The sequence below is a fragment of the Hyperolius riggenbachi genome, chromosome 1, assembly GCF_040937935.1.
Source record: "Hyperolius riggenbachi isolate aHypRig1 chromosome 1, aHypRig1.pri, whole genome shotgun sequence".
NCBI classification, from domain to species: Eukaryota; Metazoa; Chordata; class Amphibia; order Anura; family Hyperoliidae; genus Hyperolius; species Hyperolius riggenbachi.
In genome coordinates this window covers 59,119,077-59,263,255 of record NC_090646.1, presented here as the reverse complement: position 1 = coordinate 59,263,255, position 144,179 = coordinate 59,119,077, and the positions used below count along the sequence as shown (strand labels likewise).

The following is a 144,179-nucleotide window of genomic DNA, read 5'->3' as shown; positions in this document are numbered from 1 at the left end:
ATACGCTTGTGGAGGATTTCCGCTGTGTCAGCGCGCATCTTGTGCGCTGACCACGGACATAGAAACCCGCAATCGTTACACCAACACACTAGAGCTTGTATTTTACAGACAAAATGTTTTGAATCAGGGCAATGCTTAGCTACTAAGATGAGGAATTACACACACTGGCCCATATGCAACTGACTTTTCTCCTAGGTGATATTTTCAAAACTTGTCAATTACGTGTTTTTTAAACCACCAGCAAGGAAGAAAATCACTAATAATGGTTTTGGTACCTTTTTACCCATTTTTTTGGTACGTCTTCAATTAAAAAGTGCTGAAAAGTTGTTTTAAAGAAGGAATGAAAAATAAGAAAACTCAGGAGAAAAAGTTAACTTCATATGGGCTTCAGTGTTTCCCTCCTGCCTTTTCCCAATCCCCTTGCTCACGACAACTGTGAGACACAGGCTGTGGGGTGGAATTATTTGTCTGTGATCTGTCCACTCAGGAGCAGCTTGCTAGCAAGTAAGGATTACAATATGCCAGCCAACTAGCCAAGTACATCTGTAGATAATTTTTCTTCTATAATAGCACCATCATTTGGACAATCTGCTCTGCTCATCGCTGAACTAGTTATCCTTAATTTATCACCTGAGTTAGGCCATACAAACATCGATTTTGATCACCCAAATGGGCCCCACCAGTCAGCCATCATGCCACTTTGTGCCCCCCACCCCCCAAAAAAATTTGAAGCTGGAGCCACCACTGTGCATTTTATACTACTGCATCTTAAATTAATTATGCGAGACCATTTAAAGAAGAGTATGTTATAATTTTCTGCAAAATAAAGCAGTAAAGAATCTGCCATAGCAAATCACAGATCCTCAGCAACCCCCCCCCCCCCCTCTAGCTCAATTCTGCTGTGGCTGGGAGTGGCATCCACTGACAATACAATTATTTCTCCCTCTGCATGTCCATGTGACTGAAGGGGGCAGGGCCGGGCCGAGGCATAGGCTGGAGAGGCTCCAGCCTCAGGGCGCAGTGTAGGAGGGGGCGCACAATTCATTCAGCTGTCATTCCTAATCATGTATGAAGCAGAAAGAAATAAGAAAAGGGGATACATAGCAGTGACTGCAAGCCAGATAACTAGATATTAAGGTGTTGGGGAGGTTGTGGGCCCTGTGGCACCTATTAGTGTAATAGCAGTCAGTGTGTGACGGCTGGTGTAGGAAGGATGGAGGGGCGCACTTTGGTGTCTCAGCCTTGGGTGCTGGAGGACCTTGTCCCTGCTCTGGAAGGGGGAGTGGTTCAGACTGACTGGGTGGGTTCAGGAAGCTGTAAGCCGTGACAGGTATTTGGTAGGCACTCACACAGAGCAGATCTCATTCAGGGTAACAGTAAAAAAGGGCGCAGGAGGCTAGTGGACAAATCGGGCGCCGCCATTCTCTCCCATAATAAATATCGTTTAATGGGCGCCCGATAGGAAAAAAGGGCGCCGGAGAAAAATAACGTTTTAAAAGCGGCGCCCGGAGACTTAATGTTTTATTACTGCTTCTCATGATTACACATTATTTAATGATTTATACATTTTTTAATATTATTTTTAAACGAAAAACAGTACAATATTTTTTTCAAACATTATTTTTAAACGAAAAACAGTACAATTTTTTTTTTACATTATTTTTAAACGAAAAAACCGCACAATATGTTTTTGAAACGTTATTAATGCTTATCACAGGGGGGGTCTTAGGTTTAGGCACCAACAGGGGGGTCTTAGGTTTAGGCACCAACAGGGGGGTCTTAGGTTTAGGCACTAACAGGGGGGTCTAGGGGTTAGGGGTAGGTACAGGGAGGGTTACTTAGGCACCAACAAGGGGGGGTCTTAGGTTTAGGCATAAACAGGGGGGTCTAGGGGTTAGGGGTAGGTACAGGGAGGGTTACTTAGTAATTCTTAGGTTTAGGCACCAACAGGGGGGTCTTAGGTTTAGGCACCAACAGGGGGTCTTAGGTTTAGGCACCAACAGGGGGGTCTTAGGTTTAGGCACCAACAGGGGGGTCTTAGGTTTAGGCACTAACAGGGGGGTCTAGGGGTTAGGGGTAGGTACAGGGAGGGTTACTTAGGCACCAACAAGGGGGGGTCTTAGGTTTAGGCATAAACAGGGGGGTCTAGGGGTTAGGGGTAGGTACAGGGAGGGTTACTTAGTAATTTTTTTTTTAAAACGTTATTATACGTTTCACTATTTAAATGAAAGATTAACGTTTTTACAATTGCCGATTTAATGCACATTATTTAATGATTTATAACTTTATAAAACATTAATTTTAAACGAAATACAGTACAATACATTTTTAAACGTTATCCATGCTTATCGTTTAAAACCCCGCGCCCTTTTTTTCCCAGCGCCCCTTTTTAACGTACGCCTCATTCAGTACCCTGATTGGACGGGGCAGAATCCCAGCTCACTGTGGTGGAAGTGTTCAGCTCCATGGGTTTCAGTAGTACAGTAGCAGGAAACACACTTTTTCTTTTTTTTTAATGAAAATTGGAAGTCTTTCAAAATCCACCAATAAGCTGCAAAATTCATGAAAGGCTTTTAAACCCTCCTACACTACACAGAGCTTTATTTTTGAAAACTGGTAGAGGAGTCAAACTTTAAGGCTACTTTCACATTTTGCACATTGCATGGGGCTCTTGAAAGCAGGATCGCAGCGCAATGGAGCTGAAAAGCATGCAATGTATACAGTGAAGCATAGAGTACATATTCCCAGGGCCAGTTCTAGACTTTTTGCTGTCTGAGGCAAACTTGTGAGGATGAGCCCCTCCCCCCGGATTTGGAATGATCGCACGGCACCCGGCAATTTACTCTGCTTCATTTAATGTTCTCACACGACATGCTGCAGCTCAACACAATAGCACACTGGCTGGCTGTGACAAACAAACTGCTCACCCTCAACTGCTCCATTCCTCCTCAATCAGGACAGCAGGGTCAACTCCTCCCTTCTGCTCTGCTAGTCAAATGAAACACTGCTGCTCTCCTGCCTCCCCCCTCTTCGCTCACTGTCAGACTCCTCACACAGCACAACAAACTGCATTTCACAATGATGACCTCTTCACCTCGCTCACTCTCCACTTGCTTCTCCTCCTACTCTGACTGCGTGCTGTTAGTGTAAACACAGTACAAACATGCGGCCCCTGTAATTTCTGCGCCTGATGCAAATGTTTCACCTTGCTTCATGAGAGAACCGGCTCTGCATATTCCTCAACCAGACCTGTCTCCTTATTGTTTCTCGGAACTTCTGTGTGTTTAGTGTAATGGAGTCCATACGTCTAGCGTTTTTGGTGGCCGATCAAGAGACAGATCTCTCTCTTCTCAGAACAGATCGCAGAGAGATCGGTGGCCACCATAAACTGCAGGCCTTTTTCTAATCTATTTCAGCATGACATCCTCCGGTAATTGGCCTAGTGACATCACCTGACCTTGCCACCCCCTGCAGTCCCCCCCCCCCCCTCCAGTGTAAAATCTGCCCCTTTAGTTTCCGTGCATGAATACACTACCTGTCAGTGTCCACCACGTTCTCCATGCTCTTCCTCACACAGATGCGCCCCATGTTATTCCCACAACAACGTGGGGTGCGTGTGTGTAAGGAAGAGGATGGAGATATTGGTGGACACCGATAGGTAAAGTATTCATGCGTGGGCACCAGAGAGGCAGATTTTACACTGGTGGTACAGCGCTCAAAATTGGTCACATGCTGATTGGGCATGCTCTTGGTGGTACTGATTTTAATTTGATTCAATTATAATCATCGAGTCGGGTGGTTGAGTCACCTGATGTATTGCCAATGTCTGACTTAATTATTGTGTCATTTATGTTGTTTACCAGCTCTGTATTGCGCATGCTTGTTTTCCTTACTTTGTACGATGCCTGGCAACTAGATCATGGCGCTATGTAAATCAGTAATAATACAATTGCTGTAAAGTACTATTGCCAATATTCAACATTACAATAAAGAGGGCAATATTTTTAAAAGCCAATTTCTTTTAAAGTGGACCTGAACCTTTGCGCAGGACAGAAGGAAAACACTGAGAAATGCACCCTGTATGTATTTAGAGAGTTTAGCCAGGGTCGATTCTAGACATTTTGCTGCCAAAATTGGCAAAATTGTAAGGAGGCTCCCAGGGGTGCTCATCACAACCTCGGAATCACGGGTAGCCCATGATTCCGAGTTAATTTGAGTGATCATGGGCTCGGAAACAGAATCCATGATCAACCGTGATCATGGATTCTGATTCCGAATGCATACGTCATTTCATCCACATTCGACCAAGAATCGCGGCTTACAGCCGTAATCACGAGTCGGACTTTAACGGTTAATAGCAAAGCCCCCTTACATGATAGAAACACAAATTTGCAGGGTATATTAAATAGAACAGTGGTAACAAGAGGAAAACATTTTTCAAAAAGACCTTATCATTTTTAAAGTTTCAATAGGAAAAAAAAGTATACCTTTAAATGTGGTAAATGATAGGTAATGTAGCAAACCTAATGGACCCCCTGGTAACCCCTCTGAAGTCGCAACGCTTTGGCCAGGGATTGCTATACAGCCGCAATATGGATGTATTAAGATCCCTGGCAACTTTACCTATTTTTGGATTTTTTTTTAATACTCAGAGTGTGGGAAATAAAAAAAAATTATGTGGGGTCCTCCCCGAGCCTCTTTAACCCCTTGTCCCCCAGGCAGGCTGGGGTAGTCAGAATGTGGAGCCCCGGCCATGTGGGGCTTCGCATCCTGACCTATACCAGCTCGCATGGTCCATGGTATGGGGGGCTCCGGGGGAGAGGGGTGGCCAAGCCTACCCCTCTCCCCCAGAGCCCTTGTCCGATCCATGGACAAGGGGCTCTTCCACACCTCCTGTGCCCCAGGAGGAGGTGGGGGTCGATGACGCCCCGGGAGGGGGGTCATAGTGGCATCTGGGAGTCCCCTTTAAGAAGGGGAACCCCAAATACCAGTCCCCTTCCAGGATAAATGAGTATACCCTTTACCCATTTCCACAAGCGATTAAATGAAATAAAAACACAATGAAAAAGGTCCTTTAATATTCTTAGTTAACAAGAAATACTTACCTGTACCTTTAAAAAAAAGTTCCCACGCCAATATCCTCGGAAATGTCCCATGCCAATATCCTCTAATCTTGCGATCTTCAATTATTAATTAAATTACTAATTAAATTAATTACAAAACATTATGTTGTTTACCAGCTCTGTATTGTGCACACTTTTTGTATGTAAATCAGTAATAATAAAAAATAATAATAAATCGCAGTATTCAAATCAACATTACAATGAAGGGTGATTTAAAAAAAAAAAAAAACATTTTCTTTTAACTAAGTTCAAAATGTGCCCTTTCAATACACGACTGGATATCGGAAGTGGAATGCAAAGATCTCATAGTAATGGATTAAGAGTAGGTCCACACTTGTCCGTGCACAGATCAGATCCGTTTGAAATGGATCCGGTTTGGTAATTTCCCCCCCCCCCTCTGTTTTTTATCCTTTTGTAATGTATTTGGAGCATACTTTTGCCCTGGGGGAAGCAGCCAGGATGGGGGTGACAGCGGTCGGCGGGGGTGGTCATCCCCCCTCATCTGGCTCCCCTCCAGCTATTTGCGCAAATTGTTATAATATAGTGTCGGCAGCAAGCGGGGATGCTTGCCTCCTCTCTTTGCGCTCCACCGCTCTCCACTAGACTTCCTGCATTGCTGCCCTCTATACTTCAGAGGCTGGCATTGCAGGAAGTGACGTGGCGAGAGGAGGAAGTAGTGAGAAGGTAACCTTCCCCGCTAGCTGCCGACATTATATTTTAACAAATTTTGCACAAATAGCTAATGGGGGATGGGGGACCCAGGTGAGGGGGGGCGACCCCCTCCCTGCCAGCCAATGTCACCCCCGTCCTGGCTGCTACCCCCTCCAGCATGGCGGCCCCCTCCCCACTCACAGGCTGTGACACAGAAACGGATCAGTTTCTGTGTCCAAAGCTGCCTGTGTATAGGCGGATCCATATTGTCATTGATTTTCACTGGCCTTCTGTGTATCCGGGGTCCGTGAAAATCTTGCAAATCCGGACCATACATTCAGGTTTTGAAAACGGGTCCCCGGAACGCAGCCGGATCCGTTTTTTTATGAGTGAAGACGGCTGCTATTTTTAACATTGCTATCCGTGGCTCTGTTTTTGATCCGGGCCAAATAACAAAGGATACGTTTTTTAATACAAGTGTGAAGCTACTCTTAGTCTGAGAGCGTGATGGTCTCCTCCTGGTTTTACTTGCAGTATAATTTACTCACACAGGAAGAGAGAACTTGACTTTATTTGTTTTAATTTATCAAGCTATTAAAGTTTAATAATTAAACAGATTAAGTGATTTAATAATTGTTTTGATTAACAGCTGTGGTTAATCAGAACCAGTGACAGTGCTGGGAACACAATGCGTTGCTATAGTACTGGCAGACTCAGATCTATAGTAAAAGACCGATCACCACGCCAAAAAACGTGTGTACACTTCTCACCGCGGTGACTAATCCTGCGCCGGGACTGTAAACTGTGATAACAACAACGGTTATTAATCTCCATCAGATAACCGCAGAATCTCGCCGGTGACAGAAATATTTCTACTGGCAACAAATAGGGAGGGTGAGTTGAAAGGGAAATTGTACTGATTTCACTCTGATGGTGCACAACAACGTTTTCAAAGGGGAGAAAATGAAACGATGCATAAAATATAAATAAAAACAGCTCCTTCTTATTTAACCACTTCAGCCTACAGCCCATTTTACCTTAAAGAGTACCTGTAACAAAAAAAAAACCCTCTGGGGGATACTTAGCTCAGGAGGGAGAAGCCTCAGGGTCCCAAATAGGCTTCCCCAACCTCTGAAGTTTGGAGGAATCCAGCGCTCGCTCCCCCGAAAAATCCCCCAACAAGCTTGACAAGCGGTGATATATTTACCTCTCCGTGATCCTGCGCTGCGCACTAGCAGCTCTTCATTCGGGCTAGGCGGAAGTAACCAAACCGGACCGTTTCTGACCTACTGCGCAGGCGCAAAGGATTCAGCCTGCACAGTAGAGCTGAAACGATTGGGTTCAGCTATTTTCACCTTACCCAAACGAAGAGCCACAGTGCGCCAAGATCGCGGTAAGTAAATATTTACCTTCCCACACTTCGGGAAGTCCCAGCGCTTGAACGGAGGGATAAAGAAGAATGGGGGAAGTTTCCCAGAGGCTTCCCCTTTAACGGCAAAAGCCATTTTTACCAGTAACCCCCCCCCCCCCCCCCGTCTTTCTCTTGGCCTTAACTTTATTAGAACTTTTAACACAAGAATGATCTGTTTCTTGTTTTTTTTCACCACAAATAGGGCTTAGTGAGGGCGTTTTCACTTGTTTTCAGTAATTATTTTTTTTTATGCATTTTATAGGCACTATTTCTCCTATTATATCCCCTATAGTTTTAAAATAAGCAATGCTACTATAAAAAAAAAAAACACACACATTTTATTTGCCTAGTTGTCCTGGCTATCACATCATTTAAATTACGTTTGTAGTACAATGTATGGCGGCAATATAATATATGGAAGTAAAGGTGTATTTTTCTGTGTTGGGTTTTTCTTTGTGTCTGGTCAATTGCAAGCCCTTATTTACTGAAATAACATTAATATACCCTCGTGACATACATATAAAAAGAGTCCCTAAGGCAACTATTCATGTTTTTTTTTTTTAAACTACTTTTTTTTATGATGTGATTGTTTGGTAACTGGGGTGTGGGCTTTGGAAGGCATTAATTGTATTATTTTTTTAATAAAAAATTTGTGATGTGTGTAATTTAACTTTTCACCGCTAGATGGTGTGAAAACACTCCCCTGGTTTTCCAGGAAGTGTTTAATTTTTTTATTTTTACTTTACACTTCTTCTGTCGTTATGAATAGACATGGCCCCTGATCGGGGTCATGTCCATTCACGCCAGACACTGCAATTGGTTCGGGGGAACCCTCGGTTCCCTTCCCTAATTGCCGCTATGGAAAAGCCATTGAGTAATAGCGGGGGTCGTGTGGACATGCGGGTGCACCCACAGCTAAAACACTGCCAAAGCTCAGGATCAAAATGGGATACTTACCTGAGTGTTATAGCTGAAGACTTCAGAGGTGTCTAGATAGACTGAAGTGGTTAACCACTTCCGGACCGCGGCATTTGAAATATACATCCTGTTTGTGGCTGCTTATACCTACTAGTGCGTAGATATCAATTACCGTGCCGCTCTCGCCACTACCGATGATCTCTCTCTCTCTCCCTGCAGGCTTCTCGCTCTGCTGTCGCTATGACTTCAGAGCTCTGTGAGCTGGTCAGGACCCGATTTCATTGGCTCCTGACCCTGTGATCACTGTTAGCCAACCGCATTGGCTCACATTGATAACAGGGTCAAGAGCCAATGAAATCGCCTCCTGACGGGCTCACAGAACTCTGCCGTCATAGCAACAGCAGAGCGAGGGGCATGCGGCGATGGGTGAGCGGCGTGACTGGCAAGATCGGCAGGTCCATGCGGCGATTTGTCGGTAAGCCTCGTTTTCTGGCACTAGCAGTCTCTGGTCTTTAAAGGGGCCCGAGACTGCTGATACACAAGTGGTTAAATAACCTTATTTTCAATTACCACCCTACACACTATCTCCGCTTTACTAACAATATTCGTACAATTCATTGTTAGTCCAGCACGCCCATTCCATCGCTGCATGCCAGATGGCATTAAAAGGGAAGATTTTAAAGGGAAGACTTTTGATTTCTTTTATTATATTTTATTTCGTACTAAAAATACACTTTAAAATGTTTACTTTTTTTTTAATTAGGAAAACATGAAATATAAATTTATGTTTCCTGGAGCGCCACCTACTGGTTTGAAACTTGCAGACCAAGGAACTGTGATTCATCAGCATGGGTCTCCTTCTTCCACTATCCTATGGTCAAGTTGTGACGTGTATCTGCATGGCACCAGAAAATATGATAGGACAGGTCAACTGGATGGGAAGAGGATTCTGGGAAGGTGGAGAAGCGGCGACCGGAGGTGCAGTTTGGAAGGTGAACCTGCAAACCCGCATTTGATTCTGGAATGGCAGGCTTGCAAATCCACAACCCCTGAAAGCTTGATATGGGGGTGGCCGTTCACCCACTGAACTGCACCACCTGACATTTGCCTCATCTGATTTTGTTGTGTTCAGTAGTCATGGAGGTTGGTTAACTGAAACTAGGTTGATTTACACGATTCACCAACTCTCTGCATAAACCGCATTTTCACTCCGTGTCCCTAACGAAGCAGAACAGGAACCAATGATCCACTCTACAATGAACATTGAGATTTGGTACTCTACACAGATTCCCTGAGATTTGGCACTCTACAAAGATTCCATGAGATTTGACACTTCACAATGATTTCCTGAGATTTGACACTCTACAAAGATTCCCTGAGATTTGGCACTCCACAATGATTCCCTGAAATTTGGTGTTCTATAATGATTACCTTAGATTTGGCACTCACCAAAGATTCCCTAAGATTTGTCACTTTACAGAGATTTGCTGAGTTCTGGTGCTGTAGAGAGATTTTCTAAGATTGTATACTTTATTGAGAGTTGCTCAGATATGAAACTCTACAAAGATTTCATCAGATTTGGTACTTTACAGAGCTCTCGAGATACTCTACTGATACTCACCGAGATTTGTACTCTTTAACCCTTTGTTATTCTACACAGATTCACTTGGGCTTGGTATTCTACAGTCAGGTCTGGATTTACATCACAGGAGCCTACAGGTACTCTAGACTTCTTCCTCCATGAACCTACAAACACAGCCGAACTGCCATCAAAGGTAGCTACAGGTGTTCCTTAGTATTGGGTAGCCAGAGCTATCCTCAGTATTGGGTAGCTAGAGGTGCCCCCAACTATTAGGTAGCTAGAGGTGCCCCTGACAGGTCAGTGGAATGCCGAGACCCAGGTGAGTAACCTCTTATTTACACTCTGTTGCGTGTCCTCCACCCTGTACGCAGATGTTGACAGCTACAGATGGCCCGAATGGTTCACCGGTGAGCGGGAACCAGCGTACTTCCACGGTCCGCGATCACGGAGAACCGCAAACTTTTTCAGAAGTTTGGTCCGCGCCTATACTGCATCATTAGGGTCAACTTTGACCCTCTACATCGCAGTCAGCAGGCACATTGTAGCCAATCAGGCAACACTCCCTCCTGGAGCCCCACACCCCTTATAAAAGGCAGGCAGCATCAGGCATTTCACTCACTCGTGTGCCTGCAGTAATAAGAGAAGGGAGAGCTGCTGCAGAGAGAGCTATAGGGAAAGTTCAGTTAGGCTCTTGTAGGCTTGTTAGCTTGCTCCTTGCTGATTCTTATTGCTAAAATCACCCCTTAACTGCTCTTTTGAGAGTTAATCTTGTGATCTATTTTTTTTTTGTGTGGCCCACTTACATTATATACAGCCTTGTCAGTCAGTCGCAGCTGGCCTCTGGCCCCTTGGTGGTAATTCCTACTGTGCCACTGCCAGGCCCAGCACATTCAGTGACTACCTGTGTGTGTGACAGGCAGCTGCACATTTGTAATCCCAATCACTGCACCTTTTCACTGTTCAGTGCACCCAGGGCCATTTCTTGCCCCGTTCAGCCGGTTCTGCTGAACGGGGCGCTGATGAGAGACAGATTAGGGGGGGCGCCAGGCAGAAGGAGAAGGGTGACGTCACGTCACTGCTAGGAGCCGCCGCCGGTGACGCGCGGACGCGGTGCAGCAAGAGGCAGGAGGAGCTGTGCGCACCAGCGCGATCACCGCCGGCTTCAGTTCCTCCTACTTCCTAGCTAGCCTAGATCCTTCTGGGCGGCAGGTGCTCCTGCGTGTTGACGTCACGTGACAGGAGCGGCCGCGGCTGGGATCTGCTGGCTGTGATTTCTCCTCTCTGGATTGTCCCCGCAGCTGGATGCCATGATGGAGGCGGTGGATAAGGAGTGTGGGGCGCTGGGGGGGGGCTCTTCTAGGCCATCATCATCAATGATATGAAGGTAAGAGGGGAGGAGGGGGGCGCCTCCTGCTGATTAATACATCCATCCTGCAGGATCTGCCAGGCTGCTGCTGTGTGGGGCACTGATGGGATGTGTGCAGGGATGGATGCCAGTGCCACTGATGAGCTGCAGGGATGGATGCCACTGATGGGCTGCTGCTGTGAGGGGCACTGATGGGATGTGTGCAGGGATGGATGCCACTGATGGGCTGCAGGGATGGATGGCACTGTGGTGGGCTACATGGATGGTGCAGGGATGGATGGCACTGATGGGCTGCTGCTGTGTGGGGCACTGATAGGGCTGCAGGGATGGATGGCACTGTGGTGGGCTACATGGATGGTGCAGGGATGGATGGCACTGTGGTGGGCTACATGGATGGTGCAGGGATGGATGGCATGGCACTGATGGGCTGCTGTTGTGTGGGGCACTGATAGGGCTGCAGGGATGGATGCCACTGATGGGCTGCTGCTGTGAGGGGCACTGATGGGCTGCAGGGATGGATGGCACTGATGGGCTGCTGTGAGGGGCACTGATGGGCTTCTGGGATGGATGGCACTGATGGGCTGCTGCTGTGTGGGGCACTGATGGGCTGCAGGGATGGATGGCACTGTGGTGGGCTACATGGATGGTGCAGGGATGGACTATATGCATACTCGCATATTTCCCCGCAGCTGGATGCCATGATGGAGGCGGTGGATAAGGAGTGCAGGGGAGAACATACAAACTCCTTGCAGATGTTGACCAGGCTGGGATTCGAACCGGGGACCCAGCGCTTGCAAGGCGAGAGCGCTAACCACTATGCCATCGTGCTGTCCCATGTACTGGGAGGGGGGTTGTGGGGTCAGGCCAGTGGGATTGCAACATGTAGGGGGGGGGGGGGGGGGTCTCTGGCTGAGGTGGCCTGAGGTGGTATTGTAATATTTGTAACTTACAATACCACCCGAGACCCCCTCAGCCACAGACCCTTGCTCAGTGCATGTTACAATGGCACTCGTAGCCTAGTTCCAATTTGTGATTTTACATAGTTGTCTGGGAGTTTAAAAAAAAAACAGATCTACTTACCTGGGGATTACTCCAGCCCTGGCAGCATATGTGTTCCTTGTTGCAGCTCCACTCCCAACCGGGGTCCCCTCCGTAGCAGCAGGTCAGCGTTTTTTGCGCCTATGCGGGCCTGCAACCTCGCTGCTTGTGGTTTTACTAGCGTTCAACACGGCCAGTATTTAGAACGCGGCCAACTACAGGAGTGCGATCAGTGTGGCCGTGCACTTGGGAGGCACAGAAGCTGCCAACCTCTTTAGTGGCTACTATCTCGGGATACCGTCTGGGAGCGGAACTGCAGTTGAAATACGCATAGGCTGTCAGGAGGTGGAGGAGGCCCCCCCAGGTAATTTTTTTTTGTTTTTTTAACGCACAATGTTTCTGATTTTGGGGAAAGGGGGGGGGGAGGGGCATATTTTTTGACTCTCGAACTGGGTGAAATTTAGCCTAGAAACTGCCCTGAGTGCACCTACCTACCTACCTACGTGAGCGCATGCATTGTTAATACCACCAGTCATTGCACCTGTTCACGGTACCTGTGTGTGTGTGTGACAGCTGCACATTTGTAATACCAATCACTGCAGTGCATACCTGTAACCTGTTTAGTGCACCTACGTGAGCGCAAGCAGTGTAATATACCACCAGTCACTGCACCTGTTCACGGTACCTGTGTGTGACAGCTGCACATTTGTAATGCCAATCACTGCAGTGCATACCTGTAACCAGTTCAGTGCACCTACGTGAGCGCAAGCAGTGTCATATACCACCAGTCACTGCACCTGTTCACAGTACCTGTGTGTGACAGCTGCACATTTGTAATACCAATCACTGCAGTGCACACCTGTAACCTGTTCAGTGCACCTACGTGAGCGCAAGCAGTGTAATATACCACCAGTCACTGCACCTGTTCACGGTACCTGGGTGTGACAGCTGCACATTTGTAATACCAATCACTGCAGTGCATAGCTGTAACCTGTTCAGTACACCTACGTGAGCGCAAGCAGTGTAATATTCCACCAGTCACTGCACCTGTTCACGGTACCTGTGTGTGACAGCTGCACATTTATAATACCCATGACTGCAGTGCATACCTGCAACCTGTTCAGTGCACCTACATGAGTGCAAGCAGTGTAATATACCACCAGTCACTGCACCTGTTCATGGTACCTGTGTGTGACAGCTGCACATTTGTAATACCAATCCCTGCATACCTGTTCACTGAACCTGTGTGACCGCACGCTGTTTAGTATACCAGTCAGTGCATACCTGTTAACTGCACCTGTGTGACAGCTGCACATTGTATTGTAATACCAGTCACTGCTACCTTTCACTGTACCTGTGTGACTGCACATTGTATTAGTCAAGTCAGTGCATACCTTTCACTTCATCCCCCCCGATATGGACAAGACAACAGGCAAAAGGCAGACCCAGAGGCAGGCCAACCAGCAGGTCTGTTCGAGGTCGTGCTGACTGTGTGTGACAGGTGCACATTGTAATACCCATCACTGCATATACCTACCTACCTGTTGTTCACAGTGCACCCACCAACCTACGTGAGTTGAGCGCACGCAGTGTCACTGTGCTTGTCCGCTCCCTGTCTGTGTGACAGGTGCACATTATAATACCCAGTACTGTATATACCTACCTACCTGTTGTTCACAGTGCACCCACCTACCTACGTGAGCGCACGCAATGTCACTGTGCCTGTCCGCTACCTGTCTGTGTGTGGCAGGTGCACATTGTAATACCCATTACTGCATATACCTACCTACCTGTTGTTCACAGTGCACCCACCTACCTATGTGAGTTGAGCGCACGCAGTGTCACTGTGCCTGTCCGCTACCTGTGTGTGACAGGTGCACATTGTAATACCCATCACTGCATATACCTACCTGTTGTGTTCAGTGCACCCACCTACCTACGTGAGTGTGCGCAGTGTGATATACCACTCCGTGCATACCTGTTAACTGCTGCACCTGTGTGACTGCACATTGTATTAGCCAAGTCAGTGCATACCTTTCCCTTCATCCCCCCCGATATGGACACAACGGACAAAACAGGCAGAGGTAGAGGCAGACCCAGAGGAAGGCCACCCGGCATGTCTGTGCGAGGTCGTGTTGATGTGATTTCGTGTGGCCCTCGACCAAAGTACAGTGCTCAGAAGAAGGTACGTCCCATCTACTCCCAAGATTGTCAGGACGTGGTTGACTATTTAACACAGAATACCTCATCTTCCGCAGCCACCAGTGCTACTCCAAGTACCACATCTGCTACATTTGACACTTCGCAGGAGTTATTTGGTGGGGAAATCACTGATTCACAGCCATTATTGTTACAACAAGATGAAGGCGCTAAGCAAGTTACACCACCTCATATGTCTGAGTTAGGCGACACTATGGACGTAACGTGTGAGGAGGAGGATGATGAAGTATCTGCTGTTGGTGCAGTTTTGGGGGTGTTTGATACAAGCGAAGCTGGGGAGGATGATTATGATGATGATGATGATACGGATGCCACGTGGGTTCCCAATAGAGGAGATGAACAGGGGGACAGTTCAGAGGGGGAGTCAGAGAGGAGTATGAGGAGACGAGTTACTGAAAGAAGCAGGGGGAGCTCGTCGTCAGAAACAGCTGGTGGCAGTGTCCGATGCCATGTAACGCCACTAGGGATGATCTGAAAGAAGAAATTCCGTTCTGCCGGAAATCGCGGATTCCGCCAGTGCTAAATTCCGTCGCTATGACATTTCCGACGGAGTTTTGCGAAATTCTGCAAAATTCCGGTTCCGGCGGAAAAATTAAAGTAATCGCAAATGAAACCTTCTTTATGCTAAATGGTAGCCCTTAGCACCTGTTGGCTATTCCCCTAGTCCTTTTTCCCTCCTTCCCTCCTCCCCCTCCTCATGTACCATTATGATATATCCAAGAGAAAAATGAGCCAGTGGCGTACCTAGGGCATTTAACACCCGGTGCTGGGTATTAAAAGACACCCCCCCCCCCCGCCATAAAAAAAAAGCGACTGTGGCATGCTAAACGCGGCACGGCGGGTAATGCCAGGTGTAGGCTCCCTCCTCTAAAGTTGGCCTCAATATAGGTAGCTAACAAAAAATGGGTGTGGTTATAACCTGCGGCGCTAAGCGGGCGTGGCCATGACCAGATGAGGGTGGAGCTAACTAATTTAAAGTGAAACCGGGATGAGAGTGATATGGAGGCTGCCATATGTATTTCCTTTTAAACAATAGGCAGCCCAGCTGATCTATTTAGCTGCAGTAGAACTGAATTACACCAGAAACAAGCATGCAGCTAATCTTGTCAGTTCTGACAATATTGTCAGAAACCACTGACCTGCTGCATGCTTGTTCAGGGTCTATGGTTGAAAGAATTAGAGGCAAAGGACCAGCATGGCAGCCAGGCAACTGGTATTGCTTAAAAGGAGATAAATATGGCAGCCTCAATATTATTCTCACCACGGGACAGTGGGCCCAAGTTTTGGTGACCCTTTCCCCAGAAAATTCACATAATTGTGCAGGTTTCCTCAAGAAAATACACGTAATGTGAGCAGATTTGACCAGAAAACACGTTCAATCGTGTCGGCAGATTTGACCAAAAAACACGTGCAATCATGTCGGCAGCTTTGCCCAGAAAATACGTGCAATCATGTCGGCAGCTTTGCCCAGAAAATACGTGCAATCATGTCGGCAGCTTTGCCCAGAAAATACGTGCAATCGTGTCGGCAGCTTTGCCCAGAAAATATGTGCAATCATGTCGGCAGCTTTGCCCAGAAAATATGTGCAATCATGTCGGCAGCTTTGCCCAGAAAATACGTGCAATCGTGTCGGCAGCTTTGCCCAGAAAATACGTGCAATCATGTCGGCAGCTTTGCCCATAAAATACGTGCAATCATGTCGGCAGCTTTGCCCAGAAAATACGTGCAATCATGTCGGCAGCTTTGCCCAGAAAATACGTGCAATCGTGTCGGCAGCTTTGGCCAGAAAATATGTTCAATCATGTCGGCAGCTTTGCCCAGAAAATACGTGCAATCATGTCGGCAGCTTTGCCCAGAAAATACATGCAATCATGTGGAAGATTTGACCAGAAAATACATGCAATCATGTGGCCAACCTGGCCAGAAAACACTTCAATCATGTAGCAGACCTGGCCAGGACAGTTGATACAGAATAGCTAGTATAGTTGCCCCCAGTGTAGGTAATACAGTTGTCCCCAGTGTAGGTAATATAGTTGCCCCCAGAGTAGCTAGTATAGTTGCCCCCAGTGTAGGTAATATAGTTGCCCCCAGTGTAGGTATAATAGTTGCCCCCAGTGTAGGTATAATAGTTGCCCCCAGAATAGCTAGTATAGTTACCCCCAGAATAGCTAGTATAGTTGCCCCCAGTTTAGGTAATATAGTTGCCCCCAGTGTAGGTAATATAGTTGTCCCCAGAAAAGCTAGTATAGTTACCCCCAGAATAGCTAGTATAGTTGCCCCCAGTGTAGGTAATATAGTTGCCCCCAGTTTAGGTAATATAGTTGCCCCCAGTGTAGGTAATATAGTTGCCCCCAGAATAGCTAGTATAGTTACCCCCAGAATAGCTAGTATAGTTGCCCCCAGAGTAGCTAGTATAGTTGCCCCCAGTGTAGGTAGTATAGTTGCCCCCAGAGTAGGTAATATAGTTGCCCCCAGAGTAGGTAATATAGTTGCCCCCAGAGTAGGTAATATAGTTGCCCCCAGAATAGCTAGTATAGTTACACCCAGAATAGCTAGTATAGTTGCCCCCAGTGTAGGTAATATAGTTGCCCCCAGATTAGGTAATGTAGTTGCCCCCAGAATAGCTAGTATAGTTACCCCCAGAGTAGCTAGTATAGTTGCCCCCAGTGTAGGTAGTATAGTTGCCCCCAGAGTAGGTAATATAGTTGCCCCCAGAGTAGGTAATATAGTTGCCCCCAGTGTAGGTAGTATAGTTGCCCCCAGTGTAGGTAGTATAGTTGCCCCCAGAGTAGGTAATATAGTTGCCCCCAGAGTAGGTAATATAGTTGCCCCCAGAGTAGGTAATATAGTTGCCCCCAGAATAGCTAGTAAAGTTGCCCCCAGAATAGCTAGTAAAGTTGCCCCCAGAATAGCTAGTAAAGTTGCCCCCGATATGGGGGAAGCTTGGAAGGAGGGGTGGCAGGGAGGGGTGCCGGACCCCCCACCTCCCTCACCTAGGTCCCCTCCTTCTGGCGCTTCCCCCTTCTAATTAGCAGCAGCAGGCAGGAGCGGGCAGAGAGGACTTACCTGCTCCTGGCGATGGCACACAGCGTCATCGTCACGTGACGCTGCTCTCCGACTTCTCTGTCACTCACTGCGCTTCCGCCAATCAGGAAGCACAGTGGGCGGTGGAGAAGGCGGAAAGCAGCATCAGGTGACGATGACGCTGTGCGCCATCGCCTGGAACGCAGGAAGGAGGTGAGTAAATCCTCTCTGCCCGCTCCTGCCCGGTCGCTGCTACTAATTAGGAGGGGAAAGCACCAGAAGGAGGGGACCCAGGTGAGGGAGGTGGGGGGTCCGGCCCCCCTCCCCGCCGCTTTCCCTGCCACCCCTCTATTCTGTGTTGCGTCCCCCCTCCTGTCCGGCACAGGCCTCTGTGGGAGGCCTTGATGACACCCCCTGGGGCGCCCGACACCCGGTGCGGGGCGCTCCATGCCGCCCTATTGTAGGAACGCCACTGAAATGAGCTTGCTTAGGGATTTGTAGGATGTCAAAAGCCAACTCACATACATTGGCCAGGAGGAGGAGGGTCTTATCTTCCAGTGAATTGTAGGATTTCAAAAGCCAGCTCACATACATTGGCCGGGAATTGAACCCAGGTCTAGTGCTTGGTAGGCAGCTCTCCTCACCACTATACCATACCACCACCAACACTACATACTGAAGCAAGCCTAGCATGTACCATTATGATATACCCAAGAGAAAAATGAGCTTGCTTAGGGATTTGTAGGATGTCAAAAGCCAACTCACATACATTGGCCAGGAATTGAACCCAGGCCTATCACTTGGTAGGCTGCTATCCTAACCATTATACCACCAACACAACACACTACAATTCTACATGCTGAAGCCAGCCTAGCATGTACCATTGTGAAATATCCAAGAGAAAAATGAGCTCTCTCTCTCTTTCTCTCTCTCTAGGACTTGATGCCATGGAACTGAATTTTCAGCTTAAAACCATCAACGGATACCGGCAGAATTTCACAGGCAATGAAATCCTACAATTCCCTGGAAGACAAGACCCTCCTCCAGAGGAGGAGGAGGGGAGAAAGGAATAAGGAAGTCTATCGAGCAGAAATGGTTAGTTTTAGGCAGAAATGAGTTTGGTGGCAAAAAAATTTGCATTCCGTAGATTTGACATTTTCCCGCGGAAATTCCGCCATAGTGATATAGCAATTCCGTTCCGTCGCAACGGAACGGAATCACCAAATTCCGGCCGGAATCGCGGAAATCTTAATTCCATGGAATCCAGCACCATCTCTAATCGCCACCTATGGCAGCCAGCCAACATGCCCTTCAACGTCAGCTGCTGACGCCACCATAGTGCCCACACCCCAGGGTGGCTCGGCGGTGTGGAAATGTTTTAGTGTGTATGCCAAAGATCAGAGCAATGCCATTGTACTCTCTGCCACCAAAAATTGAGCCGTGAAAAAGCCAACACCCATGTAGGGACAGCTGCCTTACGAAGGTACATGCAGAAAAGGCACAAACTGCAATGGGAGGACCACCTGAGCAAAAGCAGCACAAAAGCAAAGCCACCCTCCTTCTCCTCTTTCTCCTTCAGGTGCATCATCTTCAGCCACTTTCTCCCTTGCACCTTCACAATCACAGCCAACCTCCTCCACTCCGTCTCTCACCTTGAGCGGCTCCTGCTCCTCTGCCCACAGCAGTACCTCAGCTTTATCAAAATGAATGAGGCATGGATCCTGGAGGGCTACTGCCCGCCTGAAGACTAAGTCAGTCCCCACACACAGCATCCCTGCCTGCATGCCGTGTGACTGGCTGCCTGCCCCAAGACTAAGTCGGTCCCCACACAGCAGGCCACTTGAATGCCACCACCAACAGGGTCCACCAGGGCTCCAGGCAGAGTCCTGAATTTTTAAGGCCGCTGCTAGCAGCGGCCGCTATAATAATTTTCTGGTGCGAGTACATGCCTGCCTAATTTTTCTGGCTTCACTGCAGCTGCAACAACAAAACAAAAGGCATGTACATGTGTCAATTCCCCTTCGTGATCGTTACCTTGCCGCGGTGAAGGGGCTTGCGTATCACAATGAAGCAATGACCGCCGGCTATATGAGTGTGTTGGGGGGCACACCTGACCCAAGAAGATAGATAATAAGGTCGTTGCTTCATTGTGGACAGACCAAATTTGATCAGCTGGACACTCAGTCACTGTTCTGTCATTCAGCTACCTCAGCCAGTGGCGTATCTAGGTAATACAGCACCCATGGCAAATACTAAAATTGCGCCTCACTCCCCCGACCCCCCCCCCCCACACACACACACACACACCTACAATCAACAGCATCCTGTCTAACCTTTTTGGACAGGGTAACCGCTTCATGCATTCAAAACACACACGCACACAGAAATACCAGAATGTAACAGTCACTATGAAATAAATGAGGCTATCCTTCTGATCCTCTGCCTCTGCTTTAGGGCAGGGAACACACTTGACTATTTTCATCCACGTTTTCTGCACAGAAGAACTCATGTTAATCAAAGGGCTAGTTCACACTTAATCTGTTTTTCTTGCACAGAAAAAAAACTGACATTCTGCATGATAAATCTGCACATTTTGTGTCAGTTTTCTGTATCAATTACATTAGCTGTTGTGAAAAAAACGCACATGTTTTTCTGCACACACTTGGGGCCTGATTCACAAAGCGGTGATAACTCAGTTATCACGCCTAAAAGACTTTAGGCATGATAACCTTTGCACCACACTGGTGAAAAGCCAGTTTAGGCGTGATAAGTTTAGGTGTGATAAGTTTAAGTGTGATAAGTTTAGGCATGCTAAGTTTAGACAAGTGTAGATAGCGTGCAAAGTCCCGCACGCAAAGCAGCGCCATTAAACTCTATGCGAAGTGCACCAGACTTTGCTAGCGCAAAACTTTTGATCAGCTGTGCACTGCGGTGCTAACGCAGTTGGTGCTTAAACTTATCATGCCTAAACTTATCACACCTAAACTTATCATGCCTAAACTTATCACACCTAAACTTATCACACCTAAACGTATCATGCCTAAACTGAGTTTAGGCGTGATAAAGGGCTTTTCACCAGGGTGCTAACTGTTAGCACCGCTTTGTGAATCTGGCCCTTGGCGTGCAGAAAACGTACGCAGAAAAAGGCGAGCTGAAAACTGAAAGACAAGTGTGATCCCTGCCTAAGCCATAGACCCTGAACAAGCATGCAGATCAAATGTCTATGACACATCTGACAAGATTAGCTGCATGCATGTTTCAGGTGTGTGATTTAGACCCTAGTGACCGAAAAGAGCAGCACGATTTCCATGCAACTGGTATTGTTTAAAAGGAAATAAATATGGCAGCCACCACTCTCATATGAATGAAAGCAATGAAACATTTGCAGTGACGATTATAACATAATAAAAGCCTGACAATCTATTTAATATCAGTAGATACTGAGCTAGAAATGTGCATTTTAACAATTGAGGTAGACTGTACAAGAGAGAAATTGTTAAAACTAGCCACAGAGATGCCAGCAGGATAATGGTTAAAGTGCAGAGAGTGTCATAAATAAAAGTAAGTAGTAGCAGTAGGGTATTGTACCGTGTTAGCCATCAGTAAAAGCAAGAAGTTTTAAATCAGGATGATACCATTTATTGGCTAACTAAACATGAATAAAAATAAGCAAGCTTTCGGCCTTGCAGCCTTCGTCGGGCTTATATCCTGTTAGTTTGCAAGCTGGTGGTACAGACAGCTTTATACATGCAACATCAAAAGGGAGAACAGATATTTTTTCAAGCATACATACATGTCATTAAGATGCCTTAATTCAAACAGACCATCTACATGGGGTTAAAGGTTGTTAGCTAAGATAAGGATCCTTGTTTACTCCCTGCTCACAGACCTGGGATTAGGATTTACCCAGAGGTATCGTAAATTCTTAGTTCACAAGTTCAGCTATAATGGCTGAGAAAGTTCAAATATCATCAGTCTCATACCAATATAAAAAGTTGTTGTCCTTATTCAAACCGTTCTGCACAGCTTTGAACCAATTTATAAATTTTGTTTCTGCTACTAATCGATAATTTGACGTTTTGAAGCCACCCTTCAGGGCAGTGACACGAAGATCATCCGTGCTGTGTCTGTTGGACCGAAAGTGTGTAGCAACTGGGAGTCCAGATTTGGTATCATTAATAGTGTGCCTGTGTCCATTCATACGTTTGCGCAGAGTTTGTCCAGTTTCTCCCACGTACATAACATTGGGGCATTTAGCACACATGATCAGATATACCAGATTGGTGGAACCACAGGGAAATGTACCTTGTACTCTGTACTCCTGTTGTGAACCTGGTATCGTTACCCTGTCAGTGGAGTACATGTGTCTGTCTGCAGGTCCCACATATTTTTTGTCAGTAGGGTGGTGTTCCGTTTTGTTGAGGCCTATTCAAAGTACTCCTGACAATCATCTGTTTTAGATTGTGTGGTTGCCGATATGACAAGAGTGGAGGTTTAGAGAATATCGTTCTCAGTCTGTGATCCTTGTGTAAAATGGGATGTAGTTCCTTAGCAATCCTCCTTAAGATTTCCAGGTGTGGGTTTTATGTGACAACCAAAGGGACACGTTCCTCTTTCTGGTTTTGCTTATATTTCAGGAGTTCAGTCCTGGGGATGTTGCTGGCTTTCCTGATTTGGGCCTCAGGCATAGGAGGACTGTAACCATGTTTAATGAAAGTGTTCTTAAGGCGATCCAGGTGCTTGTCTCTGTCCATCCTGTCAGAGCAAATCCGGTTGTACCTTATTGCTTGGCTGTAAATTATAGAGTTCTTAATGCGCTTGGGATGAAAACTGTCATATCTTTGGTATGTGGGACGGTCTGTAGGTTTGCGATACACAGAGGTTTCTTTGTTGTTACCTCTGATGTATATGGTGATGTCCAGAAAGTTAATCTCTGTGTGAGAGTAGGTAAGTTTCAATTTGATTGTAGGATGGAAGGCATTGAAGTTCCTGTGGAACTGGAGAAGATCATCCTCACTTGCGGACCAGATTATTAAAATATCATCAATGAAGCGGAAGTAGACCATGGGTTTTATGCCACATGCATTGAGGTATTCCTCTTCGATTTTGGCCATGAAGAGATTTGCATACTGTGGTGCGAATCGTGAGCCCATTGCCACGCCCATCTGCTGTCAGAGACAAGCACCTGGATCGATTAATAGCAGAAACAAAATTTATAAATTGGTTCAAAGCTGTGCAGAACGGTTTGAATAAGGACAACAACTTTTTATATTGGTATGAGACTGATGATATTTGAACTTTCTCAGCCATTATAGCTGAACTTGTGAACTAAGAATTTACGATACCTCTGGGTCAATCCTAATCCCAGGTCTGTGAGCAGGGAGTAAACAAGGATCCTTATCTTAGCTAACAACCTTTAACCCCATGTAGATGGTCTGTTTGAATTAACCCTCCTGGCGGTATGAAAAATTCCGCCAGGAGGCAGCGCAGCAGTTTTTTTTTTTTTAAATCATGTAGCGAGCCCAGGGCTCGCTACATGATAGCCGCTGCTCAGCGGCATCCCCCCGCCCGCTTCGATCGCCTTCGGCGATCTCCGATCAGGAAATCCCGTTCAATGAACGGGATTTCCTGGAGGGCCATGGCGACGGGGCGGGATGACGTCACCGACGTCAGCGACGTCATTGGGAGTCCCGATCCACCCCTCGCCGCTGCCTGGCACTGATTGGCCAGGCAGCGCACGGGGTCTGGGGGGGGGGCGCGCCACAACGGATAGCGGTGATCGGGCGCGGGGCGGCGGCGATCGGTGTGCTGGCGCAGCTAGCAAAGTGCTAGCTGCGTCCAGCAAAGAAAAAAAAATATGTAAATCGGCCCAGCAGGGCCTGAGCGGCACCCTCCGGTGGCTTACCCCGTGTCACACACGGGGTTACCGCTAAGGAGGTTAAGGCATCTTAATGACATGTATGTATGCTTGAAAAAATATCTGTTCTCCCTTTTGATGTTGCATGTATAAAGCTGTCTGTACCACCAGTTTGCAAACTAACAGGGTATAAGCCAGACGAAGGCTGCAAGGACGAAAGCTTCTTTATTTTTATTCATTTTTAGTTAGCCAATAAATGGTATCATCCTGATTTAAAACTTCTTGCTTTTGAATAAAAGTAAGTAAACAGAACACTGAGATAAGGCTGAGGAATGTGTGAATGCCAGAGAGGAGAATGTATGTGAGATCCTGCAACCTCCAGACCAAAAGCATCTGCTGCTATCTCAGGGGACTGAGTCTGAGACATGATCTGTGTTAGGGAGAGAGGGAAAAGTTCGGAGCTCATCTCTCAATAGCTTATAATGTAGATACAGTATATGACAACGACTGATACGGCCAGGCTGCTGGATGATTGCTACTCCCTTAGACTCAGGAATGCTGTCAGCAGCACTGCGCCCTTCCCTGTTGATTAAAGAGGGAGGGCGCCTGGGGCAAATGCCATGACTGTACGCTTCCAAATACGCGTCTGACCCGACCATATGACCTGGAAAACCACCACGGCTGCACTCTGGCCATGGTGCGCAACAGTCCAGCACGGCCGTCACTACACAAACAGCTGTTTGTGGTGCATTACACAGTAAGTTTGGTGTGTCAGTGTGAAGCAGTACTCTAATTACACTCTCTGATTGATGTATACACCTGCAAGATGTTTTAAAGCAGTGTTTCTCAACATTTTATTAGTATGTACCCCTTTTAAAACCCTGTACTTGCCAAGTACCCCCTAGCATAGTAAACATTCTCGCAAGTACCCCTTGACAAATGTATGTATGTATCATATTACATGATAATTGGTTCTAAACAATTTCCAAGCATTTACTATTGCTTTTATTCAGCTAAATTACTAATTTGGTATTGTTTAAATGGGATGTATCATTTTCTAAAACTCTAAATTTGTTATTCTTGGTTAAGTATAGCAAGTCTGAGTACCCCCTGGAACCATCAGAAGTACCCCCTGGGGTACGCGTACCGCACGTTGAGAACCTAGGTTTTAAAGCACTTTAGGCCTCCAATTTAGCATGCAATGTGATTCCTGCCCTTAAAGAGAACCAGAGACGAAGCACCCTCATGTATTTTACTTTATAAATCAGTGGGAACATGACAGTAAACACCTAATCTGCTCTTTGTTTCATTGTTCTCTGTTTAATCTGACTGTTATCTCCTCTGATAAGAATCCCCGACTGAGCACTCAGTCTAGCTTTGCTACGGAAAGATTATAGCTGAGACTGTCTTCTTTGGTGTCTTTTCAAGCCCAAGCCTGCCCCCTTGTGGCTCTGCTATAATGACTCAGCTATAATTATTCCCTGCAAAGCCAGACTGAATGCTCAGTCCGGGATTCTTATCACAGCTGATAACAGACACTTTTAGCAGTGAGGATGAAACCGAGAGCATGGTAAGTGTTTTCTCTAATGTTCTTACTGATATATATGGTAAAATACACAAGGGTGCTTCGTCTCTGGTTCCCTTTAAAATGCTGCTGTGCGTCAAGTTTTGGCGTGGGAGTTTTGGCGTGTATCCCACTCTGCCATGCCCCCCTCCAAGTGTTAGACCCCTTGAAACATCTTTTCCATCACTTTTGTGGCGAGCATAAATGTTTCTAGTTATCAAAGTTTACCTCCCTATTGAAGTCTATTGCGTGTTCGTGGAAGGTTGCATGTTCACCAACTTTTGCAAGTTAACTAAGTGCATACCGCGGGAAGCTGCGTATGCGGCCACCGATAAAAGAAGAAAACTGAATGAAGCTTGGACTTGGGGATATGCATAGTGCTTATGCAAGGTCTTTTGATGGTTAAAGAGAGACTGAAGTCTCATAAAAATCATGTTTTTATATTAAAAATATCTTTAACATGATTGCCCTAACTAAAACGCATCATCCCCATGGCTGAACTCTAACTAAATCCCCCCAAACTCCCCGGGGGCACATTGCAGGGAGCTCTTCTGTGAAGAGGCAGAGCTTTGGGCTGTAGCTCTGCGTCCACACGAGTCAGCGCGTGTCTCTGCCTCCGCCCGCCCCTCTCAGTCTTCATTCACTGAGAGGGGCGGGGGAGAGGCGGAGATACACGCCGATAGACGTGTATGGAGGCAGAGCTGCGGCTGAAAGTTCTGCCTCCCGGGGCAGCAAAATCCACGACCAAGAAAGTTGTTGGTTTTTTTTTTGGGGGGGGAGGAGGGGGCGGGGAGTTTGGGGGGATTTAGTTAGATTTCAACCGCGGGGATGCAGCATTTTAGTTAGGGCAATCATGTTTAACAGATTTTTAATATAAAAACATAATTTTAATTTAATTCAGAGTCTCTTTAAAGTGAACCTTAAGTGTCCAAAAAAAAATTGAATTTTACTCACCTGGGGCTTACCCGTATGCGGACATATGGCCGCATAGGGGTGCTATTTTGGCTGGGAACGCGTAGTATCAGCCGCGTTCCCCAGCCTGACGGGTCCTGACGGCGAAACCGGAAGTGGCCGCCAGCGGGACCCGGAGCATCAGAGCGACTCGTCGTGGGCACCGATCAGCTGCAGGGGGCTGAGGTAAGCCCCAGGTGAGTAAAACTCAATTTTTTTTGGACACTCAAGCCGGCAGAAGTTTTAATAGGGAGGGAGTTGTCAAGGGGAAATTATTTTATGTGTTTTGATACAAAATAAAATTGTTAGCATTGTGAGAGCTTGGAATGATTAATTATTAAATTCACTGAGCCTTAGCACTGTACACAGATTTACTGAGATCTGGTACTCTACAGATATTCACTGAGATCTGATACTCTACAGATATTCACTGAGATCTAGTACTCTACAGATATTCACTGAGACCTGGTACTCTACAGATATTCACTGAGATCTGGTACTCTACAGATATTCACTGAGATCCGGTACTCTTCAGATATTCACTGAGATCTGGTACTCTACAGATATTCACTGAGATCCGGTACTCTACAGATATTCACTGAGATCCGGTACGCTACAGATATTCACTAAGATCCGGTACGCTACAGATATTCACTGAGATCTGGTACTCTACAGATATTCACTGAGATCTGGTACTCTACAGATATTCACTGAGATCTGGTACTCTACAGATATTCACTGAGATCTGGTACTCTCCGATATTCACTGAGACCTGGTACTCTACAGATATTCACTGAGACCTGGTACTCTACAGATATTCACTGAGACCTGGTACTCTACAGATATTCACTGAGACCTGGTACTCTACAGATATTCACTGAGATCTGGTACTCTACAGATATTCACTGAGATCTGGTACTCTACAGATATTCACTGAGATCTGGTACTCTACAGATATTCACTGAGATCTGGTACTCTACAGATATTCACTGAGATCTGGTACTCTACAGATATTCACTGAGACCTGGTACTCTACCGATATTCACTGAGACCTGGTACTCTACAGATATTCACTGAGACCTGGTACTCTACAGATATTCACTGAGACCTGGTATTCTACAGATATTCACTGAGATCTGGTACTCTACAGATATTCACTGAGATCTGGTACTCTACAGATATTCACTGAGAACTGGTACTCTACAGATATTCACTGAGATCTGGTACTCTACAGATATTCACTGAGATCTGGTACTCTACAGATATTCACTGAGACCTGGTACTCTACAGATATTCACTGAGACCTGGTACTCTACAGATATTCACTGAGACCTGGTACTCTACAGATATTCGCTGAGATCTGGTACTCTACAGATATTCACTGAGATCTGGTACTCTACAGATATTCACTGAGATCTGGTACCCTACAGATATTTACTGACATTTGGTATGGTTTACAGAATTTTGCTGCAATTTAGTACTCACTGAGGTGTGTAGAGAGTAGGAACTCTATAGAGATTTTCTGAAATTGGGTTACCAACAGAGATTCACTGATATGTGCTATTGTTGATCGTAATGGGTAATAGTAAACCCCTGCAATGCATCTTTAACCACTTATTGGTTCGGGTGTAGTATGTCTACGCCCATTGAGACTTCATCTTAGCCTCAGGGGAGTAGATGTTTGTAACTCGCTGCAATCGCCCGCCGTGCTCGCTCCTGCGTGCTCCCGCACACGTTCACGTCAAAACCCATTAGTACACTGATCCGTGAATAGAAACACAAGTTCCCATTCACTGATCATGTGCCTGTGATCAATGAATGATCACTAGCAGTACACAGGAGTATATAGTGGGGGGATAAGTAGTGGCAAAAAGTAAAAAGACACCCTATATACATTAAATTAAGTAGAAATAAACAAATTCCCCATGAATTAACCCCGTACCTCCACCCTCCCATAGTAACCAAAATAAAGCAATTGTAAAAAAAAAAATGACTTAAAAAAGTAGTATCTGACTCTCACCAGTAACAAGCATGCAGCTAATCTAGCCAGATTTGCCAAAAATATCAGAAATATCTGATCTGATGCGTGTCTTTATAAAGAATAAAGGCCATGCTGAGAATCCACCATGGAGAGATGGACTAGCCCAATACCTGTCGGTAATGTCAGATTTCTACTACCTACGGTATGTGACTGCAACATAGGAGAAAAGTAATGTATGGCTCATTTTACTCTGTAAGAATTGTACTTCTTATTTGTTTGTGTTTTAAATTTTAAGATTTTCGTGACAATTCCTCTTTAACCATTTAACCATCAGATGTGATCTTCATGTCCAGGCGGCTGCTCTGCTGCGGTTTCGCGATTCGGCGAGCTCCCGCACGTGATCGTGGGTGCGCCCCTGTGCCCCCGTGCTGTTCCCCGGTAGTCCAGTGATCAGTGAACTGGAACATGGGAACCCCGTCCTCCTTGGCTTCCGGTTAGCGAGAAGCACAAGATAAAAAAAAAAAAAAAAAACTCTTGTGGCCAAATAGTAAAACTACATCTGCAAACATTTTTGAAGGGAATTCACACACATTTTAACATTTTAAATTAACTGTTTATTTCCCACACCAAAAAATTACCCAAATAAAATTTTTAATGGAATTTTTTTTTACAATAATAATAATAAAAAAATCATAAATAGTTACCTAAGGGTCTGAACTTTTTAAATATATGTGAAGGGGGTATACTACGAACATTTTTTAAATTATTCGCTTGAAAATAGTGATGGATGCAAAACGGAAAAAATGCACCTGTATTTCCAAATAAGATATTGGTGCCATACATTGTGATAGGAACATAATTTAAATGGTGTCATAACCGAGACAAATGGGCAAGATAAAATACATGGGTTTTAATTATGGTAGCATGGATTATTTTAAAGCTATAATGGACAAAAACTGAGAAATAATGAATTTTTCCATTTTTTTTCTTATTAATCCTGTTAAAATGCATTTATAAAAAAATCTTAGCAAAATGTACCACCCAAAGAAAGCCTAATTAGTGTCGGAAAAAACAAGATATAGATCAATAAATTGTGATAAGTAGTGATAAAGTTATTAGCGAATGAATGGGAGGTGAAAATTGCTCTGAAGCATAAGGTGAAAAATCCCAGCGGGCTGAAATGGTTAAAGTGGACCTGAACTGTTGCACAGGACAGAAGGAAAACACAGAGAAATGCATCCTGTATGTATTTAGAGAGTTTGCCTGTGTAACTCCCTCTCATATGTGGCTAATCACAAGTGTGATCTCTCATCTGTGTCAACTAATTGGTAAACACAGGATGTTAACCCTTTGTCTGCTTCCATGGAAGCAGAAAGTAGACACACTGCAGTTTTATTGCCGGATTTGTATCAGCTGTAAAAAAAAAGAAATGTTTTTCTTTAAAGGTTATTATGCTGTTGCTTATCTTTTAGAGCAGAGAGGAAGTTCTGAATTCAGGTCCACTTTAACTGCGTCCGTGAAAAATAAATTATTTTTAAAAAATATCCGCATTGGGCAGATTGCTTATCCAGATTTTACAACTTCAGGCAAAGCATAAGAGAAAGAGAAAAAAAAAAACAGGGCAAGAAATGTGCTGGGGGAGATTTGACTTGTGTTTTAATTAGAAATCCTTTGAGCTACGACTGTAACTTCGTCATAAATGCAGCTCGGATCTGAGAGTCACTCTGCTGCACTTTAGACATCAACAGACTCCCAACTGTGACAGGCAGCAGCAGAGGCAGGGCTGGAGTGGTGGGCAGATACCTCCACACTACAGCAAGGCTGCATGCTTACTGCTGCTGCTGGAGGAGAGACAACACTCAGCTCTGCACAGATGATGAGGATACTGGAAGTTACCCAGGCTGCAGAAATGATCGCAGAAGAAGCTGAAGATATTTCTGCTGTGTCTGTATGAGACCCCCCCCCCCAGCCCTGGCATACTTCTCCTTGGCATACAAGTCTGTGGCTACAACCAGATGACATTCGCTCTGCGCTTGGCGGTAACTACAGAAGACCCAGCAGCCTTGGCACACTTCTCCCTGGCATCCCTCTCTAGCTAAAACTAAACTACTTGGCTGTGACTGTAACGGAACAGTAGGACTGGCAAACTTCTCAGCACCAGAGTCTGAACGGTTTCAGTCAGATTTCTTTAGAACTGTGACCATCTCTGACTACGCAGGAACCTCGAACCCTGCTCACTGGCACTGGAGTCTGCTTGCCTTGAACTATAATTTAAGTATATATACACCAGCTAGCCCTGGAACACTTACCCCTGGCAGAGAGGTCTATGGCATTGGCTACAAGCAAACCACTTCAGTTTGCGCTTGCCTGGGATTTGAGAAGATCAGCAGGACTGGCACACGGTACCCTGGATGCCACCATCAGATCACGTTAGATCTCTGCCTGGCTGTGACTTTTTTACGAGACCCATTTGCCTACTCTCTGTGTGACTTGAGAGCTTTAGCCGCAATCAGATTACATTAATGTGTGCCTGGCTGTGATGATAGAAGTCGTACTAGGGTTGGCATACTTCTCCATGGCACCAAGATAGTAGCCACAAACAGAGGGAGATGATGTAGAAGGCTTGCTCGTTAGCTCCGGTAGAACCATGGCATCTGAGTATGTGGCTGTAACCAGATCACTGCCTGGTTGTGACTACTAGAGGAGACCCAATAGGACTGACACTCTTCCTAATGGACCCAGAATCTATGCCTTCAACTAGATAACATAAGATCTGAGCGCTGCAGTTATTATATAATACCTATTAGGAGTTAGTTCCTCATGGCATCCGGTGGCCACAGCCATGTCCTAACTGCTGATGCTGAAATGTCAGAGACCTACAAGTCCTAATCCATATCACCTTGTACTGAAGCTACAACCACATGTCTTAAGATCTGAGTCCGGCTGTGAACACAAGAGGCACACATTTCCTCTGGCAAATTTTTCCATGGGACGACTCCGAAACTCTGGACACAGCAGGGACAGAGACCTGTAAGACCTGGTTGTGATGCCCATTGATTCCCTCCTGCTTCATCGAATGTCAGGAAGAAGATGACTCCTGGTCCCCGAGTTCTCAAGTGCAGCCAAGACCCAGCGCTGATTCGCAGAGGTAACATACCATAAATAATCCATAGGATGACAAATGTGGGTTACGCGTCTATTTGTCATGCATGACTGGACCTTTACGTAACATACAGTCTATGCATTAAGTTATATAAACGAGCAAGCCTGGCTTTTTACTCCAGTTGAAGACAGGTTGGGGGGTTGAAGGGGGGATACAGCATAGAATCATCTGAGTTTAACCTCTGAGCTGCTGGACCCTAAAAGTAAATGAAGTAATGTGGTACAAGCAGTTATGTCCTAACTAACAGCATTTTAAAACCATTTAAAGGGAACCCTTTTTTGTCTTACAATATTTCAATATGTGACATTGTAATGTCCCCATACACCGTATGATATGTAAGTAATTCACAGAAATAACCAATCGTTTCCATTAAACTGATGATTGATTGGTTAGCATCCATCAATGCAGAACATTTTTTTCTTATTATATGATTTATTTTGCGTTAAAATAGCTAAAAATAGCCACAAGAAAAACAATGGAATCAGTTTCCGCTTGAAGGTGGGTTATGCTCAATTCAGAATAAGCCTATCACTCCAAATCCAAATTTCCTGTCGCTTCTACTTCTATCCAGTCCCCAAAATCAATAGAAAATGAGTGATCGGTTTTGGAGAGCGTGATTGACAATATCTTGACTTGTAACATTTGATGACATTCCTTTAATATATTTATAGTAACCAATATCTAAAATAAATTATTTTTGGGGACCTATATATAACTTAGGTTAGTTGATCACAACACAGCCTTGAAAAACCATAACTATGTCCTGATCACGTCATAAATATTGATTGTTATAACTTTACATTTTAAATAGTTTGTTGTAGAATAAATATATCATATTAATAGCAAGCCAGGTAACACGATTAGCTAGAGGGAAGTTTAGTTGGAGGAGCCTTCAAAGATCAGGGATTGAATTTTAAGGCTGAGCAATTTCAAAATGGAGGGTTTTAATTGACAATTACAAAAGACTCTTCTCAATTGAAAATGTGTGAGTGACCCTGTAAACCATACTTTTTTACTCAATTAGTAGATATTGAAATCATAGCCAAAGTACTTGCCATTGCCATCATAGTGAATTCCCTGAAATAGTGGGTGACGTGACTGTGTACTTTGTAAAGTGCTGCAGAAAATGTCACACCAATAAAATAACAACAATAACAACTTTGGTATGAAAAGGAACACTAAGGGCCCTTTTACACTTAATGCGTTGGTATGCGTTAGTATGCGTTAGTATGCAGTAGTACACACTGGTATGCGTTTTTCGATAGCAGTGCATTGTGCAAAAGCTTTCAGTTAAAACACTTAGTGGGAACTGTGCCATAGGAAAACATGGACATTACTTTGAAAATCAATTTTCTTTCAGTTATAACTGAGAGCAACTGAGTAAGTGTAAAAGGGCCCTAATATGACAAAAAAAAATGATTTATGGAATAGATTCTCAGTGTTTAAAATTGAGAATGTTTTAAAGGGACAGGTCTTCAGGCTGTGCATTAACCCATGAAGATAAAACACTGTTGGCAGCTAAGCACAGGGACATTTAAGAATAAGCATTAACCCGCAGTACCTTCTGATCTCTTAGAAGCCAGTATGACATGCTTTTACCAGGAGCTGTCTAGCCACTTGTACCACCCCCTGAATTTTACCCATATTCCATTTTAATACTTTACATGCAGTAAACCTTGCAAGTGACCTTCAGAAACAGCTTTATTGCCCTAAATACTCTGCGCTGAAGCCCACAGAGATCATCAAGGCTGTACATGATGACGATGGGGGCTGGGAAAATGGTTTATAGTCTCAAAGAAACACTTGGAGCATAAGTAATGTTTCCACAAGGGACGTTCTTCTGATTGCTCCATTATGGGGAACGGGGCAGTAGTGCAGAGGGGTAGCTTGTTAATCATGATAATACTTATTAAATAATAATTGTAGGCATGTGTTTAGGCTTATCAGTCTGCGGTACACGGACTGTGAGAACTCAGGTCTGTCTTCTGGTTTTCTTCTGCAGGAGACCACTTCAGCTTCTTGGCCAACTTGACACTTGTGAGAGCCTCAGGAAGAGGGGATGTTGATACAGGTCCAGCCAACTCAGCCGTCATCCGCCCATCTCTCTTCACACAGTGTGGAGCCACCCTATCCCCCTCAGCACCTTCTCCCACCTGCATTCATGACTGACAGACCCTTATCTGCTACTGAACAAGACTTGGTCACTCTCGCCAACCACACCAACATTACTGATTGTGGAGAGGAGATCTTGCTCTATGGGGACATTGAGAAGATTGTGATCGGGGTGGTACTGTCAATCATAACAGTGTTTACCATTGCTGGCAATGGTCTGGTTATTATCTCGGTGTGTATTGTAAAGAAGCTCCGGCAGCCTTCCAACTACTTGGTGGTGTCCTTGGCGGCAGCGGACCTTTCGGTGGCCATAGCGGTGATGCCATTTGTCATCATCACGGACCTAGTTGGTGGAAAATGGCTCTTTGGAAAAGTGTTCTGCAATGTTTTCATAGCTATGGATGTCATGTGCTGCACGGCATCGATTATGACCCTGTGCGTCATCAGTGTTGACAGGTAAGAGATGAGGAAGGTTTGGTTCCACGATGATGATGAGCCTTTCTGACAGATTTTGGTGGCTTTTTGGGAGGCCGTCCCTCTGAGAGATGGATGGGGCTATTGGTCTATAACCATGGTGATATTCCTGTATAGCTGGGACATGACAGGAGGCGATATTGAATTCACGAAACTTATCTCATGAATTATTTCATCAGCAGCATTATTTTGTTACACATGGATTAAGCTAGTTATTATACGTAAATGATATTTTATGCTCAGAAGGTCTTTCCACTCAAAACATAATATAAAATGAACAGGTTGAATATAAAATGACTAGTTGAATGTTTGTGCCTCCTCATGCATTAGCTGCTTGTAAACTAACGAGTAAAACTGTGCATAATGCTCCTTTGCGAGTCTAACCCCTTACCTGTTTAACTCTCAAAATATCTCTCCTTATCTGTTCCTTTCCATCTAATAAATTATCTCTCCTTATCTGTTCTATCTCATGAATTATGTCTCCTTATCTGTCTAGCATGTTTTATCTCTCCATGGGCTTGATTCACTAGCACAAATAGCGTGAGTAACCTGCTGTTACTTGCACTATTTAACCCTGCGTGCCTTAATGCACGCTATGGGCTTGATTTACTAAGCGGTGCTAACCTACTTAGCACGTCTAAAGTCTTAAGGCGTGCTAACCAGGGTGCTAAGTAGGTTAGCACCAGTTTTCTCAATCAGATCGTGCGCTAAATACCGCGCACAAAGTTTTGCGCACGCAAAGTCCTATGCGCGCTAAGTCCCATAGGCTTTAGTGGGCACTTCGTGCAGAGCGCCCTGCGCTCAGTGCAGTGCGCCTGCAAAACTTTGCGCGCGGTACTTTGTGCACGAGCACTACTTCTCACATTTCAACTGAGTTTAGACGTGCTAAGGGCCAGTGCTTAAGTTTTGTAAATCAAGCCCTATGCGTGCTATTGGCAGCATAGTGTGCATTATTACCTGCGGTCAGATGAGTGCTCGCTTTGCCCAGCATAGCGAGCACTTGTAGTTTACGCTGGCATTTACCCAGTAACGGGTGCGCCAAACATCCCGCCCTGGACCCTTTTGGGTCATGTAACTTTAAAGGAAGTCATCCTGGCACTCTGATTGGCCCAATAGGCTGCCTGTCAAGTGATGTCACATGACAAGCAGCCTATTGGGCAAATCAAAGTACGGGGATCACTTCCTTTAAAGTTACTTGACCCAAAGGGGACCAGGGCTGGATATTCGGAGCGCCCGTCACTGGGTAATAGCCAGCGTAAACTGCTGGGCACAGCGAGCGCTCATCTGACCACAGGTAATAATGCACGCTATGCTGCCAATAGCGCACATTGGGCTTCATTCATTAAGACAAATAGCATACCTTATCAGAGTTGACATGCCTTATCAGTTAACACACCTTATCAGAGTCAGCATGCCTTATCAGAGTAGCATAGCGAGTGCTAAGAAACTTATGCCTGCTAATGTGCAATGACGAGAGCTCCACTCGTCCTGCCCTGAGCCCCTGCGGGTCCAATCACTTTACAGGACATTATCACCGCACTTTGAATGGCCCAATAGGCTGCCTGTCACTTGACAGGAAACTTGACAGGCAACCTATTGGGCCAATCAAAGTGCGGGGATAAAGTCCTTTAAAGTGATTGGACCTGCAGGGGCTCAGGGAAGGATGAGTGGAGCTCTCGTCATTGCCAATTAGCAGGCATAAGTTCGTAGCGCTCGCTATGCTACTCTGATAAGGTGTGTTTACTCTGATAAGGCATGTTACCTCTGATAAGGCATGCTATTTGTCTTAGTGAATCAAACCCATAGTGTGCATTAAATATTAAATATTAAATATTGAGTCCCCAGGGAGAAAAGCGCTATATAAATATTATTGTTATTATTGTTGTTAAATAGCACGAGTAACAGCAGGTTACTCACGCTATTTATGTTAGTGAATCAAACCCCTTATCTGTTACATCTCATGAAGCTTCTCTCCTTAACCGTTCTATCACATAGATTAGCTCTGTCCTTTGAAATTTGCCATGCCCAGGTAACGAACACACTGCTATGGAAATGTGCTATTTATGCAGATATCACAAATTTTGTGCTAATTGCGTAATGTACGCTACTCCCTGGCGTTAGTATCTGTAAAGTGAAAGTGTGCTGCCTGCACACAGCAAATTTACCAAAAGTTAGTACATCATGCCTTTTATCTGTTCTATCCCAAGATCTATCTCTCCTTATCTGTTCTATCCCATGATCTATCTCTCCTTATCTGTTCTATCTCATGATCTATCTCTCATTATCTGTTCTTTCTCATTATCTATTTCTCCTTATCTTCTCAATCTCATGAATCATCTCTCCTTATCTGTTCTTTCTCATGAATCATCCTTCCTTATCAGTTCTGTTCTATCTCATGAATTAAGGATGAACATATGACAAATGTTAGGAAAGGATTATTACTTGAATAAAAAAAGGTAGCCATAGATCTGGTGATGTATGGGCAGATTCAACCAAATCTCTCTCTAATCGAATCTGATAAGAGAGAGATCTGTTGGCCGCCCATACACCACAGGCATCAATTTCAGCATGAAGTCTCTTGAGAACCGGCTTTGTGGCGCTGCATACAACCGCATCGCAGACACTGTCCCAAATTATAATGTCCCCCCGGTGCCTAGGTGCAATGTTCCGCCGCCTCCGCTAGTCCCCACAGGCTCCAGACGCACTCCACTCGCCATACACATGAGCCACGTGGTTACCTAGTAACGGTGGCACGTGGCTCATGTGTACACATGATGGAGCAAGTCAACCCAACGTCTTGCAGCATGCACAATCGACTATGTGACCAATTTCGGCCTGAAATTGGTCACGTTGTCAGTCGGACATGCAGTTGGCGGCACCGATTTTCATCCAATTTGATTATATTAATCGAATCGGATGGGCGATAGGCCTCCAAGTCCCCTGATGTATTGGCACCTTTAGTCTAGTATGTGCACCTAGCTTAAGAGCCACTACTCTGGCCTACTTCTGTCCTCGCTTCCATGACGACAGCCATTGTTGTACATGGATGTAAACTTGGAATTCCCCCATCTTCCAATGGCTGACCTCCCAGCTTACTTGTGTAGTAATGTAATTATGTAGTTTATGCCATGCAAAGTACATTCATAGGGATGGGGGGGGGGGGGGGGGAGGGGGGGGGGGGTAAAAAGGGATTCTGGGAGCTCAATCTTGTGTAGTACAGTCAGTAGAAATTGACGCAAGAGCAGCATTTCAATGAATTGTCACAAGTCGAGGATACAAGCAACCACTGTTAGCAGCATGTGGAGAAGTATTGTCCCTGCTTGGCCTTTTGAGCGATAGGTAGTCGCTGCTTCAAAAATAAACCTTATGATTAGGTTTATTATTGACCCTGTGATCAATGTGAGCCAATGAGATTGGCTCACAGTGATCATGGAGTCAGAAGCCAATGAAATAGGCTCCTGACTGGCCCATGGAGCTCTGCTGTCATACCTTCAGCAGTGCAAGTGAACTGTAGCAGCGGGAGAGCAGCGGGATCGGGAGTATCGGCGGGTTCATGTGACATGTGGAATACAGAAGTTGAAATCTACGCCCTGGCAGGCTTAGGCGGACACAAACAGTGTGTAGATTTTCAACTATCACCAAGTGGTTAATGAAGTCTGGTAAAAGGACAACTGAAGTGAGAAATATATAAAGGTTGAGGCTGCCATATTTATTTCCTTTTATACAATACCAGTTGCCTGGCAGTCCTGCTGGTCTATTAGGATGCAGTAGTGTCTGAATAATGCCAGAAACAAGCATGACGTTAATCTTTCAGATCTGACAATAATGTCAGAAACACCTGATCTGCTGCATGCTTGTTCAGGGTTTATGGCTAAAAACATTAAGAGGCAGAGGAGCAGCTGGATAGCGAGGCAACTGGTATTGCTTAAAAGGAAATAAATATGGCAGCCTCCATATCCCTCTTGCTTCAGTTGCCCTTTAATGAAGTGAACTGATCAAATATTTCAAATGTATTTATTCAAGCACAATAATAGACAACATGTTTCACTGCTCAGAGCTGTGGAATGCATTGTCTGTGTTACTTGAGTAAATAGGTATGAAATTACTTGATCAGCTGATGTCATGAAAGTAGAACAACACTTTTTAAATGGATTTTTTTGTATACATCTTGGGTATCTCCAGTTATTGTTTTCACTAGGACTATTAATGTTACTCTTAACGATTGTGGATCAATTGTAAGGGTGACATTTTTGAGCATGAACGCTGTACAGACACAGCCCTTGGCTACAGAGAAAGGAGTGTATATGAGAGAGCGATTGCCGCTGGGAGGCTGAAGGCAGAGTGGAGCCAGCATGCGATCTCCTGCAAACTGAAGCCCCGGGACTTTACGTTAGGCGATCGGCGTTAGGCGGTCCTGTGGCTGACGCCACGGCCAAGCCCATCGGCGTGACGCGGTCGGCAAGCAGTTAAAGAAAACATGTGCAGGGGAATATGTAATTTTTTCCTGCTTCCAGATGCTGCTTCACAGCAGAATACCTCCTGCTGCCATTCGCCGGCTCCCAATCATGTGACCTTCATGGGGTTGAAGAACGAGGGGGCCTCGTACTATCATTTTTGCAAGGGGGCCTTATTAAATCTAGTTATGCCCCTGCCCCTGTCCGATGGAATTCGATCAGATAGTGATCAGTTGGCAAACTTAATTTTGCTAAATTTAATCAGAAATTAAGCATAGATTAAACTGTAAGCATTGTACTGCTTGATGCAGCGCAACACTATGGGCCATCGATCATTTTGCTGTCCCGATCCCGTCGCATGGAGATTTTCCAACATGACCAATCAGATTTTCGATCTATAAACAGCCTGAAATCAATCGGAAGTCAGTAGATTAGATACGTTGGGTACTGAATGCTGGATGAATCAAAGTGAAAATTTGATGCATTTGTATGTTGGATGCACTAGGAGGGATATGCAAGTAATTTCACCTCCGGATTCAGCACAACTATCTCTTTAGCTTTGTGCTTGATAAACATGCTGTCACTACGTACGATTATTCCTAGTAGCAGTGTGCTCAGCCAACCAGGAGAAAGCCTGTACAGCCACAAAAACAGACAGAAGAGAACGATGACCACAGAAGCTAAACAGGAGCCACCAGCACATTGCGGACAATACTAATCATTTGTGAATGCCTTTTCCTCAAAATCAATTGCCTACTGCCAGGAGCAGAGACTTGACAGACAACAAATTGTTCCCTTCCCAGTCTGGAAGCCTCCTGATGAGGTGGTCTGATCTCCACAAATACGATTAAGAGCTTCAGAGAAAAAATGGAATACATAATTTCATCCTTGGCTTGGACCCTCTTGGAAACAAATTATTACTGTTGACACAGCTACAAAAAAAAATAGGATAGTCAAGTCCAGCCTCCAGCATCTGAGGAGATCAGATAATCAGAGATACTTTAGAGAAATTAATTAAAAACTTCCACAAATTTTTGAAGAAGAAAACATTATTAGAGCCTCTTTTCCACTGGAGGCTGAACTGCATGCTTGTTGGCACTTCAGCCTCTCGGCTACAAGTGCCATTGGCCATAGCCTTAGGTCTGGTCCATTTTCTGACCAGCCCTTCATTCAGTGGATTTTTTCCAATTGATTTCCCAAATGTTGATTGATCAAAAGGGAATGCAAAATCAACACTTGCTATGATGGCTTTTCAGTCTACTGTTCCTTAGAGCCAGCGCTACCATATAGGCAACCCCAGGTCCCCAAGCCAGCTTCCACCCCCCCAGGTCAATACCCAACTTAACTATGCTTCCTTACAGATTATCTCCAGGGGCGTAGCAATAGGGGTTGCAGAGGTTGCGACCGCATCGGGGCCCTTGGGCCAGAGGGGCCCCATAGGGCCCTCCCTCAACTGCAGTATTAGCTCTCTATTGGTCCTGTGCTCATAATAATCACTTCTATAGATACTTTGAATAGTGATAATCATTAACAAACTGCTCCCCATCCCCTTCTTGCACCTCTGACACTGTAGTTGCCATTAGCAGGTTTTGGTGCGCCGTATCAATTGTTACGGTATGTATAGAGTGCTTGGGGGGCCCCGTTGTAAAACTTGCATCGGGGCCCACAGCGCCTTAGCTACGCCACTGATTATCTCTAATAAATAAACTGCTGGCAACAAAAGTACAACCCTAAGTGAAGAATGTCAAAACTGTGCCAAAAGTATATTTTGTGTACCCACTATCATTTTCCAGCACTGCGATATCTCTCTTGGCCATGGAGTTCACTAGAGCTTCACAAGTTGCCACTCTTCCACTCCTTCATGATGACATCCGGAGGCAGGTGAATGTTAGACATCTTATACTCCTCCACCTTTTGTTTGAGGATGCCCACAGATGCTCAATAGGACTTAGGTCTGGAAACATGTTTGGCCAGTCCAACACTCTTACCCTCAGTTTCTCTAGCAAGGTGGTGGTCATCTCGGAGGTGTGTTCGGGTCGTTATCATGTTGGAATATTCTCTTGCCGCTCAGTTTCTGAAGGGTGTGGATCATGCTCAGCTTTTGTACTTCACAGTTCATATTGGCATTCATATTTCCCTCATTGACCTGTAGCTCTCCATTGCTGGCAGTACTCATGCAACCCCAAACCAGGACACTCCTATCATACTGCTTGACTTGTAGGTAAGTAGGCAAGACATTGTAGGCAAGGCATTCTTCACCTGTACTCCTCACCTGGTTTCTGTGACACACGCTTGACACCAGATGAACCAAATTAGTTTATCTCGGTCACATCAGACCACAGGACATAGTTACAGTAATCCATGTCCTTAGTATGCTTGTGTTCAGCAAACTGTTTGCAAGCTTTCTTGTGAATCATCTTTAGGAAGGCTTTCTTCTGGGAACATGGCCATGCAGAACATTTTGATGCACTGTGCGGCATATGGACTGAGCACTGACAAGCTGACCCCCACCCATCAACCTCCAGCCAGTGGCGTAGCTAAGGAGCTGTAGGCCCCAATGCAAGTTTTACAATGGGGCCCCCTAAGCACTCTATACATAACAATTGATACGGCACACCAAAATCTGCCAATGGCAACTACAGTGTCAGAGGTGCAATAAGGGGAGTTTGTTAATGATTACTACTATTCAAGGTGTCTATAAAGTGATTATTATGAGCACAGGACCTATAGAAAGCTAATACTGTAGATGAGGGAGGGCCCCTCTGGCCCAAGGGCCCTGATGCGGTCGCTACCTCTGCACCCCCTATTGCTACGCCCCCGCTTCCAGCACTCAAACGTCCAAAAGGCAACCTCTGGATATGATGCTGGGCACGTCCTCAACTTCTTTGGTCGACCATGGTGAGGCCTGTTCTGAGCAGAACCTGTCCTGCTAAACCCCTGAATAATCTTGGTTACCCTGCTGCAGCTCAGTTTTAGGGTGTTGGCAGTTGTCTTATACCCTAGGCCATCTTTATTTGGAACAACAGTTCCTTTTTTTTTAAGATCCTCCGAGAGTTCTCTGCCATGAGGTGCCCTGTTGAACTTCCAGTGAACAGCATGAGAGAATGCGAGAGCAATAACACCAAATTGAACACACCTGCTCCCCATTCACGCCTGAGATCTTGTAGCACTAATGAGTAACATAACCCTGGGGAGGGAAGATGTCTAATTGGGCAGAATTTTGATATTCTTCACGTAGGGATGTACTCACTTTTGCTGCCAGCAGTTTAGACATTAATGGCTGTGTGTTGAGTTATCTTGATGGAACAGAAAATGATCATTGTTATACAAGCTGTACACCGACTACTTTACATTGTATGAAAATGCTAAATCTTCAGTGTTGTCCCATGGAAAGGTATAATAAAATATATACATAAATGTGAGCATTGTACTCACATTTGTGAGCCGCTGTAGGTGAAATTAAAGAGGTTGGCTTTGAGGGTTTTTTCTAAATGTGTAACAAGCCGATTTGACAAGTGAGGAAATTCCAAAGACTGGGAGCAGCCCTAAAAAAGTCTTGAGTGAAAGGAGATGAGATAGGAACTCATTAGCGGGTCATTGGAGGAGCAGAAACCGCACGTAGAACCCTTTCACACATGCAACTGACAGGCAGTGAATTCACCACCTGGCTGGGCGCTTCTTAGCGCTCTGTACCGGTGCTGGACAGGCGGCCCCCCCATGGAGTCAGATCTGAGCTCGGCCGCAGCTACGCTCTGACTCGCTGCTACAGGGCGGCTTGCTGTCCTCTGCCGTCATGTAACACCACCCTCTGGCTGCACTTGACACGCATGGTGTTACTACCTCTGCAATTCGGCTGCATTTAAATTGCACCGAATTGCACTGGCGGGTGGCAGACGAGACGCTAAACTGCTTTGCAAGCACACAGTTCAGTTTCCCATCTGAGAGAGGCCTTAGTAGTTTATTTACTGATTTGGTTGGAGAGATCAGCAGCCTGAAATTGATTATGAGGTGAAATGGAAGCCCGCATAGTGATTTGCAGAGAGTAGCAGCTGAGGAGTGGCGAGTTAGGTAGATAAGCATAGAAGCAGCATTAATGAAAGATTGTACAGGCGAGAGTCTAGCTAGTGGATGACCAGACAGTAGCCAAGGCGAGAGATAATGAGTGCACATCAGTAGTCTGCTGCTCTCTGGGGAAGGAAGGGGGCGGCGCATATCTTGAAGAGGTTGACATGGCAGGTGGAGGAGATTTCCTGGATGTGGGAACTGATGGAGATTACAGAGTAATAGTTCCTGTGGCGTGGGAAATTACTGTGTTGTTTTCAATTAGAGGAATTCCAAGGCTAGGTTATGTTTAATCATCATTATTAATTAACCCTGCCCTACTGCTGGGCAGAAGATTAACTGCAAGAATGTTGGTTTACTGACTGACTTTGTTCTATGTGGCTATGCTCACCCCTGTGTGCAGCTGTCTTCAGGGCTGTGCTGTCTTTGTACTCAAGGTGCCCATACACTTATCGATTTTCCCGGCAGGTTCAATCAGAATCGATTTATAAAATGACTCCTTTCCAATCAATTTCCAATCGATTTTGTCCTAAATCATCATTGATCAAGAGTATTAAAGCAGACCTGAACTCAGAACTTACTCTTTGCTCTAAAAAAATAAGCAAAAGCATAATAACCTTTACAGAAAAACATTTCCTTGTTACAGCTGATACAAATCCTGCAATAGATCTTCTTTCATAAAAGCAGACCTATTGTTAGCATCCTGTGTTTACCAATTAGCTGCTAAGCCGAGGCAGCCAGCTGACACAGCTGAGAAATCAAATTACAGTAGTGATGATTAGTCACAAATGAGGGGGAATTAGGCTAAACTCTCTAAATACATAGAGGGTGCATTTCTTTATGTTTTCCTTCGGGCCTGTGCAAGAGTTCAGGTCCACTTTAACTGGACCGGATGAAAGATCTGCAAAAGAAACTTTCCCTTCTCCGCAGACCCCCATAATGGCCAGCGACTCTTGGCCCCCGATGGCTACGGGCCCAATAGCTGCTGCTATGGTGATCCCTATGCCACTGGACAGTTGGATAGCCGGAGGGAGGGTGAGAGAAAAGAGCATAACAGAAGTGAGCTGTGAGGCAAGAAAGAGCTATGAGCAGAAGGAAAGTTGGCGGGGTGAGATAGGAGTACAGAGGTGTACGTTCTGGGAGAGATTACATCCTGCTGTATCTAGGGGAGCCTTGTCTGGGGGTGCCCCACTCCTTAGCAACCTCCCAATACAAGGCTTTCTCCAGTAGCCTGCAGTGACAACCATGCAGATCAGTGCAGGGATGCAGTTGTCATAGCTGCCTGTGTTGGTGTGTGACAGTTCTTCCTGTCAAGTGACTGGCGGCCTATTGGGCCAATCAAAGTGCGGGGATCACATCCTAAACATCTACAGGACATGACAGGGCTCAGGGCGGGAGTAAAGGAGCGGCCACCAAATACATGGAAGCACGCGTAAGTTTGCAGCGCACGCTGCACAGCCTGTAGCGAGGATTTTAACTTACGCTGCTCAAACTAAGCTGCGCTGCTTTAGCAATACCGTGACAATTAAAAATGGCGCACAGCGCCAGGGGAGTGAAAAGGGCGCCGCATACACTTACATTATATAACGCTATTTAGTGTTATAAGTGTTAAAAAATGGCGCAGGCAGTGTGCCTTACACTTATAACGCTAAATAGCGTTATAAGTGTTCACAAATGCAGAGGGAGGAGAGAGGCAGCGGGGCTCGGGGCAGAGAGAGGCAGCGGGGGTCGGGGCAGAGAGAGGCAACGGGGGTCGGGGCAGAGAGAGGCAGCTGGGGTCGGGGCAGAGAGAGGCAGCGGGGGTCGGGGCAGAGAGAGGCAGCGGGGGTCGGGGCAGAGAGAGGCAGCTGGGGTCGGGGCAGAGAGAGGCAGCGGGGGTCGGGGCAGAGAGAGGCAGCTGGGGTCGGGGCAGAGAGAGGCAGCGGGCATCGGGGCAGAGAGAGGCAGCGGGGGTCGGGGCAGAGAGAGGCAGCGGGGGTCGGGGCAGAGAGAGGCAGCTGGGGTCGGGGCAGAGAGAGGCAGCGGGCGTCGGGGCAGAGAGAGGCAGCGGGCGTCGGGGCAGAGAGAGGCAGCGGGGCTCGGGGCAGAGAGAGGCAGCGGGGGTCGGGGCAGAGAGAGGCAGCGGGGGTCGGGGCAGAGAGAGGCAGCGGGGGTCGGGGCAGAGAGAGGCAGCGGGGGTCGGGGCAGAGAGAGGCAGCGGGGGTCGGGGCAGAGAGAGGCAGCGGGGGTCGGGGCAGAGAGAGGTAGCAGGGGTCGGGGCAGAGAGAGGCAGCGGGCGTCGGGGCAGAGAGAGGCAGCTGGGGTCGGGGCAGAGAGAGGCAGCTGGGGTCGGCTGGGGTCGGGGCAGAGAGAGGCAGCTGGGGTCGGCTGGGGTCGGGGCAGAGAGAGGCAGCTGGGGTCGGGGCAGAGAGAGGCAGCTGGGGTTGGCTGGGGTCGGGGCAGAGAGAGGCAGCGGGGGTCGGGGCAAAGAGAGGCAGCGGGGGTCGGGGCAGAGAGAGGCAGCCGGGGTCGGGGCAGAGAGAGGCAGCGGGACACTGGAGGGCAAAGGCATCAGGGGAGGATGTGTGCAGAGACATACATTACCTTGTCCTGGGCAGCCGATCGCTCCTTCCCTCCGCTCCTGCACTTCTTCCATTTGTTTGCTGTAGTGCTGCAGCCGGCCAATCACCATATGGCTTCAGTCTCAGCATGGTGATTGGCCGGCTGCAGGACTACAGCAAACAAATGGAAGAAGTGCAGGAGCGGAGGGAAGGAGCGATCGGCTGCCCAGGACAAGGTAATGTATGTCTATGCACACATCCTCCCCTGATGCCTTTGCCCTCCAGTGTCCCGCTGCCTCTCTCTGCCCCGACCCCCGCTGCCTATACTAGCAGCCCCCTGTATTTTTTCATGGCGCACCGCTCTGCAAAAAATGTATCATAAAACGCTATTTACCGTTTTAATGTATTTACATTAAAACAGTAAATATAGTTTTATGATACATTTATCGGCAGAACGGTGCGTCATTTTTCTCCCTGCGCCATTTTCAGATGGACCCGTATACAGCTTAATGATTCAAGCCCATAGAGAGGGGAGACAGAGAAGAAAGAGGAAGAGATAAGAGATAGAACAGAAAGAGAGTTGAGAGAGACAAAAGAGTGAGGAGATAGAGTAGACTAAGCCAACACTGTGAGCAGAAGATCCTGGAAAATCACTTGCTGCACAGCCCCAAATACACTGCAACTAGGGACACATTTTTTTTAAAGAAATTGATGGACCTCCACGCATTATGCCTGTATTTATGTTGGTGGTCTTGCCAATAAAGCTATTTTTTATTTGATTTGGATGATTGTTAACTCTACTTTCTACCGGGAGAGTAGGAATCCTCAGTGACAATTTATGCACATTACGTCACAGAATGTCACAATCTGAGAGGAGCACAAATAAACTGTAAACCTAAAAATGTCCACAGACAGACTGCTTACCCATTATACTGATATCCCACCCCTAACCACCAGGCCTCACCCACTATCATGTCCCCAGTTTCTCCATGCTTTGGCAATGCCAGTATGCATCTTCGTAAATTGATGATTATTTGATTCCAGTTAAGCTATTTTTGATTTGAGAGAGAATGTAGGGAGGAAAATGCAGCACAGGGAAGACCCGAGGAGTACAGAGACAAACGGACAGACACAGATGAGCTTCGCTGTACGCTGCACATGTGCTCAGTGTGGAGAAGTGAAGATTCTCACACACACACTATGAGGTAGAAGACATGTTTGATGCGGTCTGGGGGCTTCGTCGTGGCTGCTAATCCTCAGCAGAGCAGGCAGCAGGCTGAAGCCCTCACATTATTGATGTTACAAGTCAATGAACAGGCACTAGAAGAGCACTGGACTAGTATAAGAGGCTTTTCTCCATTCTTCTGCTTTGTAGCTGTGCATGAAGCAGATTAAGGGAAAAGCTGAGCGCAGTGGCCTCTAATGCCTACTGAGTACATGGCAGAAAACCTCCATTACTGGCTGTTTGCTGATGTGAAGATCACTGGAGTGTCTAGAATGTGTTATTGAGCAGCCGGAGGGCAGAGGCCTTGCGCTCCCTGTCACAGCGTGGAGCCCCCACCGTCACCACACGCCTAATCTCTTCATTCACAAATGTCAGAGTCCGCACACCTACTACGCCCGCCCCGCTAATCCAGAGGCACTCGCAGGGCTTAAAGGGGCACTGTCATCAACTGGAATTAAACATCAGTAGCAGTATTTGTGTACATTTATATATTTACATTTATTAAATTTAAGTCCACATTCAGGCACAAATGACTAATAGCTTAGCGATTACATAGCTCCCAACTGTCCCTCTTTTGGAGGGACAGTCCCTTTTTGGAGACCCTGTCCCTCTTTCTCCTTCATTTGTCCCTCTTTCAGGACTCATGTACAGATCTATGAAAATATGTCTTTTCCTACAAAATAAATGTGTTTAATTGATGCTAAACATTATTCCTATCCTTTCAATTGGTATATTTATTTTCAAACGTTAATATGAAGGGAAATGAGCCAGGAGAAAAGACCAGTGTGGTTTGAATTATAAAACAACACATTTTTCTTATGACATATTTGTAGTATGCGTGGCCAGGGATGTGTTGGGGGCATGGTTAGAGGTATGGTAGAGGTGTGGCTTAAGTGTCCCTTTTTTTGATCTCAAAAACTTGGGAGGTATGCGATTAGAGTGTCACCTCCACACTGTTTGTGCAAAAAGAGCTTCCTGCAGCTAAGTATCCTGTCTGGTAATTTTTATCACATGACAAGAAGCTGCTGTGACAGAGAACCTGCTTTCTGTGGGTGGGGCTGTTCCTGGTGTTTGGATTGCATCATCCATACCTCCCACTTTAATGAGATGACAAAGTGGAGGATCCAGGGCAGTCCTACCCAAATCAGGATATTTGGAACCTAAGCATCATCTGCATATTCCAGACTGGAAGGGGGCTGGCACAATTGGTACCTTTCCCAGAGAATTGCAGTTTATAGCACAGACAGTCAGCGGTGCAGGAAGTTGCCAGAGTCTGAGTTCCTTATGAGCTATTTTAAGTGATTTATTTGGCATCAATCAAGGAGCTAATAGACAGACATAAACAAACTCAGCAACTGAGTGCGTAGACATAAACTTATGAAAACAGTTATGCCTAAACTGAAAATCTAAAGTTTCTATTTTAGTCTTTCGAGTCACATACTTCCCGCGCTCCTGTTTCTCATCTCCCTGAGGAGTTACCACAATTTTAAGCGTAATACATTAACCTTTCCAATACTTTTATGAGATCACCTATTCCCCCAGTACATACTCTTAAATCATCTGTTCAGGGAGGATGTAGGGGATCAATTCTGCACCCTGCCAGGAAGCACATTGGGGGTAACTACTTCCTATCACTAGTGCCAGGAGGTGACCATTCAATCAGGGAGTGGATGGAGCTGATGGAGTCACACGTGCTCTAGCTCTCCCCCACAACGCACATGTGTCGGCGTAATACTGTACTTTATTACCCAGCGCAGCGTAACATTGGAGGGTTGGCAGAGGAAGCTTAAATGTGCCCATGTAATATTAATAATACAGTATGAGGCGCAGCTTGGTTCCAGAGAGGATCAGAGTGTCGGACGTAGTCTTATACTTTGGTCTGAAGGGGCTGATGACGTGTCAGATTACATCCCATGGCGACACCTTCAGTGGCATATTGCTCCTTGTCGGGCAGAGACATTAGAAGCTGAGGAGAACGTTCCGCTATCGGACTCAGTCTGATGGTAGATAGGAAAAGGGTAAAACAGACACTGAAAAAAGGGGGCATTGCTCCAAATCAAAACCAGCAGACTGTTGGATTTAGCAACATTATTACTTTAACTGCAGTATAGTAAAGCAACCACAAGATGTCACTGTCTGTAAAGTGCTGTAATGATCTTTATGGTATTGTGATTTCCTCCTGTATTCCTTCTGTGTTCCTTTTTATTCTAAGTTTCAACTTCACTCATATCTACCTATCTTATCCAGTGACATGGCTCCCAACCAACCTTCACTCATCCCCATCCACCCATCCACTTTCCCCATACCTATCCATCTAGTGACACGGCTCCCCAATCACCTTCCTCCATCCAGTGACACGGCTCTCCAATCACTTTCCCACATCCAGTGACACAGTTACACTATTACCTTCCTCCATCCAGTGACACGACTCTCCAATCACTTTCCCACATCCAGTGACACAGCTACACTATTACCCTCCTCCATCCAGTGACACAGCTACACTATTACCCTCCTCCATCCAGTGACACAGCTACACTATTACCCTCCTCCATCCAGTGACACAGCTACCCTATTACCCTCATCCATCCAATGACATAGCTCCCCAATCACCTTCCCACATCCAGTGACATGGTTCCCCAATCACCTTCCCACATCCAGTGACAGGGCTCCCCAATCACCTTCCCACATCCAGTGACACGGCTCCCCAATCACCTTCCCACATCCAGTGACACGGCTCCCCAATCACCTTCCCACATCCAGTGACAGGGCTCCCCAATCACCTTCCCACATCCAGTACATGGCTCCCCAATCACCTTCCCGCATCCAGTATATGGCTCCCCAATCACCTTCCCACATCCAGTGACACAGCTCTCCAATCACTTTCCCACATCCAGTGACACAGCTACACTATTACCCTCCTCCATCCAGTGACACAGCTACACTATTACCCTCCTCCATCCAGTGACACAGCTACCCTATTACCCTCATCCATCCAATGACATGGCTCCCCAATCACCTTCCCACATCCAGTGACATGGTTCCCCAATCACCTTCCCACATCCAGTGACACGGCTCCCCAATCACCTTCCCACATCCAGTGACAGGGCTCCCCAATCACCTTCCCACATCCAGTGACATGGCTCCCCAATCACCTTCCCACATCCAGTGACAGGGCTCCCCAATCACCTTCCCACATCCAGTGACATGGCTCCCCAATCACCTTCCCACATCCAGTGACATGGCTCCCCAATCACCTTCCCCCATCCAGTGACATGGCTCCCCAATCACCTTCCCACACCCATTGACAGGGCTCGCCAATCACCTTCCCACATCCCTTGACAGGGCTCCCCAATCACCTTTCCACATCCAGTGACATGGCTCCCCAATCACCTTCCCACATCCAGTGACAGGGCTCCCCAATCACCTTCCCACATCCAGTGACAGGGCTCCCCAATCACCTTCCCACATCCAGTGACACGGCTCCCCAATCACCTTCCCACATCCAGTGACAGGGCTCCCCAATCACCTTCCCACATTCAGTGACACGGCTCCCCAATCACCTTCCCACATCCAGTGACAAAGCTCCCCAATCACCTTCCCACAGTCAGTGACATGGCTCCCCAATCACCTTCCCACATCCAGTGACACGGCTCTCCAATCACTTTCCCACATCCAGTGACACAGCTACACTATTACCCTCATCCATCCAATGACATAGCTCCCCAATCACCTTTCCACATCCAGTGACATGGCTCCCCGATCACCTTCCCACATCTAGTGACACGGCTCCCCAATCACCTTCCCACATCCAGTAACAGGGCTCCCCAATCACCTTCCCACATCCAGTGACATGGCTCCCCAATCACCTTCCCACATCCAGTGACAGGGCTCCCCAATCACCTTCCCACATCCAGTGACATGGCTCCCCAATCACCTTCCCACATCCAGTGACATGGCTCCCCAATCACCTTCCCCCATCCAGTGACATGGCTCCCCAATCACCTTCCCACATTCATTGACAGGGCTCGCCAATCACCTTCCCACATCCAGTGACAGGGCTCCCCAATCACCTTCCCACATCCAGTGACATGGCTCCCCAATCACCTTCCCACATCCAGTGACATGGTTCCCCAATCATCTTCCCACATCCAGTGACAGGGCTCCCCAATCACCTTCCCACATCCAGTGACATGGCTCCCCAATCACCTTCCCACATCCAGTGACACGGCTCCCCAATCACCTCTCCCATCCAGTGACATGGCTCCCCAATCACTTTCCCACATCCAGTGACACAGCTACCCAATCACCTTCCCACATCCAGTGACACGGCTCGCCAATCACCTTCCCACTTCCAGTGACACGGCTCCCCAAATCACCTTCCCACATCCAGTGACATGACTCCCCAATCACCTTTCCACATCCAGTGACAGGGCTACCCAATCACCTTCCCACATCCAGTGACAGGGCTCCCAAATCACCTTCCCACATCCAGTTACATGGCTTCCCAATCACCCTCTCTCCAATCCAGTGACAGGGCTCCCCAATCACCTCCCACCATCCAGTGACAGGGCTCCCAAATCACCTTCCCACATCCAGTGACATGGCTCCCCAATCACCTTCCCATATCCAGTGACATGGCTCCCCAATCACCTTCCCCCATCCAGTGACACAGGTCACCAATCACCTTCCCCCATCCAGTGACATGGCTCCCTAATCACCCTCTCCCATCCAGTGACAGGGTTCCCCAATCACCTTCCCACATCCAGTGACACGGCTCCCCAATCACCTTCCCACATTCAGTGACATGGCTCCCCAATCACCTTCCCACATCCAGTGACATGGCTGCCCAATCACCTTCCCACATCCAGTGACACGGCTCGCCAATCACCTTCCCCCATCCAGTGACATGGCTCCCAAATCACCTTCCCACATCCAGTGACACGGCTCCCCAATCACCTTCCCACATCCAGTGACACGGCTCCCCAATCACCTTCCCACATCCAGTGACACGGCTCCCCAATCACCTTCCCACATCCAGTGACACGGCTCGCCAATCACCTTCCCACATCCAGTGACACGGCTTGCCATTCACCTTTCCCCATCCAGTGACATGGCTCCCCAATCACCTTCCCACATCCAGTGACAGGGCTCCCCAATCACCTTCCCACATCCAGTGACACGGCTCGCCAATCACCTTCCCCCATCCAGTGACATGGCTCCCAAATCACCTTCCCACATCCAGTGACACGGCTCCCCAATCACCTTTCCCCATCCAGTGACATGGCTCCCAAATCACCTTCCCACATCCAGTGACACGGCTCCCCAATCACCTTCCCACATCCAGTGACACGGCTCCCCAATCACCTTCCCACATCCAGTGACACGGCTCCCCAATCACCTTTCCCCATCCAGTGACATGGCTCCCCAATCACCTTCCCACATCCAGTGACAGAGCTCCCCAATCCCCTTCCCACATCCAGTGACATGGGTCCCTAATCACCTCCCCACATCCAGTGACACGGGTAGCCAATCGCCCTCTCCCATCCAGTGACACGGCTCCCCAATCACCTTCCCACATCCAGTGACACGGCTCGCCAATCACCTTCCTCCCATCCAGTGACACGGCTCCCCAATCGCCTTCCCACATCCAGTGACAGGGCTCCCCAATCACCTTCCTACATCCAGTGACATGGCTCCCCAATCACCTTCCCACATCCAGTGACATGGCTCCCCAATCACCTTCCCACATCCAGTGACAGGGCTCCCCAATCACCTTCCCCCATCCAGTGACACGGGTCCCCAATCACCTTCCCACATCCAGTAACACGGGTCCCCAATCACCTTCCCACATCCAGTGACACGGCTCTCCAATCACCCTCCCACATCCAGTGACATGGCTCCCCAATCACCTTCCCCCATCCAGTGACACGGGTCCCCAATCACCTTCCCACATCCAGTGACACGGGTCCCCAATCGCCTTCCCACATCCAGTGACACGGCTCACCTATCACCTTCCCACATCCAGTGACACGGCTCCCCAATCACCTTCCCACATCCAGTGACACGGCTCCCCAATCACCTTCCCCCATCCAGTGACACGGCTCGCCAATCACCTTCCCCCATCCAGTGACACGGCTCTCCAATCACCTTCCCATATCCAGTGACACGGCTCCCCAATCACCTTCCCACATCCAGTGACACGGCTCCCCAATCACCTTCCCCCATCCAGTTACACGGCTCGCCAATCACCCTCTCCCATCCAGTGACACGGTTCCCTAATCACCTTCCCACATCCAGTGACATGGCTCCCCAATCACCTTCCCACATCCAGTGACACGGCTCCCCAATCACCTTCCCACATCCAGTGACATGGCTCCCCAATCACCTTCCCACATCCAGTGACATGGCTCCCCAATCACCTTCCCACATCCAGTGACACGGCTCCCCAATCACCTTCCCACATCCAGTGACACAGGTCCCCAATCACCTTCCCCCATCCAGTGACATGGCTCCCCAATCACCCTCTCCCATCCAGTGACAGGGCTCCTCAATCACCTTCCCACATCCAGTGACACGGCTCCCCAATCACCTTCCCACATCCAGTGACACGGCTCCCCAATCACCTTCCCACATCCAGTGACACGGCTCGCCAATCACCTTCCCACATCCAGTGACACGGCTTGCCATTCACCTTTCCCCATCCAGTGACATGGCTCCCCAATCACCTTCCCACATCCAGTGACAGGGCTCCCCAATCCCCTTCCCACATCCAGTGACATGGGTCCCCAATCACCTTCCCACATCCAGTGACACGGGTAGCCAATCGCCCTCTCCCATCCAGTGACACGGCTCCCCAATCACCTTCCCACATCCAGTGACACGGCTCCCCAATCACCTTCCCACATCTAGTGACATGGCTTCCCAATCACCATCCCACATCCAGTGACACGGTTCCCTAATCACCTTCCCACATCCAGTGACACGGCTCCCCAATCACCTTCCCACATCCAGTGACACGGCTCGCCAATCACCCTCTCCCATCCAGTGATATGGCTCCCCACCCACTTTACCCCAACACTATCCATCCAGTCATATGGCTCCCCAATCACCCAATCACATCAGCGACAAGGCTCCCCAATCACGGCTCCCCAGTCCTATTTAGTACAACTGAGTGAAATAGTAGCAAAAATTGAATTGGAAATACATGAAAAACGCATTCAGGCGCCTGTATCGGAGGGAGAGAAGGTTAGTTGTTTGGGGGCCTCCCACATCTACGGGTCCCCCACCGAGGCGGATGCTCCCCTATAGTTATGCCCCTGGAACCTTATGAAAACTGAATGAATTAGGCTGCCTGCAGTTAGCCGGCATCAATGCGGTCGCACGTTAATAAGGAGTATATTTAATACGGCTTAATAATTAGCTTCTGGAAGTGCCTCTTTGCCGCTGTTTACGGCTGCTCTGGAGTCTTGTTTGAGGGTCAACGGTGTAAAGAAGATGAAAGAGAATTATAAATCTGCTCAGAGTGCCGCTGAATATAAAAAGAGGGTTTGTCGATTTACTGAGGTCGGTAATTGGTTATGAGAAAAATCAGACCAAGGCGTCTCGTAAAAAGACAATTTATTTTATAACCCGTGTAAAATGCAGAACTTTTTATGAACAGGACAGAAGAGTGCTGCCGAAGTCTTCTTACAAGTGAGATGCATTGAATAAAGGCAATATATTCAGAGAAAACGTAAAGTAGGACTCTAGCTATTGATACTATCTAAGCCTCAAGCAGTGAGGTAACTACAATCATAGGGGCCCCCGAGCAAAACTTTGATGGGCACCCCAACGTTTACACAGTTTCCCATTGGTGACACTCACAACCTGTGGGCCCATCTCGCAAGGGTCATAAAACAAGTGTGGCCATCATAATCTTTACACCCATAACAAGTATAGCCCTAATATCTTGCCCATGCCACTGGGACTACTGTATTTTTTGGACAATAAGACTTACTTTTTCTCCTTCAAAAGTGGGGGGAAAAGTCACTGCGTCTTATAGTGCAAATGCAGGGAGTTCCTGACTTGTGAATGCCTGCCAATATAAACCTCCAACACACCGCAATGTCGGGGACTCCATGTACTGTGCCCATGCAGAGGAGGACACAGGGGAACAAACTGAGGATACTGGGACACAAAGGGAACATTGAGAAGTACACAAGGGGGGGGGGGGGGGGGGCAAAAGCGGACACATGGGGGACACAGGAGGACACAAGGGGACAGAGGAGGACACAGGAAGACACCAGAGGTACAAGGGGGAATGAGGTACAAAGGGGGCGTAATCCACAAGATGCCCCTTCACCATGGATGTACCAGGTTTAGTATATATTTTTTCCCCCTGGTTTTGTCCTCTAAACCTAGGTGTGTCTTATGGTCAGGAGCGCCTTATAGTCCGAAAAATACGGTATATACAGGTGACCTAAAATGTATTCATCGCTGTCTTATCTGCCTGACAGGATTAAGAATGGGTTTTTATTGATGTCAATATAAGACTATGGAATATACCAGATGACATTATGTAAATGCCCATTCTACAACATTTTATGTAATCTGAATCAGATACAATACAATAACATTTGTAAAGCGCTTTTCTCCCATAGGACTCAAAGCGCATTTCTGTATTCACAATTCTGTATTCCTATGATGTTTTTCTTCTTAATTTAAAAAAACAAAAAAAATTCTACAATAAAAAGTATTTGAAAACAACAACAAAAAACCTGACCTGAAGGATGGACCCCTTCAACGGAGGTAGCGGAGTAGAAATTGTGCCCCCCCCCCCCACCCACTGCTCTGGGCTTCCCTGCAGATGCAGAGGCTGCTCCCCTGTAGTTACACCCCCGGCCCCACGTTAGAGTTGACTTAGCGTGGGCAATGCAAATAGCGCAATGAGCAATGCTATTGCAATACAAGGAACATTGCTTGCGTACTTGCACACAACAAATTCACCAGTGGATTATACATCAGGCCCGGTGTGCAAAATTGTACTGCACTGCTGTGAGGTTTTTTCCCACATGCAAAATGCACATTTAAGAGAGGCCAACTTACCTGGGGCTTCCTCAAGCCTCTGTAGCCATACAGGTTTCTCGGTTTCCTCCCGTTCTGCTCCGTTGTGACGATGTGCCCCTCTGAACACTCGCCGACTGTACCAGTCATGAGCTAGTGAGCATGTGCCCCCTCAGTCCTGTCAGAGCGTGGTCAGGGAGGTGATCAGGGAAGTGCGCATGTGCAGTAGCCAGCGATGGCCAGTCTTATGGAGGGGCACTGTGGTGCAGTGCAGTGGATTGGGAGGAAACTGGGGGTCCTGAGGCTGGAACTCTGGTAAGTGAAATAGAACTTGTTCCTCCATCGTAGGCTTACTAAGTGTGAACAATTCCATTGATTTTAAGTTTAAATGCAAATTAGCATTGGGGAAAAGGCATGCAGTTTAGATAAGTGAACCTTATTGCCCAAGACAATACTTAAAGTGAACCTCCGGAATAAAAATCTACTCGGCAGAACTGAAAAGGCTTGATGTTTCTTTAACAGTTTAACAGTTTCATAGCATCAGAACTTTGTTTTTCTTACCAAAGCATCATATTTAGCTGCATTTTTAGCTAAGCTCCATCCATCAAAGAAAAAAAGCCCGGGCTTTTTTTCCCTGATGCTGTGCAGAGCATGATGGGATTTCCTATGTATATATTCACGTTGCCTAGCAACTGGGAGAGGTGCTCATGACACAGGACAGTTGGAACTGTGTCTCATGCTCCCTGTCACCTCCTTTCAATCAAAAAGATGGCTACCATCATGAAATCAAACATTTGCCTGCTCTTTTAAAACAGGTGGGTAAGAGATTATATTACCTATCTATTTTAATTAACATAACTAATGTAACTTAATGACAGTATGTTTGTTTAGGCTGGAGTTCCTCTTTAAGAGAAAAAAAGGAAATAAAGATGGCAGCCTCCCTATTCCTCTCACTACAAGTTTCCTTTAAAGCAAAGCTCCCGAACCCTATCTTCAAGGCCCACAAATAGAGATGGCCCGAACTGTTAGCCGGCGAGCAGTATTTTGCGAACATCGGCATTTCAAACAGCCCTATTGAGGGCTAGCACATCGGTTTCCTGTGTTTTTTTTTGGTGTGTGACACTCCGCAGCCCACTGACACCCAGAGCTGTGTGCACACTACTACTGTTGCTTCATTATGTTACAGGCACAGAACCACTCCAGTGCATTACTATTTCACTGTATTCTGATATAGAGATGGCTCGAACCTCCGATTTTGGGTTCGCGAACGTGAACAACCGCAAAAGTTTGCGTTTGCGCAAACCATGTGAACCGCAATAGACTTCAATAGGCACGCAAACTTTAAAAACTACAAACACTCTTTCTGGCCACAAAAGTGATGGAAAAGATATTTCAAAGGGTCTAACACCTGGAGGGGGGGCCATGGCGGAGTGGGATACATGCCAAAAGTCACGGGGAGAATTACAGATTTGATGCACAGCAGGGTTATAATCCCTAAAGGGCAGAAATCACATTGCATTCCTAAATTGGAGGCATAAAGTGCTTGAAAACATCTTGCGTGTGTAAATATGGATCAGCAGGTAGTGTAAGTAGTGTACTGCTTTACAATGACAGACCAAACTCACTGTGTAACGCACCACAAACAGCTGTTTGTGCGGGGATGGCCGTGCTGGGCTGGTGCGCACGATGGCGAGAGTGCAGGCGATGGCGGTTTTCAATCCCATATGGTCAGGCTGAGGTAGCTCAATGACAGAACAACAATGACTGTCCAGCTGATCGAATTTGGTCTATCCACAATGAAGCAACAACATTATTATCTTGGGTGTGCCCCCCAACACACTCATATAGGTCATTGCTTCATTGTGATACGCAAGCCCCTTCACCGCGGCAAGGTAACGATCACGAAGGGGAATTGACACATGTACATGCTTTTTGTTTTGTTGTTGCAGCTGCAGTGCAGCCAGAAAAATTAGGCAGGCATGTACAGGCACTAGAAAAATTATTATTCTTTTTGTTAGCAGCCTTAAAAATTCAGGAATCCACCTGGAGTCCTGGACCCTGTTGGTGGTGGCAGAGAAGGCAGTCAAGCGACCTGCAGGCAGAGATGCTGTGTGGGTACTGACTTAGTCTTGGGGAGGCAGCAGCGGCCGGCAGGCAGAGATACTGTTACATAGTTACATAGTTATTTTGGTTGAAAAAAGACATACGTCCATCGAGTTCAACCAGTACAAAGTACAACTCCAGCCTGCTCCCTCACATATCCCTGTTGATCCAGAGGAAGGCGAAAAAACCCTTACAAGGCATGGTCCAATTAGCCCCAAAAGGGAAAAAATTCCTTCCCGACTCCAGATGGCAATCAGATAAAATCCCTGGATCAACATCATTAGGCATTACCTAGTAATTGTAGCCATGGATGTCTTTCAACGCAAGGAAAGCATCTAAGGCCCCTTTAAATGCAGATATAGAGTTTGCCATAACGACTTCCTGTGGCAATGCATTCCACATCTTAATCACTCTTACTGTAAAGAACCCTTTCCTAAATAAATGGCTAAAACGATTTTCCTCCATGCGCAGATCATGTCCTCTAGTCCTTTGAGAAGGCCTAGGGACAAAAAGCTCATCCGCCAAGCTATTATATTACCCTCTGATGTATTTATACATGTTAATTAGATCTCCTCTAAGGCGTCTTTTCTCTAGACTAAATAAACCCAGTTTATCTAACCTTTCTTGGTAAGCGAGACCTTCCATCTTACGTATCAATTTTGTTGCTCGTCTCTGCACCTGCTCTAAAACTGCAATATCTTTTTTGTAATGTGGTGCCCAGAACTGAATTCCATATTCCAGATGTGGCCTTACTAGAGAGTTAAACAGGGGCAATATTATGCTAGCATCTCGAGTTTTTATTTCCCTTTTAATGCATCCCAAAATTTTGTTAGCTTTAGCTGCAGCGGCTTGGCATTGAGTATGATTATTTAACTTGTTGTCGATGAGTACTCCTAAGTCCTTCTCCAAGTTTGATGTCCCCAACTGTATCCCATTTATTTTGTATGGTGCTAGACCATTGGTACGACCAAAATGCATGACTTTACATTTTTTAACATTGAATTTCATCTGCCATGTATGTGCCCATATAGCCATCCTATCCAGATCTGTGTGGGGACTGACTTAGTCTTCGGGCACGCAGTAGCCCTCCGGGATCCATGCCTCATTCATTTTGATAAAGTTGAGGTACTGAACACTTTTTTGACCTAGGCGACTTCTCTTCTCACTGACAATGCCTCCAGCTGCGCTGAAGGTCCTTTCTGACAGGACGCTTGAGGCAGGGCAAGCCAGAAGTTGGATGGCAAATTGTGACAGCTCTGGCCACAGGTCTAGCCTGCACACCCAGCAGTAGTCCAGGGGTCCCAAGTAGGAGCCTGAGAAACGGCTACCACCACACATCCAAGGAAGGACCCAATGTGCTGTATAAGTAATGTACCTGCCCTGCAGACCAGGCATCTGTGATCAGCTGGACCCTTGACCCAATGCTGTGTGCCAGAGTTGACACCACTTGCCTTTCAACATCATGGTACAGTTTGGGTATCGCCTTTTTAGAAAAATAATTGCGGCCTGGTATCTTTCACTGCGGTGTCCCAATCGCCACAAATTTTAGGAAGGCCTCATAGTCCACCAGCTGGTGTGGTAACAACTGGTGAGCTAACAGTTCCGCTAAGCCAGTTGTCAGACGCCGAGCAAGGGGGTGACTGGCAGACTTTGTCTTCTTCCGTTCAAAGATTTCCATAATGGACACCTGGCTGCTGTGGGCAGAGGAGCACAAACCGCTGGTATAATACTGTGTGCAGTCACACAGATGCAGTGAAAGGTATGCAGTGACTGGTGGTATAACACAATGTACAGTCACACAGGTGTAGTGAAAAGGTATGCACTGACTGCTGCTATAATACAATATGCAGTCATACAGATGCAGTGAAAAGCTATGTAGTGACTGGTGGTATAATGCAATGTGCAGTCACACAGGTGCAGTAAAAAGGTATGCACTGACTGCTGCTATAATACAATGTGCAGTCACACAGATGCAGTGAAAGGTATGCAGTGACTGGTGGTATAATACAATGTGCAGTCACACAGGTGCAGTGAAAAGGTACGCACTGACTGCTGCTATAATACAATGTGCAGTCACACAGGTGCAGTGAAAAGGTATGCACTGACTGGTATATAAAACAGTGTGCAGACACACAGATGCAGTTAAAGGTATGCAGTGACTGGTGGTATAATACAATGTGCAGTCACACAGATGCAGTGAAAGGTATGCAGTGACTGGTGGTATAATACAAAGTGCAGTCACACAGGTGCAGTGAAAAGGTATACAGTGACTGGTGGTATAATACAATGTGCAGTCACACAGGTGCAGTGAAAAGGTATGCATTGACTGCTGCTATAATACAATGTGCAGTCACACAGATGCAGTGAAAGGTATGCACTGAATGTGCTGGGCCTGGAACAGTATAGCAATTAGCAAGGGCCAGCTGCGACAGACAGGGCTGCATATGCAGTGTCAGTGACACACACACACACACACACACACACACACACACACACACACACACACACACACACACACACACACACACACACACACACACACACACACACACACAAACACAAGAACATTAGCTCTCAAAAGAGCTGTTTTGTGGTGCTTTTCAGCAACAAATATCAGCAAGGAGCAAGCTAACAAGACCTAACTAAGCTTTCACTATCTCTCCAGCAATGTCTCTCCTTTCTCTCACTACAGGCAGCAGACAGAGTGAGATCATGGCCGACGCTGCTGCCTTTTATTGGGGGGGGCCTCCAGGAGGGAGTGCAGCCTACTTGGCTGCCATGTGTCTGCTGACTGTGATGTAGAGGGTCAAAGTTTAGGCCAATGATGTAGTATAGGGGGCGGGTCGAACACGCTAAGTGTTCGCGGTTCGACGCAAATCCACGTTGTTTGTGCAAATAAGTTTGCAGGCGAACTGTTCGGGCCATCTCTATTCTGATAGTACTATTGCATTTCTCTGTGTGAAACACTCCACAGCCCACTGACACCCAGAGCTGTGCATAATGTGATTTCTGCCCTTTAGAGATTAAAACCCGACTTGCGTCAATTCTGTTATTTTTGGTGGGACTTTTAGCATGGACCCCCCTCTGGCATGCCACAGCCCTGGTGTTAAACCCCATGAAACAACTTTTCCATTGCCCGTTAAAATCCTTCTGCCCATTGAAGTCTATGGCCATTCGCCATATTCGCCTGTTCGCGAACATTTTTTCGGAAGTTCACGTTCTCCGTTCGCGAACAGAAAATTCCATGTTCACGACATCTCCACCCACCAACAGTACACGTTTTGAGGGAAACCACAAACATTCACAGGTAATTAGTGTCTCAGCAGGGCTGATTAACTATCTCTGTGGATTTCCACAAAACATGCACTGTTGGTGGGCCTTGAGGACAGGGTTGGGGAACACTGCTTTAAAGGACAACTGAAGTGAGAAGAATATGGAAGCTGCCATATTTATTTCCTGTTAAACAATACCAGTTTCCTGGCTGTACAGCTGATCTATTTGGCTGCAGCAGTGTCTGAATCACACAAGAAACAAGCATGCAGCTAATCTTGCCAGATCTGACAATGTCAGGATCACCTGATCTACTGCATGCTTGTTCAGGGTCTGTGACCAAACGTAGGAGAGGCAGAGGATCAGCAGGATAGCCAGGCAACTGGTATTGTTTAAAAAGTAATACATTTGGCAGACTTCATATCCCCCTCTTTAAAGCTGTCCTTTAAAGAGTCTGGAAATGTTTGTCTTTGGATTGAAGTTTTCCTGATAGTCTGCAGTCCATTTTCTTGAAGATGTTGATGGACAGAAGAAATATCACAGCTTATTTTCGGGCTTCCTGGAAAGAAATGAAGTGGGCACCGCTGGGCGGCCGGATAAGCTGCACTTCTCACTCTCAGGCTGACAGATTAGCCTGCTGGAGCTCATTGCTCTCACAGTTGGAAGATCTTCCTGCTCCTCGTAGTCGAGAGATAATGACGAAAGTGCAACAAACAGCAGAGAAGCAGGAAGATTCCCAGGCACCACCAAGGAGCTTTCATCAGATCCACTTAGGTTCAGCACAGCTAGAATATAGAACATAACTAGCCCTTGATAGACATGAGTCTTTCTTTCATCTTCCATCCCTATCCAGGCAAGAGTTTGGCTGTGCACCGTATTAAGCAAGTTACTGTTTGTATTGAATATGAGGGTCTGACCAATGTCATGTTTTATGCTCAAGGCCATGATTCTGTGCATGTAGCCCTAAGCATAAGCGGGAGATAGCGCCCCAACTTACAGACTCAACTGTTTTCTTCTCATTAGAAAAGCAAACATTATTTTAGTGAAAGGCTTGTAAGGGCGTACATTTAGTTCGCCACCAAGGCTGGATTTATATTTTTTCAGCCCCAAGGCCAACTTTCTTGTTGACCCCTACACTCTCTCCCTTCCTCATACTAAAATTTCCTCCTACACCTAAAAGTATCGTCCTTCCTTCCCCTTTTTTAACACTAACCTCCCTCTTCATGCCCAACACTAACCTGTTTCCTTTCCATGCCTAACGCTAACCTACAGTATTTCCTCTCCATGCTCAACACTAACCTCCCTCTCCATGCTTAACACTAATCTATTCCCTCTCTGTGCCTAACACTAACCTCTCCCCTGCCTAACACTGACCTATTCCCTCTCCATGCCTAACTTTAACCTCCCTTTCTATGCCTAAAACTAACCCCCCATTCCCAAAACTAACCTCCCTCTCTATGCCCAACACTAACCTATTCCCTCTCTATGCCTAACACTAACCTATTCCCTCTCCATGCCCAACACTAATCTATTCCCTCTGCGTGCCTAACACCAACCTATTCCCTCTTTATGCCTAACTATAATCTCTCCCCTCTCCTCTGCCTAACACTAACCTATTCCCTCTCTATGCCTAACACTAACCTATTCCCTCTCCATGCCCAACACTAATCTATTCCCTCTGCGTGCCTAACACCAACCTATTCCCTCTTTATGCCTAACTATAATCTCTCCCCTCTCCTCTGCCTAACACTAACCTATTCCCTCTCTATGCCTAACACTAACCTATTCCCTCTCCATGCCCAACACTAACCTCCCTCTCCATACCTAACACTCAGGGCCGGCCCGCTCATGAGGCGGGGTGAAACTTTTGCCTCAGGCGGCAAAGTTCTAAGGGCGGCATCCGCCCGGCCGTGGGTGCGGGGGGGCGGCCGCTGAGCTGGAGGGGTAGCGGGCAGGACGGGGGTATTGGGCCTAGCGGTGGGGAGGGGGTCGGACCCCCCCCTCCCTCGCCTGGGTCCCCCGATCTGTGCTCCCCTCCAGCTTTAAATGTAGAGTAAGCAGCCGACAGACAGTAAGAGGCACGGGCGGGGGATCACTCACCTCTTCCTCGTTCCAGCGTGCGCTCCATTGACGTCACTTCCTGCAACGTCGCCCACTGTATTGTACGTGGCCGGCGTTGCAGGAAGTGACGTCAGTGGAGCGCACGTTGGAACGAGGAAGGTGAGTGATTCCCCCCCCCCCCCCCCCGTGCCTCTTACTGTCTGTCGGCTGCTTACTCTACATTTAAAGCTGGAGGGGAGCGCAGATCGAGGGACCCAGGTGAGGGGGGGGCGACCCCCCTCCCCACCGCTAGGCCCAATACCCCGCTATTTTTTCAAAATTTGCCTCAGGCGGCAAAAAGTCTAGGGCCGGCCCTGCTAACACTAATCTGTTCCCTCTGCGTGCCTAACACCAACCTATTCCCTCTTTATGCCTAACTATAATCTCTCCCCTCTCCTCTGCCTAACACTAACCTATTCCCTCTCCATGCCTAACACTAACCTCCCTTTATGCCTAACACTAACCCCCCCATACCCAAAACTAACCTCCCTCTCCATGCCCAACAATAACCTATTCCCTCTTCATGCCTAACTCTAACCTCCCTCTATATGCCTAACACTAACCCCCCCATGCCCAAAACTAACCTCCCTCTCCATACCTATCATTAACCTCCCCCCTCTTAGAATCACACAATTCCACTCTAACCTCCCCCCTCGCCATGCCTAACACTAACCTATTCCCTCTCCATGCCTCACTCTAACGTACCTCTCCATGCCTAACACTAACCTCCCTCCATGCCTAACACTAACCTCCCTCTCCATGCCTAACACTAATCTATTCCCGCTTTGTGCCTAACACTAACATATTCCCTCTCCATGCCTAACACTAACCTCCCTCTCCATGCCTAACACTAACCTATTCCCTCTCCATACCTAATGCTAACCTCCCATCCCTCCCCATGCCTAACACTAACCCCCCTCTCCGTGCCCAACACTAATCTCCCTCTCCATGCCTAACACTAACCTATTCCCGCTTTGTGCCTAACACTAACATATTCCCTCTCCATGCCTAAGACTAACCTCCCTCTCCATGCCTAACACTAACCTATTCCCTCTCCATGCCTAACTCTGCTGGGCAAGAAAACTAACGGGTCTCCTCAAGCATGCCAGTGCCTCCTGTACTAAATGCCTTTTGCTAGGTACACACGATGAAATTTACCATTAGATCGACAGACCAAATCAATAACTTCCAAAATAATCAATCTGCTCCTGATCGATAACTGAATCAATTTTCAGATCAGTACTGCACAAAATCAATCCCGTTATCGATCGGGGGCAGATCGGACAGGTCAGAAATTATTGTGTCAACCTCACGATCTGATGGGAAATTGCACTGTGTGTACCTAGCATTATACATTGACTCTCTCTATAAACACCTTTTTCAAGGCAGTGATGACCTCAGGGAAAAAAAAAAGAAATGTCGTATTAAATGAGCTGAGAGTGAAGAATTAAAAAAACAAAAACAAATGTGGAGATTATGGCAAAAAGAAACAGATGGCGACAAATCGATACTAATTTGCGAAAGCCTTTTGGGTAAACAGATGCCTTCTCTGTCACGCTAATCAATAATGGAATGGCACAATTATATATTTAAAAAAATCATTGAAACATCTCCAGATGATATTTTTGTTTGCCTGTGATAATTGTTTGGTCTCAATGAAGGTAAAATGAGACAAGGAGTATTATTATATTTTTTTTTCGCTCCTCTGCGCTCGTCTTTTCTCCGCTGTCAGCGTGATGTACGGCGGATTTAGAAGAGTTTCAGGTAATTGATGGCATTTTCCCCTCAGGAATCATTTTTCAGAAAAGCATTTTGAGAACAACTCCAAAGTTCTCAAATGAAAAAAAAAAATCACAGCCAATCAGATCAGACTCGTTCCGCTGTTCTGTCTCTGCTGTTCAGTCTCTGATTTGGGAGATCTGATGTTGCTCCCGTGGATGTGTGGATGAGCAGATTCAGTGTAGCAAATGGGGCAGAAAGGGGGTGCCCAAAACAACAACAACATAAAATATTTAAAAACAGTTCACAGAAGAGCAGGATCATCCACCAGGCAACCTAGGCAGGTGCTTGGGGCCCAATGGGCATCAAGGGGTCCACCTGCCACCTTCTTTGAGCTCTTTCCACTTCCGCTTACCAAAAGGACCACAAGGGGGCCCCAAATATTATACCCTACCTACAGCCCCATTTCATCTTAATCCATCTCTGGTTCACAGGCGTTCTGAGCCGTGCAATGCTCACCTTCAGACACCCTACACTGACCTGAGGAAGCTCGGCCCGTGAAATGCTTTGTCTGGTGTTCTTTCAATAAAATTACCGTATTTTTCAGACTATAAGACGCTCCTGGACCATAAGATGCACCGAGGTTTAGAGGACAAAATCCAGAGGAAAAAATATATATACTAAACCTGGTGCATCCATGGTGAAGGAGCATCTTGAGGATTATGCCCCCTTTGTACCTCTTGTGTCTCCCTCTGTCCTCCTCTGTCCCCCTTGTGTCCCCATGTGTCCTCCTCTGTCCCCCTTGTGTCCTCCTGTGTCCACCATGTGTCTTTGTGTCATCCTGCCCCTTTGTGTCCTCCGTTTGTCCCCCTGTGTCCTGCTCTGCATGGGCACAGTACAGGGAGTCCCCGACATTGCGGCGGGTTGGTGGTTCCTATTGTCATACACTCACAAGTCAGGAAGTCCCTGCATTTGGACTATAAGATGCAGTGACTTTTTTCCCCTACTTTTGGGGGAGAAAAATTGAGTTTTATAGTCCAAAAAATACAGTACCTCTTTTTTTTACCTGAACTATTAGAGCATTTAATGGCGCATGTTGAATGTCATGGAGCTTGATAGAAAAAAAAATCTGTTTTTTTCAGTGGCGTTACTACAATTCCAGCAAAACTGTAATGCCAACCATTCCTCCCAATGTTCCCCCTATATGTTGTCCAGCATTCTCAACTGTTTTCTATATTTAAATCGGCCCCTCTGATACAAAACTTCTTGAATGTAAAATGCTGATCTTTTTCCAGGCCTGTTACAAGCTGCAGACTGATTTAGGTGGGATCTGACTTGAGGCTAGAGACGGGTTTAGGCTAGGAGCATGGATTTGCAACTAATGGTCTCCAAATCCTCATAAAGTCTTAAAGAGAAACTCCGACCAAGAACTAAACTTTATCCCAATCAGAAGCTGATACCCCCTTCTACATGAGAAATCTATTCCTTTTCACAAACAGACCATCAGGGGGCGTGCTGTATGGCTGATATTGTGGTGAAACCCCTCCCACAAGTAACTCTGAGGAGCGTGGTACTCCTGGCAGTTTCCTGTCTGTGAACCCTGTTGCATTGTGGGAAATAGCTGTTTACAGCTGTTTCCAACTGCCAAAAACAGCAAGCAGCAGCTACATCACCTGCCAGCAGTAAAAATGTCACCATGTGATAAATGTAAGAATATAAATCTGGGATTTAAAATATTTTACAAGGGGCAAACACTGACTAAATCATTTATACATAATTATCGTAAGAATTAAGCACTTTTTTTATTACATTATTTTCACTGTAGTTCCTCTTTAAGTGTTCCATAAGAAAGATCCAATGGTGGCTTGGACACCAGATCTATCCTGACCAATTTTTGGGGGCTTTGCAAGTTAAGGGTTTGATTATATAGGAGAAAACAGAGGCGCCAAAAGGATAAAAGGGGTTTTAAATGAGCTTAAAAGCCAAAAATTTGGTAATTAGAGGAGGCAGTGGTGGACTTACCTCCTCCAAGCAGACACAACACGACGATACCTTGTCGCCGGGGGCACCTCAGAGGTGCCGAGTGTTGTTTGTTTTGCTAGATGCTGTAACTCCTTTTTCTATTGCCTGAGGAAGCGGGCACTGACCCGTGAAACGCGTTGCTTTGTTTTATCTGGAGTTCGTTAATAAATAGACTGAATGTACAGTCGTGTTGTGTCTGCTTGGAGGAGGTAAGTCCACCACTGCCTCCTCTAATTACCAAATTTTTGGCTTTTAAGCTCATTTAAAACCCCTTTTATCCTTTTGGCGCCTCTGTTTTCTCCTATATGATATTGTATCCACCCTGGGTGGAGGGTTGCGACTCTTTTCTACTATCTACAGAGAGCGACTTCTTATTGCTGAGTGGGGTCAGGATAATCTCCCCACCTGCCTTTACAGTGGTTGCCTATTGGTGACCCATGCTTGTGAGTATAACAACTATTACTCTTTGTCATTAACTCCTTTGTCAATACATACTACACTATTGGGGCTCTTGGTGTTCCTCTGTTTATCTCGTTTGCAAGGGTTTGATTAGTTTATCCTCTTGGGGCAGTCCTCTATATGTTCATAGGGTTCTATTGTCTTATCCTTTTTTTAGGTATCTCTCTTACATAGGGATGATCTCCAGTGTAAAGTTCTACAGCTCCGAGAAGTTTAACCTTTTGTTACCATTATTTCAAGAAATGGAAGCAAACATATTGTTAGCATCCAGTGCTTTCAAATGAGCTTATCTGCCATCTCTGCCATAGGCAGTCATGTGACACAGGGGAGAGATCAGATTACAATTTATGATTAGACACAAATGAGGGGGAATTACACAGGCAAAACTCTCTAAATACATACAGGGTGTATTTCTCTGTTTTCCTTGTGTCCTGTGCAAGAGTTCAGGCCCACTTTAACATAGAGAAATAAAAAAACACTCTTTCTTTTAAAGAGAATCTGTATTGTTAAAATCGCTCAAAAGTAAACATACCAGTGCGTTAGGGGACATCTCCTATTACCCTCTGACACAATTTCGCCACTCCTCGCCGCATTAAAAGTGGTTAAAAACAGTTTTAAAAAGTTTGTTTGTAAACAAACAAAATGGCCACCAAAACAGGAAGTAGGTTGATGTACTGTATGTCCTAGAGTGACCATACGTCCCAGATTACCTGGGACGGGTCCCAGATTCGGGGTGCCCTGTCCCAGGCTGGCTTGGGTCCCAGGAAAAGTCCCACTTTTAGATGCAGGACGTCCCAGCTGCGGGAGTATGTGACATCAGTGTTCCGTCCTCGGCCCACCGCCGCCCTGCTCTGCCCTGCTGCTACTGCTCCCCTCCCTCCCTGTCTTCTGCCTGCATTGAATTGGCTAACAACTGGATTCCTGTCGCAGTCTGCCCCGCCCCCCGCTGTTTAAAGGGAACCTAAACTGAGAGGGGTATGGATTTTTCTTTTAAACAATACCAGTTGCCTGGCAGCCTTGTTGCTCTCTATGGCTGCAGAAGTGGCTGAATGACACACCTGAAACAAGCATGCAGCTAATCCAGTCTGACTTCAGTCAGAGCTAGAGTGACCAGACGTCCCGGATTGCCCGGGACACGTCCCGGATTCGGGGTCCGCTGTCCCAGGCTTAATGAGGTCCCGGGAAACGTCCCGCTTTCAGCAGCGGGACGTCCCGGCCTCGGGACTCTGGCCACTCTCTCCTCAATGAACTGGCAGCGGCGTCTATAGACGCCGTGCCAGTTCATTGCCCGCAGCCCCGCTCCAGCCTCGTCTTCCGGTGTCTGTTTCCGACACCGGCAGGCGAGCAGGGCTACGGCAAGATGGCTGCCGAAGCCCTGTACTGGAGACCTATTTGTGTCACTAGTACAGGGCTTCGGGCGCCATCTTGCCGTAGCCCTGTCAGCGCGGGAGAGAAGAGCAGGAGGAGGAAGACGGTCCCGGGACGGAGCAGCGCGCCAGAGGCCGGACACTTCTGCCAGGTGAGTAAATGCTTTCTTTTCCAGGTGAAATGTTTGCCCGCATTGTTTCTTTTCCAGGTGAAATGTTTGCCCGCATTGTTTCTTTTCCAGGTGAAATGTTTGCCCGCATTGTTTCTTTTCCAGGTGAAATGTTTGCCCGCATTGTTTCTTTTCCAGGTGAAATGTTTGCCCGCATTGTTTCTTTTCTGGTGAAATGTTTGCCCGCATTGTTTCTTTTCCAGGTGAAATGTTTGCCCGCATTGTTTCTTTTCCAGGTGAAATGTTTGCCCGCATTGTTTCTTTTCTGGCGAAATGTTTGCCCGCATTGCGTTTCTTTTCTGGTGAAATGTTTGGCCGCAGTGCGTTTCTTTTCTTGTGAAATGTTTGCCCGCAGTGCGTTTCTTTTCTGGTGAAATGTTTGGCCGCAGTGCGTTTCTTTTCTGGTGAAATGTTTGGCCGCAGTGCGTTTCTTTTCTGGTGAAATGTTTGCCCGCAGTGCGTTTATTTTGTACTGACATGTTGCCCGCATTGCGTTTATTTTGTACTGACATGTTTGCCCGCATTGCATTTATTTTATACTGACATGTTGCCTATTGCGTTTATTTTCTGGTGTCCGGGGTAACTGTTACTGCATTTATTATTTAATGGTCATAGATGGCTATGTTTGCTGCTTTGTGGTTACGGTATACTATTAGCATCACACAGTTTCTGCACACCCATGATACAAAGTCTCGTTTGTCCACATCATGGCGTAAACACTGCTTTCTTATGCCTCGCTGTTACATCATTACGTTAGCTCCGCCCATACAATGTCATGGCCACGCCCATTTTTTCGGCGTGGCGCGCTGCGCGCGCCTCAGCCGCCCTCCCCTAGTCTTCGCCGCTGCGTGCTCCTCACTCCTTCCCACTTTTCGACGCGGCGCGCTGCGCGCGCCCCCCCCCCCCCACGCCCCCCCCGTCCCAGGTTGGACCCACAAAAATATGGTCACTCTAGTATGTCCACACATAGAAAATACATCCATACACAAGCAGGCTGTATACAGCATTCCTTTTGAATCTCAAGAGATCATTTGTGTGTTTCTTCCCCCCTGCAGTTCTCATGCACGGAAGTTTCAGGCTGCTCTTTTCTTCCTGCAAACAGCTTTGCCCTTGTTTGTAATTCCTCAGTATGTGAAAGCCCAGCCAGCTCAGAGGACGATTTATCCAGCTTGTAAAAGATAAGAGAGAAGAGAGAAGCTGCTCTAATCTAAATAATACACAGGCAGTGTGCATAGAGGGGCCTGGAAGGCGGAGTTCATAGCAGAACCACAACACTGAAGAACTTGGCCGCCTTCCAGACACAGGCTGACAAGTCTGACTGGGGAAAGATACATTGAATTATTACAGAGACTGTTATAGTAGAAAGTGCTGCAGTAAGCTAGAACACATTAGAATAGCTTTTGGAACTTGTAGGATGATAAAAAACAGGATGCAATTTTTGTTACGGAGTCTCTTTAAGACACAGTGCATTTAGGTCTCTTCTTCCTAATCTTGTACCTTCATCCCTTGATTGTAATCTTAATCTGTGATTTGTAATCTTCATCTGTAATCTTGTGATTAAATTATTTTCTGTATCCTCTGTTTTTCCCCAAACACTAGCTGACAGTTGTCAGCAGTTCTGGTCCTGACATGATCTGAGGGCTTCTGACACTGACAGCTGTGCAGTGTGCACTATATCATTTACCATGTTTGAATGTTAAAAATCTAGAATGTGCATATGGAACATATAGAAATTAGTATGATTTTATTTAGAATTCATTGTTTAATTTAGTTTACATAAATTAATATGAAACCTCGCTCTCGCCTAAGCGGAGAAATTCCTGTACTTTTCTAAAAAAAAAAAGAACTAAAAAAAACAACAACAAAAAAACCACTAGGAATCTTTCAGACAACAGGCTATCACACCTCCTGCAAAAAGCTTATTTAAGAAGCGAAAAAAGTAAGCAGTTTGAACCTGACAAAACTGACAGGTTTTGGAATAGTCCATCTTTGCATGTGGGATTCTCTGGGTTTTCGTTTTTCAAAAGGATTTCCTAAAGGGCAGTTGCTAAATCTAACTGATAGCCCTGCTCCTGCTCCTCCCATCAGCAGAGTCACAGTGCAGAATATTACAATAGACACCTCCTCCAGACGCAAGGCTAGAGGTCCCATCTGTGACCGTCTTCTCCGGAGCGCAGCTCACTCTACTTCCTGATTCTCAGATCGGGCTCTGGAGCGTGTCAGGATGCGCAGCACTGTAACATCAACTCTTCTTGCTCAGACATCACCCAGGTGAAGCCGGTATTTTAATTTGCTGGTGACTCCTGAGGGATATCAGGTGAGAAGAAACTCCCACTCATCATTGGGCTCTTGGGGCCCGATGCTCAAAGAAATGATAAAATTGTTGTGCACAAGCAGAGCATGGCAATGTTACTGGAACTAACGGTAGGGGCAGTGCGCTGTTACCCCATTAGCACAATGCGATTTACCATAGCAATGGGCAATATCATGCCATTGTAACGTGTTGCAATGATATTCCTATGGGACTTTCATATTGAGGTTAGTGCAGTTAAAGAGAAACTCCGACCAAGAATTTAACTTTATCCCAATCAGTAGCTGATACCCTCTTTTACATGAGAAATATGATGATTTTCACAAACAGACCATCAGGGGGCGCTGTATGACTGATTTTGTGCTGAAACCCCTCCCACAAGAGGCTCTGGTACCGTATGGTACTCTGGGCAAACTGCCACAATGTAACAATGTTCACAGACAGGAAATGGCTGTTTCTAGCTGTTCTGGCCTTGCAGACAGCTGTAAACAGCTACATAACCTGCCCACAGTAAAAATGTCACCATGTAATACATGTCAGAATGTGAATCTGGGAGAGGAAAGATTTTACAATGAGCAAACACTGCCTAAATCATTTATACATAATTATGGTAAAAATGAAGCACTTTTTTATTACATTATTTTCACTGGAGTTCCTCTTTAAGACCACAGCATGCTGTGTGTTAAGCAGGCAACGTGCATGTTTATAGTGGTGATGAAGCCTACTTTCATTGTACTGTGTGTTGTCATGACCATGGTCCTGACAGTTTGCTGACTGTGAACCTATTTTCATTGTGGGAGATAACGACTTTTTCTAACTGTAAAGCAAGCAGTATCTCCCTCTGTGCATTGAACTCTCAGTAATGAACATTCCGTACAGATTGCCTGACAGGACTAAAGATGCCACCACCAGTGATAAATTTCTGAATGTAAATCCGGCAGAGGAAAGATTTTACAACGGGCAAACACTGACTCAATAATCTATAAATGAATATTGTAAACAATAAACAATTTTATTCATTATGTTATTTTCACTACAGTTCCTATTTGAAACAAACCAGTGATGTCACAAACAAAAGTAGTTAGATGCTTACCTAGGTGGAGGGTAGCCTTTGGATGGTCCAGAAGCTGCACATGTCCTCCTTGACCCCACCGCCACTGGCTTGGAACCTCTTGAAGTTCACACCACGCTCTCCTCCGTGTACAACCATGGCCACACGTGCAAGTATGTCCGCGCTCGTATATAAAAAGTAGCGTGGCCATGAGAACATATCCGGCAAGCTCTTATTGGATACATTCAGAGGGTCCCTGTGTGACAAAAGTGTAGTCAAGGTCTTAGGCGGAGCATGACATTTGTGTGCCAGGCGCTAATGCAAATATCGGCTATAAGGTGCCCAAAACAGAAAATTGATTGTTGTAAGTATTGTTTTGAAAATTAAAACGTTATGGTTTTTGAATTTTTTTAATTGTTTTAAAAAATAGAATGTTATAGTTTTTGACTTTATTATTATTTAGAAATTATTCATTTTTGAAAGTTATCGTTTTGAAATGTATCGTTTCCAATATTATAAGGTTAGGAAGGGGGGTTTAAGGTTTAGGGGATTTTAGGCATGCATGAAAAAAGGGCGCCGTGAAAAAAGGGCCCGACTTATTAACGAATTTGGCGCCAGGTATTAACGAAATTTGCTAACGAGAACCATCGTTGTCAAGCTTTATTAACGATAATCACTGTTACAAAAACAAACGTAAAATAATAATGAATAAATATTAACGTTAAATGTCATTATGTTTTTCGTCAATACTGCTTAACTCAACCCCACCCTCACACAGAACTCTCCCCTGGTGGTGCCTAAAACTAACCACTCCCCTAGTGGCGCCTAACCCTAACCACCCCCCCAGTGCTGCCAACCCTAATCACCCCCCCGGGCAGTGGCTAACCCTAACCACCTCCCTGGTTGTGCCTAATCCTAACCACCACCCCTGGTGTTGCCTAAAACGACCGCAGCCTAGGTGGTGCCTAACCCTAACCACTCCCCCTGGTAATGCCTAGCCCAAAGCACTCCCTCTGCAGAAACTCCCTTTTACATATATTAACGATAATACCTTTGAAACCGTAAAATCTGTAGTTTATTAACAAAATAATATGACAAATACTATACCGCTGTAAACTTCTAAAATGATAACTACCTCAAAAACTATAATGTTGTAATGTTAACGAATTTTTTTGTGGCGCCCTTTTTTCAGCTTTTTTCGCCGTATTAACGATAATTGCATTAAAGTCTATGGCAGGATCCATTTCGTCCACCCTCAGCCGGCGCCCTTTTTTCCTGCTACCGATTTTAGGGTTAGGCATCAAGAAGAGGGGTTTTAGGGCTTAGGTATCAGGAAGGGGGTTTTAGGGACAGGCGCAGGGAAACCTCGCTTCGTCAAATGCAGCAAATTGTGTAATTTGCTGCCTCTGATGAAACGGGGTTCCCTTTGCGAAACGGCTGTCAGGCAATTTTTTATTGCAAACTATGTTGGAAGGTGTGAAGGAACAATAAAGGTGACGTTCTTGGACTGGAGCCCGGATTCCTTTCTTTCTTTGCAATTTACTGTAGGAGACACAGTTCATGCACCCATTTTCTCCTCAACTGTTAGTCTGACATCTAGTGCCGACCTTTCTCCTTTCCCCTACAAGTTGTAGAAAAATATTGTTAATATATACCAATATTTTATTCGGATAGTTTACACTATTTACAATTCAAAAATGAAAAATATCAGTAGATATTAACAATACTTTTATTAACGAAAACAGGCGCCCATTTTTCCTCACACTCCTTTTTTATGCACGCGTCTTAGGTAAGTATTTTTGCTTCCATTCACGTTTGCTTGAAGGAGCCTTTAGCTACCTGGTGTCCCGGAATTTGTGAAGTCCTAGTTTAAGTATTATCTGGTTTGTTTAGCGAGAACACCATATTTATAGTCTGCGGCGTGTACCTTTTTGTCTTCAGTAATTTCTCTTGCGTTGTACGTTTGGATACTGTTTACAGTTGAACTCTTTCGCCCAATTGGCGTTCATCAGCGTGCAATGGTAAGTGTACCGCACAACATATGCAGTGCTCTGTGGAAAAAAACAAAGGCTTGGAGAGCCCATGTCCTCCAGAACAGCTCTTCTGCATGAGCTGCTAATGTAAATCATGTCACTAAATGCAATTTCATGTCACCTCTCCAGTGGGTACGCCAAGTGAGAGTCATTCCATCTTAATCCAGCAAATGAATCTCAGGTGCTATCTCAGAGCTTACACGCTCCTTGTTGAATTATGCCATCCGACTTAAAGGACAAATTACTTTAACTTTGGCAATCCGTGTCTATAAACACTCTATGTACACCTAGGAAGGCTATTGATATGACCTAGCGACATTGCCATGGTAACCTCCTTCAACACAGTTCCACAGTTAGGTGTAATTATTCCCCTAAACCATGGCTGCGCATTGTGCGCACAAACGTCTTGTGTACATTCCCTGTGGGGATAGAACACTTCCACACCGAGAGATTTCACTTGACTAACCTTGAACTGCGCGAGCAAGGAGACAGATTCAGCCTATTTTACATGGAAGGCACACAACAAATTGCTTAGGGTAGATAATTATTCTACCACCAAGGCAAGATAACAGAAAGAGAAAAATTAATTCAAATAGATAAGCTTTTCCTTAATTCACTTAGAGCAGATTCAGAAAAAAAGAAGAATAGAATGTGGTGACAGCGCTTGTGACATGTTTGCCAGCAAATACTTCAAGAGAACCAGTCACAGCCAGGCATTTTTTTCACTCAGTGAAGTATCATCCGGCTGGGGTGATTGCTTTCTGTTGCTTCTTTTGCTTGTTTAGTCCTCTAGATTGTAAGCTCACAAGGGCAGGGAATCTCCTCCTAGTGTTTCTTGTTTCTACTTTACTTACTTTGAAATGTCTGCAGGAAGATTTAAATCAGGATGATACCATTTTTAGCTAACTTAACACATACAGTAGCTCCCAACGGTCTCTTTTTCAGAGGGACAGTCCCTCTTTGGGGACCCATTCCCTCTGTCCCTCTTTCTTCCTCATTTGTCCCTCTTTCAGGACTTATGTACAGATCTATATAAATATACACTGTGCATTTTTCTACTGAAAAATGTGTTTAAAGGATACCCAAACTGACATGTGACATGAGATAGACATGGGTATGTACAGTGCCTAGCACACAAATGGCTATGCTTTGTTCCTTTTTTCTTTCTCTGTCTGAAAGAGTTAAATATCAGGTTTGTAAGTGGCTGACTCAGTCCTGACTCAGACAGGAAGTGACTACAGTGTGACCCTCACTGATAAGAAATTCCCCTTTTTATCTTTTCCGTGCTCTCAGAAGCCATTTTCTGCTAGGAACGTGTTTTATAGTTGGAATTTCTTATCCGTGAGGGTTACACTGTAGTCACTTCCTGTCTGAGTCAGGACTGAGTCAGCCACTTACATACCTGATATTTAACTTTTTCAGGCAGAGAAAGAAAAAAAGGAACACAGCATAGTTATTTGTGTGCCTGGCACTGTACATACACATGTCTATCTCATCATGTCACATGCCACTTCGGGTATCCTTTATGATTCTCAAAATGTTATTTCTATAATTTAAATTGATATATTTATTTTTTTTAATGTTTAAAGGGACCCCGAACGCAGACTAAAAAAGCAATTTGGACTTATCTGGGGCTACCTCCAGCCCCGCCGTCGTAGCTCACGAGGTTCTCTGGCGTCCTTCTGGCTTCTCTCCCAGGGTCCCGCTGGCGGCTTCGTTAATCGGTGACTTTGGCCTGAAATCGCCCGTGCACGCCCCTATCGTGCATGCTATGTGTCATCACGCCGGCCTGATAGTCCTTTGCATGTGGGGTTCTCTAAGCTATGCGCAGGACTCTCGTGCCGGCCAGTGTGATGACGCGTAACATGCATGCCAACTGAGGTTTAGAGGTGGTGGGGTGAGTTCCCTGGAGGTGAGAGGTCCAGGGCTTGCCCGCACTTCCCTCTAGGTGTCGCATGGTGGTTTGGGGTCCCCAGTGAGTGAGAGAGACCTGGGGCCCCTGGGCTGTCATGTGGACCAGTGTTTGCGTAACATGCATGTCAGGTTGTGCGCATGGTGCGACTTCAGGCCAAAATTGCCGATTAAGCGGGACAGCGGGAGAGGAGCCAGGAGGACGCCGGGGGACCCTGCAGGCTACGGGGTGCTGTTTACATAGTAGCGCTCGATGCTTTAACTCCCGGGTGTTGCAAAGTATCGCGACCGCCATGCAGAGGCGTATTTACAGATGTGCACATGGGGCAACTGCTATAGGCGCCCCTTGCCGTTCACCTGGAGGGGGGGGGGCGCATCTCTGACCAAATTAATCACCCCCCTTCCTCAGGTACAGCACCTCCGCTCCTCAGGAGGCCAGGCATACAAGCAGTGGAACGCAGGGAAGAAGAGAGGAACATCTGCCGTCACCTCCTCCCCCGCTGGAGTGAGCAGGGACTTGGAGTTTATAACGGCTGCTGCCTGCTGCAGAAATCGTCAGGATAACATGTCATACCAGCCCAGCATGCAGCCTGTAATTATCTGCACAGTGGGCTGTCTGTGAGGCTTCACTTCACTAGTGATTGGGCTGGGCTGGGCTGATTGATATCCCCCTCTCATCACTGTCCCGGAGGGGCTGCAGGTACTTTACACTCACACCTACCATCAGTCAAAACTTTTGCTGCACACAGAATTCATTTGGTTCACCACACTGTGCTAAGACTGTTTGCTTCCACAGGTTTAACTGTTTATTGTTTTATTTATTTTCCACTGAGGCTACTGCATTTGCCCTTATAAACACAGGGCAGCTCACTGATTACATAGCTCACAACTGTCCCTATTTTGGAGGGACAGTCCCTCTTTGGGAGCCCTGTCCCTCTTTCCTCCTCGTGTCCTTCTTTCAGGACTTTGTCCCTCTTGTTATGTAAATATATATATTTCTCTACTAAAAAAATGCGTTTGACTCTAAACTTTATGTCCATCCTTTAAATTGGTATAATATTAATTTTAAAATGTTAATATGAAGGAACATTAACCAGGATAGACAGGACTAGTTTGGTTTGAATTATAAAACAACATATTTTTCTTAAGAAATCTTTATGGTATGCATGGCTAGGGGGTGTGATCAGGGGTGTGACTTAAAGGGACACTTAAGTAAAAAAAAAAAAGAGTTTTACTCACCTGGGGCTTCCAATAGCCCCCTGCAGCTGTCCGGTGCCCTCGTCGTCTCCCCACGATCCTCCTGGCCCCGCCGGCAGCCACTTCCTGTTTCGGTGACAGGAGCTGACAGGCTGGGGTCGTGAGTAATTCTTCGCGTTCCTGGCCACAATAGCGCCATATATGCTGCTATAGCATATATCATATACCATATAGCAGCATAGAGGGTGCTAATGTGTCTGGGAACGCGAAGAATCACTCGCGTCCCCAGCCTGTCAGCTCCTGTCACCGAAACAGGAAGTGGCTGCCGGCGGGGCCAGGAGGATCAGAGGGAGACGACGAGGGCACCGGACAGCTGCAGGGGGCTATTGGAAGCCCTAGGTGAGTAAAACTAATTTTTTTTTTGTTTGACTTAAGTGTCCCTTTAAGTGTCCCTCTTTCTCATCTCAAAAAGTTGGGAGGTATGCAATTACCATTTGCTCTCAGAGCTGAGGCTAAGTTCATAAGGTATTTAGAGATAAACTGTAACCCATTATTATAAAATCTGTTCTGCAACAGCAGCAGCTGGCCGCTGCTTTCCCACTGTCCCACATTTTATTTCAGTCATAATGTCCATGCTATAGCAGGCCCAGGCTTTACCACATTTTAATTCTTACAATTTCCATCCATTCTACAGCAGGCCACTGCTTTCCTATAAGTTCTTCTGGGATTTTCCCAGAGGAAATGAAATTCTGTGGGTAAGCACTGCAGTGGCCTGCTGTAGAATGGATGAACGTTTGTAAGAAGTACTGAAATGTGGGTAAGCAGGAGCCCGCTGTAGTATGGAAATTGTAAATGTGTGTGTCTTTAGGTTCCTTGCAGTTGAAAATAATGATAGTTCATGTGACAGCTTTTACTTACCTGGGGATTCCTCCAGAATCCAAGCCCTGAAGTCTTGTATTTCTCTCGCCCTCCCAGTCCTCATCCTTAATTCGCTGTGTGGCCCTGTAAACTGTGTACACTACTGCGCATCTGTTCGCTTGGTGGGCGAAGCACTTTGATTGCACTCCTGTAGAGCGTTATATACAGGTGCAGAATGCTCTCAGCCACAGGGGCGCAATCAAATAGGCATGCTGCCAGGCTAGTGCATGGGCAGTATTGCACGACTTAGCTAAGTCACACACCTTACTGGGCCACAGCGGACCAAGGATGAGGACCAGTAGGTCAGCGAGGAAAGTACGAGATTACATAAGCTCCAGATAAGTGAAACATTGTTTTATCTGGTGTTGGGGGGGGGGGGGGGGGGGCGCAATTTCAGTGTTTGCCACAGGCGCTATTTTCCCTAGATACGCCTCTGCCGCCATGTGGATGATCCGGTGCTGGCTACCTGCATTGCTAGATGGTGCAGAACTGAACTGATCTAGTTACATTGACACAATAATGTTTGCTGCTACTGCAGTGAGGTAAGAGTTAAAATGTGAGCAAGAGTTAAAAAACTATGCTTGTAGCAGACCGCCTGTAGTGCACTGAGCTCCATTCCGCTCCGCTAATGAATCAATGAATCACCTACACAGCCCACCGCCCACCTTTACAGCCGCTTGCTGTGATTAGTTACAGCAGTTTTTGGCACAGTGAAGCGCTGTCTGTAGCCGGCCAGACTTTGCACGCAGGGAACGTCATTCATTTAGAGTGCGCTGTGAATAGCAATTCAATATTTTGAGGAATTGTCTGACTCAATTTGTCTCAGCGTATGCATTGCGTGGTCACAACTTATTCCAACGGGGCCCTAGGCAAGGTAGTAAATTTTGGGCCCCCATGTGGTCTTTTGGAGAGAGGTCAGAGAAGGTGGCCCATTAGGCCCAAGGCACCTGCCTAGGTTGCCTAGTGGATAATCGTGCTCTGTTTCCACCCCTAGTTTTGGATAGTACAATGAAAGATTAAAAAGTAGTTATTGTTTTCTGGGTTCAAGGTAATGCAAACCTGCGGAGGCTGGCACAGCAACAAACAAGTGGCAACACAGGGCTTAATTCAGTACCCGTCTCTAAGACGATTAGTGTGCCTTATCTGAGTTAGTGTGCCTTATCTGAGTTAGTGTGCCTTATCTGAGTTAGTGTGCCTTATCTGAGTTAGTGTGCCTTATCTGAGGTTAGTGTGCCTTATCTGAGGTTACTGTGCCTTATCTGAGGTTAGTGTGCCTTATCTAAACTTAGTGCCCCTTAAGTAGCTGTGTGCACACTAAAAGATGCACAAAGCTACATCGCGCACTGCACGATAACATCGCACCCGCTATACTGTACATGATGCGACCTTAAGGTGACCTAAACAGCGCATCAGTGCACCGTTATCATCGCATCCTATGCGACCTTATGGTTGCATCATATACAGTATAGAGGGTGCAACGTTATCGCTGCAAAGATCGACGCATTGCGCTGTGCGCGGTGCAGTGCGCAATGTAGCTTTGTGCATCTTTCAGTGTGCACAAAGCTACTTAAGGGGCACTAAGTTCAGATAAGGCACACTAACCTCAGATAAGGTACACTAACTCAGATAAGGCACACTAACCTCAGATAAGGCACACTAACCTCAGATAAGGCACACTAACCTCAGATAAGGTTAGCGCTGTAGTTTGTGCCCACTAAGTGATAAGGCACACTAACCGGTTTAGTGCCGGTTAGTGAATCAAGGCCACAGTATACTGTACAGTCTTGCCACCCCATTAGTATAGGCAGTTTCAGCTAACAATGCTCCTCTGAGCACCGGTGAACCCGGGTATTTAGCTACTAGTTCCTGATTTAGAAGGGCAGACATATTCCTTCCGGAAGGAGGAAATTTGGGCTTCTGCTATCTGCAGGAGTTTGGGCCCCGCCATAGGTTCCCATAGCGATATTGAAACAAAATTAGGGTCCAGCGCCTTTTGGTTTCTGTTTACTTGTCAGGAAATGGGCTGAATTCTACAAGCTGTTCAAATACCTAATTTGCATAGATAACAATAGCAATAGCATTTTTTTTTTACTTTTGCTGTACTGGAAAACAGAAAGGGACAATTTCTTAGTAGGGCTAGTGCTATGTCTACCTCTGTTTATCTCATCATGTCACGTCAGGAATTCTTTAATGGATCAAAACTACATTATTTATCAGGGGTTAGATTACTGTACCTATTCAGGAGTGTCTTGACGCTGCTCGTTGTCCTCCTGAGCCTTCCATAAGTTGCTCTGAGCATCACAGAGCAATTTGGAACTGTGCACGTGCGAGTTTCAAACTGCGCATGTGCAATAAAAGTGAGCTCTGCTGAATGAGCGATTGAAGAAGAACAGGGAGCCATTAATCTTGGATGGATTGGTGCACAGCTGCAGACAAGTGGAGCTACATAAGGTTTTTATTTTAATTTAAAAAAAAAAATTCAGTTCCAAAGGTAAAACTTATGACTAACAGTAATTAGTGTGAATGTATTGAGAAGTTCTCATGTTGAATTCTAAGCTTAGTCTTTGAAGTTTTTTTTTTTTAATATATACTGTGTGTATATATATATATATTTTATCATCTGTCTTTTTTCTATTTACGCTGTTGCAGTCTTAAGCGCACAGCAGTAGATGTTTAAAGTTTTCCTGTTGCCATGGAAGTTGTATGGATAAAATGAAGTAAGTGCTTCTAATTCTCTTCCAAGGTCGCGCCGCATGCATAGATATGTGTCCCACAGTAACAGCAAGGCTTGTGGTAGCCATAGTGATAGCACTGCATCCCAGGCCATAGCGGTGGAGTTGTAGGCTCTTCTTAAGGATGCCAGGGACACATGGCCTTTGTATTTGCATTCTACAGTGTATGCACATCTTCTGTGTGTGTGTGTGTGTGTGTGTGTGTGTGTGCATGCGTGCGTGCGTGTGTGTGGAGGGAGGGGGGGTTTCTTCTGTCAGGGCTGGTTCTAGACTTTTTGCCGCCCGAAGCAATGCATTGTGAGGACGCCCCTCCGCCCAAAGTGTGTGCAAAACCGGAGGGGAGAGACACATCGGCTGTGCATTGAAAGTGCTGGCGCAACTCTTACCTCCCTCTGCTTCCTCCAAGACAGCATCTCCTTCCTACTGGCCCTCTGCATCTGACCCAGGATATGTGCTGCACTGGCGCCACATCACTCACTCGCTCTCAGCAGATTAGTGATGGGATCATGAGCCACAGGTTAAGTCCTGCTTCCTCTCTGACTACAGCGGCACCTCATGTGTCCCAGCAACATGCAACAGGTTACATGAAACACCGCTGTAGCCATGGATACAGGCTGCTGGACGGGCTGATGAAGATCCCATTGCTAGAATGCTGAGAACAGGCGAGTGAAGAAGCACCACCCATCTAGAGAGGGGGAGATTGGGATGCAAGGAAGGGGACATTGGGGGGGGGGGGGCTCTCTTTCTGCCCTCTAATTGTTGTCACCCTGAAGCAAGTGATTCACGTTGCTTCACGGAAGAACTGCCCCTGGTCTCTGCGTATGTGTGCGTGTGGGGGGATCTGTATGTGTGCGTGTAGGGTCATCTGTGTGTGTGTGGGGGGGAGGGTCCTGTATATGTGTGGTAGGGGTGTCTGTATGTGTGTGTGGAGGGGTGTGTGTGTGTTTGGGGGGGTCTGTATGTTTGTGTGCGTGTAGGGTCATATGTGTGTGTGAGGTCTGTATATGTGTAGAGATGACTCGCACCTCAGATTTTGGGTCCGCTAAACCGCGAACGCAAACTTCTGCAAAAGTCAGAACGTGGCGAACCGCAATAGACTTCAATGAGCAGGCGAACTTTAAAAACTACAAACACTGTTTCTGGCCACAAAAGTGATGAAAAGGATGCTTCAAGGGGTCTAACACCTGGAAAGGGATAGACGGCAAAAGTCCCGGGGAAAATTACGGATTTGACGCACAGCAGGGTTATAATCCTAAAGGGCAGAAATCACATTACATTCCTAAATTGGAGGCATAAAGTGCCTGAAAACATCTTGTGTGTGTAGACATAGCTCAGGTAGTGTAAGTGCTGTGCTGGGGTCGCATGATGCCGAGAGTGCAGGCGATGGCAGTTTTCTACAAGGGCTAGAGATAGAGATACATTTGGAAGGTAAGCACAGCTTATGATGATAGACAGTGTGCTGGCTTAAAATAGATAGAAGACGATAGTAGAAATGCAAGGCCCAGCAATGACTGTGGCCTGCCCTGTATGCAGTGTCTGAAACACACACACACACACACACACACACACACACACACACACACACACACACACACACACTCACACACTCACACACACACACACACACTCACACTCTCACTCTCACACACACACACACACACACACACACACACACACACACTCACACACACACACTCACACACACACACTCACACACTCACACACACTCTCACACACACACACACTCTCACACACACACACACTCTCACACACACACACTCTCACGCTCTCTCAAAAGTGTTTTTGTTTTGGGGTGGTTTTGCAATAAAGAACAGCCAAGCTAACTGTCCCATCTCTCTGTGGGCTGTATGCAGTGTCACCCACAAAGGGAGCTATGGTATAGTATGTTCAATCACAGATACAGTGGAAAGGTATCCACTGGTATAATAGAGTGTGCTGTCACACAGGTACAGTGGAAAGGTATGCGCTGGTATAATAGAGTGTGCTGTCACACAGGTACAGTGGAAAGATATGTACTGGTATAATAATAGAGTGTGCTGTCACACAGGTACAGAGGAAAGGTATGCACTGGTATAATAGAGTGTGCTGTCAGACAGGTACAGAGGAAAGGTATGCACTGGTATAATAGAGTATGCTGTTACACAAGTACAGAGGAAAGGTATGCACTGGTATAATACAGTGTGCTACCAGTGGTGGGACTACAAATCCCAGCTGGCCTGGCTGGCAACTGTCTGTGGGCTCTATGTATATGCAGCGTCACCCACAAAGACAGCTATGCTTTAGTAAGTTAAATCACAAATGCAGTGAAAAGATATGCAGTGGTGTGGTAATACAGTGTAGGACTACAAATCCCAGCTGGCCTGGCTGGCAACTGTCTGTGGGCTCTATGTATATGCAGCGTCACCCACAAAGACAGCTATGCTTTAGTAAGTTAAATCACAAATGCAGTGAGAAGATATGCAATGGTAATACAGAGTGTGGGCCTGGCACACTACAGCAAGGCCCAGTCTGTGGTCACACACACACAAAAAAAAAACAGATCAGAAGAATATTAGCTCTCAAAAAAGCTTTTTGTGGGGTGCTTTCAGCAACAAGATTGAGCGAGGAGCAAGCTAACAAGAGAGGATGGGAAAGCTCTGTGGAGTCTGGAGCCTTCCCTCTCCCTGAGTGTGTAGCTGACTTTTTTTCAGTATTGCTTTAACATGAGCTCTGCAGGTGTATTGAGGATGCTGGAATGGAGGGAGAAGCAGCAGTAGGCATGGCATGAAGGTGTCTCTCATGGACTGAATAGAGCTTTACTCTGTTTACAAAAGTGTTCTATGAGTTTGCACTCTGCAGAGGTTTCTTGGGGCTTGATACTCAGAGAGATACAGTTATCTGTTATGTGATGTTCTACAGAGATTCTTTGACAACTGGTACTCTACCGAGGATCGCTGGGATTCAAAGGAGGGAGAATTATGGTAAGGCATCAAGAAGGGTAGGGTTAGCCATCAGGAAGGTTAGATGTGGGGAAGGGGGGTGCATTAGGTCAGGGGTTAGGGTTAACAATGAATGCCAGATTTATACTTTTTTGTGCCCCAGGCCATGTATGTTGTGGATCCACTGTCATGTGCAGCAGCACCCCTCCAATTCATGTGTCACCCCCTCTTCCATGTGTATCATCATTGGGCAGCATGGTGGCGTAGTGGTTAGTGCTCTCACCTTGCAGCGCTGGGTCCCCGGTTTGAATCCCAGACAGGTCAACATCTGCAAGGAGTTTGTATGTTCTCTGTGTCTATGTGTGTTTCCTCCGGGCATTCGGGTTTCCTCCCACATCCCAAAAACATACAGATAAGTTAAAGGATACCCGAGGTGACATGTGACATGATGAGATAGACATGGGTGTGTACAGTGCCAGGCACACAAATAACTATGCTGTGTTCCTTTTTTTCTTTCTCTGCCTGAAAGAGTTAAACATCAGGTATGTAAGTGGCAGTTCCTGTCTGAGTCAGGACTGGGTCAGACTACAGTGTGACCGTTACTGATAAGAAATTACAACTATAAAACACTTTCCTTGCAGAAAATGGCTTCTGAGAGCAGGAAAGAGATAAAAGGAGCTTTCATTAGCGGGGAAAATAGGCTTAGGCATCGAAAAGGATTCAATATTAAAAGTTAATCTAAAATCTCAATAACTTTATCGGCTTCATCATGTGACCAGCTGATCGAACACTATAGTACTGTAAAGTATTGTATCAGTTTTCTCTGATTTTAGCTGATGAATCCGCTCCGCTGAGCCTCGCTCTGCACTTTGTGTCCTGATTTCTAAGGCCCCTTGCCGATTCCTATATTTTACACTTAATCCAATGTGATTTTACATTAATCTCGTACTCTTAGTTTTGATACAGCTTTCCACTGTGAATGACAAATTACATTTCCGTATCTCTCTCATTTAGGCCTTATCTCATTCTTTCTTACTTTGAAGTCGTTAGCAGGACGAGATTTAATTAATGTTACTTATCTTCAGTGAGAGGAGTCAAGGGAGCACAGAATAAAGAGGAAATCCAGTAATCGGCTTGTGTTTCCTGCCGCGCAGAACTCGCATCACACAGAGCTGCACGATGTGATGAGAATAATCTGTGAACTCGCATCACACAGGGCTACACGATGTGCTTAGAATAGGCTGTATACTCGCATCACACAGGGCTGCACGATGTGCTGAGAATAGGCTGTATACTCGCATTACACAGGGCTGCACGATGTGCTGAGAATAGGCTGTATACTCGCATCACACAGGGCTGTACGATGTGCGGAGAATAGGCTGTATACTCGCATCACGCAGGGCTGCACGATGTGCTGAGAATAGGCTGTATACTCGCATCACACAGGGTTGAACGATGTGCTGAGAATAGGCTGTATACTCGCATCACACAGGGCTGCACGATGTGCGGAGAATAGGCTGTATACTCGCATTACACAGGGCTGCACGATGTGATGAGAATAAGCTGTGAACTCGCATCACACAGGGCTGCACGATGTGCTGAGAATAGGCTGTATACTCGCATCACACAGGGCTGCACGATGTGCGGAGAATAGGCTGTATACTCGCATCACACAGGGCTGCACGATGTGCTGAGAATAGGCTGTATACTCGCATTACACATGGCTGCACGATGTGCTGAGAATAGGCTGTATACTCGCATTACACAGGGCTGCACGATGTGCTGAGAATAGGCTGTATACTTGCATCACACAGGGTTGCACGATGTGCGGAGAATAGGCTGTGAACTCGCATCACACAGGGTTGCACGATGTGCTGAGAATAGGCTGTATACTCGCATCACACAGGGCTGCACGATGTGCTGAGAATAGGCTGTATACTCGCATTACACAGGACTGCACGATGTGCTGAGAATAGGCTGTATACTCGCATTACACAGGGCTGCACGATGTGCTGAGAATAGTCTGTATACTCGCATCACACAGGGCTGCATGATGTGCTGAGAATAGGCTGTATACTCGCATCACACAGGGCTGCACGATGTGCGGAGAATAGGCTGTATACTCGCATTACACAGGACTGCACGATGTGCTGAGAATAGGCTGTATACTCGCATTACACATGGCTGCACGATGTGCGGAGAATAGTCTGTATACTCGCATTACACAGGGCTGCACGATGTGATGAGAATAAGCTGTGAACTCGCATCACACAGGGCTGCACGATGTGCTGAGAATAGGCTGTATACTCGCATCACACAGAGCTGCACGATGTGATGAGAATAGGCTGTATACTCGCATCACACAGGGTTGCACGATGTGCGGAGAATAGGCTGTATACTCGCATCACACAGGGTTGCACGATGTGCTGAGAATAGGCTGTATACTCGCATCACACAGGGCTACACGATGTGCTGAGAATAGGCTGTATACTCGCATCACACAGGGCTGCACGATGTGCTGAGAATAGGCTGTATACTCTTATCACACAGGGCTGCACGATGTGCTGAGAATAGGCTGTATACTCGCATTACACAGGGCTGCACGATGTGCGGAGAATAGTCTGTATACTCGCATTACACAGGACTGCACGATGTGCTGAGAATAGGCTGTATACTCGCATCACACAGGGCTACACGATGTGCTGAGAATAGGCTGTATACTCGCATCACACAGGGCTGCACGATGTGCTGAGAATAGGCTGTATACTCGCATTACACAGGGTTGCACGATGTGCTGAGAATAGGCTGTATTCTCACATCACACAGGGCTGCACAATGTACTGAGAATAGGCTGTATACTCGCATCACACAGGGCTGCACGATGTGCTGAGAATAGGCTGTATACTCGCATTACACAGGGCTGCACGATGTGCTGAGAATAGGCTGTATACTCGCATTACACAGGGCTGCACGATGTGCGGAGAATAGTCTGTATACTCGCATTACACAGGGCTGCACGATGTACTGAGAATAGGCTGTATACTCGCATCACACAGGGCTGCACGATGTGCTGAGAATAGGCTGTATACTCGCATTACACAGGGCTGCACGATGTGCTGAGAATAGGCTGTATACTCGCATTACACAGGGCTGCACGATGTGCGGAGAATAGGCTGTATACTCACATCACACAGGACTGCACGATGTGCTGAGAATAGGCTGTATACTCGCATCACACAGGGCTGCACGATGTGCGGAGAATAGTCTGTATACTCACATCACACAGGACTGCACGATGTGCTGAGAATAGGCTGTATACTCGCATCACACAGGGCTGCACGATGTGCTGAGAATAGGCTGTATACTCGCATCACACAGGGCTGCACGATGTGCTGAGAATAGGCTGTATACTCGCATTACACAGGGCTGCACGATGTACTGAGAATAGGCTGTATACTCGCATCACACAGGGCTGCACGATGTGCTGAGAATAGGCTGTATACTCGCATTACACAGGGCTGCACGATGTGCTGAGAATAGGCTGTATACTCGCATTACACAGGGCTGCACGATGTGCTGAGAATAGGCTGTATACTTGCATCACACAGGGTTGCACGATGTGCGGAGAATAGGCTGTGAACTCGCATCACACAGGGTTGCACGATGTGCTGAGAATAGGCTGTATACTCGCATCACAAAGGGCTGCACGATGTGCTGAGAATAGGCTGTATACTCGCATTACACATGGCTGCACGATGTGCAGAGAATAGGCTGTATACTCGCATTACACAGGACTGCACGATGTGCGGAGAATAGGCTGTATACTCGCATTACACAGGGCTGCACGATGTGATGAGAATAAGCTGTGAACTCGCATCACACAGGGCTGCACGATGTGCTGAGAATAGGCTGTATACTCGCATCACACAGGGCTGCACGATGTGCTGAGAATAGGCTGTATACTCGCATCACACAGGGTTGCACGATGTGCTGAGAATAGGCTGTATATTCGCATCACACAGGGCTGCACGATGTGCTGAGAATAGGCTGTATACTCGCATCACACAGGGCTGCACGATGTGATGAGAATAAGCTGTGAACTCGCATCACACAGGGCTGCACGATGTGCTGAGAATAGGCTGTATACTCGCATCACACAGGGCTGCACGATGTGCTGAGAATAGGCTGTATACTCGCAACACACAGGGCTGCACGATGTGCTGAGAATAGGCTGTATACTCGCATCACACAGGGCTGCACGATGTGCTGAGAATAGGCTGTATACTCGCATTACACAGGGCTGCACGATGTGCGGAGAATAAGCTGTGAACTCGCATCACACAGGGCTGCACGATGTGCAGAGAATAGGCTGTATACTCGCATCACACAGGGCTGCACGATGTGCTGAGAATAGGCTGTATACTCGCATTACACAGGGCTGCACGATGTGCTGAGAATAGGCTGTATACTCGCATTACACAGGGCTGCACGATGTGCTGAGAATAGGCTGTATACTCGCATTACACATGGCTGCACGATGTGCGGAGAATAGTCTGTATACTCGCATCACACAGGACTGCACGATGTGCTGAGAATAGGCTGTATACTCGCATTACACAGGACTGCACGATGTGCGGAGAATAGTCTGTATACTCGCATTACACAGGGCTGCACGATGTGATGAGAATAAGCTGTGAACTTGCATCACACAGGGCTGCACGATGTGCTGAGAATAGGCTGTATACTCGCATCACACAGGGCTGCACGATGTGCTGAGAATAGGCTGTATACTCGCATCACACAGGGTTGCACGATGTGCTGAGAATAGGCTGTATACTCGCATCACACAGGGCTGCACGATGTGCTGAGAATAGGCTGTATACTCGCATCACACAGGGCTGCACGATGTGATGAGAATAAGCTGTGAACTCGCATCACACAGGGCTGCACGATGTGCTGAGAATAGGCTGTATACTCGCATCACACAGGGCTAAACGATGTGCTGAGAATAGGCTGTATACTCGCATTACACAGGGTTGCACGATGTGCTGAGAATAGGCTGTATTCTCACATCACACAGGGCTGCACAATGTACTGAGAATAGGCTGTATACTCGCATCACACAGGGCTGCACGATGTGCTGAGAATAGGCTGTATACTCGCATTACACATGGCTGCACGATGTGCTGAGAATAGGCTGTATACTCGCATTACACAGGGCTGCACGATGTGATGAGAATAAGCGGTGAACTCGCATCACACAGAGCTGCACGATGTGATGAGAATAAACTGTGAACTCGCATCACACAGGGCTGCACGATGTGCTGAGAATAGGCTGTATACTCGCATTACACAGGGCTGCACGATGTGCGGAGAATAGGCTGTATACTCGCATTACACATGGCTGCACGATGTGCGGAGAATAGTCTGTATACTCGCATCACACAGGGCTGCACGATGTGCTGAGAATAGGCTGTATACTCGCATTACACAGGGCTGCACGATGTGCTGAGAATAGGCTGTATACTCGCATCACACAGGGCTGCACGATGTGCTGAGAATAGGCTGTATACTCGCATTACACAGGGCTGCACGATGTGCGGAGAATAGTCTGTATACTCGCATTACACAGGGCTGCACGATGTGCGGAGAATAGTCTGTATACTCGCATTACACAGGGCTGCACGATGTGATGAGAATAAGCTGTGAACTCGCATCACACAGGGCTGCACGATGTGCTGAGAATAGGCTGTATACTCGCATCACACAGGGCTGCATGATGTGCTGAGAATAGGCTGTATACTCGCATCACACAGGGCTGCACGATGTGCTGAGAATAGGCTGTATACTCGCATCACACAGGGCTGCACGATGTGCTGAGAATAGGCTGTATACTCGCATCACACAGGGTTGCACGATGTGCTGAGAATAGGCTGTATACTCGCATCACACAGGGCTGCACGATGTGCTGAGAATAGGCTGTATACTCGCATCACACAGGGCTGCACGATGTGATGAGAATAAGCTGTGAACTCGCATCACACAGGGCTGCACGATGTGCTGAGAATAGGCTGTATACTCGCATCACACAGGGCTGCACGATGTGATGAGAATAAGCTGTGAACTCGCATCACACAGGGCTGCACGATGTGCTGAGAATAGGCTGTATACTCGCATCACACAGGGCTAAACGATGTGCTGAGAATAGGCTGTATACTCGCATTACACAGGGTTGCGAGATGTGCTGAGAATAGGCTGTATACTCACATCACACAGGACTGCACGATGTGCTGAGAATAGGCTGTATACTCGCATCACACAGGGCTGCACGATGTGCTGAGAATAGGCTGTATACTCGCATTACACAGGGCTGCACGATGTGCTGAGAATAGGCTGTATACTCGCATTACACAGGGCTGCACGATGTGATGAGAATAAGCTGTGAACTCGCATCACACAGAGCTGCACGATGTGATGAGAATAAACTGTGAACTCGCATCACACAGGGCTGCACGATGTGCTGAGAATAGGCTGTATACTCGCATTACACAGGGCTGCACGATGTGCGGAGAATAGGCTGTATACTCGCATTACACATGGCTGCACGATGTGCGGAGAATAGTCTGTATACTCGCATCACACAGGGCTGCACGATGTGCTGAGAATAGGCTGTATACTCGCATTACACAGGGCTGCACGATGTGCTGAGAATAGGCTGTATACTCGCATCACACAGGGCTGCACGATGTGCGGAGAATAGTCTGTATACTCGCATTACACAGGGCTGCACGATGTGCTGAGAATAGTCTGTATACTCGCATCACACAGGGCTGCACGATGTGCTGAGAATAGGCTGTATACTCGCATTACACAGGGCTGCACGATGTGCGGAGAATAGGCTGTATACTCGCATTACACAGGGCTGCACGATGTGCGGAGAATAGTCTGTATACTCGCATTACACAGGGCTGCACGATGTGCGGAGAATAGGCTGTATACTCGCATTACACAGGGCTGCACGATGTGCGGAGAATAGGCTGTATACTCGCATTACACAGGGCTGCACGATGTGCGGAGAATAGGCTGTATACTCGCATTACACAGGGCTGCACGATGTGCGGAGAATAGTCTGTATACTCGCATTACACAGGGCTGCACGATGTGCGGAGAATAGGCTGTATACTCGCGTTACACAGGGCTGCACGATGTGCTGAGAATAGGCTGTATACTCGCATTACACAGGGCTGCACGATGTGCGGAGAATAGTCTGTATACTCGCATTACACAGGGCTGCACGATGTGATGAGAATAAGCTGTGAACTCGCATCACACAGGGCTGCACGATGTGCTGAGAATAGGCTGTATACTCGCATCACACAGGGCTGCATGATGTGCTGAGAATAGGCTGTATACTCGCATCACACAGGGCTGCACGATGTGCTGAGAATAGGCTGTATACTCGCATTACACATGGCTGCACGATGTGCGGAGAATAGGCTGTATACTCGCATTACACAGGGCTGCACGATGTGATGAGAATAAGCTGTGAACTCGCATCACACAGGGCTGCACGATGTGCTGAGAATAGGCTGTATACTCACATCACACAGGGCTGCACGATGTGATGAGAATAAGCTGTGAACTCGCATCACACAGGGCTGCACGATGTGCTGAGAATAGGCTGTATACTCCCATCACACAGGGCTGCACGATGTGCTGAGAATAGGCTGTATACTCCCATCACACAGGGCTGCACGATGTGCTGAAAATAGGCTGTATACTCGCATTACACAGGGTTGCACGATGTGCTGAGAATAGGCTGTATACTCACATCACACAGGACTGCACGATGTGCTGAGAATAGGCTGTATACTCGCATTACACAGGGCTGCACGATGTGCGGAGAATAGGCTGTATACTCGCATCACACAGGGTTGCACGATGTGCGGAGAAGAGGCTGTATACTCGCATCACACAGGGCTGCACGATGTGCTGAGAATAGGCTGTATACTCGCATCACACAGGGCTGCACGATGTGCTGAGAATAGGCTGTATACTCGCATCACACAGGGCTGCACGATGTGCTGAGAATAGGCTGTATACTCGCATCACACAGGGCTGCACGATGTGCTGAGAATAGGCTGTATACTCGCATTACACAGGGCTGCACGATGTGCTGAGAATAGGCTGTATACTCGCATCACACAGGGCTGCACGATGTGCTGAGAATAGGCTGTATACTCGCATCACACAGGGCTGCACGATGTGCTGAGAATAGGCTGTATACTCGCATCACACAGGGCTGCATGATGTGCTGAGAATAGGCTGTATACTCGCATCACACAGGGCTGCACGATGTGCTGAGAATAAGCTGTGAACTCGCATCACACAGGGCTGCACGATGTGCTGAGAATAGGCTGTATACTCGCATCACACAGGGCTGCATGATGTGCTGAGAATAGGCTGTATACTCGCATCACACAGGGCTGCACGATGTGCTGAGAATAGGCTGTATACTCGCATTACACATGGCTGCACGATGTGCGGAGAATAGGCTGTATACTCGCATTACACAGGGCTGCACGATGTGATGAGAATAAGCTGTGAACTCGCATCACACAGGGCTGCACGATGTGCTGAGAATAGGCTGTATACTCACATCACACAGGGCTGCACGATGTGATGAGAATAAGCTGTGAACTCGCATCACACAGGGCTGCACGATGTGCTGAGAATAGGCTGTATACTCCCATCACACAGGGCTGCACGATGTGCTGAGAATAGGCTGTATACTCCCATCACACAGGGCTGCACGATGTGCTGAAAATAGGCTGTATACTCGCATTACACAGGGTTGCACGATGTGCTGAGAATAGGCTGTATACTCACATCACACAGGACTGCACGATGTGCTGAGAATAGGCTGTATACTCGCATTACACAGGGCTGCACGATGTGCGGAGAATAGGCTGTATACTCGCATCACACAGGGTTGCACGATGTGCGGAGAAGAGGCTGTATACTCGCATCACACAGGGCTGCACGATGTGCTGAGAATAGGCTGTATACTCGCATCACACAGGGCTGCACGATGTGCTGAGAATAGGCTGTATACTCGCATCACACAGGGCTGCACGATGTGCGGAGAATAAGCTGTGAACTCGCATCACACAGGGCTGCACGATGTGCTGAGAATAGGCTGTATACTCGCATCACACAGGGCTGCACGATGTGCTGAGAATAGGCTGTATACTCGCATTACACAGGGCTGCACGATGTGCTGAGAATAGGCTGTATACTCGCATCACACAGGGCTGCACGATGTGCTGAGAATAGGCTGTATACTCGCATCACACAGGGCTGCACGATGTGCTGAGAATAGGCTGTATACTCGAATTACACAGGGCTGCACGATGTGCTGAGAATAGGCTGTATACTCGCATCACACAGGGCTGCACGATGTGATGAGAATAAGCTGTGAACTCGCATCACACAGGGCTGCACGATGTGATGAGAATAAGCTGTGAACTCGCATCACACAGGGCTGCACGATGTGCTGAGAATAGGCTGTATACTCGCATCACACAGGGCTGCACGATGTGCTGAGAATAGGCTGTATACTCGCATCACACAGGGCTGCACGATGTGTGGAGAATAGGCTGTATACTCGCATCACACAGGGTTGCACGATGTGCGGAGAATAGGCTGTATACTCGCATTACACAGGGTTGCACGATGTGCTGTGATGAGAATAAGCTGTGAACTCGCATCACACATGGCTGCACGATGTGCTGAGAATAGGCTGTATACTCGCATTACACAGGGCTGCATGATGTGCTAAGAATAGGCTGTATACTCGCATCACACAGGGCTGCACGATGTGCTGAGAATAGGCTGTATACTCGCATCACACAGGGTTGCACGATGTGTGGAGAATAGGCTGTATACTCGCATCACACAGGGTTGCACGATGTGCGGAGAATAGGCTGTATACTCGCATTACACAGGGTTGCACGATGTGCGGAGAATAGGCTGTATACTCGCATTACACAGGGCTGCACGATGTGCTGAGAATAGGCTGTATACTCGCATTACACAGGACTGCACGATGTGCTGAGAATAGGCTGTATACTCGCATCACACAGGGTTGCACGATGTGCGGAGAATAGGCTGTATACTCGCATCACACAGGGCTGCACGATGTGCTGACAATAGGCTGTATACTCGCATCACACAGGGCTGCACGATGTGATGAGAATAGGCTGTATACTCGCATCACACAGGGCTGCACGATGTGTGGAGAATAGGCTGTATACTCGCATCACACAGGGTTGCACGATGTGCGGAGAATAGGCTGTATACTCGCATTACACAGGGTTGCACGATGTGCGGAGAATAGGCTGTATACTCACATCACACAGGCTGTATACTCACATCACACAATAGGCTGTATACTCGCATCTAGAGTTGGGCCGAACGGTTCGCCGGCGAACGTGGTTCGCGCGAACGTAGGTGGTTCGCGTGCGGGTACCGCACGCGAACCTTTTGCGGAAGAAGTTCGGTTCGCCCCATAATGCACTGAGGGTCAACTTTGACCCTCTACATCACAGTCAGCAGGCCCAGTGTAGCCAATTAGGCTACACTAGCCCCTGGAGCCCCACCCCCCCTTATATAAGGCAGGCAGCGGCGGCCATTACGGCCACTCGTGTGCCTGCATTAGTGAGAGTAGGGCGAGCTGCTGCAGTCTCTCATATAGGGAAAGATTAGTTAGGCTTAACTTCTTCCTGGCTGCATACCTGTTCTGTTCAGTGAGCCCTCAGCCCACTGCATACCTGTACTGTGATCCTGCCACTGCATACCTGTTCAGTGATCCTGCCACTGCATACCTGTTCAGTGATCCTGCCACTGCATACCTGTTCTGTTCAGTGAGCCCTCAGCCCACTGCATACCTGTACTGTGATCCTGCCACTCCATACCTGTTCAGTGATCCTGCCACTGCATACCTGTTCAGTGATCCTGCCACTGCATACCTGTTCTGTGAACCCGCCACTGTATACCTGTTCTGTTCAGTGGACCCACCACTGTATACCTGTTCTGTGAACCCGCCACTGTATACCTGTTCTGTTCAGTGGACCCGCCACTGTATACCTGTTCTGTTCAGTGGACCCGCCACTGTATACCTGTTCTGTTTAGTGGACCCGCCACTGTATACCTGTTCAGTGAACCCGCCACTGCATACCTGTTGTGTTCAGTGAACCTGCCACTGCATACCTGTTCTGTGAACCCGCCACTGTATACCTGTTCTGTTCAGTGGACCCGCCACTGTATACCTGTTCAGTGAACCCGCCACTGTATACCTGTTCTGTTCAGTGGACCCGCCACTGTATACCTGTTTAGTGAACACGCCACTGCATACCTATTGTGTTCAGTGATCCTGCCACTGCATACCTGTTCTGTGAACCCGCCACTGTATACCTGTTCTGTTCAGTGGACCCGCCACTGTATACCTGTTCTGTGAACCCGCCACTGTATACCTGTTCTGTTCAGTGGACCCGCCACTGTATACCTGTTCTGTTCAGTGGACCCGCCACTGTATACCTGTTCTGTTCAGTGGACCCGCCACTGTATACCTGTTTAGTGAACAGGCCACTGCATACCTATTGTGTTCAGTGATCCTGCCACTGCATACCTGTTCTGTGAACCCGCCACTGTATACCTGTTCTGTTCAGTGGACCCGCCACTGTATACCTGTACTGTTCAGTGGACCCGCCACTGTATACCTGTTCTGTTCAGTGGACCCGCCACTGTATACCTGTTCTGTTCAGTGGACCCGCCACTGTATACCTGTTTAGTGAACACGCCACTGCATACCTATTGTGTTCAGTGATCCTGCCACTGCATACCTGTTCTGTGAACCCGCCACTGTATACCTGTTCTGTTCAGTGGACCCGCCACTGTATACCTGTTCTGTGAACCCGCCACTGTATACCTGTTCTGTTCAGTGGACCCGCCACTGTATACCTGTTCTGTTCAGTGGACCCGCCACTGTATACCTGTTCTGTTCAGTGGACCCGCCAATGTATACCTGTTTAGTGAACACGCCACTGCATACCTATTGTGTTCAGTGATCCTGCCACTGCATACCTGTTCTGTGAACCCGCCACTGTATACCTGTTCTGTTCAGTGGACCCGCCACTGTATACCTGTTTAGTGAACACGCCACTGCATACCTATTGTGTTCAGTGATCCTGCCACTGCATACCTGTTCTGTGAACCCACCACTGTATACCTGTTCTGTTCAGTGGACCCGCCACTGTATACCTGTTCTGTTCAGTGGACCCGCCACTGTATACCTGTTCAGTGGACCCGCCACTGTATACCTGTTCTGTTCAGTGGACCCGCCACTGTATACCTGTTCTGTTCAGTGGACCCACCACTGTATACCTGTTCACTTCAGTGGACCCGCCACTGTATACCTGTTTAGTGAACACGCCACTGCATACCTATTGTGTTCAGTGATCCTGCCACTGCATACCTGTTCTGTGAACCCGCCACTGTATACCTGTTCTGTTCAGTGGACCCGCCACTGTATACCTGTTCAGTGAACCCGCCACTGCATACCTGTTGTGTTCAGTGAACCTGCCACTGTATACCTGTACTGTTCAGTGAATCCACCGCATCAGTGCGCATACCTGTGCAGTTAAGTGAACCCACCTACCTACGTGAGTGCACGCAGTGTGATATACCACTCCGTGCATACCCAATATGGACAAAACAGGTAGAGGAAGAGGTAGTGGCAGAGGCAGAGGAAGGCCACCCGGCAGGTCTGCGCGAGGTCGTGTAAATGTAATTTCGTGTGGACCTGGCCCACAGTACAGTGCTCGGAAGAAGGCACGTCCCATCACCTCCCAAGATTGTCAGGACGTGGTTGAGTATTTAGCGACACAGAACACCTCATCTTGCTCAGCCACCAGCGCTACTACTAGCACCACTTCCGCTGCATTTGACACTTCGCAAGAATTATTTAGTGTTGAAATCACTGATGCACAGCCATTGTTGTTACAGCCAGATGAATTTTCACCAGCTAATATGTCTGAGTTACGCGGCAACACTATGGATGTAACGTGTCAGGAGGATGAAGGACCTACTGATGGTGCAAGTTTGGATTTGTCTGAGGCAAGCGAAGCTGGGCAGGATGACTACGATGATGACGGTAATAGGGATCCTCTGTATGTTCCCAATAGAGGAGATGAAGAGGGGGAAAGTTCAGAGGGGGAGTCAGAGAGTAGTAGGAGGAGAGAAGTTGCTGAAAGAAGCTGGGGCAGCTCTTCGTCAGAAACAGCTGGTGGCAGAGTCCGGCACCATGTATCGCCACCTATGTACAGCCAGCCAACTTGCCCTTCAGCATCAGCTGCTGAGGTCCCCATAGTGCCCACATCCCAGGGTGGCTCAGCGGTGTGGACATTTTTTAATGTGTGTGCCTCAGATCGGACCAAAGCCATCTGTTCGCTCTGCCAACAAAAATTGAGCCGTGGAAAGGCCAACACTCACGTAGGGACAAGTGCCTTACGAAGGCACCTGGAGAAAAGGCACAAACAGCAATGGGATGGCCACCTGAGCAAAAGCAGCAGCAGCACACAAAAGAAAAGTCACCCTCCTTCTCCTCTTCCTCCTTCAGGTGCATCATCTGCTTCTGCCGCTTTCTCCCTTGCACCTTCACAGGCACCCTCCTCCACTCCGCCTCTGCCCTTGAGCGGTTCCTGCTCCTCTGCCCACAGCAGCAGTCAGGTGTCCGTAAAGGAAATGTTTGAGCGGAAGAAGCCACTTTTGGCCAGTCACCCCCTTGCCCGGCGTCTGACAGCTGGCGTGGCGGAACTGTTAGCTCGCCAGCTGTTACCATACCGGCTGGTGGACTCTGAGGCCTTCCGTAAATTTGTGGCCATCGGAACACCGCAGTGGAAGATGCCAGGCCGCACTTATTTTTCGAGAAAGGCCATACCCCAACTGCACCGTGAAGTTGAGAGGCAAGTGGTGTCATCTCTTGCGAAGAGCGTTGGGTCAAGGGTACACCTGACCACGGATGGCTGGTCTGCCAAGCACGGGCAGGGCCGCTACATTACCTACACAGCCCATTGGGTGAACCTGGTGGTGAACGATGGCAAGCAGAAACCGGCGGACCAAATTGTGACACCTCCACGGCTTGCAGGCAGGCCTCCTGCCACCTCCTCTCCTCCTGCTACATGCTCTTCGCTGTCCTCCTCCTCCTCCTTGGCTGAGTGGCAGTTCTCCTCTCCAGCTACACAGCCCCAGCTCCGCAGGGCCTATGCTGCATGCCAGGTACGACGGTGTCACGCCATCTTAGACATGGCTTGTCTCAAAGCGGAGAGTCACACTGGAGCAGCTCTCCTGGCTGCCCTTAAGAAACAGGTGGATGAGTGGCTGACCCCGCACCACCTGGAGATAGGCAACGTGGTGTGCGACAACGGCAGCAATCTGCTTGCCGCTTTGCATATGGGGAAGCTGACACACATACCCTGCATGGCACATGTCATGAATCTAGTGGTTCAAAGATTTGTGGCAAAGTACCCTGGCTTAGCGGATGTCCTGAAGCAGGCCAGGAAGTTCTGTGGGCATTTGAGGCGCTCTTACACAGCCATGGCACGATTTGCAGAAATTCAGCGTAAAAACAACATGCCGGTGAGACGCCTCATTTGCGATAGCCCCACTCGCTGGAACTCGACCCTGCTCATGTTCTCCCGCCTGCTAGAACAGAAGAAAGCCGTCACCCAGTACCTCTACAACTGGAGTAGAACGAAACAGTCTGGGAAGATGGGGATGTTCTGGCCCGACAACTGGACACTGATGAAAAATGCATGCAGGCTCATGCGGCCGTTTGAGGAGGTGACCAACCTGGTGAGCCGCAGTGAGGGCACCATCAGCGACTTAATTCCCTACGCGTACTTCTTGGAGCGTGCTGTGCGTAGAGTGGCGGATGAAGCTGCGAATGAGCGTGACCAGGAACCGTTACGGCAGGAACAGGCATGGGACCAATTTTCATCAGACCCAGCTGTTTCCTCAACACCTGCGGCAGCACAGAGGGGGGAGGAGGAGGAAGAAGAGAGGTCGTGTGCAGAAGACGAGTCAGACTCAGAGGATGATGAGCAAGGTGTTTCTTTGGGGGAGGAGGAGGAGGAGGAGGAGGGGACAGCGGCAGGAGACCAACCGCAGCAGACGTCGCAGGGGGCTTGTGCTGCTCAACCTTCCCGTGGTATTGTTCGCGGCTGGGGGGAGGAGGTTGACTTACCTGACGTCACTGAGGAAGAGCAAGAGGAGATGGAGGGTACTGGATCCGACTTTGTGCAGATGTCGTCTTTTATGCTGTCCTGCCTGTTGAGGGACCCCCGTATAAAAAACCTCAAGGGGAATGAGCTGTACTGGGTGGCCACACTACTAGACCCTCGGTACAGGCACAAAGTGGCGGACCTGTTACCAACTCACCGGAAGGTGGAAAGGATGCAGCACATGCAGAACCAGCTGTCAACTATGCTTTACAATGCCTTTAAGGGTGATGTGACAGCACAACGCCAGCAAGGTACCACTGCCACTAATCCTCCTCCCGTGTCCACGCAGTCAAAGACAGGACGCTCCAGCGATCTCATGGTGATGTCGGACATGCGGACGTTCTTTAGTCCAACGCCTCGCCGTAGCCCTTCCGGATCCACCCTCCACCAACGCCTCGACCGGCAGGTAGCCGACTACCTGGCCTTAAGTGTGGATGTAGACACTGCTGTGAACAGCGATGAGGAACCCTTGAACTACTGGGTGCGCAGGCTTGACCTGTGGCCAGAGCTGTCCCAATTTGCCATCCAACTTCTCTCCTGCCCTGCCGCAAGCGTCCTCTCAGAAAGGACCTTCAGCGCAGCTGGAGGCATTGTCACAGAGAAGAGAAGTCGCCTAAGTCACAAAAGTGTTAAGTACCTCACCTTTATCAAAATGAATGAGGCATGGATCCCGGAGGGCTGCTGCCCGCCCCAAGACTAAGTCAGTCCCCGCACACACAGCATCTCTGCCTGCACGCCGTGTGACTGGCTGCCTGGCCTGCCCCAAAAAGACTAAGTCGCTCCCAGTCCCTCCACACAGCATGTCTGCCTGCAGGCCGCTTCACTACCTTCTCCGCCACCACCAACAGGGTCCGGGACTCCAGGCGGATTGCTGAATTTTTTAGGCCGCTGCTAGCAGCGGCCGCTGTAATAATTTTTATGGTGCGTGTACATGACTGCCTAATTTTTCTGGCTGCACTGAGGGCAGCTGCAACAACAAAAGAAAAGGCATGTACATGCGCCCATTCCCCTTCGTGATCATTACCTTGCCGTGGTGAAGGGGCTTGCGTATCACAATGAAGCAATGACCGGCGCCTAGATGAGTGTCTCGGGGGGCACACAAAAGATAATAAGGTCGTTGCTTCATTGTGGTCAGACCAAATTTGATCAGCTGGACAGTCACTGTTCTGTCATTCAGCTACATCAGCCAGGCCGACCATATGGGCTGTAAAGCCACCAAAACCTGCACTCTCGCCATGGTGCGCACCAGTCCAGCACGGCCGTCACTAGTACAAACAGCTGTTTGCGGTGCGTTACACGGTGAGTTTGGTGTGTCAGTGTGAAGCAGTACCTTAATTACACTACCTGATTGATGTATACACATGCAAGATGTTTTAAAGCACTTTAGGCCTGTCATTTAGCATTCAATGTGATTTCTGCCCTTAAAACGCTGCTTTGCGTCAAATCCAGATTTTTCCCGGGGACTTTTGGCGTGTATCCTACTCCGCCATGCCCCCCTCCAGGTGTTAGACCCCTTGAAACATCTTTTCCATCACTTTTGTGGCCAGCATAATTATTTTTTTTTTCAAAGTTCGCATCCCCATTGAAGTCTATTGCGGTTCGCGAACTTTAACGCGAACCGAACGTTCCGCGAAAGTTCGCGAACCCGGTTCGCGAACCTAAAATCGGAGGTTCGGCCCAACTCTACTCGCATCACACAGGGTTGCACGATGTGCTGAGAATAGGCTGTATACTCGCATTACACATGGCTGCACGATGTGCGGAGAATAGGCTTTATACTCGCATCACACAGGGTTGCACGATGTGATGAGAATAAGCTGTGAACTCGCATCACACAGGGCTGCACGATGTGCTGAGAATAGGCTGTATACTCGCATCACACAGGGCTGCACGATGTGCTGAGAATAGGCTGTATACTCACATCACACAGGGCTGCACGATGTGATGAGAATAAGCTGTGAACTCGCATCACACAGGGCTGCACGATGTGCTGAGAATAGGCTGTATACTCGCATCACACAGGGCTGCACGATGTGCTGAGAATAGGCTGTATACTCCCATCACACAGGGCTGCACGATGTGCTGAGAATAGGCTGTATACTCGCATTACACAGGGTTGCACGATGTGCTGAGAATAGGCTGTATACTCACATCACACAGGACTGCACGATGTGCTGAGAATAGGCTGTATACTCGCATTACACAGGGCTGCACGATGTGCGGAGAATAGGCTGTATACTCGCATCACACAGGGTTGCACGATGTGCGGAGAATAGGCTGTATACTCGCATCACACAGGGCTGCACGATGTGCTGAGAATAGGCTGTATACTCGCATCACACAGGGCTGCACGATGTGCTGAGAATAGGCTGTATACTCGCATCACACAGGGCTGCACGATGTGCGGAGAATAAGCTGTGAACTCGCATCACACAGGGCTGCACGATGTGCTGAGAATAGGCTGTATACTCGCATCACACAGGGCTGCACGATGTGCTGAGAATAGGCTGTATACTCGCATTACACAGGGCTGCACGATGTGCTGAGAATAGGCTGTATACTCGCATCACACAGGGCTGCACGATGTGCTGAGAATAGGCTGTATACTCGCATCACACAGGGCTGCACGATGTGCTGAGAATAGGCTGTATACTCGCATTACACAGGGCTGCACGATGTGCTGAGAATAGGCTGTATACTCGCATCACACAGGGCTGCACGATGTGATGAGAATAAGCTGTGAACTCGCATCACACAGGGCTGCACGATGTGATGAGAATAAGCTGTGAACTCGCATCACACAGGGCTGCACGATGTGCTGAGGATAGGCTGTATACTCGCATCACACAGGGCTGCACGATGTGCTGAGAATAGGCTGTATACTCGCATCACACAGGGCTGCACGATGTGTGGAGAATAGGCTGTATACTCGCATTACACAGGGCTGCACGATGTGCTGTGATGAGAATAAGCTGTGAACTCGCATCACACAGGGCTGCACGATGTGCTGAGAATAGGCTGTATACTCGCATTACACAGGGCTGCATGATGTGCTAAGACTAGGCTGTATACTCGCATCACACAGGGCTGCACGATGTGCTGAGAATAGGCTGTATACTCGCATCACACAGGGTTGCACGATGTGTGGAGAATAGGCTGTATACTCGCATCACACAGGGTTGCACGATGTGCGGAGAATAGGCTGTATACTCGCATTACACAGGGTTGCACGATGTGCGGAGAATAGGCTGTATACTCGCATTACACAGGGCTGCACGATGTGCTGAGAATAGGCTGTATACTCGCATTACACAGGACTGCACGATGTGCTGAGAATAGGCTGTATACTCGCATCACACAGGGTTGCACGATGTGCGGAGAATAGGCTGTATACTCGCATCACACAGGGCTGCACGATGTGCTGAGAATAGGCTGTATACTCGCATCACACAGGGCTGCACGATGTGATGAGAATAGGCTGTATACTCGCATCACACAGGGCTGCACGATGTGTGGAGAATAGGCTGTATACTCGCATCACACAGGGTTGCACGATGTGCGGAGAATAGGCTGTATACTCGCATTACACAGGGTTGCACGATGTGCGGAGAATAGGCTGTATACTCACATCACACAGGGTTGCACGATGTGCGGAGAATAGGCTGTATACTCGCATCACACAGGGTTGCACGATGTGCTGAGAATAGGCTGTATACTCGCATTACACATGGCTGCACGATGTGCGGAGAATAGGCTTTATACTCGCATCACACAGGGTTGCACGATGTGCGGAGAACAGACTGTACACTCGCATCACACAGGGCTGCACGATGTGCGGAGAATAGGCTGTATACTCGCATTACACAGGGCTGTACAATGTGCTGAGAATAGGCTGTATACTCGCATTACACAGGGTTGCACGATGTGCGGAGAATAGGCTGTATACTCGCATCACACAGGGTTGCACGATGTGCGGAGAATAGGCTGTATACTCGCATCACACAGGGTTGCACGATGTGCGGAGAATAGGCTGTATACTCGCATCACATAGGGTTGCACGATGTGCGGAGAATAGGCTGTATACTCGCATCACACAGGGTTGCACGATGTGCTGAGAATAGGCTGTATACTCGCATTACACAGGGCTGCACGATGTGCTGAGAATAGGCTGTATACTCGCATCACACAGGGCTGCACGATGTGCTGAGAATAGGCTGTATACTCGCATCACACAGGGCTGCACGATGTGCGGAGAATAGGCTGTATACTCGCATTACACAGGGCTGCACGATGTGATGAGAATAGGCTGTATACTCGCATTACACAGGGCTGCACGATGTTCTGAGAATAGGCTGTATACTCGCATCACACAGGGCTGCACGATGTGCTGAGAATAGGCTGTATACTCGCATCACACAGGGCTGCACGATGTGCGGAGAATAGGCTGTATACTCGCATTACACAGGGCTGCACGATGTTCTGAGAATAAGCTGTGAACTCGCATCACACAGGGTTGCACGATGTGTGGAGAATAGGCTGTATACTCGCATCACACAGGGCTGCACGACGTGCTGAGAATAGGCTGTATACTCGCATCACACAGGGCTGCACGATGTGCGGAGAATAGGCTGTGAACTCGCATCACACAGGGCTGCATGATTATTTAACACTAGCCGACCCCCGGCGTAGCATACGCCGCATACGAGGGTAGAGGACAGGAAGAGGGTATTGGGCACAGCGGCGGGATGGGGGTTGGACCCCCCTCACCTGGGTCTCCCATGTGCACTCCCCCTCCAGCTTAAGCTCAGCAGGAACCCCTCCCCCCCTCACCTGGGTCCCCCATGTGCGCTTCCCCTCCTGCTTAAGCACAGTAGCAGCCGCCACTATTAGTAAGAGGCAGCGGGCGGGGATGACTCACCTCTTCCATGTTCCATCGTGCGTTCCACTGTCGTCACTTTCTGCAATGCTGCACACTGTATTGGTGTAATTTGCCTTTTTAAAACAGAAGGAAATCTGCAATAATTCAGCTATAAGTGAACATTTGTAGTTACCCACAATGCACTGCTACTAAATATGCAAATTATTCCTTTTCCCCCTTGGTAAGCCAAGCAAGCATCCAGAGCCGCTGGTGTATAGCAAGCCTATAGCTTTAAATTTTACACAGCCATATCAAACCCACATGTGACAGCCTGTTTCAGACTTTTGGTCCTCATCAGTACATGGCAGGGATTGATAAGGCTGTATGAGATAGGGCTTGGACCAGTACAACAGAGTTACCAAGCAGCTCAGGGTGACCCAAACCGCTCGGAATGTGTAGGTGGATAAAAGAGAGCAAAAAGACCACCTACTAAAAAAATCAAAGCTTGATGTAATTTGCCTTCTTAAAACAGAAGAAAATCTGCAATAATTCAGCTATAAGTGAACATTTGTGATTACCCACAATGCACCACTACTAAATATGCAAATTATTCATTTTCACCCTTGGTAAGTCAAGCAAGCCTATAGCTTTAAGTTTTACATAGTCATATCAAACCCACATGTGACAGCCTATGTCAGCCATTTGGTCCTCATCAGTACATAGCAGAGATTGATAAGGCTGTATGAGATAGGGCTTGGACCAGTACAACAGAGTAACCAAGCAGCTCAGGGTGACCCAAACTACTAAGAATGTATAAGAGGATAAAAAAGACCAAAAAGCCCTCCTACTAAAAAAAAGCAAAGCTTGGTGTAATTTTCCTTCTTAAAACAGAAGCAAATCTGCAATAATTTAGCTATAAGTGAACATTTGTGGTTACCCACAATGCACTGCTACTGAATATGCAAGCAAATTATCCCTCTTTGTCCTTGGTTTGATATGACACTACGTCTTCTTCTTGCTTGGACCAGCCCCTTCTTCTTGCTTGGACCGGCCCTGAGGGCAGGGCGCTACTTCTTCTTCTTGCTTGAAGGTTGAGGCACTTACTCTATTATATATATAGATTTTAGAAATGTCCTAAAACATTAAAAACCATAGTAGCGTGATGTCATTACCGGCATCTTTCATACATTACCTGGTCCTGCCGATCCCGTCTCCTCCACTTCCTGGTTAGTTTGAAGGAGTCCTGCGGCCAGCCAATAACCATGCAGGGATTGAAGCCTCATGGTAATTAGCTGGTTGCAGGACAGCTGCAAACTAACTAGGAATTGAGGAAGGTAGCGATTGCCTGGGACCAGGTATTGTATACCTACACCCCTGCCAACTCTCACACTGAACCCTCCCTCTACCTACACCTAACCCTAAGACCACCCACCCAGGTGCCTAACCCTGACCACTCCACCCCTGCTGTCTAACCCTAAACCCCCCTGCCTAAGTGCGTCTACTCCCAAAGCTACGATTAGGGGCAAGGAGGTTAAATTATTGTGCCCGTTAAATAGCGGTTGCCTATGAACCTGCTCACCACTAATTGCAGCTTTTACTATTGCCGTTGCGGGTTGGGAGTAGCAGAGAACCACAAATAGCCCAACCCCATGTGTTCTGTGTCTACGTTGCCCCCTAAAGGAAAGGTCCCTGCCTTGTAGAAAATTGCAACCAGGTGCATGAGTATGCAAGATGCATGACCAGGGAGCGACATCACCAAATAATGGGAGGGGGAGGTGCAGACAGCCCCCCCAAGGCACTGACATCGCCGGTGGAGGCGCCTACACTCTCCCCTCCCCCCAATGGCAGCACCACAAAAAGGAAGAGCTGCTGAACTGCATACAAATGAAAAACAAGGTATGTGCTCATACCAGGTATCACCTGACTTATATACTGGCTGCCAATTGTCTGTTGACTAGCTCTTCCTTCTTAGGGCAGTACAAATCTGACAGATCTACCGGGTTTTGGACTAGTCCATTGCCTCATGGGGGATTCTCAATATTACCTTTATTCCTTACTAGCTGGACCCCCGGCATTGCCCGGGTATGTATTTGGCTAGTGTTGGCTCTGCCCACTTTTCCGAACCCTAACACACAATTAATTAATGACCAAGTATGTGAGCTTTGCGGTCTTTGGCATCAATAATTTGCAATGAAATAAAATTAATCTGATTGGATGTGGCTCCACCCCTTTTCTGAATTTGAACCCCTATCACCCAATGGCCAACTGTACCAGGTACAGGTAATTAATATTGCAAGAATGGCAGCAATGAAATATTCCCCTTAAAGATCAATAGGTGGATTTTGATTGGCTTTTATAGGCTCCACCCACTTTTCTGAATATTAATCCCAGTCACCCAGTGACCAACTGTGCAAAGTTTGAGAACCCTGCCATTAACAGTGTAAGAATGGCTGCAGTTTACATTTGCACAATGAAATTTGTATTTTTCTCCACCCACTTATTTCCTAACATTGTTCAGGTATGTATTTGTCTGGTGTTGGCTCTGCCTACTATTTCTAACCCTAACATACCAAGTTTGTGAGCTTTGCGGTCTTAGGCATTAATAATTTGCATTGAGATTAAACAAATCTGATTGGCTGTTTGTGGCTCCACCCCTTTGTCTGAATTTGAACCCCAGTCACCCAATGGCCAACTGTAACAGGTTTAAGGCTTGTGCCATTAACAGTGCAAGAATGGTAGCAATTACATATTCCCCTTGAAAATCAATAGGTGCATTTTGATTGGCTTTTGTAGGCTCCACCCACTTCTCTGAATAATAATCCCAGTCACCCAGTGACCAATTGTGCAAAGTTTGAGAACCCTACCATTAAAAGTGTAAGAATGGCTGCTGTTTACATTTTCTCAGTGAAATTTGCATTTGTTTCCGCCTACTGATGACCCGGCATTGCCCGATTATGTATTTGGCTGGTGTTGGCTGCGCCCACTTTTCCTAACCCTAACACACAATTAATCAATTACTCAATGACCAAGTTTGTGAGCTTTGCGGTATTTGGCATCAATAACCTGCATTAAAATGGAACAAATCATATTGGCTGTGTGTGGCTCCACCCTGTTTTATGAATGTAAACCCCAGTCATGCAATGATTTGCGTTTGAGGCTTGTGCTATTAACAGTGCAAGAATGGCAGCAATTAAATATTCCCCTGAAAAATCAATAGGTAATTTTTGATTGCCTTTTGTCGGCTCCACCCACTTTTCTGAATATTAACCCCAGTCACCCAGTAACCAACTGTGCAAAGTTTGAGAACCCTACCATTAACAGTGTAAGAATGGCTGCTGTTTACATTTTCCCAGTAAAATTTGTATTTGTCTCCGCCCACTTATGACCCGACGTTGCCCGCTTATGTATTTGGCTGGTGTTGGCTATGCCCACTTTTCTAACCCTAACGCACAATTAATCAATTACTCAATCAATTACTCAATTAATCAATTACTCAATTACCAAGTGTGTGACACTTGCGGTGTTTGGCATCAATAATTTGCATTGGAATGAAAAAAATCAAATTGGCTGTTTATGGCTCCACCCCCTTTCTTAAATTGAACCCCAGTCACCCAATGATCAACTGTTCCAGGTTTGAGGCTTGTGCCATTAACAGTGCAAGAATGGCAGCAATGTAAATATTCCCCTTGAAAATCAATAGGTTAATTTTGATTGGCTTTTATAGACTCCACCCACTTTTCTGAATATTAATCCCAGTCACCCAGTAACCAACTGTGCAAAGTTTGAGAACCCTGCCATTACCAGTGTAAGAATGGCTGCTGTTTACATTTTTCCAGTAAAATTTGTATTTGGCTCCGCCCACTTATGACCCGGCATTGCCCTTTTATGTATTTGGCTGGGGTTGGCTGTGCCTATTTTTCTAACCCTAACACACAATTAATCAATTACCAAGTTTGTGATCTTTGTGGTGTTTGGCATCAATAATTTGCATTGAAATGAAACAAATCTAATTGGCTGTTTGTGGCTCCACCCCCTTTCTGAAACTGAACCCTAGTCACCCAATGATCAACTGTACCAGGTTTGAGGCTTGTGCCATTAACAGTGCAAGAATGGCAACAATGTAAATATTCCCCTTGAAAATCAATAGGTTAATTTTGATTGGCTCTTATAGACTCCACCCACCCTTCTGAATATTAATCCCAGTCATCCAACGACCAACTGTGCAAAGTTTGAGAACCCTGCCATTAACAGTGTAAGAATGGCTGCAGTTTACATTTTCCAGTGAAATTTGTATTTGTCTCCGCCCCCTTTTTGGTTATGGGAATAAAAAGTATCCTATACTTTATTCCAAGTAATGTACTATGTGTGTGCCAAATTTCATTCAAATCCGTTCAGCCATTTTTGCGTGATCGAGTAACAAACATCCAAACATCCAAACATCCAAACATCCAAACATCCGAACTTTCCCATTTATTATATTAGTAGGATGAATGCACTCCTGGAAAGGATCTGTACAAAGATGTCGTCCGGCCTCTGTACTTCCATACTATTTTTGCAGTTAGACTGAGTAACTGCTGTTCAGTAAGTGCTTTTTTAAATAAATGAGAATCATGAGGAGAGGTACCAGTCCAAAACCTGTCAGATCTGTCAGAATGTTACTACCTACTGTAAGTGACAGCAACATAGGAGAATAATTTATAGTGCATATTAATCTGTAACCAGCTGCTCTGGGCTGGGGCCAGAAGGGGCCCATCTGGCTGACCCTCTGGTGCACCTCTGGAATGCTACATGGCTTTAACCCTTTCGGGACCGCCACATGTAAATCCTACGCAGTACTTGTGGCTGCCCTAGGCTGATACGGCGAAGGATTTACGCCACCCTCCGTTTCTGCTCCTGACGCGATCGTGCGCACCCAAGAGGGGAGATTACGCTGTCATATGACAGCTGACATCTCCCCTCAGTGATCAGGAGCCATTGCCAGTGGCTCCTGATCATGTGATCGCTGGCGGATCATAGTGATCACTGTTAGTGATGTGTGGGTGGGGGGGGGGGGAGAAGATCCACTCACCTACCTGCCATTTCCCCGGCGATTGGCGCTCCACTTCGCTCTGGCCGGCATCCCCGCTCGCTTTGACATAAGTGTCAGGTCCCGGCTTGATGACATCATCAAGCCACGACCCAGAACTTAACGTTCGTACTAACGGGATGCTGGCCAGAGCGGAGGGGTCCACAGCTGCTCATCGCTGGAGCTATACGGGGGACACCTGGACACACAGGGGACAACATACCTATCCAGCCACACTGGGGATCCGGCTGCCTAAACCCCCCCCCCCCCCCCCCCCCAAATGCGCTCACCCCATGCAAAATCGCCTGGTCTTTAAGAGGGGTTAGGCAGCCGGTCCCCAGAGGGTTAAAGAGACTATAAAGTAAAAATCGCCTGGTCTTTAAGAGGGGTTAGGCAGCCGGTCCCCAGAGGGTTAAAGAGACTATAAAGTAAAAACTAAAGATTTATTTATGCATACGGTCTCTTCAAAAAAGTTATACGGACTTCGGGGTGTATGAGGTGTAACTCACCCTCAGAGTCCCCCTGTGTGGCCACTTCCAAGGGTTAGCTCTGCCCACCTGCAGCCGAGTGTGCGGGCTTTCTGATACAGAAAACGTAGCACTGGACTGCAATGGGGAGGATCTGAGCGCCGGAAGTGGCCACTCATGGGGACTTATACTATATACAATTCCTTAAAAAGATACTTAACGTAAATGTGGGTTTCCTAAATAATTTACTGCATTCTGCTATATGTTGTTATGGTTTTATTAGAACAGTAATAGCATGGTTCCATCATTTTTTTTGCTATCCAGGTTGCCATTATTTTGCACATCATAGGTGTCAGCCTCCCTAGTGGTATGATTACTTCCGGATTTTAGAATCTTAAAAGTGGTGCCATTTTTTTCACAAGTTTTTAACCTTAAAAGCAGGAATAAAATCATACTGCTAGATAGATCTGCGGTCACCCCGCACATTAAACACCTCTCCTGGATCCAGCGCTTCAATTCTCCCGTGATGACAACGGATGGCAATCTCATCACAGGCATCCAGAGGACCGGAAGAAGAATGGCCACCAGCATCTGGATCCTGTGGGAGGTGAGTTACAAATGCCCACTGCGCGCAGTCTCTGCACATACTCCCGGCGGTTACCCCTAGTCATACTCTGAGCTGTGGATTTTCGGCCTGACTCCGGGGTTACCAGTAAGGATGTTAATAAATTACTGGGATGGCTATTATTGCTAACCATTCAATCTTTCTATCCAGTACTTTCAGTTCAATTCCATCTTGTAACACACAGTGTACACTTCCACAAATAAACTCATGAACAGTAGTGGGTGGTGGCCTAGGCAATGGCCTAGTTTGCGTAAGTATGTAATGACCTTGCAGGAATGTATTCTTCAAATGATTGATTGACATTTCCCGAGATCTTAGGGATGGCTGCAGGGAAATTAGAAAAGGTAGATTTGTGCTTGACTCTGAACTGTGAACTCAATAGAACAGACAGCATTGCTTAAAAGACACCACTGATCGATGTTGACATATAGAAAGGAATCAGAACAAGCACACACAGGAGTCATTCAGACTCTTGTCAGGATACAGAGCCACTATAGAGACAGGAGACACAGGACAGGCCATTCCAGAGCCACTACAGGGACAGGAGACACAGGACAGGCCATTCCAGAGCCACTACAGGGACAGGAGACACAGGGCAGGCCATTCCAGAGCCACTACAGGGACAGGAGACACAGGACAGGCCATTCCAGAGCCACTACAGGGACAGGAGACACAGGACAGGCCATTCCAGAGCCACTACAGGGACTGGAGACACAGGACAGGCAATATCAGAGCCACTACAGGGACAGCAGTCACAGGACAGGCAATATCAGGGACAGGAGTCACAGGACAGGCTATATCAGGGCCACTACAGGGACAGGAGACACAGGACAGGCCATTCCAGAGCCACTACAGGGACAGGAGACACAGGGCAGGCCATTCCAGAGCCACTACAGGGACAGGAGACAAAGGACAGGCCATTTCAGAGCCACCACAGGGACAGGAGACACAGGACAGGCCATTACAGAGCCACTACAGGGACTGGAGACACAGGACAGGACATTTCACAGCCACTACAGGGACAGGAGTTACAGGACAGGCAATATCAGAGCCACTACAGGGACAGGAGTCACAGAACAGGCAATACCAGGGCCACTACAGGGACAGGAGTCACAGGACAGGCTATATCAGGGCCACTACAGGGACAGGAGTCACAGGACAGGCAATATCAGGGCTACTACAGGGACAGGAGACACAGGACAGGCCATTCCAGAGCCACTACAGGGACAGGAGACACAGGACAGGCCATTCCAGAGCCACTACAGGGACAGGAGACAAAGGACAGGCCATTTCAGAGCCACTACAGGGACAGGAGACACAGGACAGGCCATTCCAGAGCGACTACAGGGACTGGAGACACAGAACAGGATATTTCACAGCCACTACAGGGACAGGAGTTACAGGACAGGCAATATCAGAGCCACTACAGGGGCAGGAGTCACAGGACAGGCAATATCAGGGCCACTACAGGGACAGGAGTCACAGGACAGGCCATTTCACAGCCACTACAGGGACAGGAGTCACAGGACAGGCTATATCAGGGCCACTACAGGGACAGGAGTCACAGGACAGGCCATTTTAGAGCCACTACAGGGACAGGAGACACAGGAAAGGCTATATCAGAGCCACTACAGGGACAGGAGTCACAGGACAGGTTATATCAGGGCCACTACAGGGACAGGAGTCACAGGACATGCCATTTTAGAGCCACTATAGGGACAGGAGTCACAGGACAGGTTATATCAGGGCCACTATAGGGACAGGAGTCACAGGGCAGGCAATATCAGGGCCACTACAGGGACAGGAGTCACAGGACAGGCCATTTTAGAGCTACTACAGGGACAGGAGTCACAGGACAGGCTATATCAGGCCCACTACAGGGGCAGGAGTCACAGGACAGGCCATTTTAGAGCCACTACAGGGACAGGAGACACAGGAAAGGCTATATCAGAGCCACTACAGGGACAGGAGTCACAGGACAGGCCATTCCAGAGCCACTACATGGACAGGAGTCACAGGACACTCATACGGGCCACACCTCCAAGTAAAAATATTCTGAATTCGAACCCCTTCCTTATGTCACTTACTGTCCTTAGAATCTTAAACTCTAATCACTGTCTCATATCATCCTTAGTGACATGAACAGCATTCAAACACTTAAACACAGTACTTTATTCTTCAGTGGAAAGCTCCTTGCTTCAGTGGGCAGCTTCTGGCTGAATCACAAGAGGTGATAAGTGATAACATCATCTTTTGTTTACATTCCTTTGTCTGCTACATTCCTAGCTGTGCTGAAAATTAGCTTTCTCTGTGTTGAAGCAGAGAGCTGAGAAGTGATCACTAGATAGATTTTAATATATAAATACATCAGCTATGCAAAAAAATGCCATGGCAGCATGGAGAGCAGATAAACCGTACTTTGGGAACTTGCAATTTGTAAGCAGACGATATTACTTGTGCACAAAGCAAATGTGGTAACTGTATGGGTAATAAAAAGTAGGAAAATGCAATTTTTTTGGAATGTTATGTCAGAGTTTTATCCCACCCTAAATTGAATCCAAGGCGATTAAAAAAAAAGAAAGTTAGATGCTTCCCATACCGAAGAAGGCCTCTGGATAGTCCAGCCCCCACAGTTGCCACATATGGACTCTCTGAACATATCAGACAAGAGCTTCTTAAATAAGTGTATCTGGCTGGTCTCTCCTCTGTGTATAAGGACTGCCCAGGAAGCACTGACAGTTCGAGGTCGCATTCTTCTTCCTGTACAAGCACACCCGTACTACACCTGCATGTGTATGGATACGTCTGCCCAAAAAGCCTAAGCTGCTCGTCCATGATTGGCCCTGTGCTATTATGCAGGCACAGCAGTACATGCACAGATGCAGTATATCTACGTGGCCGTGAACTGTCAAGGAAGGTCTAGGGCAGCACCAGTTGTCTCTTGGAATATCCAGAGGCTTACTTCTTCTTAGGTATGACTCCGGTTCACTTTAATCCCCTTCTCCAGTTCACAAGGCCAGATTTATATATTCTTTTTCCTAGGCCAACTTTGTGTTACCTCCCTTTTACGAGCAGCAGCGTCCCGCCCTTTCCATGTGCAGCCTCCTCTTCCATATGCAAAATCTATGTGCAACAGCCCCACTCTTTCCTATACAACTCTCTTGGGCGTTGGACTGGGAGGTGGTAAAACTGAGGAAATCCAGCTGCTGGCCAAGCAGCAGTAACCCTGTGGTATCACTCCCAATAGAAACTTGCAGCAAGTCTTCACTGTGAGCAGCTACACCCGATTACTGCTGCTTAGCCAGCAAGTGGATTTCCTCAGCTATACCAGGCCGACACTGGCAGCAGCTCCCCTCTTCCATGTGTGGACCACCATTTGCATCCTCCCTATTCTATTTGCAGCCTCCCTTTCCATATTTAGCAACCCATTTTCCTTGCCCAGCCACCCTGTTGGGTAGCAGCTGCCCAAGGCCCGAGCCTTTGTGGGCTTTCCAAAAATACAGTCCTGCCAGTTAAAAATATTTAGTGGTAAATATTAAAAAAAAATTGTAAGTACTGTGCTGTTGCCTGTCTCTTTCTCCTGTCCTCTTAGATTTGTCACATTTCTGTGTGGGAGTGCAGCCAAGTAGACACTGACACCATCTCCCTATTCTGGACTTGGGAGCCTGCCTGTTGGCTACCTTAGTCTGGGCTTAGGGTGGATCATGTGATTACATGCTTCTTTTACTTATTTACCAGTTACCTGTTTGGATATTTGACATTAATTGTAAAATACTGTAGGGGATCAAGGCAGGCCTTTATGAGACTTTTGATGATTCATCTTTTTGTCTTCTATAAATACGGTATGTCAGTCTATGTTCTAAACATCTTATTTTCTTTTTGCAGATACCTCGGAATAACTCGCCCCTTGACCTACCCTGCTCGACAAAATGGCAAACTCATGGCTAAGATGGTGTTCATTGTCTGGCTTCTGTCCGCTTCCATAACCCTCCCTCCACTCTTTGGGTGGGCCCAAAATGTCACAGTGGAACGGATGTGTCTCATAAGTCAGGACTTTGGCTATACCGTCTACTCTACTGCAGTTGCCTTCTACATTCCCATGACTGTCATGCTTATCATGTACCAGAGAATTTTTATAGCAGCTAAAATTAGTGCTGAGAAGCACAAATTTGTGAACATCCCCAGACTTATGGAGCAAGAAGGAATTTACTGTTTGGAGGAGAAAATGGTTCCTAAAAAGAACTCCAAAAAGAAGAAAGCTGTTGAAGAGTTTGCCACCTTGTCCAAGCTCATCCGTCAAGACAGGAAGAACATCTCCATCTTCAAGCGGGAGCAGAAAGCTGCCAGGACTCTTGGCATCATTGTTGGGGCCTTCACCTTCTGTTGGCTTCCCTTCTTCTTGTTGTCCACAGCCAGGCCCTTCATCTGTGGCATCAGGTGCAGCTGCATGCCCCTCAGACTGGAAAGGACACTTCTGTGGTTGGGCTACACCAACTCGCTCATAAACCCACTGATCTATGCCTTCTTTAACAGGGATTTAAGAACTACGTTTTGGAACTTGCTGAGGTGTAAATACACCAACATCAATCGGAGGCTATCAGCTGCTAGTATGCATGAAGCATTGAAGGTCACTGAGAGACATGAGGGCATCCTGTAATATTTCATCATGGTTCCTGTGTGGTGGACTTCGAATATCATTTTAAGGAAACCTCTAAAAGACACGCTATACAGTGCCTACTGCAACAGATGATGCTTCATTGTGAATTGGGTTTGATATTTATGTCAATCATGAACACTGATGACCTCTCGATAATACTATAATAGAAAAAAAAAAACACTACCTACTTGAATTGACTTGCGTATGGAAAATACAACAGAAGCATTTGGCCATTCTACGCAAATGAAGCAGACACTTTTGATTACCTGACTAATACTGAATGTGCTTTGTCCTTACTTTCCATGGTTTACATGAGGGTCATTTTCACTCCGAGGCTTTTGAATAAGACTCTTTACCAAATTATGACAATTTGTCATTTTGGAAATAGCTTGACACACACACAAACACTTGTACTATGGTCCATCAGTGAAAATGACGACAGTATTTAACTTCATACCTCTCAGCTGTCCCTAGTTTGACAAACAGCAAATTTTAGGAAGCCATTGCATAGTATGAGGGGGCTTTATTTGGATTCGGCAAGGAAGAGTTTGTGTCCACTGACTATTGTACAGCATGTCTTCTACACAACACTGTATGTATCAGGATTTTAGCCATTTATCTCCAGTTATTCTTCCTGCCATATTAGTTTCCTTTTAAAAAATACGACCAGGGGCATAACTAGAAATCATGGGGCCCCATAGCAAAGTTTTGGTTGTCCCCCCCCCCCCCCCCCCCAAAAAAAAGTCATAAGGCACCTTTGTGCCCCTCCCCCCACACACTAATTCTATGTAGCCAGTAATGGTAGCTAAAGGGACCCCCAGCCCAGATAGACCCTTGTATAGGTAGCCAAAGGCTCACCTCACCAGTATAGGTAGCCAGAAGTAGTGTCCCCACCCTCCAGTATAGGTAGCCAGTGATTATTATTATTATTCTTATTATTATTTTGATGACCTCAGTTTAGTTATCCTCCTCAGGGTACGTGTAGGTAGCCAGGAGACCCCAGTGTAGGTAGGTAGAGGTACCCCCGCAGTATAGGTTGGCATGGACCCCACAGTATAGGAACCCCCAGAGTTTACATAGCCAGGGCAACCACAGTGTAGGTAGCCAGATGTAAATCTTCCCTTCCCTCCAGAATGCAGAGTAGCACAGCAGCGGGAGCATAGAGAGAGAGGGACCTCTTGTTTCCACTGACGATCTATCTTCTCCAGGCATCTTTATCTCTATGGTTACAGCTCCCTCTACGGGGGCTGTAATCATAGAGATGGGCAAGTATGGAGAAAATAGATTGTCGGTGGAGACGAATGGCGAGTAACTTCTCTATGCTCCCGTGGCCACTCTAGTCTGCGTTTTGGGGGGGAGGGGGCCTGCCATGGATCTCCAAGAGGCGCACAGTGGACCCTGTAGCATGGTGTCAGGCAAGCACTAACAGTCCCCGTGGCTGCTATGGTAATCCCCATGCTACTGAATACTGGTCACCTGGTGTCCTGATGATCTTTCATGCACCAGTAGTGTCTGATTCACACTCATGAAACAAGCATGCAGCTAATCCACTCAGACTTCAGTCAGAGCACCTGATCTCCATGCTTGTTCAAGGTCTATGGCTAAAAGTATTAAAGGCAGATAATCAGCTGGGCAGCCAGTCAATCTGCATTGTTTAAAGAGAAACCATAACCAAGAATTGAACTTCGTCCCTATCAGTAGCTGTTACCCCCTTTCCCATGAGAAATATATTCCTTTTCACAAACAGATCAGGAGGGGCTGTATGGCTGATATTGTGGTGGGACCCCTCCCATAGTATGATGTCAGGACCATGGTCCTGACAGTTTCCTGTCTGTGAACCTCATTGCATTGTGGGAAATAGATTTTTATATCTGTTTTCAACTGCCAAAAAAGCAAGCAACATCCCCTTCCACTGACATCACCTGCCAGCAGTAAAAATGTCACCATGGGATAAATGTCAGAATGTAAATCGGGGAGAGGAAAGATTTTACAATGGGCAAACACTGACTTAATCATTTATACATAATTATTGTAAAAATGAAGCACTTTTTATTACATTATTTTCACTGGAGTTCCTCTTTAAAATGAAATAAATATGGCAGCATCCATATCCCTCTCACTTCAGGTGTGCTTTAACAAAAACTCCCTGAAGGCTAACCTCAGTCATCTAATGCCAACACACAAACCTAATTTCCCAGACCATAATCTTCACCTTTGGTCATTATTTTTGGCTTCAGTGCCGGATGTCCCAACCTCGTGCCCTGAGACAAAGTCCTTCAATTACCATCCCAGGTACCCAGCTCATTGCCCTTTGACAAAATCATACCTTTTCAGTGCCAGGCACACACAAAATCTTCTTTTCCCACCAAAGTCAGCAGTGCAACCAATTGTCACTCAGTGCCCAATCTTCCTGCAAAGGGGACCCTGGCCAACCTTCTGAATCAAACTTCTACAGTGGTTGTAACCAAATGCAGCCAGACTTGGACCTATAGGCAGCGTGGGAGGAAACTTAAGTATTCCTATTCATAAATCTCAGGAGGTATTGGAACAAAATATGGAGGCGTTACGTGACTTGTTTATGTCTTACTTTATTTGTATGGTTCCGTAGGTGACAAATTGTGGTTCTAGGGGACATTCAGTTATGTATATAGTGGAATGTAATGTCATTGGTTGAAAATAAATTTTATTTATTTTTTTTTATACATTTTTTTGGGAAACGTCACGATCACCAAAAATAATATTCACCATGGTGAGATAAGTGTCTATTACAGTGTGTATTGCCTAATGGGAGAAGCACTCGATACATTGGATCGATCTGTCTGTCCTTCATTACGAATTCAATAAAAAGGCTTTGCCCACTCCTCTCTGACGTGGTCTGATTGTGGTGTAATGGCGGCTACAGGAGATAGCTAAAAAGAGAATGTTATAGAAACTGTCATACTGTACCTGTATATCATATACAATATAATCCATGCTTTTTTAATTCCTAGTTTCAAGCACAGATATTTTCTTAGTCCCTCCCTCCCGTGATGCACTCAGTGTTAAAACGGATTGTCAACCACAAAATCAAATTCTACATGCAGTCTGCTTGGCAAACATTCCAATATAATCATACATGTTTCTGCTGTAATGAATTTTATCTCAGTCCGCCTGGCTCTATTCTGGTACATTGACGGGGAGAGGGACACTTGTTATCTCTCCTCCCACATTCCTGCTCCTCACTGATTGGCTGAGGGCAGTTCAGTGTGACAGATTGAGGCTGAGAAGGGAAATACACATCACCCCTCTGCAGAAGCTGCTGAAATATGATCTATGTTGTGTTTAAATGTTCTTAAGCTAGATATGGCAGTGCAGTCTCTAGAAGAAAAAAAAGAGTAAAGGAGGAAATGCCATCTGGATTGGCTTCAGTCAGAGGCAGTAAAGATGGAAAATGCCTGGAACAGTTTTCTCTTTTTTACTGTAAGGCTTGGTGGTGTATTCTCCACAGTCAGCATGCAACGCATGAGCTGGCGTGGAGGAGGTACACACACTAGCACCAGGAAACAGGCTATCCCTAGTATAGTGGAGGGGAGGACTGACTCCAATAGGAGATTGTGGTGCACAGAGCCGGTGCAGATCCGAACAGCCACAAACAACACTTTCGTAATAGCGTCTCAGCGCAAAGTAGCGCTGAGCGCATAAACCAGGACTGAGGAGATCAGAACAAGTAGACAGAATGAACGCTTGCTAGCTAGCGGCTACTTAGCGACAGCAAGCGTCCAAAACCAGACAGACTGGAATGAGGCAGCCAATGCGTTGCGGCGATGGCGTGCCTCACAAAGACAGGACAGGATAGTCAGAAAATAGCAGGATCAAGATAGATGAACGAAACACAGATAAATATACAATAAGTATGATTTCCTAGCGTATTACAATTACAGCTATCAATGAAACTATTTGTAACGTCTGACTAACATATGTATATATCGGCAATGAACCGATATATGACATAAGCAGGAACGCTGACTAGGAATGGAGTAATACAGGGAACAGGACTCAGAAGGATTCGCTATCTCTTCGCAGAGATGAACGCAATCCACAAACGGTAACAGAACAGGATTCAGAAGGATTCGTTATCTCTTCGCAGAGATGAACGCAATCCACAAACAGTAACAGGACAGGATTCAGAAGGATTCGTTATCTCTTCGCAGAGATGAACGCAATCCACAAACAGAACCAGGAGCAGGGTAACTACCTCAGCACGGGTGGTCACGGTACGCGCAACCTACCAAAACGTGCTGGAAAGCTGACTAACTGCACACAGGATATAAACAGTTTGTGTACGTATACATCAGCAACACTGATGTATCAACGAAACACAAATACAAGGAAAATAATAAACGTGCTGGTATGCATATATATTGGCAATGAACCAATATATGATGCAAAGACCAGCAAAGTATCTTTATAACAAGAAACACGATCGGGGGCTAAAGCGACAGCAAGACTGGCTTACACTGAAGCTATGAAAACCCAAGGAAACCCTGCAGGAAGCAGATCTTTATACTGAGGTCATCCAATGGGAGCAGACATGCAGATTCCCACACAGGTGAATGATAATCAGTCACAAGCTGACAGCAGGGAAAGACAGACAAAGCTATGCAGCTTGCATGGAAAGAGATCAGAACTGCCTGAGCTGCAGCACTACTACTTCCAGCAATAGCTGCTGCAGCAGCGATCATTACAGTACCCCCGCCTTTAAAAGCGGATTCCAGACGCTTTTCAAAACCGAAATTCCCAACAAAACAGTCTGACTGATAATTCATGATGACCGGGACAGCCCGGCAAGACCGAATTCCAGAATCAGTCCCCACAAGACTGGACCCATCAGAACCAGAACCTACAGAACCACGCCCATCAGTACCACAAGCCCCAGTGTGACACCCATCAGAACCATGATTTCCAGAAGAAAGCCCTCCGAAATTCCCTGAGCGATACCCACCGCCTTCCAGGAACCGTTCAGAAACGCCAAAGCCTTTGCAATGCCCACCGGTACTGTCTTTACCAACACAAAACCCACTGTTGAACCAGTCCAAGGTACCAGGACAGGTTTTCTCAGAGACCTCCCAGAACACCTTGAAGCTCCAAAGAGATCCCCATAGGTCAGAACGCCCCTTAGGCTCACATGGAGAACTATCAAGAACCCCTATGGAACCTAGGGCAATTCCCGAGTCAGGGCCACAAGGACAAACATCAATATCAGGGCTTTCAGGGACCAGAACCATCTCTGGGCATGCAGGCAGACTGGCAACATCAGAACGTGTTCCCACTAAGGAAGCATCAGAGCACGCTAACACCTTAGACACACTTGGGCATTCTGGCACACAAAGAACATCTGGGCACACCGGCACAAGAGAAACCTCTGGGCATGTCAAGGAACTGTGAGCCTCAGGGTCAGCCAAGACAGGACCAAAACCAGGACTGGCCAAAAAAAAATCATCATGACTAAACTTCGCAACCACTGGACTTTTACACGAGAATGCTGGATCAGACTTAGATGTCGCTGATTCCAGCAAAGTCAGTAACAAATCAGATTCAGGGGCACCAACAAAACAGGACAAATCTTCTGATGTATGCACTGAACCAGATAGGGACTCCACAACTACCTCTGGACTGGACAGAGACTCATTTAATACACTGGATTGGAGCTCATGAGGCGCTGCAGAACAAGTCAGTATTGCAGCAGCCCCCACTGGACTAGGCAAAACTGAGGAATTCCCTGGACAGGAAGGGGACTCTGGAACCTCTGCCACAGCGGCCAGAGAACTAGAATCTTTCAGGATACAGGGCTGGGTTTCAGGAACACTCATCAGACCGGACTGAAATTCTGAGATTTCTATTATTTTGACCAGAGAATCAGAATTATCCATGTTACAGGGCAAGACTTCTGAAACATTCAGAGGACAGGGCTGGAGTTCCTCGGCTGTTACAACACTGGAGAGGGACTCAACAACATTGGTTAAATCAGACTGTGTACAGGGCAAGGTATCTGACACACTTGCTGACGAGGACAATATTTCAATGGCTTCTGCTTTGCTGGGCAGAAATTCATCAAGTTTTATTAGAGCAGACTGTAATTCCAAAACAGCTGCTAGACAAGTGAATATTACTGCAACACCAACTGAGGTAAGCAGTGCTTCAGCCTCCTCTGCTAGAGGGTTTAAAGTATCCAAAATACTGGGTGAAGCATAAGACTCTGCGACCACAGCTTCACTGGACAGGATCACTGAACAGTCCATATTGCAGGGCAAAACCATGGAAGCACCTGCTGGACAGCATAATGATTCTGTGACCTGAGTTTCATTGGAGAGATCTACTGCACAATTCATGGTACAGGGCAAATTTATTGGAAAATTTTCTGAACAAGGTAATAATTCTGCGATTTCAGGTTCACATAGCAGATGCTCTGAGCTATTCACGAAACTAGAGCGAGGTGTAGAAACAGGAAGATCAAGACACAATGTTTGCGCATCTGCTGGATCAGACAGGAGTTGAACTTTATTAACACAGGTAATTTCTGCAGAAGTGTTTGCAGAGACAGGCAAGATTTTTCTGGTGTCTGTTTCACTAAACAAAGAGTCATGAGTACTGGCTAGGCTGGACTCGGAAGTCAGCAGGACCTCTGGATTCTCTGCTGAGAAATTTGCGCAGGGCAAGGTTAAGAATGTATCAGTGGCTTCTGTTTTACTGGGTAGTAACACTGAGTTATCCATGGTACAGGGTGGAATTGCAGGAACTTCAATTTCACACAAAAAGAGCTCCGAATCACCTGCTAAATCAGCCAAAGGTGCTGAAGCAGGCGGGTCAGAACGCCAAATTTGCGAATTCGGAGTCACAAAAAAATTATCCAAAATCAGTTCCCACACATCAATCAATGGAGCCACAAAGTCATACTCACACACACCAGTTTTTATTAGGTTATAGGCAGACTTAATGCATGCATTCAATACCAATTCACTTTTTGCACTGTAAAATTGACAAAATGAACTTGAATCATTCTTCCATTCATTGACCAGAGCTTCCATCTCTCCTTTCTCAAATGGAGGATTCCAAGCATACTTAACAGGCAGATCATGGTTTGCAGATATGATTGTAGCAGGGACATATATTGGGTTAATTAGCAGGTGATTGGCAGATTCCTTATTCCTAAGAATCTCCAATACCTGTAGCAAGTGCTGAACTGTAGTGTATGCAAACTTTCCTTGCTTTACAAATAAGTTGATTTGTTCAATACTCTGTAATATCTCCTCATAATAATACTCAGATAATTTTTTTAAACAAAAATCTTTATTTTCCCTAGCCAGGGAGGAAAGTTCATTAGTAGTTTCATAAGTCCATTTAACTCCCTTGAAAGACAATTGCATTTCATTATCTGTTAATGGCAGAATCTCATTATAGGTCTCAGTCGCTAAGGATAACGATTCTGCAGATTGGACACGTTTCTTAGAACGTTTGCGTTTTGCCTTTGACCTTGCGGTTTTTGGTGATTTATTCAAAGCTGCAGGAAAATTATCAGTAACACTTTCCGCTTGCTGCTCATTCTTGCAAGCAATTGAAGGAGCAGCTGATTGGCCTGCTGCCAGGAGTTCATTAAGAGGAAAAGGCAATGGATCTATGCGCAACCAGTTATGGATCACAAACGCTAAAAATTCCAGCGGTCTCTCTTTCAAATCGGAATGATTGAGAACATCAAATGCCCACTGGAATAATTCCCCTTTAAACAAAATATAACTTAGTTGGAGTGCCCAGGTTGAAACAGGAGTTGCTTGGAGATCAGGATTGGTCAGGAACCTGGCACATTCAGATAAAAACTCATTTTCTGTTTCGGAGCTAAGTTCTTCAAATTTCTTAAAGGAACAGGAACCATAATTAACAGTGTCATACTTTCTGGGAATCCCCCCCACAATGGGGATTGGGGGTGGGGTTTTCATAATGTAAGGCTTGGTGTTGTATTCTCCACAGTCAGCATGCAACGCATGAGCTGGCGTGGAGGAGGTACACACACTAGCACCAGGAAACAGGCTATCCCTAGTATAGTGGAGGGGAGGACTGACTCCAATAGGAGATTGTGGTGCACAGAGCCGGTGCAGATCCGAACAGCCACAAACAACACTTTCGTAATAACGTCTCAGCGCAAAGTAGCGCTGAGCGCATAAACCAGGACTGAGGAGATCAGAACAAGTAGACAGAATGAACGCTTGCTAGCTAGCGGCTACTTAGCGACAGCAAGCGTCCAAAACCAGACAGACTGGAATGAGGCAGCCAATGCGTTGCGGCGATGGCGTGCCTCACAAAGACAGGACAGGATAGTCAGAAAATAGCAGGATTAAGATAGATGAACGTAACACAGATAAATATACAATAAGTATGATTTCCTAGCGTATTACAATTACAGCTATCAATGAAACTATTTGTAACGTCTGACTAACATATGTATATATCGGCAATGAACCGATATATGACATAAGCAGGAACGCTGACTAGGAATGGAGTAATACAGGGAACAGGACTCAGAAGGATTCGCTATCTCTTCGCAGAGATGAACGCAATCCACAAACGGTAACAGAACAGGATTCAGAAGGATTCGTTATCTCTTCGCAGAGATGAACGCAATCCACAAACAGTAACAGGACAGGATTCAGAAGGATTCGTTATCTCTTCGCAGAGATGAACGCAATCCACAAACAGAACCAGGAGCAGGGTAACTACCTCAGCACGGGTGGTCACGGTACGCGCAACCTACCAAAACGTGCTGGAAAGCTGACTAACTGCACACAGGATATAAACAGTTTGTGTACGTATACATCAGCAACACTGATGTATCAACGAAACACAAATACAAGGAAAATAATAAACGTGCTGGTATGCATATATATTGGCAATGAACCAATATATGATGCAAAGACCAGCAAAGTATCTTTATAACAAGAAACACGATCGGGGGCTAAAGCGACAGCAAGACTGGCTTACACTGAAGCTATGAAAACCCAAGGAAACCCTGCAGGAAGCAGATCTTTATACTGAGGTCATCCAATGGGAGCAGACATGCAGATTCCCACACAGGTGAATGATAATCAGTCACAAGCTGACAGCAGGGAAAGACAGACAAAGCTATGCAACTTGCATGGAAATAGATCAGAACTGCCTGAGCTGCAGCACTACTACTTCCAGTAATAGCTGCTGCAGCAGCGATCATTACATTTACTATATGAAATTTACCAAAATCAAACCGTGGACAGTACAATACATATGTTATGTAGGCAAAAGTATTTATCTATTTATATATGGGTTTTTTCCTGGAATAGTATGGCTGTTCCTGCTGCTTTAAAGGGAATCTGAAGCGAAAATAAACGTATGATATAAGGATTTGTATATGTAGTACATCTAAGTAATATAACATTAGTAGCACAGATATGAGTCTCATATTGTTTCCAGTACAGGAAGAGTTAAGAAACTTTAATTGTTATTTATGCAAAACAGCTCCTCTGAGCTCTCTGACCAAGCATGGTCGGCTACAGTGCTGTTTTCTGAAGCACTTATCTCAACATGTCTCTCACTGTTTTGTTTAAGGCTTTACTGAAGGAAAGTCCAAAGGGTCATTAGCTCTGTTTCATAGTTTAAAATACAGAGTGTAGTATGTGAATTGCAAATTTTAGAGAATGATGCAATGGTATAAAAAAAAGCCGTATAACTGAAAATAAAAATATGAGACTCTTTTCTTTGCTACTAATGTTCTAGTAATTATCCGTACTACACATACAAATCATTATATCAAAAGGTTGTTTTTTTTACGCTTCAGTGTCATTTTAAAGGATACACAAAGTGACATGTGACATGATGAGATAGACATGGGTATGTACAGTGCCTAGCACACAAATAACTGTGCGGTGTTCCTTTTTTTTCCTTTCTCTGCCTGAAAGAGTTAAATATCAGGTATGTAAGTGGCTGACTCAGTCCTGACAGGAAGTGACTACAGTGTGACCCTCACTGATAAGAAATGCCCCTTTTTATCTCTTTCTTGCTGTCAGAAGCCATTTTCTGCTAGGAAAGTGTTTTATAGTTGGAATTTCTCATCAGTGAGGGTCACACTGTAGTCACTTCCTGTCTGAGTCAGGACTGAGTCAGCCACTTACATACCTGATATTTAACTCTTTCAGGCAGAGAAATAAAGAAAACACAGAAGAACACAGCCTAGTTATTTGTGTGCTAGGCACTGTACAAACACATGTCTATCTCATCATGTCACATGGGTATCCTTTAAAATTTGTATAGTGGCATCTGTATAGAGGAGTCTGTCAGGAGTTCCATCATCACTCAAGCCATTTCCTGCAGAACAACCTTCCATAGCTGTAGACTGCATTCATCTCAGTCTAGTCTGTACTCCGCCCCAACAGTGTGGACAGCATGATGTCAGACAAGTGCTAAATGCAGCCCCTCCCATACAGCTGACTGTCAGCTCATTCAGTTCTGCTATTTCAGGTTTCATTATCAAAATGTTAAAACGAGATTTTTACCTTTAGAAGCCCTTTTTTGACCCAAGAAAGGTAACATTCACACACTCTGCTTACTATTATGTCAGATAACACAAAAGCATTACCATTCATAGGAACCTGTTTATTAATACAATGTGCTCGCATTACTGATTTTAGTCTACTACTACTACTACTACTACTAAATACTCTGTGTTTTATAAGCACTTAGGGTGACTACACACATACAATTTTGATTGGGCAAGCATTGGCCAATTTTAGCACTTCCATGTAGTATGAGGACCAACACATTTTGAATACTGTTGAGACATTAGGTAAGCAAGCTCTCATACTACATGGAGGTGGTAAAATTGCCCATTGATTGGTCAATCAAAATTGTACTCTAGGTCATATTGTTAGCAAACTAGCTACAGTGTGTTGGTCCATAGTTACCTACTCAAATCTAAACTCCTATCAGGTTCCTTTCTGTTATATAACAAATGATAGGTCTGCATTTCTTATCATCAATGTGCATATGTTATCAGCACTTCAGCACACGTAGCAATATGGACCTAGTGATGACTAAAGGTGGCCACACACGATACAATAAAATGATCCGGTTTCACAGCAATTCGATAAAATACGATCGTTTCTGTTGAAAAAATCGAAAGCTTTTTTTTTAATCGACTAAAAAATACGATCGGATTTCCCGTTTTTTTCGATTTAAATCGATCCAGAATGCCAGATATTTATCTTCAATTTCTACTTAAGGTTGTATGGTGTGCGTTGGATTGTTAATTTTTTTTTCAATATACACACCCTAGCAATTTTCTCTGAGTTTCCAATCATAATTGAGGAAAAGATTAAACATACGTGTGTGTGGTACATTGGTCATATTTTTGAAATGTTACAATCAGTCAGAAAAATTGATTGCAATTCTTAAATTGAACAGATATTTAAAAAATTGTATGGTGTGTAGCCACCTTAATGCCTGGCTGGTACACACCATGCAATTTTCCATTTAGACTGACAGGAAATTTCCCATTGTTCAATAATTTCCAACATGTTTGACCAGCTTCCAATTGACAAAGAGATTGATTATGTGCAGCACTGATCTCAAAATCAACCCTTTTGTTGGAAACTATCAAATGATGGTTGGAAATGTTCTGACCATCTGAGGGGAAAATTGCATGGTGTGTACCAGCCCTATGGCTCGGTTCAGGTGACATTGGGGTGTGCTGCTCAGTCAGTCGGCATATTTACAGTTCGGAGTGATTCTTTAAATCTATTTTCCTGCTTCTGTGGCAGAGCAATGCATATCTCCTGCTTGACACATCCATTTTCCTTCAGGTTCACAAATGTATCGGAGATTGAAGACCTCCTTCATACGCACATATTTTACAGCCAGCAGCTACGAGGCGGAGGCAAAGTCTCAATCACGGAGGGAGAAATAATGCAGTTTTAATGCTTTTTGTAACTCACAATCAGATATATGGAACGCTCTCGATAAATAACTCTCAGCTTCAATAAGACTCATTTGTTAACCGCGTCGCGGGCCGGCGCTGGCGGAATCTTCACGGAGAGGCCAAGCCTGCGGGGGAAGCACCATTCTCACATATCATTTATGCCAATGAATTGATGGCAATCTATAACCTCACAGGCGAAGCTCCCGGCAGATGGCTAAATATGTGGCTGCAATACATACAGGGAAATGCCTGATTACAAGAAACATTTAAAGGGGAATTTGACTTTTGTAAGATACTAACAATAAATATACATGGGTGGCTTTTTAAATTTAATCTGATGTAATTAAAGGAGATCTATTGCACATGTTAACATTTAAAATGCATACGTATAAAATGTCAATTTCTTCCAGAGTAAAATGCACTATAAATTACTTTTTTTCCTATTTTAGCTGTCACTCACAGTAGGTAGTGAAGAATTAACACATCTCACAGGTTATGGACTAGCCCATCTCCTCATGGGGGATTCTCAGGGTTGTCTTTATTTACAAAAGCACTTACTGAGCATGAACAGCAGTTGCTCAGCCCAACTTTCTGAATTTTGTGCAAGCCAATAGGGAAGCTGGTTGACATGTTTTTATAGTTCCTTTCCAGTAAGTGCAAACACAAGTTGTCGTAATTCTTCCCCATAGTTTTCACCTGGGAGACACAGAGACAAACAGAGGACATAGAGAGACATGGGACACAGGGAAAAGCAATTCATTTTCTGCTGGCATTTCCTGTTGGGTCAGTAAACTACTGCACAATGCTTCCCACACTCAGCATGTTTTCCATACACATTGAACATCTTTTCCCACTCTCAGCACATCATTTTCCACAATTTGTATTTGCTTTCCCACACTCTGCACATCCTTTTCTTTACTCTGCACATGCTTTCCCGGGCTCTGCACATACTTTCCCACACTCTGCACATACTTTCCCACACAATGTATGCCATTTCCAACATTCTGCACTTTATTTCCCAGACTCTAGTCTCCTATCTCACACACATCCTACACTCACCCCACACTCTGAACAACATTTCCCACACTCTGCTTATGTTCCATACCACAAACTTGCCACCAATTTCTCAGCAATTCATTCCTCATATGATTTGCTATATATCTTAAAGAGAATAGTGGAAATAGCTAATCTTTTTTTTTCAGGAAGACCTTGTAGTTTTTGAGAAAATCGATAAAGTATCTTACCCATCAATATTGCAGCTTTACATATATCTGCAGCAAATGCGGTGAATTTGCTGCCATTATTTCCTGTTGGGTCAGTACACTATCGCATAATGCTTCCCACACTCAGCACATTTTTTCCATACACATTGAACATAATTTCCCACTCTCAGCACATCATTTTCTACAATTTGCATGTGCTTTCCCACACTCTGCACATCCTCTTCTGCACTCTGCACATCCTTTCCTGCACTCTGCACATCCTTTCCTGCACTCTGCACATCCTTTCCTGCACCCTGCACATCCTTTCCCGCACTCTGCATATGCTTTCCCGCACTCTGCACATGCTTTCCCGCACTCTGAACATGCTTTCCTGCACTCTGCACATGCTTTCCTGCACTCTGCACATGCTTCCCTGCACTCTGCACATGCTTTCCTGCACTCTGTTCATGCTTTCCTGCACTCTGCACATGCTTTCCTGCACTCTGTACATCCTTTCCTGCACTCTGCACATACTTTCCCGCACTCTGCACATACTTTCCCACACTCTGTACATATTTTGCCACACTATGTACGCCATTTCCAACATCCTGAACTTTATTTCCGAAGCTTTAGTCTCCTATCTCACACACATTCTACACTTACTCCACACTCTGAACATTTCCCACACTCTGCTTATGTTCCATACCACAAACTTGCCACCTTTTCTCCCGCAATTCATTCCCCATATGATTTTCTATGTATCTTAAAGGACAACTGAAGTGAGAGGAATATGGAGGCAGCCCTACAGATCTATTTAGTTGCAGCAGTGTCTGAATCACACCAGAAACAAGCATGCAGCTTATTCTGTCAGATCTGACAATAATGTCAGAAACACCTGATCTACATATGCTTGTTCAGGGTCTATGGATAAAAGTATTTCAGGCAGAGGATCAGCAGGACAGCCAAGCAATGTGCATTGATTAAAAGTAAAAAATATGGCAGCCTCCATATCCCTCTCACTTCAATTGCCCTTTAAGGAGAATAGTGGAAATAGGTCATCATTTTTTTCAAAAAGACCTTAGTTTTTAAGAAAATCGATACACTGTCTTACCCATCAGAATCGCAGCTTTACGTATATCTCCAGCAAAAGCAGTGAATTTTCTGCTGGAGTTTCCTGTTGGGTCGTAACCCTGACAGTGTAACGACCAACAGGAAACCCAGGGGCACATTTCAATGCTTTTGCCCTGGCAAATCAGTACAGTCGCAGTAGGAATGTATAAGGATCCCTGGCAAATATACTACAAGGCTTTTCCACCGCAAAAACAATCATAAATAAAAGTAAAACTATCATAAGTAAAATCATTTTTACTTCTATGTACGTCTTTATCTTTTCCTGGTGTTGGACAATTTTTCAACAAATCATTGCCATGACAACCGGTTGTAGATCGTTTATTTCTAACAACTTATATTTGGTGTGTGATGGAGGTTTAATTCTGATTGACAGAAAACCGTTGTATACAATTGGTGATGATCGCCGCCGTTCAAACTACCGGCTGGCAATTTAAAGCGGAATATAACCCATCATTTCAACTTTGCTCTAAAACATTATTTACAGCATATTATATGCAACCAGCATTTTTTTTTTACTAGACCTGCATTGGAAGGGTTACACACGGAGCTTGAAAGTTCCGTGGAGAGAAATGCAGACTCATCTGAAGTTTAGATAGATACATTTAAGTAAACACAATGTAACAAGTGAGGAATGTGACTCACGCTCTCTCTCTGTGTCCGGGAGCTCCTGCACAGTCAGAGAGTGTGTCAAATTCACCACTTGTTACATTGTGTTTACTTAAATGTATCTACCTAAACTTCGGATGGATCTGCATTTCTCTCCATGGAACTTTAAAGCTCTGTGTGTGACCCTTCCAATGCTGGTCTAGTAAAAAAAAAAAATGCTGGTTGCATATAATATACTGTAAATAATGTTTTAGAGCAAAGTTGAAATGCTGGGTTATATTCCACTTTAAGCTGGCAAATTGTGTAATGCTATCCACTATACAAAAAAAGGCACTATTTAAAGAGGAACTTTAGCAAAAAGGGGAAAAAATATTTCAATACACTGCAAAGTGAGTAGTTGAAAAATAGTAGACCAAGAAATGATTGATTCGCCATGTAAATTTGTTCATGTTGTTTGATACACAATCAGCCTGCGTGTAATCATCTTTACTACTGGCAGACAAGAAAAAAACTAGACAGTACCCTCTGCCATTATGTATAACCACACCCCTTGTGATAAGCTAAAGGATTGTTTGTTTGTTTTATAGATATACATATGCACAGAGGGAGATACTAGTTACTTTGCAGTTGGAAACAGCCGTTATTTCTCACAATGCAACAAGGCTCACAGACAGGAAACTGTCAGAACCTATGTGCTGACATCACACACTGTGGGAGGGGTTTCACCACAATATCAGCCATACAGAGCCCCCTGATGATGTATTTGAGAAAAGGTAACGATTTCTGGTGGGAAAGGGGGTATCAGCTTCTGATTGGGATGAAGTTCAATCCTGGGTTACGGTTCCTCTTTAACAGAACCTTGACTCAGACTTTCATGAAGCCAGCAGATAAACACAACAACTCCAATAAAACAGAGATTTGCTTCTTCCACAAATTCACAGACATTGGGGGAGACTAAAGGCTGTGCAAAGCCAGTCTAAATTTGGGGTCCTTACACTAATGCATTCTACACCAACAATTAACATATTCACAATGGGGTACATATCGATGGGGACTATAAACTAGAGAGGAACTTACTATAGGTCGCATGCAGCGTGCAAGGCTCTACACCTCATGGGGTGCAATTACAGCTATTATGTATGAAAAAAGATACATACTGTATGATTTCCCGCTCTATTCTCTTATCATTTCTTATCAATTTCCATTCACTTCTATGAGAAATCGAGTGGTAAAATGATCGAAAGTGATATCGGACATGACGGAAATGATCTATCGAACCATCTATCTGCCAAAAATAAAAGCATCCTGTATTTCCAGCATTAATCGATCACGCAAAAATGGCTGAACGGATTTGAATGAAATTTGGCACACACATAGTACATTACCTGGAATAAAGTATAGGATACTTTTTATTCCCATAACCAAAAAGGGGGCGGAGACAAATACAAATTTCACTGGAAAATGTAAACTGCAGCCATTCTTACACTGTTAATGGCAGTGTTCTCAAACTTTGCACAGTTGGTCATTGGGTGTGTAATTACTGTGTGTAATCTAATGTCAGTACAAATACAGCTGCTCCGTGACGGCCTCAGAGGTTGTCTAAGAGAATATTGGGAGCAACAACACCGTGAAGTCCAAAGAACACACCAGACAGGTCAGGGATAAAGTTATTGAGAAATTTAAAGCAGGCTTAGGCTGAAAAAAGATTCCCAAAGCCTTGAATATCCCACAGAGCACTGTTCAAGCGATCATTCAGAAATGGAAGGAGTATGGCACAACTGTAAACCTACCAAGACAAGGCCGTCCACCTAAACTCACAGGCCGAACAAGGAGAGCGCTGATCAGAAATGCAGTCAAGAGGCCCATGGTGACTCTGGATGAGCTGCAGAGATCTACAGCTCAGGTGGGAGACTCTGTCCATAGGACAACTATTAGTCGTGCACTGCACAATGTTGGCCTTTATGGAAGAGTGGCAAGAAGAAAGCCATTGTTAACAGAAAAGCATAAGAAGTCCCGTTTGCTGTTTGCCACAAGCCATGTCAGGAACACAGCAACCTTGTGGAAGAAGGTGCTCTGGTCAGATGAGACCAAAATGGAACTTTTTGGCCAAAATGCATACTGCTATGTGTGGCGGAAAACTAACACTGCACATCACTCTGAACACACCATCCCCACTGTCAAATATGGTGGTGGCAGCATCATGCTCTGGGGGTGCATCTCTTCAGCAGGGACAGGGAAGCTGGTCAGAGTTGATGGGAAGATGGGTGGAGCCAAATACAGGGCAAACTTGGAAGAAAACCTCTTGGAGACTGCAAAAGACTTGAGACTAGGACGGAGGTTCACCTTCCAGCAGGACAACAACCCTAAACATAAAGCCAGTGCAACAATGGAATAGTTTAAAACAAAACATATCCATGTGTTAGAATGGCCCAGTCAAAGTCCAGATCTAAATCCAATCGAAAATCTGTGGCAAGATCTGAAAAATTCTGTTCACAAACGCTGGCCATCTAATCTGACTGAGCTGGAGCAGTTTTGCAAAGAAGAATGGGCAAGGATTTCAGTCTCTAGATGTGCAAAGCTGGTAGAGACATACCCTAAAAGACTGGCAGCTGTAATTGCAGCAAAAGGTGGTTCTACAAAGTATTGACTCAGGGGGCTGAATAATTACGCACACCCCACTTTGCAGTTATTTATTTGTAAAAAATGTTTGGAATCATGTATGATTTTCGTTCCACTTCTCACATGTACACCACTTTGTATTGGTCTTTCATGTGGAATTCCAATAAAATTAATTCATATTTGTGGCAGTAATGTGACAATATGTGGAAAACTTCAAGGGGGCCGAATACTTTTGCAAGCCACTGTATATATATATATATATATATATATATATATATATATATATCCCACTAAAAGCCTAATTTGTCCTGAAAAAAAGCAATATATAGACCATTTAGGCATGATAATTAGTGATCAAGTTATTGCCAAAGTAATCAAAGCTGTGCTGAACTGTGAAAACAACCTCAGTAGGGAAGTGGTTAATATTCAGCAGTTACCACCAGCAGAATCCTCCTGCACTCACCATGTCTGTGGATTGATGGAACCAGCAAATCTCTGGTGTATTTACAGTATTCGTTTTGCAGTAATTGTCCTTGATAAGGTAAATGTACACCACGTATCTCATGTCTATCACTCCTCATCTCCACAGCCATCCTTTTATCTCTTCCTGCAGACGATTCGGCAGAGCGACACATCACACAGAGAGCAGGATCAATCCTATATCTGTAACCCAGCTTCCAGTAGAGAGGGACTGTAGTGAAAATAGCGCAATGAATACAATAGCTTATTTTTACAATACTCAGTTATAAATTGTGTCGTCTGGCTATGTGCGATTGTATGCAGAAAAATCAGCACGTTTTTTCACAGCAGCTAATGTCATTGATAGAGAAAGATGACAAATGTGCAGAATTATCCTGCAGGACGTTAGGGTTTTTTTTCTGACCCTGAAAAACGCTTTAACCACTTCGCATCCAGACCTTTTTTCTCACTTATGGACCAGAGCAGTTTTGACAGTTTAGCTATGTCCTTATTTAATCAGAAATAACTGTATCCCTACTTACGACACAGAAATTACATATATATTGTTTTTTTCAAGACAAACTAGGCTTTCATTGTATGCCATTTTTTTCCCTCGAACAATTTTAATGGGAAAACAAAGAAAAAAATAGAAAAAACATTTATTTCTCAGTTTTACCAATTACAGTTTAAAAATAAAAAGTGCTACTGTAGATAAAAAACACAAATTTTGTTTGGCTATTCTTACTGCTTATCACAAAACTTAGATTATGTTCCAGTCACAATTTATGGTGAAGATATTTGATTCTGAAATAATGCTACAGAGTGTATTTTTCACTATGAAATGAGAAAATAAAAGTATTTTTAATAGTAAAAATCAATCTCATTAGCTCAGGAAACATATATTCCCATTCACCAATTAGTGCTGCATCAGATAGTGCCAGAAATGTGCACAGGAGCAAGCCCAATCCTGCACAGCACTGCTACTGCTACAAGACGTATATCTACTGACTTGTAGCTTAGATGAAGTCGCAGAGCATGTATATCTACTGACTTGTGGATAAAGTGATTAAAGAGACTCTGTATTGAGAAAAACGCCCCCTGGGGGGTACTCGCCTTGGGAGGGGGAGGCCTCTAGAACCTAACGAGGCTTCCCCTGTCCTCCAGTGTCCCAGCAATCTCCTGGTGCAGCCTCCCGAAGTGCGTCAATGTAAATATTTACCTTCCGCGATCCTGCGCAGGTTCACTAGCTGCTCTTCCTTCGGGTTAATGCAGAAATATCCAAACCCGATCGGTCCACTTTATTGCGTAGGGGCGAGTCCTTTTGCGCCTGCGCAGTGGAGCGGATACGATCAGGCTCGGCTATTTCTGCCTAGCCTGAATGAAGAAATGTTAGTGCGCCTGCGATGGATCCCGGAGAGGTAAATATTTACATCGGGAAGGCTTCTCAATCCTAATGAGGCTTCCCCCGTCCTCCTGTGCAGTCCCCATCCAGCACTGCCCTGCCCCAAAAATCCACCAACAAGCTAGTTATCAGATGCGCGCAGGCGCAGTAGCGGCAGCAGCATGCGGCAATATTTATCTCTGAGCCTCAGCGCAGCGTTGTGATTTACCATGGAGTCGCAGCAAGGCATGGTTGCCAATGAATTCCCACAAATGCATTAGGATTTCCATTCATTAAAGTGAATGGAATCAAAATGGCGTTACTGAAAATAATCGTATCAAAATGGAAGTGTCATGTATTGCACTTCCTTTTCCAGTAGCGTAGTTTCATGGGCATCGCTGCAGAATATTTTTACAGGGAAACTCAAAAAATTAGAATATCATACAAACGTTTTATTTATTTCAGTAATTCGTCTTAACCACTTGAGGACCTAGGGCTTTCTACCCCTTAAGGACCGGCCACTTTTTTTCCATTCAGACCACTGCAGCTTTCACGGTTTATTGCTCGCTCATACAACCTACCACGTAAATGAATTTTGGCTCCTTTTCTTGTCACTAATAAAGCTTTCTTTTGGTGCTATTTGATTGCTCCTGCGATTTTTACTTTTTATTATATTCATCAAAAAAGACATGAATTTTGGCAAAAAAATGATTTTTTTTAACTTTCTGTGCTGACATTTTTCAAATAAAGTAAAATTTCTGTATACATGCAGCGCGAAAAATGTGGACAAACATGTTTTTGATAAAAAAAAACCCATTCAGTGTATATTTATTGGTTTGGGTAAAAGTTATAGCGTTTACAAACTATGGTGCAAAAAGTGAATTTTCCCATTTTCAAGCATCTCTGACTTTTCTGACCCCCTGTCATGTTTCATGAGGGGCTAGAATTCCAGGATAGTATAAATACCCCCCAAATGACCCCATTTTGGAAAGAAGACATCCCAAAGTATTCACTGAGAGGCATAGTGAGTTCATAGAAGATATTATTTTTTGTCACAAGTAAGCGGAAAATGACACTTTGTGAGAAAAAAAAAAAAAAAAAAAGTTTCCATTTCTTCTAACTTGCGACATAAAAAAATGAAATCTGCCACGGACTCACCATGCCCCTCTCTGAATACCTTGAAGGGTCTACTTTCCAAAATGGGGTCATTTGTGGGGTGTGTTTACTGTCCTGACATTTTGGGGGGTGCTAAATTGTAAGCACCCCTGTAAAGCCTAAAGGTGCTCATTGGACTTTGGACCCCTTAGCGCAGTTAGGCTGCAAAAAAGTGCCACACATGTGGTATTGCCGTACTCAGGAGAAGTAGTATAATGTGTTTTGGGGTGTATTTTTACACATACCCATGCTGGGTGGGAGAAATATCTCTGTAAATGACAATTTGTTAATTTTTTTCCACACAATTGTCCATTTACAGAGATCTTTCTCCCACTCAGCATGGGTATGTGTAAAAATACACCACAAAACACATTATACTACTTCTCCTGAGTACGGCGATACCACATGTGTGGCACTTTTTTGCACCCTAACTGCGCTAAAGGGTCCAAAGTCCAATGAGTACCTTTAGGATTTCACAGGTCATTTTGAGAAATTTCGTTTCAAGACTACTCCTCACGGTTTAGGGCCCCTAAAATGCCAGGGCAGTATAGGAACCCCACAAATGACCCTATTTTAGAAAGAAGACACCCCAAGGTATTCCGTTAGGAGTATGGTGAGTTCATAGAAGATTTTATTTTTTGTCAAAAGTTAGCGGAAAATGACACTTTGTGAAAAAACACAATTAAAATCAATTTCCGCTAACTTGTGACAAAAAATAAAATCTTCTATGAACTCGCCATACTACTAACGGAATACCTTGGGGTGTCTTCTTTCTAAAATGGGGTCATTTGTGGGGTTCCTATACTGCCCTGGCATTTTAGGGGCCCTAAACCGTGAGGAGTAGTCTTGAAACGAAATTTCTCAAAAATGACCTGTGAAATCCTAAAGGTACTCATTGGACTTTGGGCCCTTTAGCGCAGTTAGGGTGCAAAAAAGTGCCACACATGTGGTATCGCCATACTCGGGAGAAGTAGTACAATGTGTTTTGGGGTGTATTTTTACACATACCCATGCTGGGTGGGAGAAATACCTCTGTAAATGGACAGTTGTGTGTAAAAAAAATCAAAAGATTGTCATTTACAGAGGTATTTCTCCCACCCAGCATGGGTATGTGTAAAAATACACCCCAAAACACATTATACTACTTCTCCCGAGTACGGCGATACCACATGTGTGGCACTTTTTTGCACCCTAACTGCACTAAGGGGCCCAAAGTCCAATGAGTACCTTTAGGATTTCACAGGTCATTTTTGTTTCAAGACTACTCCTCGCGGTTTAGGGCCCCTAAAATGCCAGGGCAGTATAGGAACCCCACTAATGACCCCATTTTAGAAGGAAGACACCCCAAGGTATTCCGTTAGGAGTATGGTGAGTTCATAGAAGTTTTTATTTTTTTGTCACAAGTTAGCGGAAATTGATTTTAATAGTTTTTTTTCACAAAGTGTCATTTTCCGCTAACTTGTGACAAAAAATAAAATCTTCTATGAACTCACCATACTCCGTACGGAATACCTTTGGGTGTCTTCTTTCTAGAATGGGGTCATTTGTGGGGTTCCTATACTGCCCTGGCATTTTAGGGGCCCTAAACCGTGAGGAGTAGTCTTGAAACCAAATGTCGCAAAATGACCTGTGAAATCCTAAAGGTACTCATTGGACTTTGGGCCCCTTAGCGTACTTAGGGTGTAAAAAAGTGCCACACATGTGGTACCGCCATACTCAGGAGAAGTAGTATAATGCGTTTTGGGGTGTATTTTTACACATACCCATGCTGGGTGGGAGAAATACCTCTGTAAATGACAATCTTTTGATTTTTTTTACACACAATTGTCCATTTACATAGAAATTTCTCCCACCCAGCATGGGTATGTGTAAAAATACACCCCAAAACACATTATACTACTTTTCCTGAGTACGGCGGTACCACATGTGTGACACTTTTTTGCAGCCTAGGTGCGCTAAGGGGCCCAACGTCCTATTCACAGGTCATTTTGAGGCATTTGTTTTCTAGACTACTCCTCGCGGTTTAGGGCCCCTAAAATGCCAGGGCAGTATAGGAACCCCACAAGTGACCCCATTTTAGAAAGAAGACACCCCAAGGTATTCTGTTAGGTGTATGACGAGTTCATAGAAGATTTTATTTTTTTGTCAAAAGTTAGCAGAAAGTGACACTTTGTGGAAAAAAAACAATAAAAATCAATTTCCGCTAACTTTTGACAAAAAATAAAATCTTCTATGAACTCGTCATACACCTAACAGAATACCTTGAGGTGTCTTTTTTTCTAAAATGGGGACACTTGTGGGGTTCCTATACCGCCCTGGCATTTTACGGGCCCAAAACCGTGAGTAGTCTGGAAACCAAATGTCTCAAAATGACTGTTCAGGGGTATAAGCATCTGCAAATTTTGATGACAGGTGGTCTATGAGGGGGCGAATTTTGTGGAACCGGTCATAAGCAGGGTGGCCTTTTAGATGACAGGTTGTATTGGGCCTGATCTGATGGATAGGAGTGCTAGGGGGGGTGACAGGAGGTGATTGATGGGTGTCTCAGGGGGTGGTTAGAGGGGAAAATAGATGCAATCAATGCACTGGGGAGGTGATCGGAAGGGGGTCTGAGGGGGATCTGAGGGTTTGGCCGAGTGATCAGGAGCCCACACGGGGCAAATTAGGGCCTGATCTGATGGGTAGGTGTGCTAGGGGGTGACAGGAGGTGATTGATGGGTGTCTCAAGGTGTGATTAGAGGGGGGAATAGATGCAAGCAATGCACTGGCGAGGTGATCAGGGCTGGGGTCTGAGGGCATTCTGAGGGTGTGGGCGGGTGATTGAGTGCCCTAGGGGCAGATAGGGGTCTAATCTGATAGGTAGCAGTGACAGGGGGTGATTGATGGGTAATTAGTGGGTGTTTAGGGTAGAGAACAGATGTAAACACTGCACTTGGGAGGTGATCGGACGTCGGATCTGCGAGCGATCTATTGGTGTGGGTGGGTGATCAGATTGCCCGCAAGGGGCAGGTTAGGGGCTGATTGATGGGTGGCAGTGACAGCGGGTGATTGATGGGTGGCAGTGACAGGGGGTGATTGATGGGTGGCAGTGACAGGGGGTGATTGATGGGTGATTGATAGGTGATTGACAGGTGATTGACAGGTAATCAGTGGGTTATTACAGGGGAGAACAGATGTAAATATTGCACTGGCGAATTGATAAGGGGGGGTCTGAGGGTAATCTGAGCGTGTAGGCGGGTGATTGGGTGCCCGCAAGGGGCAGATTAGGGTCTGATCTGATGGGTAACAGTGACAGGTGGTGATAGGGGGTGATTGATGGGTGATTGATGGGTAATTAGTGGGTGTTTAGAGGAGAGTAAACGCTGCGCTTGGGTGGTGATCTGATGTCGGATCTGCGGGCGATCTATTGGTGTGGGTGGGTAATCAGATTGCCCGCAAGGGGCAGGTTAGGGGCTGATTGTTGGGTGGCAGTGACAGGGGGTGACAGGGGGTGATTGATGGGTGATAGGTGATTGGCAGGTGATTGACAGGTGATCAGTGGGTTATTACAGGGAAGGATAGATGTAAATAATGCCCTGGCGAATTGATAAGGGGGGGGGTCTGAGGGTAATCTGAGCGTGTAGGCGGGTGATTGGGTGCCCGCAAGGGGCAGATTAGGGTCTGATCTGATAGGTAACAGTGATAGGGGGTGATTGATGGGTGATTGATGGGTAATTAGTGGGTGTTTAGAGAAGATAACAGATGTAAACAATACATTTGGGAGGTAATCTGACGGCGGGTTTGCGGGCGATCTAATGGTGTGGGTGGGTGATCAGATTGCCCGCAAGGGGCAGGTTAGGGGCTGATTGATGGGTGGCAGTGACAGGGGGTGATTGATGGGTGATAGGTGATTGACAGGTGATCAGTGGGTTATTACAGGGAAGAACAGATGTAATGAATGCACTGGTGAATTGATAAGGGGGGGTCTGAGGGCAATCTGAGCGTGTGGGCGGGTGATTGGGTGCCCGCAAGGGGCAGATTAGGGTCTGATCTGATAGGTAAAAGTGACAGGTGGTGATAGGGGGTGATTGATGGGTGATTGATGGGTAATTAGTGTGTGTTTAGAGGAGAGAATAGATGTAAACAATGGATTTGGGAGGTGATCTGATGTCGGATCTGCGGGCGATCTATTGGTGTGGGGGGGTGATCAGATTGCCCGCAAGGGGCAGGTTAGGGGCTGATTGATGGGTGGCAGTGACAGGGGGTGATTGATGGGTGATTGATGGGTGATTGACGGGTGATTGACAGGTGATTGACAGGTGATTGACAGGTGATCAGGGGGGATAGATGCATACAGTGCATGGGGGGGGGGGGGTGGGGGGGGGGTCTGGGGGGGGGGTCTGGGGAGAATCTGGGGGGTGGGGGGGTGATCAGGAGGGAGCAGGGGGCAGGGAGGGGGTATAAAAAAAAAATAGCGTTGACAGATAGTGACAGGGAGTGATTGATGGGTGATTAGGGGGGTGATTGGGTGCAAACAGGGGTCTGGGGGGTGGGCAGGGGGGGGTCTGATGGGTGCTGTGGGCGATCTGGGGCGGGGGGGGGGAGAAAATCAGTGTGCTTGGTGCAGACTAGGGTGGCTGCAGCCTGCCCTGGTGGTCCCTCGGACACTGGGACCACCAGGGCAGGAGGCAGCCTGTATAATACACTTTGTAAACATTACAAAGTGTATTATACACTTTGTATGCGGCGATCGTCGGGTTAACATCCCGCCGGCGCTTCCGTATGGCCGGCGGGATGTTGCGGCGAGTAAGCGGCGACAGGCGGAGGATCGCGTCACGGATGACGCGATCGCTCCGCCCATGCCCAAACAAGGACCGCCGCCATTTGTCAATACGGCGGTCCTTGCGGCGTCTGCTTCCCGGCCGCCATTTGTCTATACGGCGGTCGGGAAGTAGTTAAAGGACAACTGAAGAGAGAGGTATATGAAGGCTGCCATATTTCTATCCTTTTAAACAATACCAGTTGCCTGGCAGCCCTGCTGGTTTATTTGGTTGCAGTAGTGTCTGAATCACAACTGAAACCAGCATGTAGCTAATCTTGTTAGATCTGACAATAATGTCAGAAACACCTGATCTGCTGTAAGCCATAATCATCATCATTATAAAAAATAAAGGCTTGAAATACCTCGCTTTGCATGTAATGAGTCTATTTCATATATTAGTTTCACCTTTTACTTTGAATTACTGAAATACCGGTAAATGAATTTGAATTTCTCAAGTTTCACCTGTGTACTCAGTGTTTCAAAGCCAGTATGAATAATTGCTGGTCTCCCAGAATGCTATGGGGGCAGGGGGGAATTCCACACAGCTAAACAGCCTAGGCTAAACAGCTCTGGGAGGGCGGGGTTATATACCGATAAACTGTACAGCAATCTATAGTTTAAAAAAATAGTGTTTCTGATGCTGAAAGCAGGATACTGTAACTGAGTGAGTATCCTGAATAATGTACGTCACTCTACTACATGTCACTAGTGTGCCTCTTTAATCATAACATGTAGGTCACATGGTGAAATGTGGTTTTTCTCAGGCTAGCCCAGGCATGGGCAAACTCGACCCTCCAGCTGTTACGGAACTACAAGTCCCACAATGCATGTGCCTTTGTGAGGCATGACTGTGGCTGTCAGACTCCTGCAATGCATTGTGGGACTTGTAGTTACTTAACAGCTGGAGGGCCAAGTTTGCCCATGCCTGGGCTAGGTGCACACATAACATAACATGAAAGGCTGCGTTTTATGTCATGTGCATATTTTTTTATTTTTTTTGTGGGGTTTTGCTGCGTTTTCGGTGTGTTTGCGTTAGCGGTTTTTACCGCAGATGCATTTTTCACGCGTTTTATAATTGCATTTTATGCAAATTAATAGGAAGACAACAGGAAGCGGAAATACATCCCAAAACAATTTTTTTTTACAAAAATGCATGGAAAATGCATGAAAAACGCATGAAAAACCGCATACCATTGCGTTTCTATTGACTTTCATTATGTGCGTTTTTCATGTGCTTTTGCATATTATGCAAAAAAAACCAGCGTTTTTTAAACCGTATATGCGTTTTTTCCTGCAGCCCATAGACTTCTATTAGCGGCAAAAATGCAGCGTTTTCGGCAACACTAGCGTTTCTGCTAAGTGTGCACCTAGCCTCAATGTGACCCTCTGCATGGTATATATATATATATATATATATATATATATATATATATATATATATATATATATATATATATATATATATATACGGAATGGGAATACCTACCCACCTGTACATATTCCAATCCCGGCTGTCAGTTTATTTTCCAGGTGTCAGCTCTGGGGAGAAGAGGACATGTATGTAATATGGATACAGCGGCAGAGACAGTGTATTATCTGCATGTCACATTATAGACAGCCACCTGTCATTACATGCATGGCAAGGCTGATGTATAGTTGCTAAGATCTGAGCACAGTTTCCAAGGACACTGCAGAAACGGCAGGAGATCATTCAAGGACTTTGCTGGAGAGGGGCTGTAGGTGTGCACAACATAAGCCAGTTTATTAAGTTAACCATGCGAGGAGCTTATTAGTTGCTTTGTCCTCTGCAACTGTTTATGGAATAGGTCCAGCCCCCCTGCTGGGCCAGGACTGTCATCAGGCTCCACATTCATCCAGTATTTCCAGAAATCCAGCGGCCTGTTATTACAAGCAATTACTTTAATTAGCACCTGCAATTTGTTGTTTGAAAAGTGATGCAGAGACGCCTACGCTACGTTCTGTGACACCAAACTACATATTCCATAACTGGCAACACGGCGGGTCAGAGGAGACCTCCGCCCAACCTCTGTAAATTTACAGTGGGCAGAGAAAACTGCAGAAAACTCTTAAAGTGAATGGGAACTGCATTTTAAAAAATGAGACAGATACTTACCCAAGGAGAGGGAAGGCTCTGAGTCCTATAGAGCCTTCCGGCTCCTCTCCTGGTCCCCTCGTTCCAGTGCTGGCTCGCCCGGTAGCAGTATTTGACTAAATTAGTCAAATACTGCTTTATCCAAACGAAGGAGGTTTCAGAAGTCTTCAGGGAGCCTGAGTGCTCCTGAAAAAGAGTGGCCCTGTACTGCATCTGCGCAAGCACGCTCTCTTGCACGCTCACGCCTGTGCAGTATGGAGCCGCACGTCTTTGGGAGGACACGGCTCCCGAAGACTTCCAAATACCTTTTCGGCGGAGGATTGAAACGGGGGGGGGGGGGGGGGGATTCAGCACAGGATAGAGGGCACTGAGAGAGGAGAAGGAAGGCTCTATACAACCCAGAGCCTTCCCTCTCCTTAGGTAAGTATTTGCTTAATTTTTTAAAAATGCGGTTCCTATTCACTTTAAAGAGGAGCTTTAACGCAGGATTGCACTTCATCCCAATTAGTAGCTGATACCTCCTTTCCCAGGCCCAGATTTACCCCACAGGAGCCTATAGGCACAGATGCCTTGGCACCTTAGACTTTGCCCTCCATGAACCTACAAAACCCTGCCGAACCGCAATGCTAGTGTGCTGGCTGTCCCAGCTATCACTTCTCCCTTACTTCCCTTGCCCATTATAGGTAGCCACAAGTGCATCTTAGTATTAGGTAGCCAGAGGTACCCTCAGTATTAACTAGCTGGTGCCCCCAACTGAAGGGAGATCTCATTACTGGATTACTGAGAGCAGGCTGAGTAACCTCTAATTTACGCTCTGCTCCGGACTCTGCATAGGGAAGGAGGGAGGAAGGCACTTGGGGAGGGGAGTGAGCCGCCTTTCCATCATCAGGCACCTGTAGACATGTGCCTACAGTGCCTTATTCCTTTTCTCTAATAGATCATCAGGGGGGTTTGTATGGCTGATATTGTGGTAAAACCCCTCCCACAGTGAGATGTCATGACCATGTCTCTTTTTCGAATCTAGATACAGTATATGGCCACCTTAAAGTCAATGGGGACCGGTTAAAAAAAAAAACCAGATACTTACCTAAGTAGAGGGAAGGCTCTGGTTTCCAATGACCCTTCCCTCTCCTCTCGCGGTGCCCATTCCAGCGCTTGCTCCACCATAGCAATATTTGACTAAATTAGTCAAATACTGCTCTCTCTGCCGCCATAGGGAGGCTTCAGAAGTCTTCAGGAGCCTGAATGCTCCCGAAGACGGGCCACTCCATACTGCGCACGCATGAGTGCCCTCTGTCATGTGCTCGCGCGTGCAGTATGTCTGTACAGTATGCCTGTATGCCTGTCTTCGGGAGGACTCGGCTCCCAAAAACTTCTGAAGTCCCCGCGGGGGGAGGGGAGGGGGGGGGGGTGTTTAAACGGGGGGGGGAGGGGGGAGCCAGCACAGCACCGAGGGCACCGGCAGAGGAGAGGGAAGGCTCACTAGGACCTAGATCCTTCCCACTCCTTAGGTGAGTATCTGGTTTCTTTTTTAAAAAACAAATCCCATTAGCTTTAAAGAGAATCTGTATTGTTAAAATCGCACAAAAGTAAACATACCAGTGCGTTAGGGGACATCTCCTATTACCCTCTGTCACAATTTCGCCGCTCCCCGCCGCATTAAAAGTGCTTAAAAACAGTTTTTAAAAGTTTGTTTATAAACAAACAAAATGGCCACCAAAACAGGAAGTAGGTTGATGTACAGTATGTCCACACATAGAAAATACATTCATACACAAGCAGGCTGTATACAGCCTTCTTTTTGAATCTCAAGAGATCATTTGTGTGTTTCTTTCCCCCTGCATCTCTCATGCACTGAAGTTTCAGGCTGCTCTTTTCTTCCTGCCCTTGTCTGTAATTCCTCAATATGTGAAAGCCCAGCCAACTCAGAGGACGATTTATCCAGCTTGTAAAATATAAGAGAGAAGAGAGAAGCTGCTCTAATCTAAACAACACACAGGCAGTGTGCATAGAGGGGCCTGGAAGGGGGAGTTCATAGCAGAACCACAACACTGAAGAACTTGGCAGCCTTCCAGACACAGGCTGACAAGTCTGACAAGAGAGAGATAAGTTGATTTATTACAGAGACTGTGATAGTACAAAGTGCTGCAGTAAGCCAGAACACATTAGAATAGCTTTTGGAACTTGTAGGATGATAAAAACAGGATGCAATTTTTGTTACGGAGTCTCTTTAAGGCTTCATTCACACTAGGGACGTTGATGTGCGCTTTTGACAGCCCATTGCACTGTGTTCTTTGCTTGGTACAACTGTTTCTATTGATTCTAATGTACCATGTTCACATCTGTGCGCTATGTTACTGTCTGTTTGAGAAACGTGGTGTTGCATGCATTTCTGTGCATTTTACTGTGAAGCGCACAGCAATGGAAGTGAATGGGTATGCTTTTTTTTAGCGCATAAAAGTGCATAGCAATGCGCTTCGGAGATGTGTTTTTTACCCCAATTGAAAAAAAAAAAAAAAACACTTTAAAACAAAAACAAATCTTTTCAGGATAAATACCGTGGCGCCCCAATTTACTGAGCGTACGTTGCTGCTGTGTGCACTGGCGAACGGAGGGGGCTATTCCGGGTGTCTGGAACACCCCCCCTGCACTGAGCTGTATATTC

At 46.3% G+C, this 144,179-nt stretch overlaps 1 protein-coding gene across 1 annotated transcript; it reads left to right on the top strand.

Moving 5' to 3' along the window:
• The first annotated feature begins 29,441 nt into the window (after positions 1-29,441).
• LOC137562846 (5-hydroxytryptamine receptor 7) lies at positions 29,442-116,917 on the top strand. Its single transcript, XM_068274603.1, has 3 exons — positions 29,442-30,834; positions 32,852-33,417; positions 113,302-116,917. Exons 2-3 carry the CDS (start codon positions 32,909-32,911, stop codon positions 114,071-114,073), a joined length of 1,281 nt encoding a protein of 426 aa, XP_068130704.1. The 5' UTR covers positions 29,442-30,834; positions 32,852-32,908; the 3' UTR covers positions 114,074-116,917.
• Positions 116,918-144,179: the final 27,262 nt, after the last annotated feature.

Bases quoted from the DNA above. Each gene is read 5' to 3' on its own strand.
- LOC137562846 (XM_068274603.1), top strand. From the start codon at position 32,909: ATGTTGATACAGGTCCAGCCAACTCAGCCGTCATCCGCCCATCTCTCT. The intron at 33,418-113,301 runs GTAAGAGATGAG...TTCTTTTTGCAG, and splicing joins TGCGTCATCAGTGTTGACAG to ATACCTCGGAATAACTCGCC.